The following is a 141662-nucleotide window of genomic DNA, read 5'->3' on the forward strand; positions in this document are numbered from 1 at the left end:
CTCCCCTGCTACTGCCCTCTCTTACATGTGCTCTCAAGCCATGCTCCTTCACCATGACAAAATCATTCCCTTAAAGCCTTCACGCTTATTTTCCCCCTTTGTCTGGAACACTCTACTACAGACTTTGGTACAGTTGATTTCTTCTCAACATTCAGTCTTCAGCCCAAATATTGTGCCTTCTGCTCAGTTTTGCTGTGAACCTAAAACTTCTCTACAAATAAAGTTTATTATATATATACACACGCCAACCTACTGCACAACTTGCAGAAATGGTTTAAGCGGAACATCAAGAAAGATTATTTGACATTAGGATTGTCCTGGGAAAGCCAGAGCTCAGGAAGGTCTAAACCCAAAGTTCAGACAGCGTTTTCCAAATTGGAGCTCCATATTCTGTGCTCAAGGAAGTGAAACAGGTGTCTCTGTTGAGGGACTGAGTGCTCATTCAAGCTCCCGAATATGTATTGTGAATACCTAGGGTGAACAGCAAATGCAGCTATTTCCTAACATTTGATCCAAAACCCATTCTTCATGCCATGTCTTTATTATTAATGAGTCTAAGTCCAGAAGAATGCCAGTGTTACCCTGTAGAGAAGCTTTAAATAGTCAAAATTCTTCTCAGAACTAATCCAACATAATTATTCATTTTGTTTGGCTGATTCCAAACCACTAGAATCTAAGTTTCATGAAAACAGCGTATTTTGTCTGTTTTAGTCATTGTCATGTTCCCAGTGTCCACAGCAGTGCCTGATACATAGTAGGGACTCAATAAATCTTTGTTGAAAGAATGAACAGGTAAGCAAATGAATAAGCAATTTTTATTCTGTCCACAGTCCTCAGTGAAGAGATCAGAATTTTGTTACAAGCTGCAATAGCCCTCTTATTCATAGTTCCTCTGTCCTTGGTTTCAGTTACCTACAGTCAACTGTGGTCTAGAAATATTAAATGGAAAATTCCAGAAATAAACAATTCATAAGTTTTAAATTGTGTGAGTTGCATGAGGAATTCTCACCTAAGCCATGAATCATCCTTTTGTCCAGCATATTCATGCTATAGGTACAGTATAAGATACTGTGAGAGAGAGACCACATTCATGTAACATTTATCACAGTATACTGTTATAATTGTTCCATTTTATTACTGTTAATTTCTTACTGTGCCTAATTTATAAATTAAACTTTATCACATGTTTACATAGGAAAAAACATAGTACAAATAGGGTTCAGTATATATTAGCATCTCCTGTGGGGTCTTGGAACATACCCCCCACAGATAAGGGGGAACTACTGTAATTATATCAAGTTCTGATCCACATGGTTCATACTTCTGGGCTATTTGTGTAATAGTTATTCTTGCTGCTGGTTTTCCCAATGTATTTTTTATGGATGGAGAAGTTGGAGGAGTTAAGAAAATGAAACAAAGGAGTGAAGGCCTTGGGTTCTGACCCACTCTATTGGTGATAATAATACCTAACATTTGTATTGCAATTTTCTTCCAAAAGTTATTGCATTTGGTTCTCCATATATCACTGTGAGCCAGGTGTTATTACCTTCATTTTCAGGCAAATAGGCAGGCTTAGAGAGACTCTCCCAGTTATCACTTAGGTAGTATTAGATTAGCCTTGATAAAAAAAAACCTTCATTTGCCGTGTCCAAGTCCTTGTTTATTCGAATGCACCAGCTGCCTCCATAGCTGGTTGTGTATACTGGAAAGCCACCTCCCCATACTGGGCCTCAGTTCCCTCATCTGGAAAATGTCCAGATGAGCTCTTAGATCCCTTCCAAATTTAAATTTATGACTCTATCAGCCTCATTTTCCTCCATCACCTATTTAAAAAATTGCTCTAGCTTTTAAAATGTACTAAAATAATGAGATTTTATTTCTACTTGTAACTGCACAGCTCTTTCAAAATCTGATTCAGATGCTCAAAGTCAAATTATTAAAATTTTCCCTTTATTTTCAAGTTAGCCTGGAAATAGAATACTTTGAAAAAGAATTGGTTTTGTTAAGCAGAGTACCCTCAGAAGGGTCTTCATTATTTGTTTTTAAATGCCATGAAAGGATTTTTCTCTGAGCCTATTTCAAAACTAAAGATATGGCAGAAAATACAGCAACTTTTCCAGAAGTTAAGCCATTTAGAGTGGAATAAAAACAAATATGAAATATTTAATCACCAAGTAGTTAAATAAATAAACCTTTCAAAAAGAAAAGGCAAAGCCTGGTCTTCAGTTTACTCTTTACCTGGAAAATCCCTTTGTATGCATTATATGTTATATTATTCACATATAACTGCCATTAGGCCACACAGCCAACAGAGCAAGTGAGTTGTATGTGTTTCTTCTGCAGAGGGCACTGTGTTTTGACTTGAACTTTATTGGTGGCCATATAGAGAAAACCTGCTTTTGGTGTCATGTGAAAAAACTTCGCATGGTAAACTCTATAATTGCAGTCTTTTTCGGGTTTTATTTTGCTAAAAAGTAAAATTCACATGGGCAAAAAAAGAAAAACATGCAAAATATTTTTGCACACCTCTAACACACTATATTTCACTTCTGAAATCTTAAAATTTAAAAAAAAAAATCCCAAAGGAAAAGTACATGGGTTGAAAAATTAACATTATAAAAGCTAGATTCCTAACACAAACACTACAAGTCACACAGGTGCAAAAAGTTAATGTTTTTAGAGGTTAAATAAATGTAACAATAAGGAGACAAGAACTATAGATCCGAAGTACACTCCCCACCATGAACTACTCAAAATTGTGTTTGATGGTGTAGGCTATCCATGATTTTAACTTGAACTAGATACGTCCTTAACCCTGATGCTATATCAAACTTACAAACATGGAGAGAACATATTCAGAACTACCTCTTTTCCCTGCTACCTTTTAAAAAAATGTTTTTTGTTTTGTGTTTTGGTAAATAATAGAATCCTTCAGAATCTACACTAGCTCTGACGTGTAGAAAAACTGATTCAATAAATGATTATAAAGTTCTACTGTGAGATATTTCACTTTTCTTTTTAATAATCACATATTTTTTAATGCTCACAGAGAGAGAGAGAGAGAGAGAGAGAGAGAGAGAGAGAGAGAGAGAGTAGAAACCCTTTTTAAATGATATTTTTGGAAACTTTAGGGAACTTTTGTCCTTTCCTCATGACCAGTCCCTGATAATTTAATAGTTTTGGTTTTTTGGCTTTTTTTTTTTAGAGAAAACCTGCTTAGAGCCTTTCTGTATAGTCAGCAACCTTCTTGTCCCTGTGTATTTGAACTTTCCAAAAATAACAGAATGCTCCAAGGTACTTGTGTGCAACTCCTGAAAAATCTCCAGGCACTTCCCACAGATTTTACCCTGCCTGGTGCTTTATATTCACTTTCTCACAGCACCAAGTTAAATAAGGGCCTGTGAAAGGAGCACATTTATGTCCCTGCTGGTGCTCCCTGGGCCATCTGGTGGGTTTACCCTTGGAAAGAAACACAGGCTTCCTGCTAGGGACACATCTAGCTGCTTCTCTCTCCATTGGGGAAAAGGGACAGATTCAGGTAGAATGGCAGTCCCCTGGAAGCTCAGTTCTCAGAAGAAAAAGTGTTCTAATACATTCTCATAAAAGATTTCAAATGCTCAAAGAGAACATCCAAAACAGGAGTGAGAAGAGAGTAGCAGTGAGTGGGAATAGTATCTAAGTATTATGCTCAAGTGAGAAACATCCACTCAAACTGCTTACTTCAATGCCATGTTCAGTGAGCAAAATAACAGTGTTTCCTAAAAGGGAAAGAGACTATATATCATTTCCAGCCTCAGAAACAAAAGCTTCTCTCTTTATCCCCCAAACACCTTCAAAATGCTTACTTAACGCATACTATCACTAATATTTTAAAGTTAGAAGACCCAAGTCTATTTCAGTACATACTTAAATAATGGCTACATCAACCCAGCTCATACATTTTCAAAATATTGGTCAAAATGGCAAACAAGTATGTATCAGTCCATCTTTTCCCTCCAGCAGTCAACACAATGGTACATGACCAGTGTGCTGTATTTAAAGGAACATACGAGAAGACTGGTGCTGATCTAAGGTGGGAGGTCCTGCCAACTCATGCATTTTGACTGAGGTTGGCTGAATGTAAGGTTCCTCTTTCTCACCCAGAGTTTGGGCATGTTCTCAGACTATTTTGGCATCCTGTGTCAGACACTGTCTCTTCTTTTCCACAGGTCACTAAGCCTGTTGGGCAAGGGGTGCTGAGGAAGACTTCATAGTGAGCAGAGGACTGGGAGTAAAATACATCACTGGGCATCCATGCTCATAAAGCAAAACAAAGGCCAAACAAAAGTCAGAGTCATTTTAAAATCTCTCACACACAGCAAAGCAAAACTGGAAAAGCCCAATTTTACATTTCCGTGGCAATTCAAATAGGAGCTAAGCCTTCTGGGACATTGGGTATTTCAGTATGAAAGAGGGGAGTTGTCACCAGTGTGAGCCAGAGGCCCCCCAGAAGCTGGGTCAGTTGTCCATTGGCTCCCAGAAGACATCACTCTGCATGTGTGGGCTCCCTTTAGAATGTTCAACTCTGTTCAAGGTCTGATGTCTGATGCTCAGAGGTAGCTCCAGAACACTAGTAATAGAATAACACTTCCTTTTTTGGTGAGGAAGGCCCCATCGATCTGAGCTAACAATCTCTCAGCTCTGGCTCTAAAAATACCCTGCAGCCTGGACTGTTTGGCACTTTATTTTGTTTGCCAGAACAGCTCTAAAGAACTTCACAGAATGCTTCAGATTCTCCCTAACTGCCCTGAGCTCTGTCCCTGCTCTGCTGACCTCAGGAAGTGTATCACTTTCGGAAAGTTACTTTTTGTTTTTCACTTTTGAGTTCTTGGAATTCTGTCCTAAATGTCTGAAGTACAATTCCAGTCTTGGATTAATTACTAGCTTGGTTTAGGAATCTTCATTTGGCTTCTAGTCTGAACTATGCAAATACACAATCTGTGTACAGAAGAAAGGACTGAAATTACACTTCAAAAAAGCTCAGTTGCTTCCTGTCTTCCCTCTTTCCTGCAAAAAGAAACATCAGCCTTCTTGAATCCTTTGTTGCCAGAGGCAGGAGCAGCTCCTGCCTGTCCACATCAGGTGCCCCACCCTCCCTACACGTTGATGGCATGCGCATGCTTCTTGCACAGGGGTTTGTCCTTCTTGGAGTAGAATGGCTGTCCTTCCAGATTCACATGGCAGACCTGGGACAGAAAACAGACTGCTGTGAAACAGGGTCTTGTAGGCCATGAGGCAGGGGAACTTGAGCCAAAGATTTTAGTCACCTCTTTAAGAAAACATGCTGTCACATGCAGATGGGAGGAAAAGCAACAGCCTATCTCTCCCCACTATAAATCTTTAACAACTATGACAGACTAGATGCATTAAACCATAAAAAAATTTAAGTTTTCCAAAGAGGGACATGGAATAAAGCTCAAATTAAATCAAATTAACTAAATTTAATGGAATTAAATGGAACTAAATTAACTAATTTAATGGAATAGAGAAAATATACATGATGAAGACCAATTGATGCTATCCAAAAATTAATATGGAATCAATATAAGTTCATAAGTCAATATCCACAGAGTGATTAACGTCTAAAGAAAACCCATTAGTAAACTAAACAACATCAGAAAAATTATCCTTACTGATAATTAAAGGAAAATCTCCATAAATACCACTGGACACCTATTAACTTAGTAAAATAAAACAAAACAAAACAAAAAAGCTTCCAGTATCTTGTCACCTTTAATGTTATATAACTGTAGCTAAAAAGTGAGGAAAACAAGTAATCAAAAAGCAGCAATGCCAAAAGGGAACCAGGCCCATGTGTGCACTGCTAGGGACACGTGAATTAGCTCAGTCTTCAATAGAGAATGTGGCAATACTAAGAGGAGCCATAAAGATGTGCCTGCTCTGCACCCCAGTAATCCTACTCTGGAGAATTCTATCTTGCAGAACTATTGCACAGACAAGAAAGCAACATATACTCAACTAAAAACTGAAAACCACTAAAACTTCTTTCAATAGGGATGATTAAATAATTTTTATGACATTTTTCCAATGGAATGCCACCATGAAGAAGAGAAATTGAATATGTAAAATGAATGCAGGGAAATGTTACATGAAAAAAGGCAAAATAATATATTCCCATGGTAGCAACATATGGAAATATCACTGAAAGAAGGAGCTGAGTAATACTTGTTGAGGTGCTGTGGATCAAGCAGCATGTTAGATACTCTATATGCATGATCTCATTTAATTCTCACAAAAACCTTATGGGATAGGCATGACTTTTCCCTATTTCACAATTTTAAAAAGGAAGCTCAGAGATCCCAAGTGTATTGTTTAAGTCACAGACTTAGTAAACTGTAAAGCTGGGAATCCATGTCCACGTCTGCAGGACTCCAATTCCAAGCTCATCTTCCTCACAGTCCACAGCAGAGAGAGGCTGTTTACTTCAAATTGTTCTAGGTTTACGAACTTGTGTAGAAGTAGCCTACCAGTAGTTTTTTAGCCTACCAGTGTGTAGGTTGGCCCTAGGCAGGCAATAATGCCAAGGTGTCAGAGTCAACTGGGAAGTTAAATTGGCTGGGATTGGCCCCAGCCTCAGAGAGGGCAATGAGAATCCCTAATGGGGAGCCAAATTGGGGGCCACAACCAGGACACCAACATTGGATAAAGAAGTGCAAGTGGACCTCCCTTGTATGGACAGGCATGAGGACAGAGAAACCACCTCACCAAGATGAGATTGGGTCAGTGAGTATGTGTCCACTCCAAGAAAACTGGAAAGAAAAGTGGCATCATGGTGGCCCCATGTGCAAGGGCCCGATGACCAGCTGAGGATGTTATACTTGGGATCACATAGAGCTGCCAATGGACTCTAGAAGACAATGACCTAAAGGTGTCTGAAAACATCCCCGCTGAATACAGTCATGAGCATAACCAGGCACTTTTGGTGGCCTCAAGCTGCTGATGACAACTTGGAGCCAAGTCCAAGAAGGTGGCACTCAAGATCCAGCTGAGAATAGGTTTCATGAGAGATAGAAAAGGCAGCTCTGGAGTCAGTTGGCAAGAAGATGCCTGTCAGCCCTGCTTGGTCTGCAACACAGCTGTCTGCTTGGGAGAACTCTGAGTTGTGAGGCTGGAGAATGTATTGGGGGACTGAAGACCAAGGAGTAAGGAAGGGCCAGAGCCTCAGAGGTGGCTCACTAATAAGATGGCGCTGAAGGCAGGGACTATCATAGAGAGGTTGTGCTTAGTGTCTTTGGCAGGCAGAATTCAAGGTGGCTTCATGGTAGAGAAGGCCTCCAGCCTACTCAGCACAGGGGCACAGCAGGAGTGGCCCACCTCCCAGGTTTGTGGTTTAGTAACAGTAGTATTAGGGCCTGGCTGGGAAGGAGTGGAAACCATGGACAGTGCTGACCACAGAGTGGAAGGCAATGAAACAGGTCAGGTGCAGCAGTTCTTATGACTGCCCACAAAAGTTACACCACCACCAGTCCCTTCTACACTGGTGTGGAAGGGCTAGAAACCTACTAAACTTGGAGGAAACAAGGGGCCAGTAAGACATCTTTCCCCCAGTGAGGTAGGATCCAACTCCTTTCTCTGGAACTCAAGTGCCAAAGGCAGATAGGAGCTGACCCACACTGTCCTTTCTAAGCCTTCGTTTTATGTGTTTGGGACTTTAAGATGCTGTCTTGTTCTGTACTCTGTTTGCTTGTATATGTTAGCTTTGTTTTCCTTTCAAGATTCTAAATTCCTTGAAGGTGGAATTCTGGTATGCTCTTGTGCCCCCAAGACTTGGTAACTTGAATTAGCCTAAAGGAGGTGCTCTCCTGAGATATGAATGATGGAAAAATCTGCACAACTAGAAGAGCTAGTCTTTATCTTCCTTTCTTACTAGTGTTTTTTAAAGTTATACAAAAATATATACTCATTAAAAATTATTTGGAGTGGGAGAAAAGTTCTTCCTTTCCATCTGGCCACAGCCATAAGGTAAGCCAAGATGGGTGCTTACAAGTACATCCAGAAGCTATGGAGGAAGAAGCAGTCCGATGTGATGTGCTTCCTTCTCAGGGTGCACTGCTGGCAGTACCGCCAGCTCTCTGTGCTCCACAGGGCCCTCCACCCCACCAGGCCCGATAAAGCTGGGATACAAGGCCAAGCGAGGTTATGCCATATATTGGATTTGTGTGTTCTGTGGTGGCCACAAACACCCTATTCCTAAGGGCGTGACCTATGGCAAGCCTGTCTATCATGGTGTTAACCAGCTGAAGTTTGCCCTAAACCTTCAGTTGGTTGCTGAGGAGTGAGCCAGGAACCATTGTGGGGCTCTGAGAGTCCTGAATTCTTACTGGGTTGGTGAAGATTCCACATCCAAATTCTTTGAGGTTATCATCATTGATCCATTCCATAAGGCTATCAGAAGGAATCCTGACACCCAATGGATCACCAAACTGGTCCACAAGCACAGGGAGATGTGAGGGCTGACATCTGCAGGCAGCAAGAGCCATGACTTTGGAAAGGGCCATAAGTTCCACCACACTATTGGTGGTTCTCGCTGTGCAGCTTGGAGAAGGTGCAATACTCTCCAGCTCCACCATTACTGCTAATATGTGCCATGTTTGTAAAACTCTTACCTAATAAACAATTTAGGATGCTAAAAAATGATTTGGAAATATAAAGTGATAGAGGAACCAGAAAAGCCCTCAAAGATTTCCAAAAATTGGAACTGTGTTTCACTTTGATATATCTTAATGCGACAGTGAATGCCACACAGGGCTACTAAGGAGGAAGACAATAATTCTCCATTATTGATTCTCCAAAGGATGAAATCTGGATCTGCCTGGTTTCTTTGGGTGGATTCTTTGGGCAATGTTATGGGTCTCTCACACTGTACTAGAACTTATTTGTAATCTCATCCTAAACAACCCTAAGCTTTACTGCTTCTTCTGGTCTCCCTCTGAGACTTGTGCTCTTGTGACTCAGCCAAACACAGCAGGCTCGAAGGAGCAGACCCACAGTTACCTTTGCCATAGTTCCCTCTCCACGTGGCATAGACCTCTCATCACCCTGCCCTAGGACAACAGGCCTTCCTTGCCATTGTGTTCCCTGGACCTTCTCCAAGTCCCTGGGATCCTTCTAGAAGCTGGGTAACCAGACTTACAGGCAGCATCTTAGGATCATACAAGCCATGGCTTGAATGTAAGGGTCAGAGAGCCATGTTGTGTCTTGCTCAGCTGTGGCTCTGTAGGGGACAACCCCAAAGCCAGTATATTTATATTATTTCCGTCTTTGAAGTGGAGGCCCCGATATATTTAAAGGACCTTAGAAGGCAGCTAGAGAATCTATTTGAAGATCTGGCAAGTCAGTGTTAGGGATTGAATTTGCATCCCCCCAAAATCCATGTTGAAGTCCCAACCCCACTACTTCCCATTTCCTCAGCACAGGGTCACAGCAGTAGTCTTATTTGGAAATAGGATCTTTGCAGATATAATCAAAGTAAAAGTTAAGATGAGGTCATATTGGAGCGTTCTGGGTCCTTAATCTGATATGACCAGTGTCCTTATAAGAGAAACACACAGAGACAGACATGTACAGAGAGGAAAATGCCATGTGAAGACAGACACACAGAGGGCAAACAGCCATGTGATGATGGTGCCAGAGACTGGAGTCATGCAGTTGTAAGTGAAGAAACACCGAGGACTGCTGGCAAACACCAGAAGCCAGGAGAGAAAGGCTGGCCCTGCTGACGCCTTGAATTTGGACTTCTAGCCCCCAGAACTGTGAAAGAATACACTTCTATTGTTAAGACATTAGTTTATGGTACTTTGTTATGGCAGACTTAGCAGACTGACACGCAGAGTGAATAGAGTACACCCCACTAATTGGGGCGCAGTATAGAAATGAATTGTAAAACCTGGGGTATATTGCAGTAAACTTTAGGACTTGGGTTGTCCTATGTCATAAGTCTATAAAAATTTTTTAAGTTTAAACTATACAGATCTTTCATGCATTCCCAAAATTTACCTTGATTGGCTCTGATAAAAGTAAAATAGTAGGAGTAGCACATTAATTTTCCCATATAAAGTTTAGTCAGTGACAGACTATCAGTACAGGGCTTATTAGGGATGTCTATTTCCTAACTAATGCAGAATATAAATGTCAGTAGGCTCATTGCCATGTCCTCTCCACAACCCAAAGCCCTTGAAAGGAAAGTGCCAATCTCTCATGGTAAAAATGGCCTGGTTGTTTACAAGAAATAAATTGCACATGGTTTTAATAGTCTAGGGCTTATCTCCTAACAACTACATATCAAGAACAAGACCATTTTGGAAAATGAAATGATATTCAGTCCTACTTTCTAAAAGATTGTATCAAAAGAAACTTTATCTCAGCTTTTCATAGGATTAGTCAATAAGCTCCAATCTAGTTCTCCTGGTGAAAATTTGAGAGGAAACCTTTGAATCACTTCATCATATCTAAAATAACTTGTAACTATGAGAAGTCACCAACTTCTCTTTAAATCCAAGCACCATTCACTGCTCCCACCTACTAAAAATAATGCTAGTGAGGCAGACTTGGGATACTCTGTTGTCCTTAATAAAATGAAGAGTAACAGAGCAAAAACAGTTTATAAAAATTATTAGTAATAAAACTGTTCAACAGTGACATATCAAGGCATCATGGTACTTGCCAGCCTTTAAAAATGATCAGAAATTTAGAATGCCAGAGTTGAAAAGATGTAGAGTGTTCATTATCTGGCCCACTTGGTCCCTCTTGCCCCTTCTCAGAAAGCCAGAACCTCAGGTTAAAAACATACCGCACAAATGAAGCAGGTGTCATGCCAGGTATGCCCCAGAGCTTCAATAAACTTGTCACCAGCCTCCACAGGGAAATCACAGCCATGACACTTGGTGCTGAACAAATTGACATAGTCTGAAATGAAAGGCAGAGTGAGGACCAGCACCCAGGCAGGCTAGGAGGAACATCCTGGCTGTGTCAACCCAATGCCAGGACAACCCCTCAAATCACTGGGCTGGGTGAAACCCAATTGGTTATTTGTCATCTTGCAGACAAAATATTCAGTTACAAGATTCCCCCCCCCCCCACACACACTTTTCCAATAATTTGCACTTGTATTGTGCAGATTCAGGCTTAGTCACCATCTTGCACTAGTTTGATTTGCAACACTTTGTCACACTCTCATTAACTTTCTGCAGGGTGGTTTTCTCCTATCTCTGTCACCTCCTATAGACCAAACAGACCAATCACAAAAAAAGGAAAAAAATCATATTTCTCAGCAGCTATGCTTATTTTGGAAGAATGAGAATGCTTAACTTTTTTATATTTATTGGAGTTATTTGGTTGGTCATTCTTCTATTAGTGGGTATTTTTAAAATATTTTTTCTTTTTATTGATTCCAGACAGAGGGTAAGGGAGGGAGAGAGAGGAGAGAAACTTTGATATAAGAGTGAAACACCAATATGTTGCCTCTTGCACGCGCCCTGACTGGGGACCTAACCTGCAACCCAGGCATGTGCCTTGACCAGGATTTGAACCTGCAACCTTTTGGTTGGCAGAACATCACCCAAAAAACTGAGCTATACCAGTCAGGGCTTTGGGTTTTTGTTTTAATAATAAATTTTCACTACTGGAAACAATATATGAATACTTTGTTGGGACATGTACCCTGCACCCTCCCCCAGCCAAGGAGATAATAATGCCAACATTATTTGTATAATGCTTTATAGTTTACTAAACATTTTCACATAGACGGTATTATTTACTAGTGTCTCAGTGTCAAGATCTTTGTACTCCCAGCACAGTGCATGGCACACAAGTCAGTATCTAACACATATGTGTCGAATGAATGAGTGAACGGATAAATCAATGAATCAATAAATCAATTAATAAAATTAACCTTTGAAAAATCCCTCAAAGATTGAACTATCATTGTTTTTCTGTTTTGTTTTATTCTGTGGGTGAAGAAACTGGGCATTAAAGGGGTGAAGGGCCTGGCTAGCATCACAAGACTGAGGCACATGGGCCAGATTCTGGGCTTCTCTACCACAGGAACTGTCCTCTCTGGGTCACAAGGGCAGCAATTCTACTGCTCTTGATATAGAACTCCTCCAGGGTCTTCTAAAAAAGCTTGACTTTTATAAAAACTTCATTTCCCCAGAAGTGTACTGGTATCTCCACAGCTCTGCCACAATTGGCTTTTTCTTACAATGATTTTCTGCTCGGGTTTCCTTGTGGATAACAGCCCTGTTCACTGTCTTAGGCCACATGCTGAGAGGCAGAGTGCCATGGAGGTTATGAATTTGGGTTCTGAAGAAAGAAAGAGCTGGGTTCAAATCCCAGCTCTACTATGGAATTGTTCAAATCTGAGGCAAGTGACTGACTGCCTGACTTCTCAGTGCCTGAACTTTCTCATCTATATAATGGGAATAACTATAGTACCTAACTCATGGAGTTGTTATACAGAATAAATAAAATAATGTCTGTGAAGTACTTGGCACAAATCCTCAAAACATTGGCTTTTATTCTGATTGTCTTTATAAATGATGAAAGGGGGGAAGGGAACTGATTTGAATGCCATGTGCCAATCCAATATTAGTGCTTTTCCATGTTTCTTGTTTAATCTTCACAGCAGCTCTGTAAAAAAGTATTATTTCCACTTTATTTATTTTTATTTTTAAATATGTTTATTGATTTGAGAGAGAGAGAGAGACAGAGAAACATTGATGTGAGAGAGAAACATCGATTGGTTGCTTCTCACATGTGCCCCAACTGGGGACCAACCTGGAACCCATGTATGTGCCCTGATCAGAAATTGAACCTGAGACCTTTTGGTCTGTAGGATGATGCCCAACCAAATAAGCCACACCAGCCAGGATGTATTATTCCCATCTTAAAGACGAGGAAACTGACTGTAGAGGTTCCATCACACAAGTAAGGAGCATGATGAACTCCAAATTTATCACCCTCTTTCTGTGACTCTATGCTATCTTTAGTTATCTATTTGCCATTGAGCTTTGATAAATTATATCTCTTGTATTTTTCCTATGTATAGTTTCCCCTTTGGGGTTTAGTTATAGTTTGGCATGCAAATGCTTTTAAATATATCACAGTCTATGAACTTTGTTTCTGATAGACTACTTAATTTCTTCAGTAGGCAGAAATCCATCACCTCACCAGAGCTAAGAAAATATTCTGCTTCCTTTAGGAAGTTACAACAGGTTTATGCTTCATTCTATGCTCTGTAGGAACCTATCAATGTGGGATAGGAAATAGGGCTATAGACCAACCCACCTTCACTGGAGGGCAAGCCCTGCACCTCACTACTGACTTCTCTCTCCTTACTCCCAGTTGGTCTCCAGATGCCCTGGGCTCTCCTCCACTTCCATGCTTCTATATGAGCCATGACCTGGACTTGGAAAACCCTCCTCACTTAGCCTGCCTGAACCTCTAGAATCCTTTGGGCCAGGCCCTCCTGGGAAGTTGTCACCCCCACCCCACCAAGAGGTATTAGATGGGCTTCTATCGCACTTCTCGTGGGCTTCCCTTCCTCTTCATTCATTTGTTACCTCTTAACTGTTCACTTAGGTGCTGGTACATCACATGATGATGGATCTACTTGAGGTTTTTGTAGGAGGAGACCCCCCTCCTATATGTCCAACTTCTCGCACAGAAACTGGCACACATTTGATAGGTAAGTCATAAATTGATAGAGAAATGGCTCAAAAATTCTTATTAAATAGTAATTCCTTCTCCTGTTGTGAAGCCTATGGTTTTTCACCAGTTCTCTTACAGTGGCTTGATTTTATTTCTGGAATGTCTAGTCTTTCCTACTAGTGGATATTTCTGTTTTAAACTGCATTCTATATGACCTGGAGAATCACCACTTTGCTTTAAAATTTGGTAGCACATATCTGACCCTAATACATTAAAAGAAAGGCTGATATTTTTCCTCATTTATTCTACAGAAGAATGTAATCTGTATTGAATCAGGTTTGCATGTGGGCCTTTCCCACCAGAAACATAATCTATTTTCTCATTTATTTATTCTTTTCTTTATTTCTCCTATTAAGTCTTTATAATTTTCTTTGACTTTCTTCTGTCCTAAGTTGAATTCATACCCTGTATTTAAAAGATTTTATTGCTCTTGCAAAAGGATTTCCATCCATAAAATCACAGATGCTCTCTGTTGAAAAAGGGATTAGTGCTTTACCAGAGCAGAGGTTCTCAAATGCTAGAATCATCTGGAGGGTTCATAAAAACACAGATTGCCAGGCCCACCTCTTAGAGTTTCTGATTCAATACATCTGGTGTGATGCTGGAAGATATGCTTTCTAAAAGGTTCCCAGGTGATGTTAAAGGTGCTGGTCCTGGGACCACACTTGGATTCCCAAGCCTAACTAAATAGAGGCGTCACTGGGCGAAAGAGGGGAAACCCGTGAAATTTCACTTATGGAGGTTTGGGAGTTTATGTTCTCTACCTCTTTAAAGTTCCCCCCAGGTGAACATGATGCCCTGCAGGGCCAGGGCACTGCTCCAATACAGGCCAATCTGGAAGAGTCTGACTCTTTCCCAACTGTCTCACGTATATGCAAGATATATAGTATATAAAAGTGTCAGCTCATCACTGAGGCCAACTAAAATATTTTTGAGCCTGGCCCTATCATTCTGTGCCTTATTCTAAGTTGCTAATAAAAATGATGACAAAGTACCATAATGTGAGGTACTACCTCATACTCATTAGGATGATTGCTAGCCAAAAGAAAAAAAAATCAGAAAATAACAAGTGTGGGCAAAAAATGTAGAGAAATTAGAACTCTGTGTACTGTTGGTGGGACATAAAATGGGAAAACAGGATGGAAGTTCCTCAAAAAGTAAAAAATACAACGATCATATGATCCAGCAATTCTACCTCTGGGCATATACCCCAAAGAATTAAAAACAAGATCTTGAGGAGATATTTGCACACCCATGTTCATAGAAGCTCTGTTCACAATAGTCAAGAAGTGAAAGCAACCCAAATATCCATCAGTCTTTTGAGGTGGGGCTTACTATGGAGAAGGGCAGTGGTGATGGTTGAAATCTATCATTCTTTTGCAAACCTGAGACATAAATTATGGCTTATCTGAAATTATTAAAGTTGTAGTTGATTGATAATAGCAATTCACACTGGAAAAATAGCACTTTTCTTAATTACCAATACTCACCACATGCTCATAAGAATAGAAAAGACAGGTGTTATCCTCTCTCTTTTACAGATATGGAAACTGAAGCACAGAGTTATTAAGTGACTAAGTCATTCAATTAACTTCAAAGCTGGAAAGAGACTTTACCAGCATACAAGAGAATCCACGAATCCAAGAAATTGTTTTTATAATTTATTGTCAGGGGGAAATTTTTTGTTCTGTTTTGCTTTTCCCCTTGAGGAACTGAAATGTTTTCTCCTTTCTGATTTTAAAGTAAACTAACTTACTGTGTCTTTCCTTTTGCCTTCAAATGTGCTACTCAGTCACTGCAACTCTCTTTGTCTTTATAATCGGCATGCTTGCTTTTCCTTCTTCTACTTAGTACTGATTTTCTATTTCTCTCGTCTCAACCTTTATGTCTATGTTACCTTTTATTGGAACCTACCTCAAGTCCTTTTCTAAAAGAAGCAGGCTGTGAATAAATGAGTGAGTGAGTGAATGGCCAGTTAGCCTGGACACCCTACTCTTTAATAGAGTTGATTTGTCTTCAGAACTTATGATAATTTCCTCCAAGTTTTAAGATAACATATAGCATTTTGGGAGGCAGAGAAACTCCAAATTCAGACAAGGAGACTATAGGACCCTGAAGGAACACTAAAGGAGTAGGGAGAGGGACTTCAAGTATTTGATGCTTTATACACTTTCTCTGCCTTAATCCTTGCTATAACTCCGTGAGGCAGGGGTTTAGTTCCCCCATTTTCCAGATGGAAAAAGTGAGGCCCAGAGTAGTTCAGTAACTCACTCAAGGTCTCAAAGTCAGTCTTGATGTGGAGCCTGGAAAAGAACCCAGAATAAATACAGAGCCACAGCCTTTTCAGACTGGACTTTCTGGTCTCCAAATCAAAATCATCTGAAAGTTTCCCACACTGCTATGAGATGCCAGTTTGTGTTCCACATATTTGGTGCAGGGAAGGGAACAGAGACTGAATATATATATATATATATATATATATATATATATATATATATATATATATAAGCTCCTCCCTCACCTCCCCAACCCTTCCACCCACCCACCCCCACTCTGCCCCTAGAAAAGCTGCAACCCAGTGGTCAGGGGAGATAGTTTGATGAACTTCTTTTGTGTAATATTGGCATGATTCTGCCACTTGGAGCCTCCTGATGGTTTCATGTGAATAGACCTAGACAGAAAGTGAGGAAATAGGGTGTAGAAGGCCTCCCACCAGCTCAGCAGCCCTACCTTTCTCACAGTAGGGCTCCCCATCTTCCATGTGGAAGAGACTGTTCCCAAAGGGCTTCTTACAGGCTGCACAGATGAAGCAAGTAGTATGCCATGTCTGTTTCAGGGCATGCATCACTTCCTGAGGAAAAGAGCCTTGGTTCAGGAGAGAAAGGTCCTGAGGCAGGGGAGCTGAGCTTGTCTTCCTCACCAGACCCTGGCCAATGCCAGAGCATCCCATCTGGGAGCAGGCCAGGAGAGGCCAGGTAACAGGCCTTGGATGTTCCAAGGAAAGGTTCTCAAAGAAGGGGTTCCTACTCATTCAGCACTTGCTGGGTGTCAGGTTCTGAGTGTGCTTATATAACTGTGATGCTTAACACTCCCATCAAACCTGGAAGGAAGGCATTGCTTGTTACTGCCATTATACAAAAGGGGTATCCAGGATCAAGGCTAAATGCAGGTGCATGGTAAGGTCAGGCTATGAAGCCATAACTCGCTTTGCAGAAGCTCTAATACCACTTCAAGCTGTGTAGCCCAGGCATGTAATCATCTCTTGCTTCAAGATCATTTGCTCCCTAGTTCATTGGTAGCAAACCAACTTCCTTCCAGAATAGAAATGGAGTGGCCCTCTCTGTTAGCAGCAACTTCTCAGCTTTCTTGGGGGAGGGGAAAAGACAAGGGTCAGTGAAGAAGGATGCTGCCTGCACACTTACCCCCATAATTTTGGTGTTACACTTGGCACAGGTTGGGGCAAAGAACTGCTCATAACACCGCTCACAGTAAACATTGCTCTGCTCCTCCACAAAGCACACGTCTGCCAGGGAGGACTTGCAGTAGGCACAGTTGAACTCTTCTGGGTGCCAGGAGCGCCCCATAGCCACCAGAAAGGGGCCCCTGGGAAGCAGAGAACAGCACCTACTAAGGCAGCCTCAAAAGCTTGAGATCCCAAGAATGCCCATACTTTGACCCAATAACCTTAACTTTTGTGATTGTTCTAATGATATAATGTAAAATTCAGATAGAGCTCCTTGCAAAAAGATGTTCCTTGCTACATTACTTATAACAGAGAACTGGGAAGCAACCCAAACACCAAACATATTATGGAATATCTACTCAATTGACTACTAATGATTACAACAGGAAGAGCAATGATCATGGGGCTGACAGCTAACATTTACTAAGTGCTTACTCTGTGTGAGGCACTAGTCAGGAAGAAATCTGTATTTATTAACTTAATTCTCACAACAATCCTGTGAAGTAGTTATAATTATGATACCCATTTTCAGATAAGGAAACTGAGGCACAGAGAGGTTAAGTAATTTGTTCAAGGTCATAGGACTAGTATGATAGATCCAGAACACAAACCTGGGGAGTCTAGTTCCATATTAGTAATCAGAAGAGTGTGACTATGAGGAAATGTTTTATATTTTAATTTGCCTTTCCCAACTTTCTAATTCCTCTCTGAGATGTGTTACTTTATTTTTAAATAAAAGTATGTTTTTCACATATATATATAATCTTACCACCCTTATAAACACAAATACTGTAAAATACTATTTTCAAACAAGCACCACCCATCATCCTGGCTTCTAAGCTTGAAATGACATATTTTCTTTATAGTGGCAGATGCCCACCAAAGCCCTGTTTGTAGAAAGACCAGAAGCAACCCTAAAGGAAAGCTGGGTCAAAACCAGCATTGTCAGCCATCTTGTAACAGTCCCAATAAACCTACTGACAATAAGATCTGCCATTCCCAGAACTAGGCCTTAGCCTAAGGGGAAGTTCCTGGCACCAGACACCACACTGGGAACTTCACCCATTTGCCTTATGGCATCCTCCCAACTCCCCAGGGAAGTGGGTGTCACACAGGGATGGAAGCCAAAACTCAGAGAGGGTCCAACCAGATGGTGACCCAAAGGGACCTGAGGCTGCCCTGCAAGCAGTCTTCTCCTTATACCTGCCCTCCCACTCCCCAGCCCCACTGTAGGGCTCACATGGTGGGTAAGCAACCTGTACCCCTACCCTTCCATCACCCCAACATAGGGCCACAGCTGGACCATACCGGATGACATTGTTGCAGTGGCCACAAAGCGGAGTCCGGCTGCTGGCTGGGAAGCGCTCAGCCCTCTGGAAGGTGCCCCTAGCAAGGGGGGACACTGGGGAACCTTGGCTGTAGGCATGGGTCCCTCCAGGCAGAGTCTGCTTGCTGAAGGAGGTGGTGCTCTTGCCAGGGGCAAACTTCTGAGAAAAGCTGTCATCTGTCATCCAAGGGGGGTGGCTGGCAGATTCAGTAGGGCCCCCACTATAGGCCACAGATGAGGCAGGGTTATAGCTTGGGGCAGGTGATGGGGTATGGGCTGGTGCTGGAGAAGGGGAGTAGGTGGGGGCAGGGGAGGGGGAGTAGGTTGGGACAGGGGAGGGGGTATAGGCAGGGGCAGGGGAGGGGGTATAGGCAGGGGCAGGGGAGGGGGTGTAGGGAGTTGGACTATAATTGGCTCCCGGAGATGGGCTGTAGGTAGATGCAGGCACTGCAAACCAAAGAGATCCAAAGAAAATGTGTCAGGAATTCACTCCCCTCTAGTTCCCACAACCCCACCCCCAGCCAGAGAAAGGCAACTTTAATATTAGAGCAGGATAGTTCCAATTTTTACCCTAAGAGACACAGTGCTGAGCTTCTGGATGCACTGGATTTGAATTTGCAGCTGGAGCCAAGGGAGGTAAGAGCTCCCAGAAGCTCAGAGCCCTGAAGAGGCTGAAAAAGGGATAGAGCTATAAATATCTGCAGCTGCAGGGGTGAGACTTGCCAGGCCTGGGCTGCCAGAGGCCTGCAGAAAGCAGTGGGTGGAGGTGGAGTGCTGGGCCAGGCTCCTGTCTGGGTCCAGAAGAGGATGGGGGTGGGTCAGCTTGGCCTTGACTAGAAGATGCTTCAGGTACACACTGACCTGTGATTTGACATCTGAAATGACTCAGTTGCATGCATTTGCTGAACTTTGACCTAGTCCAGTCTTTGGAACAAAGTAGATGACAGGGCAGAGGGTTTTCGGGTTTGGGTTTCAGGATTAACTACAAATATTTTCCTGAAAAACACCTTAGCTTGATTTGTATTGGGGAGAAATTCCATCTTGATTTGATAAGGGTGGGGGTGTTGAAGGAGTCATTCAGAGGATGCTTGGGACAGAGATGCTAAGGTGATATAGCTTAGGTCTAGCTGCCTTTGGGGCACCTGTGCTCTCCCACATCACTTTGGTAGAAAGTGAGAGTGGGTCCAAGTGACCATAGAGGCTACCAAGGAAGTCAGAGTGTAAGTACAATGCACTGCCCCACTTCTAGGACCCCTCCTCCAGGTCACTGAAAGCTAAAATCCTTTTTGGGAAGATAGCACAAAGGAGCATTGCAACTGCTCACTCAAAGCCCTCTCTCTGAAGCCTGGACCCTCAAAAACCCAGGTATCTTAGTGCTCTGTTGCCCCTACTGTGGAACCAGCTTTGTTCTGCATACACCGTCCAGCCAGCCAGCCAGCCTACTCTTCCAGTGAGGAAGGTTCCAGATGTCACCTCAACTCAGTTTGCTCTTAGGGAAAGAGGCTTCATTCTCCCACCCTGGGGAACATGTCAGGGCAGCATCCTCCCTATTCCTGAGCCTGGCCTGGGTGGATGGACAGTGGTGAGGGGTACTAAGGCAGCCCCCACCAGGGTCCAGCCTACAAAGTAAGGCCTTTCTCAGGGATAAAGGCCCTGGCCTCTGGTCTCTCCCACCTGTTTCCCGTGGACCACCTTGAGTGGCTTGTGGTCCACAGTTCCAATTCTGTACCTTCTACTCCCAGATGACTGGCTCTTCAGAGCTGAGTATCATGGAAACCCCTGCACTGGGGGTGGGGAAGGACCAGACCTGTGTTATAGAAAGCTGAGGGGGTAAAATCCTCCACAGCCCTGCCCTGGAGTCACCTGGGAGCAATGCTGGTTTCATCCCCAAGGAATCTTGTTCCCACTTACTGAGGAAGTAGACTAGGCATAGAACAAATCATTTTTTGTTAGTCCTGTTTACAGTTGAGGTCACTGAGGCTCAGAGAGAGCCAGTAAATGGTAAAGTGATAGAGCCAGAATGGTCTCCAAAACCATTCTATCACCCCAAGCTACCTCTGTAAAGAACATGAATCCAATTTCCATAAAATCTTGGTGTACCATGTAATCATGGAGTAATTGTCAACATGGAAGAGGTCCCATCCTCTGGCATGTAGCACAACCTTCAGGAGCATAGCTCTATTATATCCTGGCTGTGTCCTTGGACAACTTCCTTAACATTTCTGGATATGAATTTCCTTGTCTAAAAATGGCAATAATAATTCTTAGTACCTTACAGTGTTATAATGAGGATTAAGTAGCTGGTGCAGTTTGTGTGTCACTAAATGTTACTGAGGATGGTGGGGATTAGTGACTGTTGGGTCTCATTAGGATGAACTGTTAGCTCATCTCATAGCCTGGTGGTCACCTGAGGGAGCCCAGCCCAGGCAGACTGTGGGATGTCGGAGGTTGGAATGGGAGATGTGATACCCTGAAGTCAGATAACCTGAAACTAAGTCTACTCACCAGTTGTGGAATGCATGACACCCCCTGCCTGCCTCTCAGGGAATAGTAGGCACCTACTAGAGTGAAATACTGAATGCACTTTGTAAATTTGTAAAGTCCAAATTCAAGGTGTTGTCACTCTCCATAATAACCCTGCATAGCATCCAAGTGCCCAGAGCAGAGAGTCTCAAAGTGCTGGGGGCAGGGAAGGGAGTGAGGAGAATGCCTCAAGGGAGTGGATGTGGAAAAAAATGATCTAGCAAAACTTTAGAGCAGACTCACTCCTCCGTTATATATAATGGAGTTCTATGCAAGATTTTGTTTCCTTTTTTGTAAAGTGGGAGAATCTCTGCTAGAAGAGATTAAAACAGAAGCTCTAATCCTGTGCTGTCTCAGACGGCTGTTGAGAGCTTGAAATGTGGCTTGTCTGAATTGAGAAGTGCTATCAGAGTAAAATAAACACCAGATTTTGAAGAGTTAGTATAAGGAAAGAATGTAAAATATCTCATTAATAATTATTTTATATTGGCTATATAGTAAAATGATATTGTTAATATACCGAATTAAATAAAATAGAGTGGACTTCTGGTCAAGATGGTGGCATAGGTAAACATAACTCACCTCCTCACACAACCACATCAAAATTACAACTAAACTATAGAACAACCATCACTCAGAACCATCAGAAATCAAGTTGAATGGAAGTCTGACAACTACAAAATTAAAGAAACCACATCCATCCACACTGGTAGGAGAGGCAGGGATGCGGAACAGGCTAGTCCCATATGCATGTGTGGTGGATAAAAATTCAGGAGGGATATCTTGGGAATCAGGAGTCCCAGCCCCACATCAGGCCCTCTAGCCCACGGTTCCAGTGCCAGGAAGATAAGTCCCCATAACTTCTGGTCACAAAAATCAGTAGGGATTGAGTCAGTGGAAGAAACTTCCGGAGTCTCGAACAGTTCCTCTTAAAGAACCCCCATACAGACTTGTACAGAACCCTGACACACTCCCTCTGAGTGCCAACACCAGGATACCAGTGGCATACAGGGAGGAAATGAAGTGTCTGGCATCAGGGCAAGAGCTGGGGGACAGCTTTCTCACAGGCAGAAAAGCAAGCAGAGATCATTGTCCCTTTTCTGAACCCTCCCCCCTTAAAGTTATAGAGCCAGATGGTGGGTGGCAGGTGGGTGCCATATCTGAGACTCCATCAACCTAGCTAATGCTGTTTGCCCTGTCCTGGAGATCCCCTGAAGCTCCGTCCAACCCAACTTATGGGCCCACCCAAGCTGTGTACAGTGACTTTTCTATAAGAATGACTGGGGTTGGCTCATGCTTCACAACTTCCTAAATCTTCTCAAATAAGCAACAACCAGGCTCAGTGAGCCCCAGCCCCCATACCTCTTCCTAAGTGGCCCCAGGCCCCACACTAGCAGCAATCAGCCTAGATACACACTTCAGCTTCTCCTGGGAACCTCCAAGCCCAGGACAAGTAGCAGCCATCTAAATTTGTTGTATAGCTCATGCAGGATGTCCCCGGGCAGAACACAGGTGTGGCTGACCTTGGTCTGCACCATCAGGAAAACCCCAGAGCCTGAACACCCAGTGGACAGCTACAGACCAGGTTGGAGCACTACCACTCTGCCTCTGCACAGCTGATCCTCCACAAAGGGCAGAGGTTGGTGGTCAGTGGTCATAGCCAGTCCTTGCAGCTGACTGGAATAGATAAATCCCTCCCATTGGCCTGCTAAGAGAAATCAAGGCTTAACTACAAGAGGAGGGTGTACTGAGCCCACACGAAGGGTACCCAGCTTGGGGGAGGCTGTGCCACTGAACCCTACAGGACACTTCCCACATTAGACCATGCTACCAACACAGGGAGTCATAGCAACTCTACCTAGTACACAGAAACAAACATAGGGAGGCTGCCAAAATAAGGAGACAAAGAAAGATGGCCCAAATGAAAGAACATATCAAAACTCCAGAAAAAAAACTAAACGAAATGGAGATAAGCAATCCATCAGATGCAGAGTTCAAAACAATGGTTATAAGGATGCTCAAGGAACTTAGTGAGAACCGCAATAGCATAAAAAGATCCAGTCAGAAATGAAGGATACACTAATTGAAATAAAGACCAGTTTACAGGGAAACAACGGTAGAGTGAATGAAGACAAGAATCAAATCAATGATTTGGAACATAAGGAAGCAAAAAACAATCAAGCAGAACAAGAAGAAAAAAAAGAAGAAGAAAAAAATGAGGATAGTGTAAGCAGCCTATGGGATAACTTCAAGCATTCCAACAGTCACATCATAGGGTGCCAGAAGGAGAAGAGAAAGAGCAAGAAATTGGAAATCTAATTGAAAAAATAATGAAAGGAGATTTCCCTAATTTGATGAAGGAAAGAAACTTGCAAGTCCAGGAAGCACAGAGAGTTCCAAACAAAATGGAGGCAAAGAGGCCCATTCCAAGACACATCATAATTAAAACACCAAAGGTTAAAGATAAAGTGAGAATCTTAAAAGCAGCAAGAGAAAAGAAGTTAGTTACCTACAGGGGAGTTCCCATAAGATTGTCAGCTGATTTCTCAAAAGAAACTTTTTAGGCTGGACGAGATAGGCTAGAAATATTCAAAGCATGTAATGCAGGGGCCTACAGCCAAGATTCCTCTACCCAGAAAAGTTACCATTTAGATTTGAAGGGCATATAAAGAACTTCCCAGACAAGAAACAGCTAAAGAAGTTCATCATCACCAAGGCATTATTACATGAAATGTTAAAGGGACTTATTTAAGAAAAAGAAGATCAAAACTATGAACAAAGAAATGGCAATAAATACATATTTAACAACAATTGAAACTTAAAAAACAAACTAAGCAAACAAGAACAGAGACAAAATCATGGATGATGGAGAGCGTTTTGATGGTTGCCAGATGGGAGGAGTGTGTGGGGAAATGGGTGAAGAGGTGAGGGGATTAAGAAGTACAAATAAGTAGTTATAGAATAGCCATGGGGTTGTAAAGCACAGTATAGGAAATGTGTGACCCATGGACATGAACAATGGTGTGGAGATTGCCTGAGGGAGTGCTGGGTGCTGGGTAGAGGGGGAGCAAAGGGGTTGGGACAACTGTAATAGCATAATCAATAAAATATAATTAAAAATAAAATATAAAATTATTTTCATCTGCTTCCCTTTACTTTTCTTTAAAATGAGGCCACTAGAAAATTAATTTTTATTTGACAATAGCTACAAAGTACTGACTGCTTCTACATGCCAGGCCCTTTATATGCATTATTTCATATAACACTCATTATAATCCGATGAGGCAGATAACATTTTCAAGTCCATTTTACAGATGAGGAACTGAGGCTGGGAGAAATTCAGTGTCTACCTCAAAGTCACTGACCTAGTCAACTACCTGGCTAAAGTGAAGCTCAGGTAAGTGGAACTAAAACCAGAACCCCACCACCCCTACCCGCCTCCCTCCCACTGTCCCCCTTTAACCACTCTCGAGGCAACAAAATAAGCCCCTTCCAAATCTTCCCTCCTCCTCATCTCCTAGCCTCCTTAATCCAACCCCGTTTTCTAAGCTCTCACAACACAAAGGTCTCAGCAGTCAAAAAGCAGGGCAAAATCTGGACCTGACTTTGGCAGCTTCCTTGAGTAGGGCTCGCACATCCAGAGCTGGGGAACTTCTCTTCTCCAGGCACAGCCTGGAAGCTCCCCTCCCCCTTCAGGTCCCCTCCTTCCTGGAGGGAGTAGGCTCAACTACAGCAGCTTCCCAGCCCCCTTCCCTCTGCTCCTTGCTGCCCAGCTGGCTGGCTGGCCGCACCACCCCGACATGCCAGGAAAGACCAGTATCCCATCTCCAAGCCTCCGGCTGTTGCTATTTCTGCGTGACGGAATTCAGCCTGTCCAAATTAAAAGGTGATATTTCATCTCTAATTGGCAAGTTCAAAAGGCCCCTATCGCAGTCGCAGGTTCAGGAATGTGTAATTAAACAAGGTGATTTCTGACTCATTGCAGGTCGGCCCCACTTCCCCGGACCGACCTGGCCCCTGCCTCCACGCCACTACCCAGTCCCCTCCCGGGCCCCAGGTGCTCCGGGGAGCAGCTGCCCAGCCCTGGCCGTTAGCAATAAAATCTGAGCTGTTAACACCACCGACATCTTGAAGGAGTCCCTGTGGGGAGCTTCGGCCGGGGCAGGGCTGGGACACTCCTGCCCCAGGTCTGCAGAGGAGGAGAGGAGGAGAGGAGGCTCAGTTCCCTGCTTCTCAAGGAGCCGCCTGCCTGCCACCCCCTGGTGGTACCAGGCCCCAGAGTCTCCACAAGATGGGGTGGAGGCTGGCCACCTCCTTCCCTCCCGGCAGGAATGAGTTAACGTCTGCCGGCTTGGGAACGCCTTGGAGGCCCCGGGCTCCTTCGTGTCTCGACCGCTTAGGCCACAGCCTATAAGGAGGGAAGAGGGTCAGGCAGTACTGGGCCCCAGAGCCCCGCCGCCCCCTGGCTGGCCTGCGGAGGAGACCCCTGCACCAGGGTGAGCGCGGAAGCCCGGGCCTGCTTTTGAAGATGCTCAGAAAGACCCGCCTGGGACCCGAGCCCTACGCGTGCCTTCCACACAGATGCCATCCCGGGCCTCACCTCCACCCACTGCCGCTCCTTCAGACTCCTTTCCCCCCTCCCTACAGTGTTCCCTCTCTCCGTGGACTAGCCGCTTCAGAACCCTGTGTCCCCACCTCTGAAGGCACAGAGAACGGCACCTCCTGCGTACCCAGCTCTGCACTTGGTGCTTCTTTTCATTCCCAGAACACAAGGTGTGTACAGTATCACACCCATTTTTCAAATGAACAAAACCCGCCAGGGGATGAAGTACTTTGCCCTGGATAGCAGAACAGGCCCTGGCAGGGGAGTCTGTCTGGTGATAAGGCCCCTTTTACAGCCCACACTCAAAGCTGCTGTCACAGTGAGTTCTGTGAACAAAACTCTGATGGGGATCCTGTTCCTATGCCCCATACAAGTCAAGCTCCTGAAGCAAGGCTCTTCTTGACTCAACTCCTGTCTTGTCTTCCCTGCTCTCCAGCCACAGTGCGATCTTTCATGCTCTCTAACAAGACATGCTCCTGAGTCCAGACTTTGCTCTTCCTTTATTTACCCCATGGCTGCTTGGCTAACTCTCCCTCTCCTTCCTGACACAGAGAAGCCTCCTCCCTGCCTCCTTAGAATTAGCTACCTCATTCTTTCCCAAACAAGACATTAACTTCCTCACTTCACAAGTTTTACCATATGTAAAAATGATATGTGTATAATAATTTAGGGAGGAAAGAACAGTTTATATCACTACTACAAGTGGAAAATTGTTAATGTTTTCCATAAATTCAAGTTGGCCATAAAAATAAATATGTTGAAAGTATAATGCTTTAAATGAAATGTACCCACTTAATTTCCTATCTGACCCATGCATTAAATAGGCACCAGGGTATCACCCTAAGAACCCTTGTAATCCATTATTCCTGTGTGTTCGGCCACCAGAGCATGTAGCTCACTGTCTCTTCTCTCCCTGCTCTCCACTCTCTATTGCAAGTGGGAGGACACTTGTGATTCTTACCAGCATTCATTCATTCATTTGTTCCTATTCACTCCCTTTGCTGAGTAGCTATAGCCTTGCCCTCCTGGAATTCAGAGTCAGAGTCCAGTGGGACTCAGGGGATAAATGGTAATATCAGCAGTCAGGGCCTGGATGTCAGGAGCTCTCCTGTGGGCACATCCTATAGACCTGGGCACATGGAACCTTCCCCTAGCCTAGGAAAATACCTGCTAAGGAGCCCTGAGGTTCATTGAGCAGGAATAAGTACGGGAAGGGAAGCAGTGCAAGACAGCCTGACAATTGCCCTGGGGTTCTGGGGAGGAGACCCAACTTTGGTTAGGGAAAAGGCGGTCATGGGGCTGAGCCCTCTTCCCTGCAAGGGGGTCCTAGGCAGTGAAGGGAATGGGGACCAGGGTGATGGAACAGTGCCAGTGAGCTCAGCTGCTGTCAGACCCGTGCTGGCCACTCTGCTGCCTTGCCTATGCTTTCCATGGCTCCAGTTATCCTGCCTCAGCTGAGGAAACCAAACACCAGCCAGGCTGAGCAGCTTGCCCAGGATCACGCCATGACATAGTAAGGCTGTCCAAAGCCCATGTCATTTTTTTGTATAGGTACCTGTCTGCTGGTTTGAACCAGACTCAGAATCCTGGAGGAACAAGCTCCTCCCTCTATATCCTCTTCCCTCAGCTTGAGCCTGAAAATCCCCAGCCAGGAACATCCTCTTCCTATGAGCTGGGAGGCTTCATTCCTGCTTGGCACTGACCATCTGTCTCCCGGGAGCCCAAGGCAGGCTCTATAGGATTCTGGCCCACAACTGGGGGGAAGGAGGTCTGAATCGCATTAGCAGGGCCTCCCTGACCATCATCCTCTGGGAATGTGGCCTTGTAACTGGCCCTTGGAACCCATGCCCAGTGTGACCATCTCCCCTCCCATTCTCTTCTTACCTGGTTGGTAGACAGAAGGCCGAATGCTGGCAGTGGTGACAACCCGAGGCTTGGGTGCAGGGGCAGCTGGGGCTTCAGTGTATGTATGTGCAGCAGGTGCTGGAGAGGTTGCCTTTGTGGTACTGTGAGCAGAGGCCTGTGGTCTGGAACCAAGGGGGGAAGAGTTAACAGCCAGGATGGCCCCACCCAGGCCCTGGTGCTAGCAGCCAATGCAGGTTGGCTCTCCAATCTTCAGGAGCCTCTGTGGAGAGGAAGCCTGATGGAGATGATCTGGGACAGCTGCTAGAGGCTGTGAGGAAAGACCATGAGGTCTTAGAGGGGAGGAAGTTGTTCCTTTGGGTGTTGAGTCTTGGTGAGTTTGGTTAAAGCAGCAGAGACACCTAGAGAGATATAGCCTATTGCTGGTGTCACTAACTTAGAGGGAGGAAGGCCACCAGCTGGACAGGAGGGTGCAGAGAAAGTCCTTTACCCCCATGGGAAGAGACTGCAAGGGTAGGTCTAGGGCTGGAGGGAACAGAGGCAGGACAGAGGAGAGAAATGGCAGTAGTCAGAGCTGCCCCACCCCCTCGACCTTCTGACTTTGGGGCACTTCACAGCCTTAGACTTCCTGGCCTCCTCCCCCTCCCCCTTTCTGTTGTTACTGAGGGAGAAGTAAAGTCTCAGTTTTCTGGGCAAGAGGGCTCCAGGGAGGGCTCATGGAGAGCCAGGAGACGTCCTCACTTCCAGACATGCTTCTCTTCCATGTACAATTCTTGCCCTCCTCCCACTAGGTTAGCCGCCAAGAGGCTTAGAGCAGCCTTTTCCTACTTGTGACCCAGGGATCACAGGACCAAAGAGATGGTGGAGGGGGGGCGAGGAATGTGTCCCAGTTCATTACCCTCAGGAAATGCTGTACTTGGCCTCTCTTCTTGGAGAGCTGAAGGCTACAAGAGCTCCTAGAGTTAAGCAGCTTGTTTTACTTTGTCTGATCCAGTGTTTTCCAATTTCATTTGTCTGTGAATCCTGCCCCCATTTTTCTTTTTCCACTTAAAACTAATGAACACTTTGCAGAACACATCCCTCATCTCTCCCTACATCTTTCAAATCCTAGCAGCAACCATGTGACCACACCCAGGGGAAATGGGTTGCTAGAGAAGTGAGTTCTTAAAAATGTACTGCCCCTCACCAGCCAATGGCTTTCTGCCTTCCTTCTGCCTATTTGGCACAGGCTCAGGGCCTGTGCATCTTGCTGGGCAGAGTCATAGGATAAGGCAGAACCTGCCTTTCTAGGACTCTGGAAGGCAGTAGTCCTGAGCTAAGAATCCACTGCCAAGCTTCTGATTGGTGCTGCCCCATACAGTGCAGAGGTGGAACGAGCTTCAGACAGCCATAGTCCTAGACCTGGGTGGTGTACAGACTTGCCCTGCCACATTGCCATATTTATGGTTGAGTGAGGCCACTGTCTCCCCTCCCTGGGCCTGCCTGCCTGTCTCTGACCAACCTGTTAAGACCCGTTGGGGTCTTAATGGAAGAGGAAAAGGCAGTATCCATATGGTACCCAGCTTCCACTGTAGTGGAAGAAGGCCAAGTCAATGGGTCTGAATCAGATATTCTCACCAGTGGGGGATTCTTTCCTAGCATCCCAGGAACCATGGGTCCTGTGTCATGGATTGCTGTTGTGGGAGGAAGCCAAGGTTTAAGATATCCAGCAAGAATTTGAAGCCATGTTCCAGTGAAGGGCTGGTCCTTTGCCTCCCACTTGTTCCCTCTCCATTCATCCCACCCCTTGTGCAGGAAGGGAAGGGAAGTGGGCCCAGAGTGTAGTCTCCTGATGCCTTCTGCTCTAGCCTGAAGCTAGGAGCACTCCAGGTCCCTGTGCAACCTCCACCCAGGCTCTTTACAAGACAAAGTAAAGGAAGGTCTGCCCTGTTGAGGGAGTCCTGAGGGCCCTAAGAGACAGAGGCCCAGAGTGCGCTGCTGAATCCTGCCATTGAGCAGAGCCCCAGCATCTAGAGCTCCCCAATCCAAACTGGGGAGGTGTCTTCCCACTCAGCAACAGGGACATTTTTTACCCTCCTGTAAGTTTCTTCTTTGTGCCCTTACCTGAAGCAATTCTGGTATGCAGAGGGGAAGCACTTATTAAGTGTCCCTGGAAGCTGGGATAGAACAAGCCCCATAGGCTGGAGTGGGCTCAGCCTGGAAGGGTGAGTTGGGCTGGGGAAAGGCTGGGCACTACACTACCTGGGTCACTGTACAGCCCCAGGGGAAGGGCTGGAGCCCACAAGCCTGTGGGCTACTCTGCTCACCCTTCTTTCTCCTGAGGCTGCACCAGGGACCTATGCATCACGGAGCATGTTCTTTCCAGCCAAACCCTGGAAGAGGAGTGTGGGAAACTGAGAAATCTGGCTCTGACCTTAGTACCAATTTGACAGCTCCATGCAACCCAGAAAGAGCTGGGTCAGCCTGGCCTATTACACTGCCTGGCTGTTCCAGAGTGATCTGCAAGCCTGCCTCCAGCACCTCCTTACACCTGCCTACACCTCTACACCTCTCTTACCACACCCCTGCCCCCACCTTCACTGGGTACCTAGGAAGGCAATTTGGAAAGCAGTAAATTGCAATACCTGAGACCATTTTATGTACATTTTTTCTATCAAATAGACGTTGCATTAAACGTCTTCACAGGTGAGGAAATTGAGGTTCTGAGAAGTCTAGTCTTTCTGAAGATTATAGAAAGTAAGTGGTGGAGCAGAGATTTAAAACCCACTGCACCAGCTGCCTCTGGAGTTAGCATGCTCCTCTATCAAGAGAATAGAGCTTAAGGGACAAGGGCAAGTTAGTTGCTAAATACCTGACCTGCCTTCTCTGAATAGGTCAATGCTCCTTCCTTTATGGAGCCTTCCTCAGCTTCCCCAGCCCATGGTGACAACTTTCATTCTCCTTAATTCCAGTTCCAGGAACAGACTTTCCACACAGTCTCCATTTGTTATCTAACGTGTGTGTGTGTGTGTGTGTGTGTGTGTGTGTGTGTGTGTGTGTGACTTTTATCTCTCTCACTAGAGCATAATCTGTCCTCAGCCAGACTGTACACTCCCCTTCACTTGCTGCAGCAAGCAGTGCTAGCCTTGGCTTCCTTGGGGCCTTGAGCTCCTAACCACCTTGGCTAGGCCTTTCTAAGGACCAGGCACAGCTGTCTACAGATAGACCCAGGGTGAGGCCTTTCCTGCCTCCCTTCCCCATGGCCAGGGCCAGCACCTGTGGGGCAGTTACCTTGGACTTCCTGCACGGCTTGAAGCAAGGGCCGTGGCAGAGGCGGTGGTAGCATGGGCAGTGGTTGCAGCCAGGGGTGGTGAGGCTGTGCTGGGAGAGGCAGCAGCAGGCGGCTGGGCAGAAGCAGGCAGCTGGGCAGAAGCAGGCAGCAGCAAGGTGGTGGCCTGGCTGGTGCACACTGGAACATGCTCAATAGGGGTGCTGATGAGGTGGGGCCAAGAAAGACAACAGGTCAAGGGGGCCCCTCTGCATGGCAGTGGTGGCTACAGCAGAGGCAGGCTGGGTGGAAGGCAGCATTCACACTGTAAACAGAGCAGGATCTTCCAGAAGTCATCGCCCAGCTTCAGGAAAAGAGCCCCAACCCCCAGGACCCCAAGAGGGAAGGGCTCAAACCACAAGGAGGATCACAGTAACAAAATTATTCTCAAGCCTGGTAAGAACCACCCCCTATTTGTACTTCCTATTTTTTTGAGTATGTATCACAAAAAAACAGTGTGATGGAAAAGTAGATTGAATTATCAACCCTCATCGTATCTTCCTTTTTTTCCCCATCCGTCTCCATTTAATCAGAGGTACACATTGCCTTTGAGAAGAGATGATATGATGAGAAAAGCAAAAGTCAGATATTTGAAGGTCAAGGGCTTAGGTTCTAGAGTGCTGAGAGCCTGGGCTTTTGGGCTATGAGAGTCTCAAGGCACTAACTACATTTGGAAGATGGATGGAAGTTGCCATGCCAGGCAGATGAAGGTTATCTAGACCAAAAAGAGGGCAATATGGCTTAGGGGATTTGAGAACAGAGGCAGCTGTGTCCCTTTTCTGAGTAAACCCTAGAGCGATGGCAGGACCCCAGGGTCTCCTATGCCCGTGGTGAAGGGGTAGACAGATCTAAATCAGCCCAGAGATCCCCAGGCTATCATGTGCACTAGCAGCCACAGATGATTCCCCATATACCCAAGAGTGTCATGGGCATGGCCCTCAGTGCCTGCACATCTGAAAAACCCTGAAATTGGGAACAAGAGAGGTGACTGTTGTGCCAGTGTAGACCAGTGTGATCAGACAGAATAGGAATATCCCTGCAGACACCAGCACAGGTATACCATGATCAAGGACCAGGTACCAGATGCCCCACCCTGTCTGCCTTGCTATTCTATAAGCATCTCTTCCCCCCAAACCACTCCAAAGCAAGGGAGGAGCATCAGAACCTGGAATGGTGGGATTAGATTTCTGCCACCTTTGAAACAGGACACAGAATACAAATTAAATTATAGGAAAGCAAAGAAATGCACATTATCTTATCTGGGTCATTGGATTAAGATTTCTACCTGCTACAATAGCAACAGGATACTGCAACCACTGCAAGTGGGGATGGCTGTCCCCCTGAGATGCAATTTGCTTAACCTGGTACTATGTGCCAGGCATGTCTGTAGTTCCTCACTTCCACCCTCTGATGTGGATGTTAGCAATTCTGTTTAATTGATGAGGGAATGAAGATGGAGAATTCAATTGCTGAAGCTCCTAGAATATATGGGTAGTGACAGCAGGATCTGACTGAGAGACATTTGGATGTGAAGCCTTACCTAGTACCCCAAGTATAGCCTCATGGAGGAAGAAAGAAACTTCTGCCTAGAGTAAGGCAAGTAGAATCTTCTCCCACAAAAGGCACTACACTTATTGAAAAGAATTAGAATAATAATCTTCCCTCTGTGAGTGCTTACCATATGCCAGGCTTTATGCAAACAGTTGGATAAGCATTACTTCATTTGATCCTTTCAACCTTGCTGGGAGATGGGCATAAAGATCCTCATTTTTACAGGTGAGGAACATGACTTCCAGGTCTGCTAAAACAGTCTGAGACTGAGTCTGCTAAAACACCAACCAGGTGCCAAAACCTCACTGCAACACTTCTCAGTTTAATGTGCAGCAGGTGAAGTGCCTGGGTATCTTGTTCAAATGCAGCTTCTAGTTCAGTAGGTCTGGGCAGGGCTAAGAGTCTGTGTCTATAACAAGCTCCCAGGTGATGCTGATGCTGCTGGTCCATGTATCACACCTGGAGTAGGAAAGTGCTTCGGGGACCTTGCTACACAGAAATGCTAGAGGGCCATGAGCTGTTTACCAAAGCACCTTTGAATTGATCTCCTCCACCCAGTGAGGTGTGTGGCAGACAAGGTCATGAAATAATATGAGTGGGTTGAGAAAGAAGAGAGCTGGAGGAGTGGGAAGGCCATGGGTTGACTGACCCATGGGAAGGACTACTATTCCCTGTGACTGGGTAAGAAGCACCCACGATGGACAAGGGCAGTAGCCATGTCCTTACCAGCCCTTGCCCAGCTTATTAGTTCAGAGAAGAGGCCTCAGAAAGCCCAGTTCTCAGGCCTGTGGCAGTGCCCAGCCCTGGCCTTTCTATGAAGCCACTGACCCATCCTCTGTGAAAGAGCCTGGCTTCTGGAAGCTATTTCTGTGAAGCAGCTGCATCAGAGAAGTAGCTGCAGTTCCTGAAGCTATATTGCTGAACTGCCTGCTAGACCCTCCTCATAGCATGGACAAGTATGGCCTGGAAAAGCCCAGGCTGACATAGGACACCCAGCCTCCTTTATCTATTTCTCCCTGATTGTGTTACATGCTTCCAGTGGGCTTCTGGAAATTGAGGACACCACCCAGGACAGGAGTGATGAAAATGTCTGGGCTAGGGACAGTATTCTGCCAGACAAATAGAAAGCTGACTTTGCCTGTCCCCTTTTCTCCAGTTTCCTGTCAGACCAGCTTACCTTGTGTTCTCCCTAGACATAGCTCCAAATGAACTCTAGATTCTGGAAGTGAGGTGGGCCCTAGGAAAAGTCATGATCTTCCACAGGACCAGGACAAAAGGCATGCATATCAGCCTGCTGCTTGGGGTTCTTGCTGAGTGGTATCCTATCTAGGACCACTGTCTACAGACACCAAACAGCCAGGGCCTAATAAAGGTAAGGGAAGCAGAGGTCTCTTCCAGTAAGATGGAGGAATAGGTGGACGCACCGTACCTCCTCGCACAACCAAGATTAGAACAACAATAATTTACAGATATAATATCACTCAGAACTGATAGAGGATTTATCTGAATGGAAGTCAGACAGCCAAGAAGTTGAAGTAGACCCGTACATCCAGACAGGTAGGGGACGACAAGCCGGGCGGGCACGGGGCTGCCTCAGGTCGGCGGCGGCACGCGGAGGTTGGGGACAATTTGGCGCAAAATCGGTGCGACAGCCATCTGGGGCGCAAGACCACAGCGGTGACCCCTGAGTGCGCAAGCTACGGCTGGGGGACCCAGTGAGGCAGCAATTGTGGACCAGTGCAGAGCTCGAAGCCCAGGATCCCAGAGAAGGGTCTGAGCCCAGGAGAACGGAACTACCGCCATTGTTGCCCCCGCCCCCACCCCCACCGCCACCCCCACATATAACATCACAATCTAGCAACTGGGGTGCCCAGCCCCGGTGAACACCTAAGGCTCCGCCCCCCACTGTAACAAGAGCGACCAGACCGAAAAAAAAAAAAAAAAGGAGAAACAGGGAAAGATATATGTTTCCAGCAGAACAGATCAGTCCCCCAGGACTCATCCTTTTGAGCGACCAAGAAATAGCCAATCTATCAGATGCACAGTTCAAAACACTGGTGATCAGAAAGCTCACGGAATTGGTTGACTTTGGGCGCAATTTAGATGAAAGGATGCAGGTTACCATAAAAGAGATGCAGGAAAATACGCGGAGGAGAGCCAATAGTGAAAGGAAGGAATCTGAGTCTCAAAACAATACAGTGGACCAGAAGGAAGATAGAATCAACCAAGCAGGAAAGCATGATGAAATAAGAATTCAAAAAATTGAGGAAAAGCTTAAGAGCATCCAGGACACCTTTAAACGTTCCAACATCCGAATTATAGGGGTACCAGAAGGGGAGGAGCAACAAGTGGAAAAGTTATTTGAACAAATAATAAAGGAGAACTTCCCCAATCTGGCAAAGGGAACAGTCTTCCATCAAATCCAAGAAGCTCAGAGAGCCCCAGAGAAGTTGGACCCAAGAAGAAACACACCAAGGCACATCATAATTACATTAGCCAAGGTAAAAACAAAGGAGAGAATCCTAGAAGCAGCAAGAGATAAGGGGACAGTCACCTACAAAGGAGTTCCCATCAGACTGTCAGCTCATTTCTCCAAAGAGACCTTACAGGCAAGAAGGGGCTGGAAAGAAATATTCCAAGTCATGAAAGACAAGGACCTACATCCCAGATTGCTCTATCCAGCAAAGCTCTCATTTAGAATGGAAGGGAAGATAAAGTGCTTTTCAGATAAAGTCAAATTAAAGGAATTCATCATCACCAAGCCCTTATTTTATGAAATGCTAAAGGGACTTATCTAAGAAAAGAAGATAAAGAAAAGACATGTATAGTAAAAGGACAGCAAACTCACAATTATTAACAACCACACCTAAAGCAAAACCAAAAGAAACTAAGTAAACAACTAGAACAAGAACAGAACCACAGAAATGGAGGGCACATGGAGGGCTAGCAGCAGGGGGGGGTGGGAGGAGGAGAGGGGGGAAAAGGTACAGAGAATAAGTAGCATAGAATGTAGGTTGAAAATAGATAGGGGGAGGGCAAGAATAGTACGGGAAATGTAGAAGCTAAAGAACTCACAAGTATGACACATGGACATGAACTAAAGGGGGGGAACGTGGGTGGGAGAGGGGGTACAGGGTGGAGCGGAGAGAAGGGGGGAAATGGGACAACTGTAATAGCATAATCAATAAAATATATTAAAAAAAAGAACTACAAAAAAAAAAGGTAAGGGAAGCAAAGTAGAATATCCTGAAGGGTCTCATCCAGGCTAATTGTTTCCCAAAGTTTCATGGGTCCCCAGAAAACCCCTAGGAGGGTGTCTCAGTGATCAAGCATGACCCTGGCTTCAGTACTAAAGACAGTACCCATGAAATCACTCCAGTCCAATTTAGGATGCTATAGCTGCCTCTGGCCTCGGTCACAATTTACTTTAAATATCTAAGCAAAAACCAAAGCAAACCAACTATATTCAACTGCTCGTGGATCCATGGGGAGGGTGTGGACAGAGGAGAAACACAGCCTGGCTACAATCCCCTTTTCAGCTCATCTTGTCTTTCCACCCAGTTGACTTTATGGTGGAACATGCCAACCCTGTGTTGTTTTGGTGGCCTTTGGATGATGCCCTTACCGATGACAATGATATTATGTATGAAAGGGATGGGCTGGTATGGTGGTGGTACTGGGTCTTGGAGTTTGTGGTTATTGGGCTCTGGTTGGAACTATTGATGGAGGTGTTGTGATTGATGGTGCTGGGGGAGGGTTTTATTATTGGGGTGATGATGCTATTTGTATTAGCTAAGAGAATGTAACATGAACTTTTCTGTCAATCAGATGATGACAGAACACCAGTCAGGTGGTTGGTCTTTAAACTGTTCATGCTGCCACCCACCTCGTTGGCATTGCATCTTGCAGCCTGGTCACTGACTATTATTCAGGGCAGCCCTGACTAGGTCGCTTTGCAGTCAGGCTGCAACTCCAGGGGCCCTGTTGACACTGTAGTCTATGAGAATGACACCCCTTAGGCACATTGCACAGCAATCATCACAGGCTGCCATGTGAATGGTGGCCTGCAACCTTTACTATTCCACATTGCCTGCAGAATACAGTCAAAGTCCCATAACATGGCATTCTCACTTTGGACCATTACTAACCAAAATATCCTCTGTATTCCCTCCATTCCAGCCAAAATGATTAACTCAGGTTTCACCCCTGGGACACCCTTCTCATCAGCACCTCTGCTTCCTCTGCTTAGAGTCTGTCCAGCCTTCCCTAATCACTCCTACCCCAATCCTAACTGTTCTTGAGGATCAGACACACAAATGCCTTCTTCCAGGAAGCCTTCTCTGACCCTCCAGTTGGAGGGCCACTCCTTGTCTCTGGACCTCACATGAGCAACCTTGCATCATGGTCAGTCGCAGCCACATCAGCTCCATGGACACAGGATGCTGAATGAGGATATCTTTCCTGTTTGCTCTGGAGAGCTGCATGCAGAGGCCTGGGGTCACTGGGAGGCACCAGGCAGGCTGGAAAACAAATGAGAGCCTTCCAGAGCTTCAAGAGGGCTTCGGCAGCCAGCCGGAGGATTGGGGACAGGGAACTTGGATGCCAACAGTTCTGACTGATTGACTCAGGTCCTGTTAGCCTCGGGACACCCACTGCCCGGGACCTCTCTGTGCCTGGCAGCCCCCAGCCCCACAACCCATCGTTGGGCATTCAAATTCCTCAATGAAAGCTTGGCCAAATATGGGTATGCTCCAGAATGCCTAGATGTAGACAGGAACACATACCCTTATCTCCTCTGTTGATCCATCAGCAAGCTTGCTGTGCCTTGCCCTAGCCTAACCCTGGAGTCAGACTGCTAGAGACAGGAAGAAATGGGGACCAAAATGGAACAGGCTGCCAGGGGACTTTGGAGAGTATCTCAGGATGGTGGACTGGATAGAGCAGTCTCCCTGACCAGCTGTTCCAGATGGGATTGCCAAGCTCCCTAGAGACAGAAAGGAAATGTGTGCCCAGGCAGCAGGAGTGGGAGCAACGCTCTGGCCCAGTCTAGTCACAGGGGTGTCAGGGGAGACCTGAAGGATGGGCCTCGGCATCTGCCTTTATTTGCTAAGTGCAGTTGGTCTCCTGTTCTCAGCCAGTGGTTTCTACAATCAGGGACCAGGCTGATGGATAGACAGGAGTGTGAGGAGGACATGAGCCTGCCCAGCCTGGCTCTTCCTAAATGCTCAGGACTAGGAAATGGCCACAGGTGGGTGGAGGCCAGAATCGAGATCCAGCTGGAGGTCTCCTCCACCTTCTAGCCACCTGAGCAAGACTCTATTAGGCACATCTTCCACCTCTTCTCCCCGAGCCATGGCCCTGGCCCAGCGAGAACTCCCAGCAGCTCCTGTGACCTATTCCTTAACACAGGTGTGCCTTTCTAAGCCCCTTCTCCAATGGCCTGGAGCACAGCTGAGCATGAGTAGTGCCTTCCTGGGAGGGGAGCTTGAGGCTTGCTTTCTGATGGGGAGGGATGGATAGCTCAGCCTCCTGATTGCAGCTGGGTGTGAGAGCAGAGGCAGCGGGCATTTGGGTACCCACTGATACACACCGCCCCATGGGAGGCTAAGGCTTCCCACCTGGCACAGCAGAGATTCCTACCCACCATTTGCCAGCCTGAGCTTGCAGCCTAGACAGGGACCTCAAGGTGGGAAATCAGTGGAGGGCAGAGCTGTACTGGGTCCCTGCCCCTCCTCTGAGGTGCCTGTCTTTTCCATCTCAGACATGCTCATCTTGGATGGTATGCACACAGGCACAGCATGACTGAGGCTGATTTGGTTCATTTCAAATCCTCTTTATTTCAGAACAAGCATGCATATATGTACAGGAGAGAGGACTAGGGAGCTAGCACACACAGCACAGGGGAGAGAGCTCGCACCCCAATCTCCACCTCTGCCTCACCTACCCTAGGTCTTCTATCTCCTCCACAGAGAGCCCTGCTCTGGGCTGCCAGGCTCCAGAGGGCAGCAAGGGAGTGAGTGAGGACAGGGAGTTGGCCCTTTCCCAGGACCCTGATCTATGGGGAGACTCTTTCCAAGATGGCAGTAGGCAGGGCTGCCTCTCCCAGGAGCTGAGTTTGGTAGGAAATCGACCAGTGGCACATTCTGTTTCCGCTGGTTCTGGGGTGTTATGCCAGCAAACCCCATCACATTCTCTCTGAACTACAGTTAAGGCCCTGGGCAGGGGAGCAAAGGCTTGGGCAGTTTAGGGGGTGGTGAGGGTTGTACTGAAGGGTGGGGGCGAATGGGTACAGTGCTGCATGGGATGGGCAGAGGGCAGGACTGCAGCACTTGACTATTAATGGTGCCCCAACACAGCTCTACATTCTCAAGCATCTCCATGGGGCTCACATGCCAGATCTGCGAGCGGGAAGAAGGGAGCAAATTGTAGGGGGACTGCAGATAGTCTTTTAGCTTTTAACGTTAAGGATTTGGGCTGAAAGGCCATGGTGCCAGTTGCGCAATTTGGCAAAACGTGGGCCGTTACGTTCCGTTTCAAACCTTTCCCTGTGGCACAGAGAGAGAGAGAGACAGACAGACAGACAGAGAGACAGCGAGGGAGAGACAGAAAGAAACAGAGAGAAGAGAGAAAGAAAGAGAGAGAGAGAGAGAGAAAGAAAGGGGTTAGGGGACATGTCCACCATTCCCCTGTCTAATAGCTGGGGCAGGGGTATGGGAGGGGGAATTTGGCATGGAGAGGCGTTGCCCTCCATTGGGCACTTTCCAGACCGTCAGGCCTGGTTTGGGGCAAGACCAGAGTCCCAAGGACCAGGATGGAGGGACTAAAGTCCCTGACTTGAGTGACTGGGCATCCCTGGCGAAGGGCCTGGCTAGAGGTCCTGAGGACAGGCTTGGCAAAGGGTAGCCTCTGGGTTCTCCCTGGCCTGTGTGGTTAGGGCTGGGTAGGGCTGCTTTGGCTGTGGGTTCTTGGGGATGAACCACGTAGGCAGGTGGGCTTTGCATAGTCTCTGTCCCCTAGCTGAGTATAAAGAAGGAGAAACACCTGTCCCCATGATGAAGCTTGGTGAACAGATCTGTCACCTCTCTATGCTGCCCCAGTCTCTGCCAACCTTTTTCTGTCCTCAGAGAGAATCCTTCCAACACCACCAGCTGCCCCTGCCCTTCTAGGCCTGAGCACGGCCAGGCACACATCTATACACACATACTCATGAGGCCGCTGGCACACACAGAAACAGCCAGGACTTCCTGCCACTTCCTACCAGCAGAGTTTCTGGAGCTCAACACACAGCCTGCTCTACTGAGGACACAAGACAAAGCAGGCAAGGAGCAGCCAGAAACAAAGAAATGGAGGAGAGAATGTGCCTAGAGAAGGCCAGTGACACAGACACCAGACTCCTGGACACTCCCTATCCCAGGCTGAAGGGGCCTCTAATATCCTTCAAATCAGAGGTATCCATCAGTGGCCCAGGGGCCACATCAAGCCACAAATGCCAAGTATTTAACCGGGAAAGTGCTTAAAACTCATTTTAAAAATTAATTGCTACATCTAGTCCATTAAATACTACTCAGCAATAAAAACACACAAATGAACCAATGGTATACTCAAGAATTTGGGTAAATTGCCAGTGAATTTAGTGGACTAAAAAATCCAATCCCACAAGATCAGAGGCTTGATGATCCTATTTACACAACATTCTTGAAATGACAAAATTATAGAAATGTAGAGAAGGTAACATTGAATGCTGTAAGTTAGGGAGAATGTGCCATTAGGGAGGTGGGTGTGGTTATAAAAGGGCAACTTGGAATGCTCAGGTGATAGAAATATTCTGTATTTGACTATATCAGTGTCAACACCCTAATTTTGCTATTGTACGGTAGTTTTGCAAGACATTACTGTTCGGGAGAAAGGGTAGTCTCTGTATTATTTCTTATAACTGCATGCATACCAATCTGCAATGATCTCAAAATGATTTAATAAATGAATTGCCAGCATATAAAAATTAGAAATATCAGCTTTAAGTCTTTAAAAATCAGAGGATGGGGCAGAGCTGTTTTACATTTTTCCACAGTAACAGTCCCGTGTCCCCACATTTACAATAATATCTGGCCATGTTCCCATATCAGCATTACCTGGTGGATGCCCCGCCTATCTTCAGTCCTGAATATCAGGTCTCTTTAAGATTTGTTTGACAAATGGGGCCCATTGCTAACATATTTTAAAACCACTAGTTCTATCCAGACTTTCCTATTACCAAGAGGAAGCCAAGGCCCAGAGACATCATGAGTGGGATAAAGCCACCTGGAAACTGAGCATCAGAGCCATGATCTGAGTGCCAGCCTCTCTGAGGTCAGGGAGAAGGGTCAGAGACAGCATGAGCAGGGGCCCTGGGGCAGGGCCACACGGCCATACTGACAGCACTGAAAAACATCCCAGAGAGACCTCCCAGGACACAGACACAGCCACAGCCACAGCCACTTTGTTCAGCCAGGCCTGCAGCCTTTGTCATCGGTGCTCAGCGACAGGGCAGGGACAGTTCTGAGGCATCTTGAGTCTAGTGAGCCTGTTCTGCTTGGAGCTGTCTGGTAATTCACAGCCAGCCTGAGAGAAGAGTGAGGAGAAGGAAGAGGAGAGAAGGGAAGAGAGGAAGAAAGGGAAAGAGACCCTGGGATGCCTACAAGGGCTGCTCAGGGGACATTTAGGACTCTCCTGGTCTCTCCAGTTGTGGTTTTCAAACTTGCTAGGCTTGCAGAGGACAAATACATCCACAAAACACAAGTAACTTTTACTACAGATAGCTGCCGACTGCTCCTCATGAGGGTTCCCTTTGATGGAGGGCCCTGAGCCAGGTGGCACCGTGAGAATCACCCCAGTTAGTGGGGACAGAGCTGAATGTGCCAGGGAGAGAACAGGACACGGTAGAGGAGGAGGGAGGAACCAGTGAGTCCCTGCTGTGTTGGAAGGGGGCAGGTAAGGAGAGGAAAAAGAGCCTTGTATGGTTGCACAATGGAAAAGGGATATGTAGGGGTGGTGGAGTTATGATGTTTGTGGAGGGATGTGCAATCAACCCTCACCTTCAACTCATCTATGAACTTGTCGCTGAAATCAACTTTGTTCCTTAACTCTTGGGGACTCAGGGGGATGAAGGTTCTTTATCTAGGTGAGCATCAGGTAAACATGGAGATTGTACTTATAGATAGTGGTGCCACAAGGTGGGGGCCAGGGGATGTCTGGGCTACATGTTGGGGTCCTCTGGGATGGTTACACCAAGTGGGATCCAGGTGCCTCACAGGTTCAAGCCCTGCCTTTGATGAAGCTAGGCTTATTCCTACTCCCAGCCCCATCAGGGTTGCTCAACATGGGCCTGACCTTCCAAGCCATCAGGGCCCCAGATTGCCTTTCCAAAGTCAGAGGGAAGCTATAGTGTCTTCTCTGAGATTAGAGGCTCTGCTTTAGGAGGGAGGCACTATTTGTGCTCTGCAATTTCAGAGGAGGCTGGGAGCCACAACATTACTAGCACCCACTACAGCGGTCCCGTGTGGAAGCTGTCACCAGGCTAGTGTTTAAGCCTACCTGGGCAGTTTGCTAAGGTGCTGGGTCTTTCCTGGGATGGGGGAGAAACCCACAGCTGACATCTGAGCTGTTCAGGGGCCTGCCCTGCCTCACCTGTAAAGATAGGGTCCTTGGAGATTAGACTCTGCCTTGCAATGGCCAGCAGGTGAGCACTGGAGTATCGGGGGGAAGCTACCTGATACCAGTTACCAGAGGCACTGTCAGAGTGTCAGAGGGTACAAAGCCAGGGCCCTCTGAAGGGCATGGAGGGAAAGCAGGGTTGTGAGCTGCTGTGAGACTCTGTGGGAGGGTTGGAGTGACAGGTGAAGGAGTGACCTAGGAGTGACAGGTGAAGGGAGAGTATGCAGGGTCCTGACATGCAGACTTATACTTGCCCAGAGCCATCAGTGCTGCTGCCTGGTACAGAAATCTTGCTGTCACTCATGGGTATTCCTGCCAGCTTTCCCACCACACAGCAACAGGAAGTAGAAAGCACTCTGTGCATGTACAAGCCTGTGTCAGCTGCCAGGCCCCCAGCATCTGGCAAACTCAGGCTCTGCCAGAGTAAGCTACTTGGAAGTGGGAAGCCCTTCTGAGGAAACTCAGCCTTCAGGAGAGACTCTTAGATCCCTTGTTGTGAGCATGGCTAAATTAGGAGGAGAAATAGGAGGCTGTGGCTGCCCTCAGCCAATAAGATGGGTCACCAGAGACTAGGGGTGTAGCTTCCAACACACCTAGTGGGAACAGATTGAAGTGGGGCTCAGCCCCCTTGGGGAGAAAGACCCCTGACCAGCCTGGACCCCAGGTGGGGACAAGCATGCTCACTTCTACTCAGATGGCCACTTGCGTGAGTGCAGGACCCACCCCCCACCCCCGCCGACCTGTGACCAACAGCCACAGTCACTAGTTGAGGCTTTAATCACACAGTTGAACCACTGCAGCTACTGTACCCCATGCCCCAGGTCACAGGCTGCTTAAGATTTTATGAAATGAAAATGCCTACCCTCTTCCTGTGGCCATGGAGAGGATGGGCATTTTGGGGGAGGCTATGAGGACAAGCCCCTAGAAATTAAAGTCAAGATAAGGGAGAAGAGCAGAAAGCCTATACCCTTCCAGTTCTGGGCAGAATCTTTGCTGGGCACCCCAGAACCTTCATTGCATGGCTGAAGACCCCAGGGGAAGGGGCTGATAATGGCACAGCACCTGTGGGGGAAGCTGCTTTCTTGGGTGGAAGCCTGGGACAGAGGAAGAAAGCAAGCTGGAGCCTCCTCTTTGGCCCTCCTTCCACATTTCCCTAGAAAACCCTACAGTAGCCAGGGGAGAGGCTCTAAGACCTACAACAGAGTTTTCAAGATCCTAAGCCCCTCTGCCTTCTTCTGGGACTGAACCAAACTCATATGGGGTAGGGCCTAGAGGCAAGTACTAACCTCCCCACTTATTTATAGGACCAGGCAGAATAAGCCCCAAGAGATACATCTGGAAGCCAGGAAGGGGGAGGCCAATTACAAGGCCTGGGGACTACCCTAAATACTGCCTTCCATGTTGCCTCACCCAATAACTTTTCAGTGCCTAAAAATACTCCAGAAGAAATATAAAAAATATCTATCTCCTATTACCTGTTATCTACCTCCACCAGTACCCTCCTGCCTGTAGACAGTGTCCAGTTAACAAGGGGCAAGCTTAGAGTAACCTACCAGAAAAACAGACAGTCGCCAGAAGTACATCTAGGAGGTGGCAGGGGCCAGAAAAGCAGGGTTGCCTCATGAGAGGGAGAGAAAATGCCCCTGCTGGCTTCTTATTGGATGGAACCTGGGACTGTGAAGCTGTTTGCTGTGGGGTACATGCTGTAAAGCCCCTCTATCAAATCTTTGCTCACAGGAGCACCAATGGGGTGGCCTCACAGGGGAGGTAGGACAAACATAGAAACAACACACAGAAGCAGTGGAGTATAGGAGGGGGAAAGCTGACAGTTTAGTCACACTTAAAAGAGCTAGATACTAACTTCTGAGCTAAGTCAAACATCATCTCATTTCAGGTGCATATGGACACATTACAGGCAGTGGCAGGTTGAGAACTGTTACTGGAACTGCATGCCATTGTTAGCAGGCCTGGGGGGACCACACTTTAGGCTTGAAAACCCCAGCCAAAGAGTGGAAGCAATTTGGATTGGCAAAAATACAGGTTCAAAAAGGAAATCCACGTCAGCTCCAGCTGCCCCAGAGTTCTGCTCTCTGAACTCTGTCCTATGACAGTCCTATGGCCATGACACACAGGTTAGCAAGTACAGAAAGCCTGGCCCAGGGTGGAAGAGTGCCTCTGAGCCCCAGCCTCACACAGAGTTCACCACAGGATGCACTGACCCAAGGCAGATTCTTCCAGGAAGAACATGCAGATGACATTTGCCTCCAAAGTATAGCACAATCACACTTGACTCCATGCCTCCACATGGAAGACCCTAGTGGGTTCCATTGGGTTCCAGGGCAGCATGCCCCCTCATGCCCTGTTCCATAAACATTTGACAAGCCACAGGTAGTATGTTAGTGGCTGTGGCCTCAGGCCTGCCAGTGTTTTAAACACTATACCTTGACCTTGAGATGCCTAGCCCTGTACAAACCCCTCCTCGTGCCCAGGGTTTGTCCTTCCTTACAGCAGCTGTCATGCTCTGAGTAATATACGGAACTAATACCTCAACAGGTAAGTCCAGGGGTCAGGTGCCCACGACCAACAGAGCCCTGTAGGCACCTGCTTCCCAATGCCTATATTCCAGATTCACAAGGTGGGCAGGCAAGGCAGCTGGCTCAGTGCCCTCACAGGGAGAGATGCCCTCATTCTCAACAGCCCGGTGAAGGCCAAAGCAGCCCTGCCCCCTGCCCACAGACAGAGCCAGGAGAGCCTAGAGTCCTCACTCTGGCAGCCTGTGTCCAGGATTTAGGGACTCAACTCCAGTCACCCACCTCACTGACCCACAACAAATGCCCCTCAAGCCAGCATCTGCTGGAGCCCCTTAGGGGCCAAGAGTTTCCAAATACACAAACTTGCAGGATTCCTCCCATAAATCATGTGACCTGGGGGCTAGCAGGGGAGGGATGGGATTAGGAAGGGCAAGGTCACAGTGTCTTAGTCCAAACACTTACCTTGACCTTCGCAAAGCTTCTTCATCAGGGTCTTGCACTGTGGATAGAAAGTTGCTGGTCAGGAGGAGTAACAGGGAACATACAGAAGAAAATCCACTAGAACTCTGTGGGCACTGATTCCCCACCAATGACTGCTCCCTAGCCTAAACTAGGAAGGAAAAGGCTGTGTGCTGGGCAGAGGGCAGGAGGAGAAAGGGAATATGAGAGGAAATGGTGTAAGTGGATGGGAGTGGTCAGAGGTGTGGCCTGTGAGGTCCTCTTATCCCAGCTCTGGGCAGTAATTTTGCCCAGAAGCACCATGGCAAGCCTGCTGCCCACTATGTGGTCAGGGAGCTGAGCAGAACCTTGATACCATTTGCCTGCCCCAGGGCTCCGAAGGGGCTCAGCAGCCACTATTTATCTATCAAGGCCAGCTCATCTTCAAAAAGTGGGAGGAGGGGCTTGACTCCCTGGCCTCTGTGGGACTGTGGAGTAGGGCCCAGAATTCTCATGGCCCCTCAGCATCTCTCCTTTTTGCACCGGCCCCCCCCCCCCCCACAGCCCTCACTTACTGTATTCTGTCCCTGTCATCTGGGCCAGGATGCGGAAAGAGCGAGACTGAAGGTTGGAGGAGCGGCGGGCCCACTCATCAGCCTCATCTTCTGGCTTGTTCTGGTTCTTAATCACAGCCTGATACACAGGAGAGGCGCTGTCTACGGCAAGGTCTTTAACAGGAAGGCTTCTGCAATGCAGAAAGAGGCTGTGGGTGACAGCTAAGCTAAAACCCTGCTCCCAACCCCTTACACTCCCCCCACATTTCATCCCCTGGCATCCCTTTCACCCATGGTGGCCCCTACTTGTCTGAACCCACCATTCCCTTTACCCACTGCCATCTGAGAGCCTGGGACAAGAGGTTGGCTAGGCCCTCAGTAGTCAGGATAGCCACAATTAGACAGTGATTCCTCTCACAGGGGGTCACGAGGCTCAGGTCCCTTCAGCCAACACCCCTCCTCATGCTTGCTGAAGACACTGACCTGAAGACATAACCCACCCCAGGTGGTGGATCTCCTTTAAAAAGAGAGGAGGCAGAACACATCTTCTTGGAGTAATTTCTACCTCCCTGAGCAGGCCCTGAATTTAAGGTTATGTGAGGACAGGCAATTCAGGACCCAAAGTCTCCCTCAGGGTTGATCCCTTGTCCTCCTCACACCTTCGGATCCAAACAGGAAGCCACCAAAGCTATGACAGCCGTAGCAGAGGAATGAAGGCTACCTCTCAGCTACAAACAGGCAAATGAGGGTGAGGGGGTGAGAAACACAGCAACAAGGCCATGTGGCCGGTGTATCACCTGCAGACAGGGGGGTTCTGGCTTGAGGGAGCTGGGAGTGGAGCTGCAGGAGGACCACTAGTCTTCTGCCCCAGCCTATTGAAGGAGACCTGGTGACCTTCCCTTAGACTCCCAGGATCTGGCACATCATAGGTGCTTGAAACTCAGTTTTGAGCAAATCCTGTATAAGAGCCAGAAGGGTCCCCAGAGCTACTTGGGTTCAGTGCCTTCCAGCCTGGACCAGACTGCAGGGCAGGATGTATCAAAAGCATTATGGATGTCCACTCACCCTGGCCAGTCAGGGCTGGAGGACACAGGATACCCAGCCCACCCCGTCATAGACTCAAGTGGAGCTCACAGTAATAAGAGCCTGCTACCTCAGCCAGCAGCCTAGCCCAGGAACTTGCAGATGCTGAAACTGAGATCCAGAGAGACCAGAAGACTAGCTCTAGGTAACAGCATATAGGGCCCCTAATAGAGTTAGAACCCAGACTTTCCAGCTCCCAGCCCAGTGTCCTTTCCATCAGACCCTTTGCTGGGACAAGGGCTCAGAAAGGCCACTTCTGCCTACTGGGCCTGTGTAGCCCAGATGCTCTATGCCTAGAAACAGCCCAGCTCAGACACTTGCCCTGTCCAGCATCTCCTGCTTGCCTCTATGGCTGCCTCTACCTGTACCTATGAGGGCCAGCTACCTAGGAGGGGGTCCTCCCCAGTTCCCATGTCTTCTACCCTCTCTGCAAGGAGCTATCGAGCACTGGTCTAGTCTCTCAGGATTGGTGCCCTGTGTCTGGCTCAGGGCAGGCTTTGACAACAGAGGTAAAGATAGGTGACAAAAGGAAACTAAGGTGGGGTGGAGCTGCCCCTACTTCTCTGATGCTGTGTCCTGGCCTGAGAGCTACAGATAGTTAGCAGCCTGTGGTTGGGGTCCAGTGGGGAAGACCAGTGAATCCCTCTCAGGTCCTGGCAGGGAGGAGCCCAGGGCTGCCCAGGAGTAAAGGGGTGGGTAGGGGTCTCACTAGAGAAGGTCATTTCCAGCTCACAGAAGTGTCCCAAAGGCTCTCAAAGCAGAGGCTGGATCTATTGTCTTTGGGTGAGGTGAGCAATAGGAAGGCATAATACAGTCAGGACTCCCTAGTCTGCTAGGAGCAAGTGCGGACTGTGCCATGGGTGAGGGAAGGTGTAGACCCAAGTCTACCAGACCCTGTCTGTAAGCCTGCCTACATAGAGCTTTGTGGTCCAGAAAGCAGATGGAAGGCATTTGCTGCCATCCTCCTGGGACACACCCTTGATGTGTGCCCCTGTCCTTCCAAAACTCCAGGGTTCCAGAAAGCTGCCCAGAGTGAGACCCTTGGGCTTTACATTGTTGGCTCATCTCCTACCACACTATACAAAGATCAGGGACTGGTGTTGCTGCAAGAGACTGGGAGATCAATGAAGGAACTGCTATGCATTTTTAAGACTCTGGGGCTCAGGGAAAGAGTGGAACAAATCCTGAATTCCTGGGACCCTGAGTCTGAGGCTGTTTTGGGAAGCCTCTCACAGCATGGTCTTCTTGCCACCAAAAATATTCCATAGTCACTGCAAATCAAGGTCACCATGGGGCATTTACTCCACTCATACTGCCCCAAATCTGACTCATCTCTCACCTCCCTTGGGTGGTCTTGTAAGCACTGGCTCCTTTAGATCCATGTTTCATGACAGTTCTGGGGAATGACCTCTAAAAGGCCCCCTTATCACCCTCTCCCCTAAATAATGGCCCAGTGTGGATACTGACATTCAGATCTATGCTGTCTCAGTGCAGACAGAAAAGACTGGGGTGAACCCCCTCAAAGCACGGCAAGGAGAACACAGAAACACACCCAGCCTTGGCAACCAGCATGAGTGTTGTTACTGTCATCTATGTCCATAGTGACATTATTTGGGGCAAACCCCAAAAGCCTATACAGCCTATACAGGCATATGGCATGTGGCTGTGAGGTAGGTGTGAGGAAGAACACCAGACAGAGGTACTGTCCTCTGACACATTCCACCAAACCCACACACCATCCCACAACCAGACAGACAATAATAGAACAGATTCTGTGAGGTCTACTTATGCCAGTGGTGATGCCCTGCCAAGCAGAGGACAGACAGTGAGTATACATCCATCACGGGAGGACAGAGGGACAGCACACACACAAGAGAGCAGAATTAGGATCAGAAATGAGTTATGGGAGTGGGGCGGATAAAGAATGAAGAGCAACACAAAGAAAACTTTCAGTGAAGAAGGAACCATGGAAATTAACAGCAGAAATGGAGCACCTTATGGCAGAGAGAGGCAGCTCTTATCCACAGTCACCACGGCAGCACTAGCCCAGCAGGGCTGAGTTAAAAGGAACAGAAGAGCATGTTGCTTCCCAGGCATACAAGAGAAGGGAAAGGAAGCGGGGTAGGAGGAAGATGGGAAAGGTCTTTCCAGCAGGCTAGATAAGATCAATGGTACATTATGTTTTAAAAAAAATTGTGGGTTCCCTAATGGTAAAACCAAATAATAGCATTCTTTCCCAAGGTGCAAAAAAATAGAAAGTCCTAGTGAAGAACAGTTCTATTATCTTCTACTGAACTTCCCTTTGGCAACTGTTACCACTTTTAGGAGCACATCAAGGACACACTTGCACATTCTGTGGCAAACAAATGTTAGCAGGAAATCCCTGTTATCTCTTTGGCTTAGCCAGGCAATTTTGTTTTCTGGGTACACATGAGATAATGGTTGTGTTTTTAAACTTGCATGGTCATATTTTCTGCTTTGAAGGATGGAATGAAATCAACACTGCTGAGTTCTGCCTGAGCCTGGTGAGTCTGAGACCCACAGCTCCAGGGCAAGCAACCTCTGTCCCCTGGTGGTCCAAAGGAGGTACTGCGGGCCTAAGCAGCCAGGTTCCCCTAGGAACAGGAGAGCCCCAAGTGCGCACAATGGTCCTTTGACCTCTGGAGCCTCCCCCTTTTAACCTTACATCATGGCCACAAGGGCTGGGTTCTGGAAAGGTCAAACACCCCTGGAGTTTCTGGGACTCGTTAACACCTTTATTCCTCTTACAACATCTGTTTTTCTTAGCTTCAGCAAAAAAAAAAAAATACAGCATCATTTAAAGATTTCTTGCCTTGAGTTGCTGGGGCTACTGACTCAGGGATAAGATGTTGCCCAAAGAGATAATCAGTCAGTTCTGAAAGTCAACACTGATGTTATTGCCAAGTAGAAAACAGTCAGTGACCATGTGTGTGTGTGGGGGGGGGGGAGGGGGGACAAGAGAAAGACACACAGAGATACACAGAGTGAGTGAGACACAGGCACGCACACACGCACACACACACAGATACAGAGAGAAAGGAGAAACTATGAGACAGAAAGACAAAAAGAGGAAGAGGTCCTCATTAATGTTTGCACTATTAGCAATTTGATCCATAATTTTCAGCCAACTCTTTCCCTATTTAGCTCTCAAGTTCCTCGACCATAGATAACAGGAAAATTCCAGGAAGCAAGGATGTCTGAGGTCCCATTGACCTGAGGTTGGTCTTTCCTGGGCAAATAGGAGGAGGCAGTTCCTAGGCTCCACGGTGGGGAGACTGCCGACAGCACCCCAATGGTTCCTAAACAAGAAACCCCGTTGCATATTTAAATTGTTGTCATCTTTGGAAGAATGCAGCAACTTCCCCCCAAATAAAGACTTAGTTATGAGAAGATGGTGATATACTGAATGTGACACCGGTTAACAAGAATCCAGAGGTCTCTTTCTAAACCAGCCCCTTCAGGGTGCCCAGGGAAACTGCAGAGGCTATAACAAGCACTTGGAGCCATCACCATAGTCTACATTTCTCCACCCCTTTCCTAAAGCTGACCATGAGATTAATTCTGAAGAGAGAATGCCATGTTCTAGAAGGCCTGGTCAGAGGCTGTGCCCAAGGTGAGGGAGGAGAGCTGATCCTGATGCCTCGAGTCTCATGGTCCCCCGCAGCCTGGTGCCCACAGCCCCATGGGGATGAGGCCCCGGCCATGGCTAAGCAGGTGAGCAGTGAGCCACCGCGGAGGAGGGGCAGTGCTTACCCACTGAAATCACTGCCCTGGGCCTGGGCCTGCCCGGCGATGGCATCCATGATGGCATCCTGGGAGTACATGCTGATGGGGGTGTTGTACTGCGCATGGATGATGGTGGCCTTGCCACCCAGCCCTTTCACCTCGATGGGTTTGTGAGTGGACAGGGCTGAGTCCTTCAGGGCGTTGGGGTTGAAGCGTTCCTGGTAGTCGGCACTGGGGAAGGGGAGCAGGGGGAGCAGGGGGAGGTGGAAGGAGAAAAGGGCAACATGTGGCATTACATGGGAGGTCCCAGAGAGGGCTGGTGGTGGAGGGTGTCAAGAGAGATCTCCCAAAGTCTGATCTTACAAAGTTGGCCCGAGTCTCCCAACTGTAGGTGGACAGGGTCTAGTCTGGAAAATCCTCGGCACCCTCCCCAAAGCCCTCTGCAGTTGGTGTTTCTTGCCCATTGGGGCTTTCCTAGATCCCTGGAGGCCTCCTGGCTCAGCCTGAGCCACGAGCCAGGGTCAGCAGGGGGTGCCAGGCATTGGATGCTCTCTCACCACACCAGCAGGGAAGCAGAGAGGAAAAGGGGTTGAGGGTGGGGGTTACGAAGTAGGGGACAGGAGCTGGGCCAGCATATCAGGAAGCAGCAGCCCAAGCGGAGTTCAGGATGCACAAAAGGTGAAAAACAGCTCCATTGGGCAACCATGGAGATTCTGAGCTTGGTTCTTCTATGGAGGGCCTCATTCTGCTGGCCACTCCCATGGTAGCTGGGGATTCTTCTCCAGATGCTTCAGAACACAGGTTTCTTCCAACTTGCTGTGTGGCCACCAGTCTCCACCCATCAGGGCTTCCCATCCAACAGGGAGGTGTGCTTTCCAGACAAAGTCACGGTCAAGGGCAGCCCTTTGGAGGGGTCCCACCAGGACAGAAATATCTTCAGGCTCACAAAGAACCCAGATTCAGTGAGGCACTCCACCAACTACCCCCAGAGCTAGGGGCAGCAGGAGATTGAAAACTAAATTTCTCAATTCACAGCGGGAATCAGACAGAGCCCTAGCACCCTTCCCCACCACCTTCATTCCATACTCACAGCTTCATACACATGCAGGCTCACTCAGGGACAAATGCACCCCTCACTCATGCACACGCGTACGCATGCTGACACAGGCATACACTGTCCAGACAGACAGACACAGACGCATGCTAGAATATGCACGCAAGGACACACACATGCTTTCCTTTGATACTAACTTGGCTGGAGAGTTGGCTACCACCTGGGGAGGAGAGAAAGAGCAAAGAAGACAGGGATATCAGAGTGAGGCTCCTACCAGGGTGTTTGAGCTCTGGGACCATACTCAGAACGGCCATTGTGGAGGCAAAGCCAGCCCAGACTGGCTCTGGGTGAGGAGAGTGCAGAGTAAGGAGGGGAAAAGCTCAGAGTTAGGTCATGGCCTCTTGATTTGGGTAAGAGATACCTACAGCAGTGTTTTTCCCTAGGTAGGTCCCTAGTACCCAAAGCTTTGCCAGGTTTTCTTGTCCATCTTTAAGGGCACTCACATACACGGATTCCCCCCATACAACCTGGTTGCAGACTCTGGGAGAAAAGCAAGCCAGCTGTGGCTGCCAAGGGCCTAGGTACCTCTGTCTTGACAGCAGCTCTGAACTTCCCTTTGTTTAATGGAGGCAGCTCTGGGAGTTCTGCTCCCTGAGGAGGAGTTGCAGTGGTGCTGGGGTATATGTGTGGTGGGGTTACCCACAGCCCCAGGACCTGCTCTCCCTCTCAGAGTTAGGGACAGGCCATGTGGACAGGAAACAAGGCAAGAGGAGGAGCAAGGAGGAGCAAGGAGGCTCAGGATTGGGGGTCCATAACTTATTGCAGCAAAGCCCCCAGACAAGCCAGCCCATCTGCAATACTACAAGGGGGACACCACCATCACTCTTCTCTGAGTGAGCCTTCTGAAGCATCATCTCCTTGGGGGAGATATTGCCTGCATCACATCTCTAAATGCAATGCCTTGGCCCAGCAGATCCTGGCAGTATCTATGGCCCTGTTGGAAACTGAGTGGGAAGGGGGAGAGATGAGGGGAGTTGTAGAAGAGTGCAGGCAGTGTCCTTGCCTCAAACTCTGCTACTCTCCCAAATATGACCACTATAGACTCTGATGGGGAAGTCTGGAACCCAGCTAGCCAGGCCGTTGTCATTCTTTGGCCAAGAACCTGAGAAATCAGGCCAAGGCCAGGGGTATCTGAACCCCAGGCAGCCTCACTGTGGCCCTGCTCAGCCCTAGGCCCCTGTCTTAGAGCTAATAAATTTTCCTCTGTCCTCCAAGTCTCAAAATAGCTGCAAGTGGAGTTATATTAGTAAAAGGCTAGCACAGATCTTCCATTCCTTCTCCATTTTTGGCCAGTGCTGACAGCTGCAGGGTCAGCTCTTGCCCTGACCAGTCATGCCCCCTGCAGCTAGCTCCTTCTTTGGCATTGATTCCTGCCCTTCCCCCACACCTCACTTAGCTTCCACCTGCAGACCTGGAGGCTGCAATGCCTGTCAGACATAGTTCAGAAAGGAGGCAACAATCAGGTCTTGGGAAAGATGACCCAAAGCTGTAAGGTCTGTCCAGGGGCTCTTGTACCTAGTGGCCTTGTGGACTCTGCTCTTCAGTCCCAGCCCCAGAGAGGATAAGGAGAAGGGGACTACAAGGATGCTCAGGCCCATTGTCCCTGCACCCCATTTGTTCTCCTCCATGCCTCCCAGGATAGAAACTGACAAGGAAATACTGCAAACTGCTCAGAGAAAGTAGGGGAAGGAACTTCCTTTTAAAGCTGGACAGGACAGAGTTAAAATCCTGACCCTGCCTCTCCCTAGTGCTGTGACTCTGGGCAATTACCCACCAGTCACAACCTCCATCTCCTCATTCATAAAATCAAGATGGCAGTGCCTACTGCACAGATGGGTTGTGCAGACTAAACAGAATCCAGAGAGCAAAGCCCTCAGTAGGTTAAGTGTCCAGTGGATGGATTTCAAGCAGTTAGGTACTTAGTGAAGGCGGTGCCTCAGCCCAGCAGGGGCTGCCCAGGCTGGCCCAGATCAGAGGCTCCACCCTTCCTGTGGCATTGTTTGGGGACAGCAGCACCAGTCTTCATTTGGATGAAGCACTCCTCTCCTAGCCCATCTTTGCTTGGAAGAACCTGTTGGACTCTGATGCTCTGAGCATCAAATAATACCATAACATTTGCCAGGTTACTGAGAAGTGCCTGTGCCAATGGGAAGGCACCTTGGGAGTCATGGGAAGCAGGGATGTGGTAAGCCGTTCACTTCCTGGGGCAGGTAGGTGGGTCCCTGTCTCCATACAGAGAGGAGTCAGGTCGACCTGGGGTCAGTCCTATCTGCTACTCATTAGCTGTGTGACCTTGGGCAAATTACTCATTCTCTCTGGGCTTCTATTTCCCAGATTTAAAATGGGGGGAAATGATGCCAATCTTTGAAGTTGCTGAGAGAGATGTGTTAGTTAAAGCACATGGACTTTTAAAAAGTGCCCAGACCAGACTGGGCTCAGTAAGGAGGAGACAATACCTTCACACCAGGAGAACCTCATTGGGGGTCCAGGGGCTAGTCCCAGGGTAGCCAGGAAGAGCTACCTGCCCATCCAAGGCAGAGAGGGAGGCCATTTCTACTCTGCTATTCCTTGACTTTTCTGGCAGAAGCTCCTTGCTGAAAAAAGCTGGTGGTATATAGCACCTCTGCCGCCTTGGTCCAGGGAAGCCAGGTGCTTAGATCATGGAGTACCTGAGGCCAGTTTTACTCAGGATCTGAGAAAGAGCTGGGGATCTAGAGGAGGTGGGGAGCAGTGAACTGGTGGGGGCAGAGGCACCTTCTGTGGCACAAGCAAAGGAAGAGCATGGGGCTTGGGGCTTGGGTCACACTGACCCAGGGTGAGATTCTGGCTCATTAGTGTACCAGCTGTGTGACTCCAGGCAATGATGACAGATAGCACATACTGAGTGTGCCAAAACAGAGCTCAGTGCTGTGCACGTATTGTCTCCTTCAGTTCTCCCAGTAATGGACAGTTTCATGTCCGTGTACCCCTTACTACTGGACCATAGTGCCTTGACTCAGCCTGTTCTGCTTCTAACACATAATTATTAGAGATAATTATACCAATTTCAGGGGGCCATGGGAGACATTAAAATGAGATAACAAGCTTAAAGGACTTAGAAACTAATATACACTCTGCTTGGGGTCTTCTTCCCCTCAGCCCCTCCACAATGCCGACAAGCTCTAGATTTTTTTAAACTCCTGTGTTCACAGAGTCCTACCAGCTAGACTTCACGGGGCAGGGTCTGGGCTGCTGTTCTGCACATCCCCTTTCTCCCTGGGGTCCTGCTTCTTTGCTGCCCCACCTCAGCCAGGCTCAGTCCTGCCTTCACTCCTTTCACACTGTTGTAAAGTCTCCCTGAACCCAGCTTAAATGCTTCCTCCTCCAGACAGCCTTAGAGAACGTGCCTTCACACCTTTTTGACTCTTCCTTTCTCCTGTCTTAAGGCTCCCAGAGGGGTGTGGACCAGACTGTCCCCTTGTCTCAGAGCTCCTGGAGGCAGCAGGCTTTGTTGCGCGCGCGCGCGCGCGTGCGCGCGTGTGTGTGTGTGTGTGTGTGTGTGTAGTGGGGGAATGCTGGTATAACAGTTTTAGGTATCAGAGTCTTCTGCATTCGCCCATTTCAGCCACTTAGTGTGTGTGTGTGTGTGTGTGTGGTGGGGGAATGCTGGTATAACAGTTTTAGGTATCAGAGTCTTCTGCATTCGCCCATTTCAGCCACTTAGTGTGTGTGTGTGTGTGTGTGGTGGGGGAATGCTGGTATAACAGTTTTAGGTATCAGAGTCTTCTGCATTCGCCCATTTCAGCCACTTAGTGTGTGTGTGTGTGTGTGTGTGGTGGGGGAATGCTGGTATAACAGTTTTAGGTATCAGAGTCTTCTGCATTCGCCCATTTCAGCCACTTAGTGTGTGTGTGTGTGTGTGTGTGGTGGGGGAATGCTGGTATAACAGTTTTAGGTATCAGAGTCTTCTGCATTCGCCCATTTCAGCCACTTAGTGGCCTGACAGCTGAACCTTGACTTAACTTTCTCCAAGCCTCAGTTTCCCCTGTGCTAAATCTGACACATCACCCCAATGTAGTTGTGTAAAGCAATGATGTGCCAGAGTGTGACAAATGTCTGTAGGATCATTGCTTTCATGGCTCTCAGCCTGTGTTATCTCATGGGCCTGGGGCTGGCAGCTTGAGGCCAGCCTCTCACTCTGACCACCTGACTAGGCCTCTACTGAGCACCAAGGACCCAGGTGGCCCCAGACCACCAGCAGAGATCCATGCGCCCATTACCTACCCTCCTGGGAGTCCAGCACCTGAGGCCTTCCCTCGGAGGCTCATCTGGTACATCTGAGCCATCTCTCTCAGGGTCTCTGCTGAGTACAGGCCAATGGGGTTGTTATACTGCCTTGGCTGGCTGGAGCCCAGTGGCACTTTTGAGCTGAGTGAGTCCGGGACCCGCTTCAGGCTGGTCTTGGCCCTGGGGTTGCCCTGTGGAGGGCCAGGGTCAGAGGCCTCCATGTGTGAGGAGAAGATGGAGGTCTGGGAGAAGGAGGAACTAAAGGTCTGCCTGACCTCCGGGGTGCCCGGGCTGGCCCTCGCCTCGGGGTTGGGGCTGGGTGCCACCAGGCTGCCGTTTGTGTCCAGAGCAGGGTCCTGGCACAGGGTAGCCGCCATGCAGGGGAGAGAGAAGAGAGCAGTTAGATTCCACATGCATCCCAGTGCTTCTGTGTAGACCTGAAACAGAGGTGTTAGTGCAAGAGCCCCGCAGCCTGCAGCCTGCACTCTGAGCTCAAGAGGGGCCTGACAGGCACCTGAAAGAGAAGGGTTTTGTCAGGAAAGCAGAAGAGGCACACAGCTCCTGGCCCCAATGTTGGCATCCACCTGGACAAAATGCAAAGCCCCCCTCAGAAAGCTAAGCCAAGCCAGCCTGCTCACAGGGTTAGAGAAAAGGACTGGGACAAGGGAGCTGTAGGTGTCAGGGAGTGAGGAGACCCAACTCCACTCCGTGTCTGTTCCTCTTCCCCTGAGTGGGGGTCCCTGGTGGTTCAACCAGCCTCCTGTTCGACTGACCCCACACTGAGATACCCCCATGTGGCCAGTTAGAGGGGGCCCCCCCAGTTGGTAGTGGACAGGCAGAGTGGAGGGGAAACTGAGGAACCAGGGGACCGACATTTTATTCCTTTGGTTCACCTCTGCAACTTCTCCCAAGTAGCCTTCTGCCTAATTCCCCAATTTGTCAACCACTCCAGCCCCATGTCAGCCTCTTTCTCTCCCCTCTTCCTGTCCTTTGTGCACTCTGCCTCACTGAAGAGACAGGCTTAGTATAAGATCATGCAGGGAGGGGTGGGGAATGGGCCCTTTTTGGAGTGGTGGAGTGGGCCTCCCATGCATTGGACCCACAGGGTTGAATTGCTTAGAGGAAGCTAGAAAGGGGCCTGGCACGCAGGGGTGAGGTCTGTGGCCAGGACTCCACCTTCTCTCCTGTGCCTGCCTCTTGGCCATCACGAGCATTTCTGATTGGGCTATAATGGTGTGCAACTGGGAGGAAGAATGGAAATCAGAGGGAAGAAAGCCTAGGTCAGGGGAAAAACCCTAAGGGACAGCAGGCTACTCCACTTCTGGGAGCTCCTGCTGGGGTGACCAGGTCAAGCTGGGGCTTCCACTTTCATGCCACAGTGCCCTCCACCCTGGTGCCTCAGGAAGATGAGGGCCAGAGTCTTCTGGACCCTTGTCTCACCTGGCTGAGAGGATGCTCCCTCTTCTGAGAACACTGCTGCCTAAGCTGGTATTATATAAGGTTCTGGCAGGTGGCACCCAGGCAGGCACTTCACACTCAGTATTTCACGGGGGCTTGAACACTTCTCCCCAAGGTCTGCCCCACTCCCCAGGATCAGCTACAGCAGGGCAGTGCTAGGACAGGGCTGATTCCTTGCCTTGCCCCAGGTGGGCCAGCCAAGGGTCAGGCAGGCAGACCCGGAGCTGCATCCCAAGAACAGTGCCTGAGAGTGGAATCTGCCATCAACAATCAGTACTTACCTTCTGGTGGGGGATCACTGGCAGAGGGGACTGGATTAGGGGTGTCGCCATAGAGATGGGTGCGGGTCGCTTTGACCTGGAAGAACCGGAAATGAGACTAAGTGAAGACAGTCATGCTTGGGGCCAGGAGATTAGCCTGGGCAGGGCTGGACAGGCAGGAAGAACAATGGAGTACTAGGGAGCCAGGTCAGAGGGCCTAGGGCCCACTGTCCACACCGTAGCCTGGGAGTCTCCAGGAAACCACTGGGTCTAACCAGGAGGGAGAAGTCATGGCCCTCAGGCACTTTGCAGCCAGGGGCCTCTGCAAAGTCCTTGGGAGACTGCCTGGGCAAAGATAAACCAGGGAAGACCCTGGCTTTCAGGCCTGACAGACACACACTGGCAGCCCCAGACCCATCCTCTCAGCCTTGTCTGTAAAGTGAAGCACAGACATGGCAGGTGCTTAACAATGACTTGGGCCTGGTCCTTCCTCTGGTCCAGGGGCTGTTCTTACTGCCCTGCAACGCCTTGTAGCACAGGGCTGGACCCACACAACTGTTGCTGGACAGCCCATCTCTCAGGTGCCTAATGCCCACACCTCAGCCACCCCCCTGCTCTGGAGAGCTCCCACCTACTTCTGCAGTGTGAGACTCAGGTTGTAGCTGGCAGACTTGATCTTGTTCTGGGCCTCTAGGTGGGTCATGGTGTCCGTGTTGACGCCGTCAATGGCTACCACAAGATCACCCTGGCTGAGCTGGGACTGCGCCGCCTTGCTGCCCGGTGTGATCTGAGAGGATGGCAGATGGGGATATGAGCATAAGGAGGATGAGCCTGAAGATGGGCCAGTCCTCAGGGAAGAGTCACCCAGGATCATCCAGTAGAGGCCTGCCATTTTGTCTTCTTCACTGTGGCTAGCACCCGTTGCTCATCAAACATGATTCCTCTTGCTGGCACACAGCTAGCACATTTTCTAGTGCTTTGTATCCAAGTGTGGCTGTAAGACTACCTCTGGCTGGTGGGATGTGGATGGAGGCAGTGCATACCACTTCTAGGCCTATCCCAAGCAGCCATCCTTGCCATCCTGCACTCTCTCTTCTTGTCAGCTGACTGGATGCAGAGGACCCAAAGGAGAATCAAGCCACTAGCAGAAGGGACCTAGATCCTGGAGTTGCTACTTGGTGGAGAATGACTAAGGAGCATTGTATTGAATGTTGCATGAGTGAGAAATGAATTTTTGTCATACTAAGCCATTGAGATTTGGGGCTATTTGTTATACCAGTTTGCTCACTGTAATACCTGCACCCTGAAAATCCATGAAGCACTTCCCAGGCTCCAGGAGGAAGGGGATATGCAGGGGCTAAGCCTCAGTACCACCACAGAGATGCTACCAAATCAGCAGTTGGGACAAATGCCCCTTCACAATGCATTCTAGTGTTAGTGCCTGGTGCCACCATGGCAGGGTACAGCAGCAGGCTGGGGTGCTGCCAAGCCTGCCTGGGTGAGCAAGGCTGGGACCTGAGGAGCTGTAGATGTGGGGGCCAGTTCCCAAACCCTGCATCCTAATGCCATCACAGATTGTTAGAGTCTGGGGGTCCCACCCCCAGTGGGACTGATCACATAGAATGCCAGGTTTGCTCTACCCTGGGACACCCCTTGCAATGTCAGGAAGGCAACACACCCCCCGGAACATTACTTGGGATCCCACGATGGTTCAGATTCCACTTCCAATGACATCATGTACAATGCCAGATTCTGCAGACCTGGCTCCCAGTAATAGCACCCTGAATGCTGTGGAGATGCCTCCTGAAGTGATATCACAGGGAATGCAAAATTCTGGAAGGCCTCATTTAAAATAGCTTGATGGCCTGTTCCTAGTGACATTCCATGGAATGTGATGAAGCCCCACCTCCAAAGATGTCTCATGAAATGTCCCAGAGACTCTGCTCCACTCCTATGACACTATATGGAATACTACATGATGGTATTCCTGACCCACATAATATCATGTGGAAGGCCCCTTATGACACCACACTGAATGCCATGTAGGCCCTACCCCCAATGACACCTCAGAAAAGAGGAGCCTCTGGAGGAGTTCCTTGGCTTTCCTCCTCAGCTGCCCACCAGCTTGTCCTCCTGGCTTCTCTGGGCACATCCCAGTCACCTCCCTGGCTACACCCCAGGGACAAGGCAGATCCTAATGCTGGCAGAGTTATTTTCTGGCCAAGGCCTGGAGACCATCCTAGAAGGAGCCCAGAGAGGACCTGGGGACAGTCCCAGGTCTTTGGTGTCAAGCCTGAGAGGGACTCTGGCCAGGCCCTGGGCTCCCAGACCTGATGGAAGCCTCCTGCCAGGCCCCTCACAGGGAGCTTCTCAGCTGAACTAGGGCCCTTCCTGCCACCAATCTCCAGCCTTTTCTCAGATGTGCTCTACAGGGTGAATACTCTGGTTTCTCTTCAGATTGTATACATCTTTTGCCTTTTACAGGGTGGGCCCAGGAACCAAGTGTGATGACCCAGTGATAACAGCAGCACAGGGAGAGCCCTCTCCAATTGCCTTTGGCCTGCCTCAGCCCCAGCGGCTGTGCTACGTGCTTAAACACTGGCCACCTTCTCCCAGAGCAGCCTCCCCATCCCTGAATCTGCTGAGACAGACAAGGCCAGGAGAGAAACAAAACTCTAGGTTGCCAGGTAGCCACTGTTTATAGAATCCAGTATGCTGCCCCCACTCCCACAAGGGCATCTGAGAACTAACTATTCAGGCCTCCTCAAAATGTGCACCATTCTCCCCAAATCCAAGGCCACAGGGAGCCTCTATTAATAACAGGAATGTATTGTTCTCTTCAATTTAAGGCATTAAACAATGGGTAGAAAGCAACAACAAAGTGAAAAGAAACACTTTGTAGACTAAGATGGGACTCCCAAGGCAAGGGAACTGCTTGGGCTTCCCATGCTGGCCTGCACTCTCCCCAGCATTTTATTACAGACATCATCAAATGTATGAAAAGTGGAGAGAATTTTACAGTGAACACCCAAATACCCACCACTGAGGTTCTACAGTAACATTTCCCTCAACTTGCTGCATCACATGTCTGTCCCTCTCTCCATCCACCAATCCATCTTAGCTTGGAAGCACTTCAGAGAAAGTAGAGGACACCAGTATTCTTCCTTTCAGTCTGAAGCAAGCAATGCCACTGCCCTCCTAGTGGACTCCCCACCACCGACTCCCCCACACAAGGGCTTCTCAGGGGCTTCTAACCAACCCCAGAGAAGGGGCCATCACCCTGCAGCAGAGAGATCCCAGGTAGGAGAGTGGGGACTGGTAGCACAGACCCCAGAGAGAAGGGCAGGCCAGTTGCCTACAGACGTGATAGCTCCCAGACAGGAGCAGAGTCATGTCCAGAAGTTTATGAGTGACAGTGTAAGCAAGGACGTCAGAATGACATTCAAGAGAGGGTTGGGCCAGATCAGCTTGAGCAAAGGTAGGGGTCAAGAGGTGTCAAATCTGGAATGCTCTCCTGTTAGAGCTGCTGCACACCAAACTCTTACTGTGTCTCCCACCTTCCCCTGGCCAGGCCCTGCCTTGCTTTCCCCTCATCCTTAGGTACAGACTGGAGTGATCCCTATTCCCAGGGTAGAGCTCATCCTCCCTGGGGCCTGGTCAGCAGCCAGATGCCTCTGAGGGAAGCCACTGAGCTGGCTCCCGCCTGGCCCCCGAGCATTTCTCCCTGCACCTGTCTATGCCCATCAGGGTTCAGCTGGCCTGGCCTTTGGCTGCCCTGAGCAGAATCCAATGAACTTTGGGCTGTCATCTTCTTGTAGGGAGGTGCTCTTCTAGTTCTAACCAGCTTTTCTTAGAGATGGAGGCAGGGACCTCCAGCACGGCCCATGGGTCATCAGGTCCCTTCCCCCCACTGCAGGAGTGGTGTGCCACACAGATGGGTGAGGCCACCCTTGGACGCTTACCCAGAGCCCAGGGCAGAGACAGGTGCAGTCCAAGCATGATGTACCCATGGATCTGTCAGACTGTACCCCTCTCCACTTTCCTCATCCCAGGAAGGACCCAAAGCAGCTAAGTCCATGGGGATTTTCTTTTTCTTTAGTCTTTCCCTTTTAAGCATTTGAAGGACTCTTCATAATAGTTGTTTCATTCCCACTTCACTTTTCAGTCTTCTTGACTTACCAGCCACCTCTCAGCTGGGAAACCAGCCCTGGAAAGAGCTCCAGGCCTGAGTCTTGTCTCCAAGGCTCCCTAGGATGGGGTCAAAGTGTTTGGGGGCCAAAATTGCCACCTGGCCCACAGCAGTCCTTTCATCTGGCTGAGACATGGTCTTAAGGCACTCCAAAGAGGGCACAGGGATTACAGGTACCAAGGAGCCGCTGTGGCCCCGCTCACCTGCAGGTGCCTGCAGGGGAGGCAGCAAAGAAAAGAGTGTGGACTTTGGTCTGGGCCAGACCTGAAGTTGCAGTGCCAGCCTCCGTGTCCTCTGTGTCTGGAGAGAAATGCCACCTTTCTCCCAGGATTGCTGAGAGCATTACATTATTAAATAGGGTATTATGTAAGGGGGGTTAGAGCTGAAATAGTTTCAAGGAAGCTCCCCACTGAGGAGGCATAGGTGCTGCCCCCTCCCCATTCCTTCCCTCTGGAGGTACCAGAGGGGCTGAGGCTGGGAGGTTGCATCCCTGGCTCCAAGAGAAATAAGACCCAGAGCTGGCAGAGCTGGGGAGCAAGAGACTGCCCTGACTGACCAGTCCTGAGCCAGCATGCTGTCACTAAAGGGGCCTGAGCATTAGCTGGAGGGAAGAGAAGTTCTGTCCAGATTCCCAGGAAGCAAGATGCTGGCTGGGGCACAGGGGCATCCATGCCATCAGTTCCTATTTCCCCAGTTCCCAGGCAGCTGGCAGCCAGGAAGGCAGCTGGGCTCCCTGCAGAAGTTCCCATCCTCCCAGTGTTCAAAACCAGACAGGCCCCAGCCTTCCTTCTGCCTTATATTCTGCCGATGTAGATGTGATGGGGGATGGGGAGAAGGGCATCCAGTGGATGCTGTGGATGGTGTAGCTTCCAGCATCTCCTCCCACCCTTCCAGGCTGACCAACCCAGGGGATTTCCTGTGGAATCCTAAGTGCATTTAACATTGTGTGATTAAATTACTGTTGTGCTATGTTCTGCTAGAGTCCCACCTGGACTCCCCTGGGGCCTTACTCCATCCCTTACCCTCTCACTGGAAACTGCTGTCTCCCCATGGCCCTGCTTCCAACCCCACCCTGGCCAATAAACAAGCCAGAGTCTTATCTGTGCTCAAAAAGTCTCTCCTTGCACAGAGGATCTTCAGGGTAATGAAAATATTCTGGATATACTATAATGGTGAATATATGTCATTATACATTTGTCCAAACCCATAGAATGTATAAGAACACGAGCGAACCCTAATGTCAACTATGAACTCTGGATGATAACAATGTGTCAATGTAGGTTCACCGATTGTAAGAAATGCACCCCCCTGGCGGGGTGTTAACAATTCGGAAGGCTGTGCATACAGGGGCAGGAGGTATATGGAAAATCTCTGTACTCTTCTCTCAATTTTGCCGTGAACCTAAATCTGCTCTAAGAAAATACTTTTTAAAAATAATGACAATAAAGCCTCTCCCTCCCTTGTCTTACCTGCTCCAGTGGCTCCTGTCATGTTTTGCTCCCTTTCTTCACCTCCAGGCTTCTTCAAAAACTGACCAGCAGGTCCTGCCTCTACTGTCTCCCATCCCTCTCACACCCAGCCATCTGGCTCTGGCCCCCACCACTCCACACACTCCAGTGACCTCTCTGTGTCCAAAGCCAGGGCTCACTTCCTCTCTAGCTAACCATACTTGTACCTTATCCCTGGTCTGAGTCTCTCTCTTCTCTTCTGGTCCAAGCCCACAGTTTTATCTGTGTCCTGGATGTCACCTATAGAATGCTCCTGTGGACACATCACTCACAGTGGGCCCCAGAGAGTACTGGGACATGGAAAAGTCCCTTCATGCCTCTTAAGACGGTTCCTGGGTAGAGGTGGAATGTGGTTCCAAAAAAAGCCTTTGCAACAACCGTCCCCAGATGAGAGGGGACTGTGTAGAGAGAGACAGAGATTCAGGGAACTGAAGAGACATCTCCAAGTCTGGAGAGTTGCCCCAGCAGGGCCCAGTGGACCTTCCTCAGGAATCCTCCCCAAGATCGCCACTGCCCCACCCCTTAGTCTGAGGAGGCTGGGGGCAACCTATGAAGTTGCTGTTTCCTGTGTCCTGACCCAAGGCCTTGGAGGTTCTGTTCCCTAGGATGCAGCCAGCTTCATGCCTGCTTCCTTTAGAGCCCTCACAGGGTCAGAGACAACTCTGAACACCAGGGAAGAGGAGCATGCCAGGAGGTAGCCTGGCTGGCAGAATGCTAAGAAGGCACTCTCCAGCTGTGGGCCTCTGTCAGTTCTTTCCCATTTGTTCATATGCTGGGTGGGGCAGGGGGTGGGTGAGGCCCAGCAGCCCCACAGAAGCCCTCCAGAGGCTTGCCTGACCTTAGAGGCTATAAACAGCCTGAGCTGTCAGCACTTTGAGGCGCTGCCCAAGAAACAACACCAGCAACCTCAGAATTCCAGGAATTGCGGGCACAGTTGCCCCAGAATAGCCTTGGCCTTCCCCCTCCCCGGCGACCCTCTGTCCTTAGTGTCCCCATTGTACCTGGGATAGTCTGACAAATACTGGAAATGAAAACTGCAAAGTAACTGGTGGTCCTCAAGGCTGGTACCTAGGCATGCCTTCTAGGCTGGTGAGTGGAGCAGAGAAACTGACCCCACCCCAAGCTGAGCACCAGCTGCCCCCCACCCCATTCTCACAACCAGTACCTGAGGAAGAGCAGGTATGAAGTATCTTCATGAGTGCATGTTAGAAAGCCCTCTCACAAGGCACTATCCTCATTTCACAGAGGAAAACTGAAGCTGAGCTGGTGAACTGACTTCTAAGGTGATACACCTGTGAGTAGCAGAACAAAACAAAAGCACCCACCTCTTTCCTAAAGCTGAGGACCACAGCATGCACCAAGGGACAAGGCCCCAGCCTCTGGCCTAGTGGCTGGGATTGAGGTGGGGGATGGGTCTTTGTAGCTCCTCCCTCACCTCCCCCACTTCCTGGAGAACTGGCTAGGGTTGGGAGAGGGTGGGGTGAGAAGTCAGCTTGTGTTGCAAGAGCAGCCACACCTGTCTGGGATAAAGAAAGGCATTTCCCCTCCACCCTCTGAGTCTCCCTCCTGAACCCTCTTCTCTGTGGGTCCTCAGGCTGAGACTCACTGAAAGGAGGGTTTGAGAGGATGCTGCTGCCCCAAGGTTGCTACTGTGGGGCCTGTGGGCAGAATATGGTGGGGACAGATCTACTACCCAGCCTGCAGGTGGCTGGTAGCCACCTTCTTACAGGAGAAGCTGCAGCCTGCACCTGCAGCTGACAGGTGACAGGGCCTACTCTGTGCTTTTCTACTAGCCCCTAGCCAGAGGGTTGAAGGAACAGGCTTGGGAGCTAGGGATTTCCACAGGAGCTCCTGTGCAAATTTGAGACTCAGTTTGCCTGGCTCTGAAGCCCTGCCTGGCTGGCCACCCTCCCAGAACTACATTGCTGGAGGGGTGGGGATGGCCACTGCTGAGAATGAGCAGGCCCCTGCCTCTGTGAATGCCCCCTCTGCAATATGCCACTAGTCACCTGAGCACCCGCCAGCCCCTGTGGGAAGTGAATCACAGCTGGAGTAGGAGTAGGGTCTCTCCAGAAATCTCTGGCCCTGTCTCCCCTTGAGCAAGATGTTCCTGGTGCAAAAGGGGCTGGAGAGCCACAGCAGGAAAAACCACAGCCCAGGGAAGATGACAGGGCTCAGGGGCTCAGGGCCTGGCCTGTACCACTGAGCCTGGGACGCCCAGTCCAGAGTATCAGCAGCCCAGCAGAGCAGTTTATCAAGGTACTCCAAACCCTGGGGTGGTCCAGTGCCCAATCCAGCTTGCTGCACTGGCCTTGGTAATTTGGAGCTTGCCCCTGTAGGAAGCAGAGGCCATCGTGTCCATCCCTAGATGCCTTGTCAGAGCTGCAGGTTCTATTTTTAAAAGTTCCTCCTAGTCATTGGCTCCAGTACATCCCAATACACCCCCTCCCTACAGTGAAGACATTCTTCCTGCTGTCTAGTTTAAGGCCTCTGTGCTGCAATTAAGCCCCGGACTAGCCAGGCCAGGTGGCACATAGACCCTGGGTGAGGTAACTGGCTATCCTTGGTGCCACTGAACTGGGAGGCTAATTTCCACCTGTAGGGTTGGGGCAAGGAACACCAGGAGGAGGCCTTGAGGATGATGGAGCTGGAGCAGAGTTGGGCTGGTGTGTGTGGGTGGCCAGTGGACTTATGAGGGTGAGAGTGGGCAGCCCCACTCGTATAGGTATAGGGAGAAGACTTGCAACCATGGGGATGGGAAGTTGTGCAGGGTCCTGGGGATTGGGTTCCCACTTGGGTTCAAATGCCCATATGTCACCATGTCATCAGTGCATAATTCTCTTGTCCTTTTAGTATGGGACCCTGTGGACTCCAGGGCAGTGGGTCTGGAGGGGTTGCAAACTCAGGTTAGAATGAGCCAGCTCGCCAGGAGAAGGATGGAGGACTAAGGCCTTTTCCCTAGGCTGGAGCCAGCCCAGCATCTCACACCACAGGAAAGTGGCCTCTATGGCTATTAAGAGCTTCCTATAGCGCCCCTGAGTGAGATTCTCCTTGGGGTTCCTCCAAGTGCCCACATCAGGTTCCACAGCCAGGAGTGCTCCTCCAGCAGGGGTATTGGCTTCCTTCCCCTTCTGCCACGCAACTTTCAGACCTTTCCTGGCTACCCACTCAGTGCTTCCCTGCCCCACTATGCTCCCCAGGCCCAAGGAAAGTCTCTGCTGCCCTGGAGAAAAACCATCTTCCTGTCCCCTGGTGGGCAGCAACCCAAACACTCCTGTCCATTTATCACCCACTGTGACAGCCTGGGGCCTCAGCCTGCCCCCTGGTGCCCACACACGGCACTGCTGGGGACTGCCCCAGACTTAGCCCATCATGCAGGGCTTGTCTATGCCCTTGCACATCTCATAGTCCACCCTGAGCCACAGGACCTTCAGACTCAGCTCTGCTGGACTTGTTGAAGAGTCCCTTTACTTGACAAATGTTGCCTGAGCATATACTATGTTCTAGGCCCTGCTATAGATTTCAGGGACATAGCAGTGGTTTAAACAAAGCCTTTCAGATCTAATTTCTCTGCTTTCTGGGTTTTAGTGTCCCCAGCAGGTCAGTAGAGTTACTCAGACATTCTCCGATGTTTTGTAACACTCACAACAGGCAGTGATGTTCCCTGATCACAGACACTGCAGGACATGGGTTGTTTTCCCAGTCAAGCATGGGAAATAAGATGTGAGACAGGCAGATAAAGCAGCCCTGGTGAATAGGCAGTGGCTTAGGCAGCCTCATGAGGCCAGCCAGTGCCAGGTCCCTGGCAGGACCAGCAGGTGGGAGGAGGGGACTGTTATCTTGGGTCTGGGATGGATGGAGTGGGTGTTAGAGCCCAGTAACCAACCCAATCCAGTCCCGAGTACTGACAGCCAAGGTCAGCAGTCTGTCCATCCACCTATCTACCCTCCTGTTTCCTGCCCTTTCTGTGCTAGGAGTGTTCTCTCCCCAAAGCAGTTGCCCACTATCAGGGAAATGTTCCAGGCTTGCCAAGGAAGGGCTGAGAAAAGTGCTATACTCTGTTCACTTGCCGGCCTGCCCTGAAAATTTGACACTTCCTTCTCTGCTGCTTGCCCATGGCATTTCACTTTACAACAGGCTGACCAATTCAGGGGGACAAACAGCTGTGGCCAAGACCAGGACCCTATGGCCAGCAGCATCCAGTGGGGTCCAATGCCAGCCCCCAGACTGGGGATATGATGTGCTCTGGTTTTCAAGAGCATTGGAGAAGATGGGTGGACATACATACACTTCTCTGAACATACCAACCCCTATGGGCACCAGGCCATGAGCAGCACACACTCACCCGGGAGATAGTAAGCGGCATGTTGAAGTCCTTGCCCCCCTGTAGACGAAAGCCCCAGGGCCCAGGCCCGGTCAGGGTCACGCTGTAAGACATGCTGGTGCTGACAGTGGTGGCCTCTGTGGATAAGAAGAGGGAGTGAGACAGCCCGAATGCACTCTGCCTCTGCACCTGCCCCAGACCCCCAACCCCCAGCCTTGCCTGCTCTGTTCCTTGCTGTCTGGGCAGGCTGTATGGAGCTCCTGAGAAGCTCCTAAGAATAGCTGGGAACGAATGCCATCGACACTGATATCTGCCCTCTGCTACGCCCATAAATGGACTGTAACTTTACACTGTGCCCGCCTGCTGAGGCCTCCCAGGCAGTCCACCATGACTCAGAGAGCTAATATAGCCCCTGGGGAGGGGTGTCCTGCACCCAGGGGGCAGGATAAGGTACTGGCCATGTCAGTGATAATGTTCTTGCCTCCCTGCTCTCCTCTCCTTGCTCTCTCTGCCCTCTGGAGAGCCAGGACACACACTCTTTCCCCAGCTGTACCCACCTCCTTGTGACTTGGGGTATCGCTGTGCTCTCTGGTGAAAGGCTGTATGTACCTTACCCAGTGTGAAGTCATGATAGGCCTTAGGACCAAGCTGAGCTTCCAGTTGGTCTGGACAGAGCTTCAGCTCAGGAGATGAGTAATTGGCCCAAGATTTCCCAGCATACAAACGGTCATCATAATAGCAACAGCTCTGAGCACAGCTAAGCTTAGCTCCAGGCCCTTCACATCATTATTCCCTCAGATCTTGAGAGGCTGCTGCCTCAGCAGGAGCCAAGGCTCAGAGAGGTTAAGTGACTTTTCCAAGGCAACATAGCAAATGAACTCAGGCCACACTGGAGCCTGGGCTAATTCCCATGGGATTTGTGTCAGATAGTGGGTTCTCAGTGGTCACAGGTGCCTACCAATACTCAGACTCAGGTTGGGGTCCTGCCTGTGCCCTTCAGCACGGGGTCTGAAAGCAAGTCCAAGGCAGACCCACACTGTCCAGACCCTCTGGGGCCCAGCAGTTACTCCTGGCTCTTGTGTCTCATCTGTGTTCTGGAAAACTTGACAGCAGTAAGGAAAGCTCCAGCTGCCAGTGCGGCACGCCAGGCTCCTGTGCCCTTTGCGCTGGAATGGCAGGGGGCAGGGAGAAGGAGCGGGGATGCTATTTGCTCAGCTGCTGGGACATGGGGCCAGAAGGGAGGGGCTGTATGTTCAGTGTTTTTAGCCCATAGCCCTGAGACAGTGTGTTCTGAGAGGGGGTCTAGGCCCTTTGAGAGTGTGGCCTTGGGAGAGACTCCTGCTAGTGTGGTTTTGGGGCCAGGATTCCTTTAGAAGCCTTCCTTACCCCAGAAGACACCTTAGGCCCTGGGTTGTCTAGAAATAGATCAAAGCTCACTGTGGCTCCTGGCTGGGGAAACTGAGGCTTAGGGAAGGCAACTGGGTTAGCTGCTCTCTGGCCTTCCCAGAGGGCTCTGGCTTGGGCACAATCCCAAGGACTAAATATAGGCCTGGGCGTGAGTAATTTCCTAGCTGCCAGCATCCCATCTCATGCCTTGGGCCTGTCACACACAACATGCAGGGTAGGAGTCCCCACATTACAGGGGCATTTGATAACTTGACCAAGATCATAAAACTATCAAATGGAAGAAGCTAAGGAGAAACCTGTGTTCTTTCCTCCACTTTACCACCTCCTTGCCCTGTATCATGTAGCCCAGCCTATTCTCCCTGTTGGTGCCTAGCCCAGGAGACTTACTGCTTGCAGCACCCATCCCTCCCCTGTACCATTCCCTGCCCTTCACCCAGTCCCCATTCCGTCCATCCCTGACTCCAGCCTTATCCCCTTCCCTGCCGAGATTTATTCTTCCAAGGTGGAAAGGGCCCAGCAGCATGAACAGTGTGGGATAAGGAAGTTTAATGGGGTTCAGAGCTTGGGCTGCTGAAGCCTATGTAATTCTGAAACAGAAGAAAGGGGAGGAAGGAGAGCACCGGGCTAGACTGTACCTGAAGATGCAGGCTCTTTCTCTGGGCTTGGGTACCCGCTTGAAGCCTGATGCTGCCTCAGGGAAAGGGAGGGGTAGTAGAAAGGATGCTCTTAAAGAGGGGAGGCTAGCCACCACCCATCTGCTTCCCCTAGGGGCCCAAGACAGCCAGAGAGCAGCTGGTACCTAGAGGCTGGGTGGGCACTTCTGCTCAGTAACAGCAGCTCATTGGGCAGTGGGACTGGGGGCAAGCCTGTTCTTTGTCCCTCCTCCAGTCTGCACCCCACAGTTTGAGATGGTGACTTCAGGAAAGAGAGTCACAAGGTGGGGAAAAGAGAGAAGTGGAGGAAGAGAAACTGCTGTGGGCATTAGAGGGCAGGCCTAGGGTTTCTCTCTAATTGCAACATCAACAGAAAAGAGACCATGCTTCTCTGAGACCTCTGATTATTTATTTTCCTATACTCTGTCAGAACCACACAGCCCTGGGTTAAACTTAGACCACTGATTTGAAAGAAATCACAAGTGCAAAGTGTGCACACATATGCTGAGTATGCATGCAAATATGTACATGCAGAGAGTGTGCTTGCAAATGTATGTGTGCACAAGAGTGTGGAGCACAGTGGAAACAGTACACTGTGGGGAAAAGCTACTGATAAATAAGAGTTTCCAGTACATGAAGGTCTGTGTTCAGCTTTAACTGCTGACTGAGGGAGATACAGTGCTGGCTTTCCCATGCCAACAAAGTGCCCAGCCTGGGTGCGGAGGCAACTCATAAATAGCTGGTGTGCCCCATGGAGCCATCGCCATTGTCATCACTCAATCATGGCACACAGCACTTGAAGAGGGGCAGGTGGCTCCAGGAGCAGGAGGGCTGGGCTCCACTCTTCAGGATGAGCCTGGGGTGCAGGCTGCCAAGATGAGAAGTGCGTGCAGAACACTTTGCATGGCAGGAGCTTTGTGTTTTGGGATATGAATCTAGCACACCACAAGTGACAGGGCTACTTCCAAAGCCCACAGACTCAGGAGGTAATCCTGGGTCTGTGTTGGGCAGGGCACTGGGCATATCCAGAAGAAAAGGAGATCCAGTGATGCCCTATATCCTGGAGTCCAGACTGGGGAGCAGCACCTTGGTCCAGAAAACAAACAACACACATCTGTTTAGCCTAAGAAATGTCCCAGCAGTAACAGTCTCCCAGTGATTCTCTAGTGAAGGGAGGCTTAATGGAGGGCCAGGTTGTGTCCTAGGTTGAGGATGGGCCTTCTCTGAGACTCTAGGCAATGTGGCCTGAAAGATGGAGCCAGACATGTCTAAGGATGCCAGTAGGACATCCCCCTAGGACATCCCCTAGGCTCTTGGGCTCCTGAGGTCCAGACTGAGGTCTCTTCACCTCACCATCCCTTTCTACACTTCCCTTTTTTCCTCTTCCACATGCCAGTGTCTGCTCTCCCCCTGCTGCCTTCAACACCTCATTTCTGGTGTGTCCTATAGCACCTGCTTCCTCTGGTTTTCTCCCTGAAGCTCATACCATTCAACCTGTCCTTCCCCAGCCACTGCAGAGGGGTCCAGCTACCCTGCAAAGCTAACCCAGCCCTAATCAGAACCCTGCTAAGTCCTCCAAGTGCTCCTTACACCCAGCGTCACACCTGGAGACCCCTCTAGCCAGCAGTTGAGTGGGTCTTCTCAAGGCTCCTACTACCACCTCCTGCCTGTGTTCTTTCTCTCACATGTCCCGCCAGCTCACAGGGTCCCTTTGGCTGCTTCTGAGGTCACAGAGCAACATTCTGTTCCAGGACACTGAGCTCTCCCTGGGCTCTACTGCGTTTGCACAGGCTGTTTCCTCAGTCTGGACTTCTCATCACCTACCCCCCCTCAGCCTGGCAATCTCCACTTTACCTCCACCTTCCCTGGGGAGCCCTTGGGGACTTGCCTCTGCTTTCAGTAGTCTGTATACTGATACCTTATTGGCAGTCTTTATCACCTGTTAGGTGACTGCTGATGTGCTATACCTCTCTTCCCAGCAGCCTACCCCATCCTTGTATTCCCCCCAGGATAGGCATTGTGCCTTTTGTCATTGCCCCACCAGTCTGGGGGTGGGGCACAGCCATGCCTCTGTCCTGGTCTCTGTGGCTGTGCACAGTGCCAGGGCTCAGGGCTGGGGTTTGAGTCCTCCTGGGGCTGGAGCATCAGGAGAGTGGTGCTCCCTTGAACACTGATGCTGGGGGAGGCAGAGGCTCCAACTGTAGGGAACAACCCAGGGCTCCCCCTCTCTGGGACATGCAGGGGAGCAGCCTTGAAGAAGAAAAGCAGAGAAGTGCTCTGGCCTTGGGCTTGCTAGGGAAGCTCAAGAAAGCCCAGGAGCTGAAACTTTTGTGTAGGTAGGAGTGAAGGGCAGGGGTGGAGGGAGCTGTCAGCTGAGAGGGAGGGGAAGCCTCAGCCTTGGGGCCTGAGCATGGCATTTCCAGTGTTCCAGAATATGGCCTTCTCTAATCGCCATCGACATTCCGTTCCATAGGCAGTTGGGCTGACAGCTGGCTTTCTTTTAATAGCCACAAGTATTCTGGGTAACATCCTAATCTCAGGGCATTCTCACTGAGCACATACACAGCTTGCAGCACCCCCACACAGGTATGTCCAGCCTCCAATCACACACAAAGGTACATACCATACACCCTTGGTCACATACAGCTTAGAGCAAACATGTTAGGGACACTCAATTCTACTCCCTGTAATGTCACAGTGACAGAGAGTAAGTGCCAGGCACATGGTCACACACACTAGCACACATGTATACTTTTATCATAGTACAGCATAGCCACCACCACCTGCTACCTACAATCACACACAGACCCTCTTAAGTGGAGTCTCAGACCACAGTGTGGCCTGCTCAAAGCATCTGGGAGTCATAGAACTCCAGACTCTCTATATGTGCAAGGGAATGCTGGGGAGGTACAGAGAAGATGTAATTCTCAGAGAGCATTTGGGCCTACCCATGAGAACTAGTCCCCTTTTCCTGGTCACTCCCTGGGCTACTTGCCCCCTGTCTTCAATTACCTTCCTGGGATCCTGTGCTTCATGTCCCTGGGGCTGAGGAAGGGCCTTGGCTTCTATGTCCTCCAGGCCCTGACTGCATGGGGACCAGCCACTTACTTGCTGGGCAGACCCCCACATAGCTGCTGCTTCCATGTCTGTCCAGCCCTGGAGGAGGTGGAAGAGTCGTTGTGAGATGAAAGTAAGACATTTTTCTATGTTGCTTCTGCCCCCCACAACAGGCCTTTCCCTACTCTCCCCACAATATTCACTAGGGAGAGGCCCATCACACTGTTTGCAGGGTTGCTGGTCACCAAATCCCTACAAATTTTAGTGCACGAACTAGGGTGTGTGTGTGTCTGTGAGCACATGCATACTTACTAAAGCATGTGAGATGGGTGTGTCTTCATGAGGGTCTACACCTCTGTTACAAAATATAGGGAAGGGACCTCTGACAGTTCCTTCCTCAGTCCCTCAACTGAGACTCCTAGGGATGGGAGCAATAGGAGGAGGTAAGTGGAGACCCTTGGTGAGGTCCACAGTAGGCCCTGTAGGCACAATATGGAGGAGCCCAAGTGTGGCTGGGGATAGGAGCTCATGGTACAGGGATCTCTCCTGGGGACATTAAGGAGCATCACAACTCCAGGTTCTAAGGAGAAGCTGGCAGACTGAGAGCTCCAGGGACTGACAACTATGGGGTCTGTATCTACCCAAGAGCAGGCACCCTTGCCAGTCTATATGCAGCTGTTTCAGAGAAGGACATAGAGGGTCAGAGAGGGTAAGTGACCTGCCCAAACTCACACAGTCAAGAGACAATAGAGCTGAGGCTTGAATCCAGGGCTACTGCTCCTTCTTCTGTATCCTGAGGGCTCTTCAAGGCTCCCAGAGGAGGAGGCTTAATGCTGTGAACCAGGGTCCCTGTGCTAGTTCCTGTCTGTCTCTCTGGAGGCTCATTTGGGACCAAAAATGCTAGTCTATCCAATCTGTGGCTCTAAAGGTCGTGCCAGCATGGAAAAGAGATTTCTTGGAGTTGGAAGACCCGTGTTCAGTCCTGGCCTTGCTACCGGATGACCTTGGACCAACCCCTTGCTTCTCTGGCCTCAATGCCCCTACCTATCAGAGAGGATGATGCATGAAAAAGCTTTGAGGGAGGTGGGGAGAGGCTCCTTCTGCCTCAGTGTCCTAAGCATCCCAGTGTCCTAAGGGTTCCTAAATCTCAGTGGCAGTTCTTCCCAGAGGCCTAGTTGAGGAAGGGATGGCCAGCCATATAGGGGCCAGCATTCTTACCACCTCACTTTCAGAGCCCAGGGACTCCTGGCGCTTCCGTCTGGAGATCCAGCTGAGGTCCGAGGCCTGGCTGCTCAGTGTGGAGCGGTGGGTGGAATGGTAGCTGGTATATGGGCCAGTGCGCTGGACCGATACACCAAGCAGCACACCTAGGCAGGGCAGGTGCTGGGCTATGGCCATTCTGCAGGGACAGCACATCTGGTTAAGGCAAAGATGATGGACAAATAGACATGAGGAGATGGGATGAATGGACAGACTGATACAAGGCCAATAGGAGTGGACAGAGAGCCACTGGGAAAATAGGAAGGTTTAGACACTGGAGTTATGAGGATGGACAGACAGATGATGGGGCAATGGGAATGGACAGGAAGACACTGAAAGTCATGAAAAATTATAATGAAGGCCAGACAGATACTGAGGTGAAGGAGACCAACAGACTCACAGGACTGGGAGTGGACAGACAGATGCAGGGGCCATGGTCATGGAGGCATAGCCTTAACATAGCAGGTTCAGCCAGATACTTGGTTCTAGCTTTCAAGTGGAAGACCCAAGCCACATCTCTGTGAATGGAGACCTCTGAGCTGAATAGGTTAAGTTATGCTGCTGGCCTCAGCAGGGTGGTGATATATAGATACCCCCAGGCAAAAGGAAGCACTGAAAACACTCCTGTGGGAGAGGCCAGTATGCTGGGATTCTAGCAGAGAGCACTCTGGGTGAGAACCATCCCTAGGCCTCTGCCAGGGCCCTTGAAGTATAGCTGAGCTTTCCCTGGTGTGGTCTCTCCAGGGAAAGCTCAGCTCTGGAGGCTTCTCCTTATAGGGAGCAACACTGCTGATCAGCCATCTTGCCTGCCTTTTGGCCTCAGCTCCAAAAATCCCTAGTTAGGGTTGGCCACTGCCCAGGGAGCCCTGATATCCCTCCAAGCTGAGCCTCCTGGGAAAGTGGAACAGCAGAAGGGTCACACCACCTCTAACCCCACCCAATGTAACTGGCTGCTCCAGCTGCTAGAGCCCCCACCCAATGCATAGACAAGAAACAGGAAAGACAGTGGCCTCTGACCCCATTTGTAAGCCCAGATCCTCCATGCCCCTGAGGGTGGGCCTGGGGGCCTGGGGGCCTGGGGGTAGGGCCTGAAGTAGAGCTGCACCTGTACTTAGGGTGGGTGATGGCGTAAATGATGGGGTTGTGGATGGCAGAGGCCTTGGCGATGACAGCTGGCACTGAGTTCATGTAGGGCGTTAGGACATGCGCATACCTAGGAGAGAGAAGCTGTGGTCTCCCTGGCAGCTGGCCCTCCTGTCCTCTTGGGAATCTTCTTCCTTTAGGTCAGGCTCTGCCAGGGCACAACCCAGCTTGGCCCAAATTAGCTGAGCCAAGTCAGCCCCATGGGAAGGACTGCAATGCTAGGAAGAATTCTGATCTGAGGTGAGTGGGAACCCAAAGAGCAATTGAGGGAGGGGCTAGGAGGAAGATGGGCCAGGTTGGAGAGTTTTACTGTCCCTTGAGCCTATGCTGCCAGCAATAAACCCTCGTCTCCCCTGCTGACCCTGGTCCCCTGCTCAGCTTTTCCCACACCACACTCCAACCCAGATGCCCACACTCTCCTGGCTCTCTCAAAGTTACTTCACAAGAGGACCCATGAGGGAATTGTTCCTGTACAAGAATAAGATCTCATACACAAACACTTCCAAGGATTAATAGCTCTCTCTGCCCCAAAATGCTTCTGAAGTCTGGCTTACGCCCACACTGCTGTAAATGTCAAAGTTCCCAGACTCTCACCATGAGGGCAGAAAGTGAGCAGAACCCCTGGCTGTGTGCCCAGATGAAGAGGGAACCAAAACTCAGGGAGAGCCATGTATTCCCAAGGGGTCTAGCAGGAACTGTAGCCCTCACAGGCACTCAGGCTAAATCCAGTGTGGCTCAGAGCTCACCCCACATGTGTCCTAGTGCCTCCAGGAACCAGGTAGGCTCAGGTAGGCCCAGCTAGAGGGGATAATCTCACTGCAAGGAGAGAGGAAGGCTCTGAGGCCAGACTTAGAGTGTGAGTACAGCTGGCTTGGGTTTGGTCTTGGAAAGAAGAGGCTGCCCCAATCCCCTGTAGCCCTCCCCACTTCACACTGCACTCCCAGCCCCTTAGCCATTGCTTACCCAGCAAAGGCCATCAAGGCCACAGTGGAGTAGGGTGCCCAGGACAGCACGAAGAGAAGGATGACTAGCAAGACAATCTTGGCCGTTTTCCACTCGCTCTGCAGCCGCTGCTGTTGCCGGGGCAATTCACTGTGGCCTTCACAGGACCCAAAAGTCTGGAGAGCCCTAGGAAGGGTACAGCATCTGGGTCTGACCACACTTGGGTTGAAATAAGTTGCCAAGGTCATGGCCACTGTTGGGGAACCTCTCTGGAGTTAGCCATCCTTTCCAGTGCAGGCATCCCTCACACCCAGAAAGTTCTCCATGACATCCAGCCTGACCTACCTCCTTCAGTTCTACATGTGGTGTCTTTTCTGCCCTAAACCCCCAGGCCTCCTATCATGCCTAAAGGCCCCTTCTTGAGAAGACCCTGTCTCCTGAAACTTTTCTAGGTACCAGGATGTGCTGGTTTCTAGGCACCTACCCTGTAAGCAGAGGTACTCAGCTTGTCTTTGCCCATCTGGAGTTGGGGTGCCCCAAGGGTGGGTGCAGACATGAGGCTCTGATGAAGGGGCACGGCCCCCCTCCCATCTAGCCCCTTTCTCCATGCCCAGCTCTTACTGGCCTGTCTCCCGAATGGCCCTGAAGATGAAGACGTAGCAGTAGATGATGACAAGCAGGGGAAGGAAGAACACAAAGCAGAAGAGCAGCATGGTGTAGGCACGGACCGATGGCGTGAAGCTCACATAGTCCCAGGAACAGGAGGTCAGCAGCCCCTCGGGCACGTAGGCACCTGGGAGCCAGGAGGAGGCAGATTCTCAGTGTTCTGGGCAGTGCTTTTGTGGGCTCCTCATCAAGCAGGGATTTTTGACATGGGGTCTGGGATCCTGGAACACTGACAGCAGCCCCAGCCCAGCCCAGTACAGTGAGGAAGCCAGGGCACGTGGAGGCAGAGCTTTCCAAACCTATTGTGGGAGATAGCTAGCAAAGCCCAGCACCATCCATTCTTGCCAGCGTGGGGCAAAGACCTCACCAGAGCACCATGGTCCTACTCCCCCAGGCTTCAGCCAGCTTTTTGGCCCTGCCCAAGAAGGGCTGGTGCCTTACTGCTAACCCTCTTGTGTACTGAGTCCTCATACCCCAACCCCTGCCTGTGTAGCTCACTGCAAACTCAGCATCAGATGTATATCTCTTCCTGGCAACCAGGAACCATGTAGTCTTCCCCTCCGTGGTGAGGGATGGGAACCCAGGTCATCTTCTGATAACTGATGATATAGCTTCAGTTTCCCTGTGGCTAGTCCTACCCCCATCCTGCCAGTTGGCTAAGCCAAGTGTACCTACTTGCCCTTGAATGTGCCCCCCCAGACTATCCTCCCCTTTCCTGATTCCTGCAACCTACTTACTCCAGCCAAAGAAGGGTGGAAGACTCCAGGCCAGGGCATAGAGCCAGACTCCCAGCAAGACAAGTGCTGCTCGTCTCTTGGACACCACCCCAATGGTGGCCAATGGGCGTGTGATCACCAGGTAGCGGTCCAGGGCGATGGCTGTCAGAGTGATCATGGAGGTGATGCCAAAGAGAGCCCCACAGAAGGCATAGAACTTGCAGCCTGTGGACACAGTTCCCTGACCTCAGCCCTTGGCAGGGAGCCCATCAGATACCCCAGGGGAGAGAAGGTCTGTGGACACCATATAGTTGGCTCCTGCCCTCACATCTGAAGAGATACAGACTGAGCCCCTCTTCACCCTGCCTACTTGCCACATCTGGCAGAGGCTAGTGAAGACGTCAGGACTGGAACCTGAGTCTTCCCTGTTGCTCACTAATGGGATGAGGGCAGCTACCCACTCTCTGCCAAGGAAGAGGAAATCACCTCCTCACCTGGGCTGCTCTTCACAGTATGCATCCCCTGCCACAATCTTCCTCCCCATTCCAGCAAAAAGGAGCCCTAAGTGTCTACCTGCCTCCCCAAAGAGCCACCGCTTATAGAGGCTGCTGGCAAATACAACAGGGGCCTGGGTGAAGGACATGAGGAAGTCGCTGATTGCAAGGTTGATAATGAACATGTTGGCAGGTGTCCTGAGGCTTCTGCTCCTGTAGGGATCAGAAACTGTTAGAAGGTGCTTCTGCTGGGTGCCTTCCCTCCACTAGGTGCACATATGCACACATATGTGTGTGTGCATTCATACCTACAGGAACCTCTGGGCCATCCCACTGCTCGACAAATACCAGCCAAACAGTTCTGGTGTCCAGCAGTGCAGGCTGAGAAATGAGACTGTCTTTTGAAGGAGGTTCACTCAGAATGAAGCAGAGAGCAATGCCTCTCCCAGAGCTGCTGCTCAGTCCAGCAGAAACTGGGTTTGGGTGTCATCCATTACTTCTTCTCACCTTGGGCACGCCCTCTGCATGACTCACACTTTCTCCCTGGACACACCCCTCCTTTCTATAGCTCCTCTAGGCTAGATTTTCCTGAGTGTCTTGTCCCTATGCTCCCCTTCCCATGTGCCCAAACTGTGCCTTCTTCTTCCTCACGCACCCTCCTCACCCCTTTTTTTCCAGAGTCATGGTCTGAGTCCTGCTCAGCACACCTGTGCCTATATTCCTCACCCTCAGGGCTGGCAAATGGTCTCAGGCCCAGGCCTCAATCTTTAAGCTCAGGGAAGGGGTCAAAAAACAGTCCAAATAGCTCAAGTGAGGCATGCCAATTGGGCCCCAGGCACACTCTCTATGTAGGGTGGCTGTCCCTAGGACACTGGGTCTCTGCCCATTGAGGGCAATGGAGTTGATGACTGTGCTCCAGAGGCAGGCCCTTTCACAAACCTTGTCTCCTAAAACCATCCGTCTTTGTGTCTACCCTTTCCCCATTTTCTAGATAAGAACATCGAGCCTTCCACTTGTGATGTGGTTTTCTCCAGATCACAAAACTTGGTAAGTGGAACAGCCAAGATTCAAACAGATTTGCTGAGCACTGTGTATACATACACTTAATCATTACATTGACTGTGAGGCAAAGCTCAGCTCCATTTTGCAGACAGATGTGTGGGTTTAACTAGGATAAATAAATTGCCCATAGACATTTCAGCTAAGAGGTGATAAAGGTAGGGCTTCAATTCTCTGCCTGCCTGTCTCAGCCATTCAGCCTGCAAATAGGGCATGTGTGGAAAAAACAGGTGGTTGCTGAGGGGCTTGAAGACTCAGGGCTTTGGTGCCTGGGCTGCTCTTTTAGGGAGAAGGAGGATGCCCACTGAGGCAAGTGATGGTGGAGGAGAACTGACAGCGAGGCAGAATGGGCAGAGACCCAGTGTCCTAGGGACAGCCACCCTACAGAGAGGGTATACCTGGGGCCCAACTGGCATGCCTCACTTGAGCTACTTGGACTACTCTTTGGCCCCTTCCCTGGGCTTAAAGATTGAGGCCTGAGCCTGAGACCACTGAGGGCTTAGCCCTGGCCTCACGGCCCAAGCTTGATAGGGCCCTGGCAGAGCTAGCACCAGCATTTCTGTCCTATGTGTTGCCCTGTCTCCTCATGGCTGGCTACCCTCAGTTCCCAGGCCCCAACCTCATCAACCAAGCACCTGCAAAAGGTATAGATGACTGTCAGATTGCCCAGCATTCCTGTGAGGCCCACCAGCAGGACCACCGTGCCTAGGGTGTAGTGGGCATGGTCCGGAACATCGACTGTGGGGAAGGGGACCCAGGCAGTAGCCTGAGCCCCAGGCTGTGGAAAGACAGAGAACCAAAGTCATCACGTTATTCTGTCACCTTAAAATAACCCCAAGAAAAAAGGGTTAGGGTCCCCAGAAGGGCAGGTGGGGAAACTGAAGCTCATAGTGCCAAGGTTCCTTGCTCACACAGCTAGCAAGTGGCTGAGCCCAAATAGAAATGCAGGTCCCCTAAACTCGAGCCCAAGCTCCTATATCATTGCACAGAGGCATAAGGCTTCTAGGATTGGGCTCAGATCACCTGTTAGAGGCTGGTAAGACAGACTAACACATGTCTGGCAAGCAGGGCCATGGCTAGAATGATTCTACCTTTCCTTGGGAAGAAGGCCCAACTCTTTGGTGGTTTCTCTCTGCTATATAGGACGTGTTCCAAGTGCTCAAGACATTTAGCAGTGATATTCCAGGTCCCTCTACTCTGGGTATCAGAGTGTGGGGCAGAGCCCCTCTCTCTGGAGTTCCCCGCCCTCCCGAGCCTCAAAGAAAAGGCTATAGTTTCCCAGAGTATAATTGGGTAGACCTGGCACAAGATGGAGGGGAGAATTTCCCTTTGAAAAGAAAGCTTATGCCTCCCAGGGTCACTGCAGGGAGATATAAGACTATGAGGCCAATATAAAGAGATTTAAAGACACCTCCCTCCCCAGCTCCTCTCTGGGGCAGTGGTATAGTCTCTATCCTGCCTTGGCCTCTAAAATGGAAGGAGCCTTCCCATCCTGTCCAGGATGTAGGCCAGCATCCCAGGGTCCTGAGAGTACCCTCAGCCCTCCCCACTTAATGGTGGGGTTGGTGGAGATGGCCTTGGGGCTCTGGCTAGAATGATGGAGACAACAGAGCACACCTAGTACCTCGCTCTGGGCTGGACAAATCCAGAAGCACACAGTATGCCTTCTTTTTTGGAAGGCTCCGTGGGGCATCCAACCACCTTCAGAAAGGAGTGGATATAGCCAAGGACAGGTCTGGGACATTCCAGCCCCTTGTCCTTCAGCATCGGCCTTTCTATTCCTTGGATGCTCTCCTCAAGGAAAATTGCTGCCCACACTCTCCTCTAGTGGCCTCTTTGTGTAGGGCAGGCTCAGAGACATACAGTAACATGCCCAGGGTCTCAAAGCAAAGCACAGGCCTTTCCTATCTCCTTACCTAAGCCCCTGTGTTCCCCTAGGATGGGGATCAGAATGGAGGAGGGAAAGCTATGTGCCTGCAGAAGCTCGCTCCAGGCTTACCGTGGGATTGATGGGAACAGGTTGGTCCAGGCTGGAGGTGCTGCTCTGGGAGCTGTCCCACCTGCTGGGTGAAAGTGGAGTGGCCACACAGCAGGGCTCTTGCGCTGGATCCAGTGAGACTCTTGGCCCCAAAGGAGAGTTCATCCTGAAGCGGGTGGTCTTTTCTTGAGCCCACAGAGAAGTCAAGAGCACAGAGCACTCAGGATGTTAGCTGTGTCCAGCCTCCTCTCACCCATCCTCAACACCCCTGCCCAGTGGGCCAGCTGCCTGCTTCTGCAAACAGCATGGACCTAGCTTGAGGGTGGTGCTGCTCTGTGTCCAGTGAAGCACAAAGGAGAAGAGAGTGTCACAGTTGTGGCAACTCACAGTCTTTAAGTAGTGGGGCAGGGAGTGTGCATCCCCAGTAGCTCAATACATCTGCCCCTTCAGACACAGGTCCCTGATGATGGCAGCATGTGTGTGAATGAATGTGTGTGAGAATGTGTCAGTGTGAATGCATGTGTGTGTATTTCAGGGGAGATTGCCAGGCTTAGGCTTGTGGACATTGGGCAGAAGGCTTTGTCCTCCCCTGTGACTGGACTCTCTTTTTGTTCCTGGAGCTCATCAAGAATAGCTTCTACCATCCCCCCAAAACTCCAGGACTGTCCAGTGGGCAAGTGAACCTGTGGAACCCAGCCTCATGCTTTCCACAGGGTGCCCTACACTCACATCCAGCCCACATGAGCCGTCACAATTTCACAACCACCCTGCACAGAAGAACCAAGACTGGTCACTCATTTCACAGATGAAAAAGCTAAAAGGATGAGCCAGGGTATACATATAGAAAAAAACAGATCTTACAATCAAGGTGAGATCATATCATGATGCATTTTTGCTTCTTGTTTTTTGATAATAACTTTTTAAGTGGAAATACAAATGTTAAAAAAAACAAACAAAAATGCAAACTTGGTAGAGACCTGAGAGCTCCCCCAGGTCTGCAGTCCTAGCCCCAGTGAATGTCAGAGTGGAGGGGACCCCTGGTCTGCATTTGTTCCCTCTGGGGGAAAACAGCAGGAGCAGAGCCCCCAAGCTGGAGAGGATGGAAGCTGGGCACTCTTTCTAAGGGGTCTGCTGGCTTCCAGAATTGTCCTGCTTGGGAGCCATATCCTGAGGCACAATGCCGAAATTTGTGGAGCCATGGAGTAGAGAGATATGCCATCTCCTCTTCCAGGGGTCCCTCCAGACTTCACATTTTTCCTAGAGTGGCAAATTTGGGCTTGGGGTGGCTGCAACTACCTCAAAGAGAAGTAGCACTGTCCATAGGTGCCAACTCTCAGCTCAGATGTACTTTTTCTTTCATTCCAGGTCTTCAACTTACAGAGGTTCACCTTAGGTGGTAGGTGAGGCTGAGGGACTGACTTTGCTTTCTCTCCTTTAAACCCAATGTGGACTTGCTTTCAAATATGGGTATTTAACTATTAATTTCAGCTGGGAGCAATTCTGAACCAATGCAAAGTCCCATTTCAAACCCTAACCCACTTTCCAACCTGATAATTAGGATAGAATGCACGTGAAGTAGCTAGTAACAGATTGAAGTGTTTGTCAGGTAGACAGCCAAGGAATGACCACACACCCAGAGTGCCATGGGCCTCAGAGCCACGGCTAAAGACCCAAAGAATTGAATTCCCCATACCTGGGGCATTTGGAGCCCACATCTGCTTAACGGTGTTAGTTCTCCACAGATGACATACCACTGCCCTCAGGGCTGATGCTTCCATTTCCATAGGGCCTGAGTCTACAACCTCTCCTCCTGTGCAGCGTCCCCTCTGGGGAGGGCCTACCACAACCTTCGTGTTCCTCACCTCTGCACCCCACACCTTCCCAGAACCTGTTGTCCTGGTTAAGCCAGGAGGAATGTGTTAGCAGCCTCAGCCTCCAAGGATGGAGTGTTGAACCGTTTTCCAGGACCACCACTGCCCAACCTGTCCATGCTGTAAGCCACAGGTAGGAGGTCAGGGAGTCCCTGGCTTTCCATTGTTCTCCTCAGATCAGGTGACTCCTGTTTTTCCAGGTGCCCAGCCATGTACCCGCCCCTGAGTCCCACTCTGCCTCTTGGGTCTAACACCCCAAACTTGGCCCAGTCTGCCAAATTTTCCTCCTTGTTGTCCCATCCACAGTCCCATGAGCCCCAGGGCCTCCAAGGATCTCAGTACAGGGCTCTTCAAATCCTCATAGTCCTCCCCTGACCCTCTGGCTAGTGCCCACTCCCTCAGAGACAGACTGGCATCTCTTCCTCTCCCAGCACCAGTAGCTGAGGGCAGGCTGACCTCAGCATTCAGAACTCGCTTCTGCTCCTGGTGCACCTATGGTCCCAAGGACCCCTGAGCAGATCACAGAGCTGCCATCCTTACACGCAGCTCTCTTCCCATACTGTCCCCTTCTCTCCCTCTCTCCTTACAGCCCTCCCATCACACTACAGCCCTAAAGCAGTTTGGAAACACAAATCCCATCAGACAAACCCATGCTTAACACTTCAAAGGCTTCCATTGCCCTTAAAATATAGAAAAGCCCTAATGTGGTGAGGCAGATGAAGGAAAACACTACAATGTGACTGGCGTATGGGGTTAAGAAGTGGCTTTTGTTGGGGAAACTGAAACACTGAAGGTCAGCAAACAGAAGCATGCTGTTCTCCTTAGTGTCTGTGTGCAGGGGGTGGGGGTGGGGGTGCTGCCACACCAGGGGGCTGTGTGCCAGGGCAAGGACCTGCCCCTGCTACTGGCCCTTTCTAATGCAAGAGCAGCCAAACTCAGGCGCCAGGGAGTCTGGGTGTGGCTGCCAGCTGAGCAGAGAGGAGTCTGAGAACGCCAGCTGCCAGCACCTGCAGACCTTACTGGAAGCTGGATTCAGGCCATAGGAGAAGGGGAGGACTGATCACATGAGAAGTTGTGTTCAGGTGCAGACCCTCTTGCTGGATGTAAAGGAGCCAGCTTGGTACCTGGGGACCTGAGCTCTGGGCCAAATCACAGGAGACCTCACTGTGTTCTAGCCAGGCTGGCTTCTCTCAGACCGCAGAATACACACTGTCCCTCTGCTCTGTTACACTGCCTCTGCTTGTGCACTGCTGCTGAAACCTCCGCTAGCAACTTGCCTGGGTCTCAGCTCAAATACCACCCCCAAAAAGTGCCAAGGAAGCTATTCTGAAGACCTAATCATTCACATAGCCTCCTGTACTTCCTTTGGAGTATTTGCCAATGGTGTCATTTATAGTGATTGTCATCTGATTGAGTCTGTCTCCCTTTCTGGATCATGAACAGATCTATTTGTTTTACTTTTGTGACCCACTGCCCGGAAGAGTACCCAGCACATTGTTTCAGGAAAATAAAAATCTTCCTGGTCCTTGCTTCTCAAAATGTGGTCCACATCAGTGTCACCTGGAGCTTGTTAGAAATGCTCCAGAATCACTGAATTAGGTGACCCGATCACACAGTAAATTGGATAGTTGTTGGTCTAGATTCTTTAGAGGACTTAGGGACTGGTAACAGGTGGTGGAAGCCACCCTGAGTGGACATTGAGGCAACCCAGAGATTAGCACCAGCAGGATGCACTGCCACACCCAAGGCTGGACAGAAAACAGGAGGAAGTGGGGGCTGGGCTTTCAGGGGCTGGGGCTGTCCAGCAGGCTGTCACAGAGATAGTGCTCGTGAATGGGAGCTAGAGCCTTGGTCAGAGTGTGGCTGCTGGCAGGGTGCCACGATGAGCAGAATTCTGTGACTTCCCACTGCTCTCCTCTCTGGTCTCCTGCCTTCTGCAGATGCCTCCCCATGACCAACCTACCTGGAAGCCAGGGGGTCTGGAGATACATGATTCCCTGGGACAGAGAGTGGTCAGGGAAGGGTGATGGAGTAGACATATATCACCACTCCACCTACCCCCACCTGCCACTATAGCCAGTAAATGGTGTGGGTCCCCTTCCCAGTTCACTTGGGAATTCTTTTGCTACTGATTTTCTAACTCCACACAGGGGCTGCTCATGGAGGGATGGTCTGAGCCCTGGGTGGGCAGCAGTGTCAGCTCTGTGACCAGCCTCTCTGGTGCCCTTGGACCAGCCTGAATCACCCTTCTGCTCAGCCAGTCCTGGGAATATCCGGCAGATCACACTCATCCCCCCTTACCACCACTACGCCCACAGCCCACACCCAACACCAGGGAGATCTGAAAGGGTTGAGTGTGCTTTGTGGTACCTGGAGCCCTGCCCATAGCTCTGCACTGACTTGCTGCCTGCTTTTCACGCCTTGCTTACATGGCTGAAGGTGGGAAAAGCTTTCCAGGTCCTTCACCCTTAAGGGAGTACCAGGAGCATAGGAATGGGAGGCCTAAGAGCTGCCCTGAAGTGGCAGAGAGGGACTGAGTGTCTGCTCAGCTGGAGGGCAGAGGCGAGAGTATGACAGTATGATGTTTTATGTTAGATCAAGCAGGAGTTATAAACAACTCAGTGGTAGACTCAGCAGACAGGTAACCTCACTTGCTTTGAGACTGGAATCAACCAGCGTCATGAACACTGTCCGAAAGCCCCCAGTGCTGACTTTACTTATAGGCTTTCTGAGCCCCAGAATTCCTGTTCTTAGTAGAAGAGTCCTGAGAGCCCTTGGAAGAAAGGCCAGGAAGGCCTCTGGCCCTTGCATTTCTGTGGTTCTGGCTGTAGCACCCAGGGTCCGGGAAGGCAGGTCTCGGCCCTCCAACCTGGCCTAGCAGGAGGCTCTGTAATGCCACTCCCTTGCCATTGCCATCCTGTCTGCTGCTGGGGATCAATTTCCTCAACCTGGGGAGGGAAGGGCTATCTGGTTACCAGAGACTCCTGGAAAACTCCTAGGAGCTGTCGCCCAGGGAATATTAAATATCTCAACAAGCATATTCCTGTAAGCACCTGGCCAGGAGCTCACCTGGGCTCTCCCTCACCTGGAATCTGCTGGGTTTCAGGTAAACTATGTCAGGATAGGGCTTTCCTTCTCATGGTCTGAGGGAAGGGCCATAGATGCAGCAACTGAGAAAAATCCTTGCTTTTTTGCTGCCTTACACCACAGAATGGCAGGAATGGTTCTGCCTTTTTAGCTGTCCTGGATCTCAAGGTGCCACCATGCACCCCACCCCCCCCCCCCCTACCAGTGCATATCTGACCTTCAGAAGCCAGACAAGTGGCCCAGTGGTTCTGCTAATGCCACCCAGAGGCATCTGAGGGTCCTTTGGTCCCCATGGCCTATCTCTCTCTCCATGGCTACTTCCCACTGCAAGGTGCTCCCACTGAGTTCTGTCCTGTGCAGCCCACATTAGCAAAGGGAGGCAGATAAGGGAAGAGCCCTGGGGCTATGTCTACACAGCACTGTGGGACTGTTTCCTGTCCCTGTAGGAGCACCTATGTTACCTCCTGGGCTTGGCACCTCCTAGTGCCCATATTCCTGGCCTGGGGTCCTGGACAAGGGCATTTCAGACCCGTCTCCTACACCTCTCCTGCCTGATCCATATGTGTTCTCTCAGTGCGTTCAGTCTGGGGTTTTCAGCGTCATGCCCATCCAAGTACTCACCAAACTACAGCACCATGCCATGCTTTGGGCAGGCATCAGTCACAGCAGCTACCCTGGGCAAGCTGGCTATGTAATCAGGAGGGAAATGACAGTCACCCCCAGAAAGTGGCCTCTTCCTCCCCTTAGCTGGAGGCTTCTTCCGAGGAGGTTAGGGCCAGTTAACAGGTGTGGGAGAGGAGTTAGGAAATAGAAAGTCAAAGAAAACATGAGTAAGGCCAAAAGGACAAACTTTTAACTTCAGAATTGGTTATGCACCTTAGAGGGATACGTGGGTATAAAATCAGTTGTCATGTGGGAAGCCCTGTATTTCGCCTACCTTGGGCACACCCAGCAGCCCATGGAAAGCAAGAACTTACTACTGGATTTACAAAGTAAAATTCAGGGTGGGCAAAAGGGGTCAAGGCAATCAAAAGGTATGAATTTCTAGTTACAAAGTAAGTAAGTTCAGGGATGTAGTGTAAAGCATGGTGACTTTAGTTAATAATACTATATTGAATATTTGAAAATCACTAAAAGAGTACATCTTGAAAAGTCTTATCACAAGAAAAAATTTTTGTAACTATGTGTGGTGAAACATGTTAACTATACTTATTTTGATGATCATTTTGCAACATATACAAAGACAAAACTATTACATTGTATACCTGAAACTAACATAACATTATATATGAATTATACTTCAATTTTTTTAAAATGCACAAAATTCATTCCTTAGACCTTTGACATTTCCTAGCTAACACACAGAACCCTCTAATTAGGGCACACAGAGAGACTCCATCTATCCCAGGAATTATGTACTTTATTATTATTACTTTTTTTCCTTTGGTAACATGCTGAAACAGCAGAAGAAGCAATTTTCTTCTTTAAAATGATTTAGTTGATCTCAACCACGTTCCTGAGCAGTTCCCTGCAAAGCAGGGCATTTGTCTAAGGGAGAGGGGAAGGGAGGAAGGGACACACTGTGACTTATGGCAGCCCAGAGCAATTTCTGACTACTCAGAGAGGACAGGCATGGAAGAGGAATGGGGTGAGATAGAAATCTACATGAAATATGAAGATGTTCTTTGTGAAGAGTGATGCTGGTATATAACATGTGTCTGGGCCTGTTCTCTGACAAGCTCTGAAGCCCTCATTTATCTGAGTGTTGCATAACTGGCACTGGAAGATTTCTGAATGAAAAATTTGCATTTGAATTAACTTTGTCTTTTGATGAGACTATAGACATAGCAGCTTTGCATGTGAAATCCCAAGGCTATAAATGTCGTATATTCCTTCTCATTTTAGTCTAGCAGGTGAAGAGACCTTGGTTGGCTTTCCAGCTTTGCCCCATCTGCTGTAAAAATCTGGGAAGTGACAGGAGTCATGCATCTCTGAGACTCACCTGTGGAATCAGGGCATTAACACCTGCTTCATCCATGAGAAAATATGTAGAGTGCTCTAGCATGCTTCCTCCAGAGTTGGAGCCTTATGCCTTCAGATGCTACTGAAACAGGACAGGGGACATTCTGGCCTCACCTGGAGCTGCAGTGTTTGTATAGCACAAATGCCTGCGCCATCCCCCAAAGACACTGGGGTCAGCCAGGCCTACACCACGTTGCAGAGCTATGTGACCTTGGACAACTCCATCTTGCTCTCTGAGCCTCCCTCCTTCCTTATCTAAAGATAGCAATGCCAAACTCATTGGATTCAGTGCTTTAATTTAACCAGAGACAAGAGTCATCCCACGTGGGCCTAGAACACAGCAGGCTTCAGCAGTGTCAACCCCCTTCTCCTTTACCTGGTTGTTGAGGCCCTGAGATGGACAATGGGGCTTTCCTTCTCCCTCTGGAGCCAAGGCACTTCTTGTCAGGCTCATGGCCCACTTTGTGGCAAAATGGGGGCTCCTCCCCAAGTCCTCTCAGGTGGGGGCTAGAAGGGCAGCAAGAGGCTAGACAGATATATGGATCACAGCCCCTTTCCCAGAGAAGGGAGGTGAGTTCCCTGCCCAAGTACAGCCAGTACCCCACTTCTCCTGCCTTCAGGACATGTGGGGGTTGGTTACTTGCAGGGCAGCAGGTTGGTAGGGAAGGTGCTCATTCATCCTCTTGGAAGACCAACTTCTCCAGGAGCTGTGGTAAATCTCAGGCAGCCAAAATCAGGGACTGGTGATGGCTGCACCCTCCAAAGTGAGTTCTGAAACATAGCAGAACATTTCAGGGACTCCAGTTCTCTCTCCTGTCTTCCTTTCCCCACTCAGGTCAGTTGAGACTCTGGACTGAGCTCCCAGTGAGCATACAGTGTACCTCTGTGAGCCTCTGAGACCTCTAGCCTCTCTCCTCTCTTCCTGTCCACCACCCTGTCCATCTGCTTTCACATCAAGCTCCCAAGGAATATCAGAATCGCCTGGTAGTCTAACAAATTATGGTACCTAGAGCCTACCCCAGAGACTCTGGATTTAGTTGGCCTGGGGTGTGGCCTACACATTGGGATTTTTTTTGAAATGCTGCCTAACATAAAATCATAGGCATCTGATTGCATCTTTCTGCCAGTACTGTCCATGCACACACCTAGACTCACAGATGAGCCCACCCCTCCCCTCCCACTTGCTTTAGGTCCCCTTGGCTCCAAACTCTCTGTTCTGCATATTGCTGCTGCTTTGGAGCTTAGGCCTGAAAGCAAACTCTCTCACTTTCTCTGACCTTTAGCTGCTAGGGACTGGATTCAGGCCCTATCAGGTCTATCTAAGCCTCTGAAAAAAGGTGGTGATGGGGGGTTCAGGTACTTGTTGCTTATGGGCAGAGGGACAAAAGAGAGGAGCCTAAGTGACAGGGGCTGTGATGAGCAGAAGCTATGTGGCCAGGCAGACTAGGCAGGGTCCCTAGCCTGGCATCTGCAGATAGAATTCAGGGCATCCATGAACTCAGGTGAGAAAATGATGTCGTTGCTTACACTAATCTCTACCTAAAATTTAGCATTTCCCTTCATCAGAAACTCAGGCAAAACTCTACAGTAGTCTTACCTATGAAATTGTCACCCAGAGAAATCACTGCTAGTTTTATATGACAGTTGAATTGTTGCAGATAATGGTACAATATTGATTTTGTTCATGACTGCTTCAAAATTATGGTCCTGCTTGGACCTGTCACCAGATCTTGTTGATTCTTGAACAAAACATCATGTCATTCCATCACAAAACGTGTTATCTAGTATTTTAGTAACACTACTTCACTGTAATTGGGTTCCTTTGTAGTCCTCTGTATTTTATTTTATGCATTGAAAACACTCCAGAGATTGCAATGGAATCCAAAGCGATCCCTGGCACAGAAAAGGTCAGAACTGTGGAGAAGAAATTGAGGCAGGGGGTGTTCAGAGACCAGGAGGTGGGAGAGCTGCTGTTTTGCTGGAAGACTCCTGTCTGCGCCAACTTCAGTTGTTCAGCTGTGCCTGGATCCCCCAGCCAGCTGGTCTGACTAGGACTCTCCAGCCTTGAGGCCCCACCATGCATCCCAACCTCTGAGCCTGGGCACCTGGCTGCAAGTTCTGCCTTCACTCTTTCTCTCAGATAAGCTGTGACTTCTTGCAGCCAGCATTGCTGACCAACACTGTAAGGGTGGAGAGTCTTTGGGAAGCCTGAGTCACCCAGAGACCAGGGGACCACAAAGTGTGACAGCTGTCCCCAAGATAGATTCTGAGCAGGTGAGTCGTGCTTGGGGCCTTTCACTGGAAAGACAGGTCGACCTTTGCTGGAGGCTGGGGGACTCCAGGGAGAGCTGGACAGAGACCAAGAAGTGAGAGGCAGGTGAAGAGCTGACTGCCATTTCCTGGGCTTCCCATCTGTCACAAAACAGAATGCCCAGTGCCCCACAGCATGGACCCTTCAGCTTGCCTGCTGCTCTGCACTTTTCACTTCTCTACACTTTTCACTTCAAGAGGCTGTCATCTCCACTAGGAACGTCACCTTTCCCCTGATCATCTAAAAGCTTCTTGGAATCCTAATGCTGAAAGCAAAAACTTCACAGCTTCTCCCCTAGGGCTATAGACTGGGAAGCCTGCAATTTCACACCCTTTCCCTGTGCTCCGCTCTGGACTCTGGACTGTATCTGCAGTGGTGGGCAGGGGTGAGTAACTGTGTGATGGAATTGAAGAGTGCGTGCTCCCTGCTGCCCCACAAATCCCTGAAGATGAGCACAGGCAAGGGAATTATTAGATTTGTTTTGTAGTTTTAATGTGTGATCTAATTCATACCAGCACATACTTTCAAAATGAAATTACACAAAAAGTTTATCATTAAAAATAGTGCCACCCTGTCCAATATGGCTCAGTTAGTTGGTCATTGTCCTCCAAACTGAAAGGTTGCTGGTTCTATTCTCTGTCAGGGCACATGCCTCGGTATCAGGTTTGGTCCTGGTCTGGACACATAAGGAAGGGTTGATGTTCCTCTCTTATATCCATGCTTCTCTCCCTCTCTTTCTCTCTCCCTTCATACCTCTCTCTCTCTCAAAAAAAAAAATAGTGCCCTGTCCTATTCCTTTTACTCCCCAGTTTCACTTCCTGGAATCAACAGTTTTTAACTCTTCAGTATTTCTTCTGCTGTTTATCTTCGTATTTATAAATAAAAGGTTTACACTATTGAATCTTGTTTAGAAAGATATGGAAAGAGACTTTTCTTGTTATTGGTTAAAACCCCAAAGCAGAGGTCAAGAGGCTTAAGGTCCCCACATTCTAGAAATAATGGCACAGAACTGCTTGACAGCCTTCTAAGGGCACATCAGAGGAGCCCAATCTGACCCTTGGAACTCCTCTTCCCCACCACGCCTCAGCGTTTTTGAGAAGTGCACTGGTGTTTTTCCTCCCATAGAGCTAGGTTTGCCAGCTCTATGCCAGGTTTGCCAGGTTTGTGAGTGCCCATCCCCACTTCTTCACAGGGATGTTCAGCTAGGCCGTTTGTTGGGGGGACCCCGATAACAGTTTCCTTAGAGAGGAGCTGAGTGGAGAAGAGGAATGGTGAAGGGGAGGAGCATCTCAGCATTCCCTTAGCCTCCTGTTTTCAATCCCCCGACATTCACCTTTGCCTGATGCCCCAGAGATAGACCCTGTGATTTACTCACTCCAGAAAAGACCCTGTAGTCTACTGTGATAGGGAGATAGCTGTGCAGAGATGGGAGGACTCCAAGGGCTCTGAACAGTGCCCTACAATCCTCTTTGTGAGCTTCTTTTCTCCCCTTCACCTCTTCCCAAAGTGCTGCTCACAGTGAAGCCTTTGGCTAATCCTTTGGTGGATGGCTTATGGTTGTTCCATTGCTAGTTTAGGACTTGACTTTTGGGGGGCTACTGAAGCAGGGGTATCAGTTCACTCATCCACCTGTTTCTAGGTTCCAGATTTCTTTTGTTGTTTCCTCTTCAGTTTTCCTTATCTTTTGAGTTTTATGTCTTTATTATATCCATTTACTGGGATTTTAATGGAAGTTTGGGAAAATTAGATGCATGTGTAATTTGGAAAAAATAGATGCATGTGCTCCATCTTCCATCTTTATCTGGAAGTCCCCAGTTTTGTTTTTGCTCTGAGATATATGAGGTTGTGCGTTTTTTGTTTTTCCCTTTCCCTGTAGGCTGCGAGGATGGGGGCAGGGGCAGGAGTGGACAGAAGGCACCGAAGCACAGGGCTGACACACTGCCAGTCTTTGTTAGGATAACTGTATTCTGCTGTCTTCCAAAAATGGTTAATTAGAGCCCAGGCTGGCATAGCTCAGTGGATTGAGCGCGGGCTGTGAACCAAAGTGTCGCAGGTTCGATTCCCAGCCGGGGTACATGCCTGGGTTGCAGGCCATGACCCCCAGCAACCGCACATTGATGTTTCTCTCTCTCTCTCTTTCTCCCTCCCTTCCCTCTCTAAAATAAGTAAATAAAATCTTAAAAAAATAAAAAAAATAAAAATGGTTAATTAATCAATAGGATGTTTTGTTTTTTTTTTTTTTTTTTTTTAGCTCACTTGGTTAGTTACTGGGGGAGAGAATATCTGTGTGGAACTTTTAATTGACTATTGGAATTCATGACTTGGAAGGTTCTCCATAATTATCTTTGTGCATCAACATCATCCTTTTTGAGGCTTATTTATCCAAGTGCCTGAAGGGGGGTAATGAGATGTTTGTTGGTCAGGAATCTGGACCCTCTGCTTTGAGGGTTGGCATCTGCCACCCTCCCAGCTCCTCCTCCACAGTGTGGTTGCTTCACACAGTACAGCCAGCCCTGCATGACACACCATCCTGGAGTGCGCTGAATAGGAAAGCCCAAATTAGAACAAACTGCTTTAATTTGGGGACTTAAAACATTATTTGCTTTTACAGAACCCTGAGCCTTAAAAACTAAAAGTTTTTAAAGCACCTTCTTCCCCAAATCCTAGGTCTAGTTGAAAAACACAACCAGAGTTCCATAGTTTTCTTCCCAGCCCTGAACTAGTCTCCTGGATTTGGGTTCCTGACAACACAGAAGTGATGTCTCTCTATGAGAAAGAAGCCAGGTCTAGGATCCCTGACTATTTTGTTTTCAGCCTCATGGAGGAAATCTGAGCTGCATTTGTCTCCATCACAATTTTTGCTGTCCCTACCTCTGGTTAGTGAACATGGAGAGGTTTAAACCTAGGAGGACTGGGTGTGAAACCTCAGGCACCTCTGAGCCCTAAGATGGGGACAGGACTCCCTCCTGGGTCCAGCACTCCCTCCTGGGTCCAGCACCTGCTGAGAACACAAAGACAGAAGTCTGCAGGAGCCAGGGACAAGGCTAGGCTTTAAAGAGGAAACACTGGCATCAGGAGTGATAGAACCTGTCCTCAGAGCCAGGCTCAGGCACACTGAGAAGGGTGGAGGTACTCTTCAGACATGTGTGTGCCTCACTAAGGGCCACTAAGCAAAAACTGGTCCCAGCCCTGGCTGATGTGGCTCAGTTGGATTGTCATCCCATAACTGAAGGGTTGTGGGTTTGATTCCTAGTCAGGGTACATACTTGGGTTGCAGGTTCAGTCCCGGGTCTGGGTGTGAAAGGAAGGCAGATGTCATAGCAATGTTTCTCTCTCTCCCTACCCCTTTCCCTTCCTTTCTCTCTAAAAGCAATGAAAAATGTCCTAGGTCGAGGATTTAAAAAAAAACACAACAAAACAAAACAGAAGAACTGGTCCTATTGAGGATTTACCCTGCTCCCTCCCTTCTGCCTCTCCCTCAGCCCTGGAGTTGGCTCTCCCCGAATAACTACTGGTGTGTTTGAATGGGGCTGACCATGGTGGGGACCAGGAAAGTCTCCCTAAGGGCTTCCTGCCTGTGCTCTGTAGCTTTACAAGGGGAGGGACTGTGACTGGCATTGTGTAGGCCCTCAACCCACCCTCACTGCCACTAGGTCCTGCCTCCTGCCCACCTGCATAGAGCTCTAGGAACAGGGCCAGCTCTTGAGGGCCCACCCAGATGGCATTCTTGCCACTTTTAAATCAGAATACCTGGAAGTTCAATTTTAAAACACTGAAATATCAGGGTGGGAAGGACTGAGCTAGATCCAGGAGTGGGGAGAGCAGAATAGGGAAGAGGAAAAGCAGCCAAAGGTGACATTTCAGGCAAAGTCCTAGCCTCTGCCTGATACTGAGAACTCTGGAGTATAAATTACCCTTGGGAGTTGATTCAACCTCAAAGCAGGGAGCTGAGCCTTTCTCCACTAGCAATAAAGCAGTGACTACAAGCTACTCTGGAGGAACATAAACACCTAAGCACTTACAGTTCATACAAGGGGTGAGGAACTCTCAGGTGCCAGCCCTGAGAAGGGGCTGGGTACACAGGCCTGATGAATGGGTGCTACAGGACCTGGGCAGAACACCAAAAATGCCTCCTGCATTTAGCAAGTAATTGGAATGAAATTCCCCCAAAAGGTGAGCTGTGCTTGGTGAGGCACAGAATTCAAGAGTAAAAAGGAAGGTCAGTGGTCATTGTAGGTAGCCTCTGAGCTTCTGCCCCACCCTCTCTGGATATAAGGAGGCTCCCCTCCCTTACAAAGATTTAACATTCCAATTTAATCATCCTCTCCATAGCCCACCAGAGTGTCCCGTCTGAACCATCAGCTAACTCTCAAGCTTCTAGAAGAGCCTTTGGCCAACATCTTCTCAGATGACTGCTATGACCCTAGTACTCATCTCACCAGCCCCCTCCATATTCACTCTTAGGAGACTTTCAGCAAACAAATTATCTGACATGAAAAATTTATGGTGAATCCATCTGCTTCTCCATTTTGCCAGGTTTTAGAATTGACCAGTGTAGGGGTTTAGACCAAACCACCCAAGATGTACCTCAGCAGTATGCAATGAGTTAAAAGCAATGGAGATCCTTTAGGCTCAAGATAAATTTGTGCCACCATCCCCACCCAACTATCTGGAACAATTTAAATTAAGTGTCTGGCACGTGATAGGAGTAATCACTAGAAATTGACTTTTTACCTATTTACTTATCTCTACGACAAGACAAACTGATTCCTGAATATGTGCTCTCCTTGAAGTTACCTTCTGAGCCTTCAAGGTGCCTTACTTACCTCATCCCTAGCTCAGAATGTCATTTCTGTCTCTCAACCTCTCTTGTAGGTGGGGTCTCTGACTCTTCCATTTATGTTGGGTTCCCATTCACATATGTATATAAATGAATTTAATTATTCATACATTTAATTATTCATTTAGTCATCTTACTAATCTGTCTCATGTCTCATGTTTGATTATTGGGCCAGCTGAGAGAACCTTGAAAGAAGAAGAAAGTTTCTTCCTCCCCCATACCAGCAATGGATGTAAAATCCTGAGGCTTCCAGAATTTGCCTTTCTTGCTTTCTATGTAGTGTGTCATTTGTCCTCCTTTAGTGTGCCCTCCATCCCTGAAGGCTCTGGATGCAAGGTCCACACCTGCTGTGTTCACCACTGTGTCCTGAGGTCACTCCTAGTTCCCAGAAAGAGAGGGAGGTGCTAAGTGACTGTGCATTGAACAGAGCTGATGTCACAGGGTGATTTTTATAAAACAAAGTGTGAAGAATAAGCTTCATCTCAGTCTAGATTCCGTGGAAAACAGTCTGAGGCAAAATCTTAGGTGCTAACACTTTGTGGGGGAGTAAGTCCCAGGGAAGCAGAAGTGAGACAGGCAGAGAGGCAGGGAAGCAAAGGAAGGGTATGACTGTGCTGACCACAGCACTATAATAAGGTCAGTGATTACTTGGCCATCCATGATGTCTTCAGAGGGGCAGTATGAACCATTGTGATGCCAAGAAGTCTGCCTTGGAGAAAGAAGAGAGAAGAACTGACCCAACTCTCATCTCCGCATTGCTGTGTTTACTGAGTGTCCTGGACAGGGCCCTCTCCACCCTGCACTTGTGTGTAGTGCCACCCAAGGCCCAGCTAGCACTGACAGAACTGAATCCCAAGGCCATGGTGGCACATCTTTGGCATTGGCCATTGCTGGGCAGTAGCGGGTTAAGCTAGACAGTAGGCAGAAGCCAGTGGCACAACCCACCTGCCCTCCTACAGCCCATAGCTCTGAGAGGCTGGCCTTGCAGGTCAATAAGCATGCTGACAGCTATGAGCTTTTGGCTTTTCAGTGTCTCTGCATCTGGAGCTCTGCGTGCCTTACCTTGGGACCAGCCTTGGGACTGGCCTTGGGACTCAACTGACCATGCTCGCCAGCCCCTGCCCCTTTCAAGTGAGTGCCACTTGGCAGCTCTGGAATCCTCACTACCTAGCCCTCAGAGATCCCACCTTGGCACCAACATCCTTTAAGCTGCCTAGAAGCCCCTGGGGCAGGATCCTCCTGACTGAGTAGTTCTCTGGGAGGCAGAGAGTGCTCATTTCACAGACGAGGCACTGGTGTAGACCAGAAGCCAGCCTCAGCATCCCCAAGGGCACTCTGAAAGCAAGAACACCCTCAATCTCAATCTGGTCCATCCTTCTACCCTCCCTCTCTGCAGTCTTAGAGCATCCCATGAGGGAGGCCTCAGACCGTCCCATGGGCCTCATTGCAACCACAAGGTACAGCAGAGAGCCACTCTAGACAGAGCCCTGCATCTCTCAGACCTCAATACCCCAGGGCTCAGAGTCCACAGATGCAGGTAAGCCAGACAGGCAGTTGCCTTATAGCAGTGACAATCCCATTTTAGAGACTTTGCTACCTGAACCACTGAGAAGGAGGCACCAGTTACCCCCTCCACAACCTTTCTGGGTCTCCTCCTTTCCTGGTGAGCACCAAAGCACCTGACTGCATCCCCAACGTAAAATTCAAACCTGTCATAGCTTTGATTCTCCCCCAGAAAGTCCATACATTGAAAGCTGGAGAAAAAAACTCAAATGTAATTCTTATAACCTGAGAAATTAATTGTAAAGTGACATCTACAGGAAGAAATACATGCAAACAGTGGAAGTTTTTTGAAAAAAGAAAATAACAAAGAGAGGCCCATGTCTTGTCAGATATAAACAAAATATGCACCAGAAAATCACTGTAATAAAACACTGTGGGACTAACAGAGATAAACAGATCAACAGAACAGAAAGTACAGAGACCAGAGACCCACACACCTATGTATTTGTATGTCACAGACCACACTTTCAAACTCTGGATAAAGGATAGATTATTCAATAAATGATGTTGTTAAGCATTTATACAGGTAATTTCAATCCATTTTAAAAAGAAACAACTTTTCACAGCAAACATTTAATAGCAAAAATCAGTCATGATAACAGAGCAAAAATGATACAAACCAAACCAACTAAGCAAGAAGTTGTAGGGATATATTTTCATAATCTTATAGGTCTTTCCAAAACATTTCAGAAAAAACAAAGCCACATAGAAAAATATTGACAGGTTTGTCTACTCAAAAATATAAATTTTATTTACAAAAAAATGCAGCAAAAACAGACAAATTAAAAGCCCAGAAAGAGCATTGATGACATGTATAACAGACAAGAAGCTAATATTTAAGTTTAATTAAAACAAATGGAGATCCCAATAGATATCTGGAATCTGGTAAAAACACATAAAACAGCCAATCACAAAAGAAACACTAATGGCCAATGAGGATACAAAAGACACTAAGGCTCATTAATATATGAAGAAGTGCACATTTAAAAAACAATGAACAGGCTTAAACTCTTTAGCAGTTTTCTTTTTTTTAAGTATATTTTATTGATTATGCTATTACAGTTTTCCCAACTTTCCCCTTTACTTCCCCATTGCTCCCCCAACTCTCCAGCATTCCCCTCCTTAGTTTATGTCCATGGCTTGTACATATAAGTTCTTTGAGTTCTCTGTTTCCTATACCATTTTTCATCTCTCCTCGCCTATTTTATGCCTACCAATTATGCTTCTTCTTTCTTGTACTTTTCCCCCCTATTCTTCCCTTCTCCTTCCCCACTGAACTCTCTCTTATACAATATCTATTTCTCTGATTCTGTTCCTGTTCTGGTCATTTGCTTAGTTTTTGTTTTTGTTGTTTTTCTTTTCTTTTCTTTTAGGTTAATTTGTTGATAGTTGTGAGTTTGTGTCATTTTACTGTTCATATTCTTTATCTTCTTTTTCTTAGATAAGTCCCTTTAACATTTCATATATAATGGCTTGGTGAAGATGAACTCCTTTAACTTGACCTTATCTGGGAATCACTTTATCTGCGATTCCATTCTAAATGAAAGTTTTGCTGAATAGAGTGATCTTGGATGTAGGTCCTTGCCTTTCGTGACTTGGAATACTTCTTTCCAGACCCTTCTTGCCTGCAAGATTTCTTCTGAGAAATCAGCTGATAGCCTAATGGACACTCCTTTGTAGGTAACCCTCTCTTTTCCTCTTTCTTCTTTTAGGATTCTTTCTTTATATTTAATCTTGGGTAACTTAATGATGATGTGCCTTGGTGTGTTCCTCTTTGGATCCAACTTCTTTGGGTCTCTCTGAGCTTCCTGGACTTCCTGGAAGTCTATTTCCTTCACCAGAGTGGGGAAGTTTTCCTTCATTATTTATTCAACTAAGTTTTCAATTTCTTGCTGTTGTTCTTCTCCTTCTGGAACCCCTATAATTCAGATATTGGAATGTTTCAGGTTGTCCCAGAGGTTTGTAAGACTCTCTTCACTTTTTTGAAATCTTGTTTCTTCATTTCGTTCTGGATGGATGTTTATTTTTTCTTTTTGTTCCAAATCATTGCTTTAACTCCTGATTTCCTTCCTGTCACTGTTGGTTCCCTGAATATTTTACTTTATTTCACTTTGGGTATCCTTCATTTGTTTTTTCAGTTTTTGACTAAACTCAATCAGTTCTGTGAGCATTTTGATACCAGGGCTTTAAATTTTCCATCAGATAGGTTGTCTATCTCCTCATTGCTTATTCTCTTTCTGAGGTTTTGCTCTGTTCTTTCATTTGGGCCATATTTCTTTGTCTTGGTGCAGCTGATAGCTTATAAGTGGGCAGGGCCTTAGGTATTCAATGGCAACCCTCTTTGCTGCTCAGCAGTGCCACCTGTGGGGGAGGGGCCAGAGAGGGAACAGTGCAGCTTGCCTGCTCACCTGCTTGTCTCTAGTGCACTTTCCAATGGACTGTCATGTGAGCCTGGGAGTTTCTCCCACCCCGGCAACTGCCATAGCCCACAGCCACCTCTGAGTCTCAGTTTCGCCTTTAGCTAGCCCTGCCCATGCAGCCCACTGCCTCCCCACAGCCAGCCTGCCCACCCCGTCCGCCAGCTTGCTGCTGTTTTTCTGAGTCAGCTTGCAGGGTCAGCTACCTTACCAGTCTGGTGGTTCTGGTTGATTTTTTCTTTAATTCCTTGGTTATCGGAGTTCCATGCAGTTTGATTTTCTGGCACTTTTGGTTGTTTATTGATTTTAGATTGGTTGTTATCCTCCTTTTGGTTGTGCAAGGAGGTGAAGGGTTTCTACCTATGCCTCCATCTTGGCTGGAACTCCTCTTCAGCAGTTTTCATTTCTAGTTATAGTGGCTTGTATTGAACTAACCATCCTGCCGATAACATTTATAAATTCTACACAAAATATCTTTTCTCTCTCTCTTATTTTTACTTTACTTTTATTATTGATGCTATTACAGATGTCCCCATTTACCCTGTCCCACCTTTGCTCTCCTCCACCCATCCCCACCCTCCCTTCCCTCAGGCCACCACCACACTGTTGTCTATGTGTATGGGTCATGTACGTATGTTCTTTAGCTAATCCTTCCACCTTTTTTTCATCCAGCCCCTCCCTCCCCTTCCCCTCTGACAGCTGTCAGTCTGTTATTGTTACATGTATCCATGCCTCTATTTCTATTTTGTTCATTAGATTCCACATATAAGTGAGATCATATGGCATTTGTCTCTTTCTAACTGGCTTATTTCACTTAGCATAATACTCTCCAGGTCTAGCCATGCTGTTGCAAAGAGGTAAGATTTCCTTCTTTTTTTATGGCCACATAGTACTCTATTGTATAAATGTACCACAGCTTTTTTATCCACTCATCTACTAATTGGACAAAATATTTTTGAAAGCAACTGTTTGAACATTTGAGAGCAACTAAAAGCAGGCAGAAACCAGAGGGTATATGGTCCTTGAAAGAAAGGAAGAACATGGAGTGAGATTCTTGTTTACCCAGCTTTTCTCCCTGAGGTCACTCACTCACTCCTCAGATTCTGCAGAGCATGACTGGGATGGAGTAGGTGTAGGTGGAGTGGGGATGGGAACAGATATCAAGCAGAAAGATGCCAACATACTGGGCTGAGGAATCAGAGGTCAGGGCTTCAGAGTAGCTGAAATTGGGGGGTAGCATAGAGGGAATCACAGAAAGAAGGAGATAACAGAGGGAAAACCCCCAAGTCCGTGTAAAAACTCTCAAATCTTTGGCTGACTGATTCCTAAACTGTATATGTATAGTGAAGACTCCAAGAAATTCAGAGGAAAGCAAGAGCTGAACAGAAATTTCAACACCTCTCTAATGCTAGAGAAACAAGAGTTTGGAACTCAAATCCCATCAAATTAGAAGAGCTTGGCAGATACTTTGGCTTTCTCATTGCAAACCCAGAAAGGCCACTTCCTGGGACTAAGGACTATACCCTAGGGCTAAGAGCAAAATTGAAACAGAACTGCTCTAAAATGTCTAGAACTAAGGCTTCATTGGACCAAAATATCTGCTTATGATTTAATTTCCTCCAAAAACCAAACCTGATACTCGTAAGTGGAAGGTAACAGAATTTAAAATTTAAAATTTTATCAAGCACAGTATTTACAAATCAATAAAAATTTGCCAGCCATGCTAACAGGCAAGAAAATGTGACTCATAATATAGAGGGAAATGGTCACTAACAGCAGACTAACTGATGATAAAGATGTTGGAATTAGCAGCCAAGTATTTTTAATAATTATTTATTTATTTTTAGAGAGAGGGAAGAAAGGGAGGAGAGGGAGAGAAACATCGATGTGAGAGAGAAGCATGGACCTGTTGCTTCTCACATGCTCCCCAGCTAGGGGACTGAACCAGCAACCTAGGTATGTGCCCTGACCCGGGAATTGAACTGACAACCTTTCACTCTGCAGGACACCCAACCAACTGAGCCACACTGATCAGGGCAGCAGCCAAGCATTTTTAAATAAGTACTATAAATATGTTTAAGAATGTGTGGGAAAAATAAATATGAAAGGTAAATACATAGAAATTTCAGGAGAGATGAAAATTCTAAAAAAGAAACCAAATGCAAATGCTAAAACTAAATATAAACAATATCTAAAATAAAAAATAAAATTGAAAGACCCTAAAAGTATAAATGTACCACAGCTTTTTTATTCACTCATCTACTGATTGGACAAAATATTTTTGAAAGCAAAAATATTAAAAGTAAATTGGACTGCACAGGGAAGAAGCAATGAACTTGAAGACAGTCAATAAAAACTATCCAAACTGAAGAACAGGGAAAAAAGATCAGGACAAAAAGAACAGAGTTTCAGTAACTTGATAAATGAAGGTTGCATATGTAATTGTTAGAGAAACTACTCAAATTATAGTGTGAAAAGCTCTCAGTAAAATGGCAATAAATTAGATGAAATATGATACTTGAAAAAATGCTCAATTGACCCTAAAGAAAGTTAGAGAAGTGATGCAAAGAATAAATAAGACAAGCCCTGGCTGGCGTAGCTCAGTGGATTGAGCGCGGGCTGCGAACCAAAGTGTCGCAGGTTCCATTCCCAGGCAGGGCACATGCCTGGGTTACAGGCCACAGCCCCCAGCAACTGCACATTGATGTTTCTCTCTCTCTTTCTCCCTCCCTTCCCTCTCTAAAAATAAATAAATAAAATCTTTAAAAAAAAAGAATAAATAAGACAAAAAATAAATAGCAAGGTAAAATAAATTCAACCATGTAAAACTTATACTAAATAAAGATTACTAAAGTAAATTAAAAGCAGAGGATAGGAAGTGGAGGAAATGAGTGAAGGTGGTCTAAAGGTGCAACCTTCCAGCTCTAAAGTTAATAAGTTCTGGAAGTGGTGAATATTAGTTAACAATATTGTATTGTATATTTTAAAGTTGCTAAGAGAATGGATCTTAAAAGTTTTCATTGCAGGAAAAAAATGTATAACTATGTGAGGTGATAGATGTTTACTAAACTTATTGTGGTGATCATTTCACAATATATACCTACTCATATATCAAATCATTATGTTGCACACCTTAAACTAATACAATGTTATATCTCAGTTATATCTCTGTGAAACTGGGGAAAACATTAAAAGGCATAAATGATCAGGTTGGATAATAAAGCAAAATGCAAGTATTTGTTTCTTTACATATAAGTTGAAAACAAAATCGAAAGGTTGTACTTAAACTGATACAATATACACCTAAACCTAATACAAAATAATATTGAATGTAAAATGTAATTTAAAAATAAAATTTAAAAAGTGACTACACTGCAGCTGGAATCCTGGCATCACAAAAAACCCCCATAAAATCTGATATGGCTATACTATTATCAGACAAATTACACTTTAAGGCAAGGAGCAGTATCATAGATAAAAAGGGCCATTTTATTATCATTTTACCAATTTATGCCAATCAAATTTATTTGCAATAGTATACCCACAGTTCTTTCTTCTCATTTCCATCAATCACCTACTTAATACTAGGTACCTTGAACCCATCCAGGTTGGTGGGAAAGTGTTATGAGCTGAACTGTATCCTTCCACCAAATCCATATGTTCAAGTTCTCATCTCCAGGACCATAGAATATGAATGTATTTGCAAATAAGGTCTTTAAACAGGTAATAATTAAGGTTAATGAGGTCATTGGGTGGACTGCAATCCAATATAATTGGTGTCAATCTAAGAAGAGGAGATTAGGACACAAATACAGGAAAGGAAAGACCATGTGAAGACACAGGGAGAAGATAGTCCATCTAAAAGCCAAAGAGAGAGTCCTCAGACTGAAACCAACACTGGCAATACATTGATCTTGGACTTGTGGTCTCTAGAACTGTGAGAAAATTATTTTTTGCTGTTTAAACTATCCAGTCTGTGGTACTTTGCCATGGAAGTCTGAGAAACTATTACAGAGAGCAAAACCTTTATTTTCTTCTTTCTGAGCAATTTTATCCCATTGAAAGGATTTACTGGTGACACCTAAATCCATTCAGATTTTCATTATGGGTGTAACAGGAATACTCTTCTTTTGTTCCTCATCTAAAGGCCTAGTTCTAATTGTGTTTTTGTTGAAGGGCTTCTCAAATTTATAGCTTCCCTATTGAGGGTGAGAAGCATTTGCCACCCCCAACCCTGAAACTTCCTGAATTTCTACATGCTTTCTATTTCCCTCCATCCCTCCTTATAATAACTAGTCCATTATTTTCTGGGTACTTCCCTTGCTTAAAGTATCTTGTCATATGCAGCCAACCTTGACCAACACATTTTGTTTTTTGTCTCTTCTCCTGGAGCTATAAGCTTACTATGTTTATTTATCTAACTTCTAAGTTACTATAGGTGATGGTTTTGAAAGTTGTACCCATGTAAATCAGTTTTCTTGCCCCACCAGTTGGTCCTTGTTTGAGTCAATGTCACAAAAATAAGGTTTTTGTTAAGGCACACTCCATCTCTCAGCATCAATTTCTGTATCAATTGAGGTATGATAAATTAAGTAAAAATCTTAATGACATAAAATTGTTACTAGAAAAACCCTGGTTCTTCTCACTGATGCAGTAAAGAATTACAGGTCAGCAAGCCTATTACTGTGCTCAGGAAGTCTATTAGTAAATGGGAGAGCAAAAGCAAGGGTAGCTAGAGCAAGGGTGGCAAAAATCCCAAACAGCCAGCACCCAGGTGGCCAGAAGCTAGATGCCAAAAAGGTCCAAGAGGCCAGGAGAAGAGAGAGAGTCCTTTGTTCTGAGGACTTATATAGTTGGTGGGATGAGGGTGAGGGAGTTACATATTGATTGATGGGTAAAAGTGGTGTCAGCCTTTGCCCCAGGAGATGTGACTACCTAAACATAGGTATGGGTTGGGGTCTGTTAGCCTGAATCCTTATCTTTTTTATTTTAATTGTTGTTCAAGTATAGTTGTCTCCATTTTCCTCCTACCACTCCCCCCACCCCAGCCATCCCCCACCTCCCATCCTTGATCCTACCCTCCTTAGGCTTTGTCTATGTGTCCTTTATACGTGTTCCTTGACAACCCTTCCCCCTAAACCCCCCCAATATCCCCTCCCACCTCCCATCTGGTCACTGTCAGTTTGTTCTTAATTTCCTTATCTTGCTCCAGACTCTATTTGTTCATTTTATATATGTGATGAGGAGGTGGGAGGGGAGGTGGGAGAGGCAGGCAGTTAACCAGAGTTGTTTTATGGGCCTTTCTTTGGGCACTGTAGTACCCTTCCCCTTTCCCCTTCTAGGCCTTGGGACGAATACACAGTCTCAAGGTTTTCCTTTCCTGAGCTTGTGGACATGATATACACAGAATTTCAAGGGTTTTTCCCCTGCACTATCGTAGTTTACTTGTGTTGTTTGGAATGCCTGGCAGCCCTATCAGACTAGACTCAGGATTAGTGGGTCATGGGTGAGGCATGTTGCCCTTTGCTTTTAGCCTCCTGTATTAAGTTCTTTGTACAGATAGCAATGGTGAGGGTCCTGCCTTTATTTTCCCTCTGGTCACTTATTCCTAGCTGCTACCTAAGTGTTAAAAGGCATTGCCGGCAACCAGAATGCTAGCAGCTGACCAGCAACTGGTCAGCAACAGCAGCACTGTCTCAGAGCTCTTCCTATGCTATCTCCTACAACAAAATAACAAAGTCTATTGTTTGTTTATACTGTACATCTATTGCCAGTTGCTGTGGTGCCTGCATTTCATACCCTCTCATTTCAGGATTTAGGCTAAAAGAGCAGTCACGCCAGACTGAAAAGCATAGGTGGCACTGTAGAGTATGACATATTGGCAATTAGATGTTCTGGCCCTGAAGTGACATACATCATCTGTTCTGATTGACCAGAACTGTTCATGTAGTTCCCTACCCAATCACAATGAGGCCAGGAAGTGCAAACAACCAGGTGCCCTGAAGGTGGATAGCAAGTTTTTAGTCAAGAGCATAATCCAACTGCATATGAACTATATAATCAAATATATTCTAGTTCTGGTGAACAGAGTCATAACGTTACTAGAGTTGCAGACCCTCATAAGCCCATTTCCAAACCCAAGACGCCCATGACCTGTTTTCTAACAGCACAAGTACATACTGTGAAAATTTCTCCTAGTCTTCCACCAAGGAACCTGTTGTGCTTTTGTGAGGTAAATTTGCCAGGTAAAGAGGGAACTCCTAAATTTTCCGTTACAATTGACCCTGACTTTGAGATAAAACCAATTCCTTAACACTCAGACCACCATCTTGGTCCACCAATCAGGGCCTTAAGGGCATCAGGTGAAAAAAAAAAAGAGTATCAAAGTGATAACTGAAGCTTTAACCAAAGTAAACAACATGAACTATAAAGCAGCAATCACTAGTGTCCATCCCAGTTTCTGAGTACACAGATAGAGCAGATGGCCTGACTATCGTGGAACTGCTCCCCAACTTAAAGAGTGAGCCTACTGTAAGAATTGCAATAGAAATCACCAAGTAGAAGCCACTGGAGCACCAACCCCTCCTGGCCAAAAGAGGAAATGAAAAGGAAGCTAACTCCTTTACTCCTAAAATTTGAGGTTGTGGGAGTGGTGTTTGCCTTGTCTCCTGCACTTGAACAATTGCTCCCACCTGGCTTTAAGAGTGCATGCAGCTCCAGAAAGTGAGTCAGTGAGAAACCGGTAGAGACGCAGATAAGAGTCCTCAGGTGGTACCTAAGGATAGCCAATCACCAGGGACCAAATCCAGAGCATATGCAGAGTTCTTCTTGTGGAGGAATTAAGAGACCTATTCAAAGGCAAGTAGGAGTGACTTCACAAAGTCAAAAAAAAAAAAAAAATCTAGAAGGACAAGAAGAAGCAGAGTCTTCTCAGGAAATGAGTCTGTCCTTCTGTAACTAGAAAAGCATTGTATATAGCCAATGGATGAAACTCCTTATCAAAATATCTCAGTTTTTTTTCCAATTTTGGTTCATCGTGAATATAAAATTTTGAGATATAGAAGAAATAGTTATGTCTGTGTTCACCTACTTTATTAGTTACTCATATATATTTTAAAAATGTTTATTGATTTTAGAGAGAGAGACATCCATGTGACAGAGAAATGTCGATCAGTTGCCTCCCCATATGTGTTCCAACTGTGAATTGAACCCACAACCCAGGTATGAGCCCTGACCAGAAATCAAACCCCCAGCCTTTTGGTATAGGGGATAATGTAGTAATACCAGCCAGGGTATAGTTACTCATATTTTAAACTACATATTTTATAAAGCAATATTTCAATCTATAAATGTTTCTTTTTTCCATTCTGCATTTTGTCAAAACAACCCCAGGGTCTTGATCACCCCCGAAGCTTACTATTGAGTCATCCAACAAGTTTTTTAAAAACTTATTTCTAGAGAACAACAAAACCAAATGCCTTGAAAATGTCAATTTTCTGCTTATCATCAAAAGGTCCTATGGAAATAAGTTTTCAGATGGCGCACTTATCGTAGGTGGAAATGAGGACCCACTAGACCTCTCTGTGGAGGTGTGAGGCTGGTGCGACACTGAGGGAATACCCAAAGAACTGTCTACCAAGGGGTGGTAAAAGCAGATAACCCTGGATTGACTTGTGAAATGGTCACAACAGATTATGTCACAGACAAAGAATCTAAAAGTGTTACTTAGGTTAAAAAGAAAAAGATTTGATAGATTAAAAGTAATGCAAGTGTCCAGTCAACAGAATGCAATGTATGACTCAAACCAACATTTGGAGACATGACTGGGTATTGTATGTTCTTAAGAAATGATTGTTTATTTTAAAAATAAGGTAATGGTATAGTATTTATGTTAAAAGAGTTCATTTCTTACAAATACTGTTTAGCCTTTACTTTAAAATAGTCCAGCAGTAGAGGCTGGGGAGGAGACAGTGTGTGTGTTGGAGGGGAGAATAAAGAAGAAACATGACAGGCCACAGCTGATCACTGGTCAAGCTGGGTGACGTGTACTTGGGGGGGTGGTGATTATACTATTCTCTCTACTTTTAAGTATGACTTTATCCATATTCAAAATAAAACAAACAAAATGTTTTCAAAAGTTTGTTTTTCAAACTCAGGTAATTTAGAGTAAATCTTATAATGTTAGATACCTTTTACATTTTTATTAATTTATTGGGGTGATGTCAGTTAATAAAATTGACAGTTAAAAGGACTAGATTATTATTCTGTCTTCTCTGAAAGAGTCTATGAAAACAATAACTTTCAATATTGGTGTCTGTGTTGGTAATTGAAATGAGGTCCCACATTTACTAACTAGTAGAGTTTGGATTTGGTCTCTGGCAGCTTCACTCTGGAGCTTTCTCCCTTAATAACTATGGGAGTTAGAACCTCAGAACCTCAAATTAGTTTATATCACAGATCTCTCTTCTGTCTTGATTTAGATCAGGACTCGTAGTTGGTCAGCTAATCAGGCAGAAGTGGGCACTTGTGCTGGAAAGTGGCCTACCAGCCTTGAACATTCAGCATGCCACAGTCATTGCCAATGTCTTAAAGAAGAAAAGGAGAACAAGGGTCAACCTGGAAATTCAGTTAAGCAGAGTTCAGTTAAAAGAAGTGGAGTTCAGTTAAAATAACTGCTATTGTATTTTGAGGAAATAATGTATTAGTCAGCTTTTCTGTGGTAACAAATAGCCCCTAATCTCAGTGATTTATAATGATACACATTTTTCATTCACACTGCATGTTGGTGTATGCAAATCAGTGATAGTGACTTCGTTTCATGTCCTCATTCCAGGACTAGCCTGAAAAAGCAGCCCCTGTTTAGGACATGCCATGGTTAGAGCAAAGGGAAACAAGCAAGAAACAGAGCTGAATCATCTAGTGGCTTGTTAAGTTTCTACTCAAATGTGGCGTGTATTACTCCTGTTCATATTCCAGTGGTCAAAGCAAGTGTCATATTGCCAAGGATGTGGGGAAGTGCACTCAGCCTTTGGGAAAGTGTTGGGAACCGCCCTGCCTGGTTTCAGAAGCTGTAACCACCACCAAGGCTAAGGCTGAGGGAGCGACCTTGGACTGTAAGCCACCAAGGAGACAAAAGCTTATCTCCTGGCAGGAGTGTCATTTCTGTTTCTTTTACTTCATCCATAACTGGCCCCCAATGCTTGGTCAGTTAGCCAATGACAGATAAGATTCCCCAAAGAGGGAAATGACCTAAGACAGCGCAATCATGTGGGAGGCCCTCAAGAAAGGACTTTGGGGGCTATAGCAAAAAGGGGTGATAGACCCTTGCCCCTCAGCTTTGACAAAGCCTGAGTCCTCATTGTCTGCGAGAAATCTCCTAATCTCTTGGCTGCCTTAGTTCCCTTGCTCCACCTAAGCCTGAAACAATGACAGAGGGTGGTGCAGCCCTGTGCTGGAAAGGGCGGGTACCCCCGGGTGATCAGGCCTAAAAAAGAATATGTAAAATCCTGTGAAAACTGCTCTGTTTAGAATGCCCTCAATTAAATGATAAGGGTTCAAACAAGAAGTAAGTTTGTTCCTCAAAGTTTTACACCTCTTTAGCTCTCTGTCCCTGACTCAGAATAGACCCTTAGAGTTCTTTGTTATCCACTGTTTGATCCTTACTTCCTGGCAATGATTAATGAGCTATACCTGAATTCTTCTGTAAACGAACCCAATAAAAGCCCATTGAGGAAAAGGCTCTTGGACCTCCTCTTTTGAGAGATCAGCCACATTTCCTCCCCAAGCAGATCATGTCCTGGTAGACTTATTCTCATCCATGGTGGCTGGGGGAGCCCTGTGGGCAAAGCCCTCCCCCCACAGGGAAACCACTGCAGATTACACATAACCCTCTTATAGGGAAGAGAACAGATGGTTGGAATCAATAGTCCAATTTCTTGCATAGTTGAAAATCTTAACTGCAGTAGAGTGTAGGAATATTGATATTATTTTTTCCATTTTCACAGTTTCCCTTTTTGAATTATATAATTTTTACAATTTAAGATCTGTTCTGTTAGGGTGAATTATAATGTCTATTATCTGGTCTTTAATATGTTGAAGAGATTTGCTGACTGAAAATCACACCATTCATCTTGCATCAATCAATCTGTGTGAAACTGGAAAGTCAGCATTTGTGTTGTCTGTTACTACCAGAACCAATAAGTAGAGACAAGGATTTAATCTATATGGGTGCTTTATTTAGATGCCAGTGATCTGAGAAGACAGTGGGTTACTTACCCCTAAAAACCATCTTAACATCTCATCTCAAGCTGACCTTTCTATAAGAAGAAAGGGTAGGTTAGGGGTTTGGAAAAAAGAAGCTTAATTGGATAAGAGTTTCAGTCCGGGGCAATTTTCCTTGTACTTCTTTATCTGTTGAGCAACAATTCTTTATCTGTGTCCAGACAGTCCCTCTCTAGAAGACAATGGCTTGCAGACACCTGGGGAACAAAGATTGAATTGCTTGTTGATATCTTGGAGTCATGTAGCTCATGTATTCCGGTTCCGGGAATAACAGCTGTCCACATGCAGTAATCACTTAAATCTATCAACTAAGGCTAAAATATTTAATTCTTGAGTTCCCTTAATATGTGCACTTGATTATTTGTTGTTGTTGTTTTGTTTAAAGATTATATTTATTTATTTTTTTAGAGAGAGTGGAAAAGAGAAAGAAAGAGAGGTAGAGAAACATCAATGTGTGAGGCAATGTGTGAGGCAACATCAAAGAGTTGGCTCTTGGTCTGCAACCGAGGCATGTGTCCTGACAAGAAATTGAACTGGCAACCTGTTGGTTCTCAGGCCAGTGCTCAATCCACTAAGCCACACCAGCCAGGGCTGGGGTTTTTTTGTTTGTTTTAAAAGATTTTATTTATTCTTAGAGAGAAGGGAAAAGAGGGAGAAAGAGATGGAGAGAAACATTATGTGTGAAAGAAACATCAATCAGTTGCCTCTCGCACATCCCCAAATGCGGACCCAACCCACATTCCAGGCATGTGCCCTAACTGGGAATCAAACCAGTAACCTTCCAGTTTGCAGGCTGGTGCACAACCTACTGAGCCACACCAGCCAAGGCTTAATTTGTTTTTGACAGAGCCCAGGATGCTTTGCTTTTACCTTTACAGCATTTGTGACTGAACCTCTTCCTCTTTCTGTCCTGGGGCATAGAGAAGTAGTCACACCATATTGATAAGTGAAACTAGCCAATCACAATATGATCCTTTTTTATATATTTGCATAGAGTAGAAATATCACTGAAAATATATCCACTAAAATGCTAACAGTGACTTCCAGTCAAGACGGCAGCATAGGTAAACATGGTTCACCTTCTCACACAATCACATCTCAAAATCACAACTAAAATATACAACAACCATCACTCAGAACCATCAGAAATCAAGCTGAATGGAAGTCTGACAACTATAGAATTAAAGAAACCACCTCCATCCAGACTGAGCCACAGAGCTGGCAGATAAGTACCATATCTGAGACTCCATCAACCTGGCTTACACTGTTCACTCTGCTCTGGAGATCCCCTGGGACTCTTCCCCACCCAACTTATTGGCCCACCCAAGCTGTTAACAGAGAATTTTCCATATGAATGGCTGGTCTTGGCTTATGCTTCACAACTTCCTAAATACTCTTAAAAAAGTAACAACTGGCCTCAGGGAGCTCCAGCTCCCTTACCTCTTGCTAAGTGGCCCCAGGGCCAGCACTAGCAGCAGCCAGCCTTGATTCACAGCTTGGTTTCACCTGGGAACCTCTAAAACCAGCACGAATTGCAGCCATCTCAGATTGCTTTATGGGTCAGGCAGGGTAGCCCTGGGAAAACACAGGAGGGGGCTGAACTTGGCCTGCACCTCCAGGGAAACCCCAGAGCCTGCACAACCAGTGGACAGCTACAGATCATGTTGGAGCACCACTACCCTGCCCCTGCACAGCTGATCCACATGAAGGGTGGACTCTAGTGGTCAGTGGTCACAGACAATCCTTGCAGCTGGTTGGCCTGGGTAAATCCCTCCCACTGACTTGCCAACAGCAATAAAGGATTAACTACAAGAGGAGGGTATACTCAGCCCATACAAAGGGCGTGCCTTTAGTACCCAGTTTGGGGGAGGCTGTACCACTGGACCCTACAGGACACTCACTACATTTGGCCATACTACCAAGACATGGAGTCAAAGTAGCTCTATCTAATTCATAGAAGCAAACACAGGGAGGCTGCCAAAATGAGGAGATAAAGAAACATGGCCCAAATGAAAAAAACAAATCAAAACTCCAGAAAAAGAACTTAACAAAATGGAGGTAAGCAATCTGTCAGATGCAGAGTTCACAATAATGGTTATAAGGATGCTCAAGGAACTTAGTGAGGACCTCAGCAGCATAAAAAAGATCAAGTCAAAAATGAAGGATATACTAATTGGAATAAAGAACAATTTACAAAGAAATAATAATAGAGTGGATGAAGCAGAGAATCAAATCAATGATTTGGACCATAAAGAAGCAAAAAAAAAAAAACAAACACAATCAATCAGAACAAGAAGAAAAAAAAGAATCCAAAAAATCTGAGGATAGTGAAAGCAGCCTCTGGGACTACTTCAAATGTTCCAACATTTACATAATGGGGGTGCCAGAAGGAGAAGAGAAAGAGCAAGAAATTGGAAGTCTATTTGAGAAAATAGTGAAAGAATACTTTCCTAACTTGGTGAAGGAAACAGAAATGCAAGTCCAGTAAACACAGAGAGTCCCAAACGAGAGGGACTTGAAGGGGCCCACTCCAAGACACATCATAATTAAAATTTGAAAGGTTAAAGATTGAGAGAGAATCTTAAAAGCAGCAAGAAAAAAGCAGATACTTACCTACAAAGGAGTTCTCATGAGACTTCAGCTTGTTTCTCAAAAGAAACTGCAGGGATTGGCAAGAAGTATTCAAAGTGATGAAAATCAAGTACCTACAACCTAGATTACTCTATCTAGAAAAGCTATCATTTAGAACGAAGGACAGATAAAGTGCTTCCCAGATAAGGTGAAGCTAAAGGAGTTCATCATCACCAAACCGTTACTGCATGAAATGTTAAAGTTACTTATTTAAGAAAAAAAGATCAAAACTATGAACATTAAAATGGCAATAAATACACAAATATCAACAACTGAATCTAAAAAACAAACTAAGCAAACAAGCAGAACAGAAACAGAATCATACATATACAGACCCTTGGGATAGTAGCCACTAGGGAAGGGGGTCTAGGGGAATGGGGGAAAAGGTGAAGGGATTAAAAAGTACAAACTGATAGTTACAGGATAGACAGGGGGATGTTAAGGGCAATTATAGAAAATAAAGTTGCCAAAGAACTCATATACATGACCCATGGACATGAACAAAGGAGAGGGGTCGCTGGACAGAGTTGGGGGTGCTGGGTGGAGAGGTTTAGGGGGGGAAGTTATGACAACTATAATAGTATAATCAATAAAATTTTTTTAAAAATTAAAAACAAAAAATAAAATAGTAATGGTTATCTTAGGGTGGTAAGATAATTTTATACATTGGCAAGATAAACAAAAATCATTTCTGTTAGAAAATTATATCCTCCCCTTAGAATTACTCCAATAAATTTTTTTAAAGATTTTATTCATTTATTTTTAGAGAGGGAAGGGAGGGAGATAGAGAGAGAGAGAGAAACATCAATGTGCGGTTGCTGGGAGTTATGGCCTACAACCCAGGCATGTGCCCTGGCTGGGAATCGAATCTGTGACACTTTGGTTCACAGCCTGCGTACAATCTACTGAGCTATGCCAGCCAGGGCTTCCAATAAATTTTTTAGCACAATTTCCTGCACATAATCAATAATAATCAGACTTAGGAGAAAATAAAATAATAATAACAAGTATCAGAATAGTGCTCTCCCTCTAGGGAGAAACCCAGCCCTCTCTTCTTGCATCTTCTTCTCAAGCATGTTACCTTTGCTTTTCCCTCTCTAAAGCTCCAAGCGCCCTTATTTTGTTTCTGTAACTTGTTTCCTGAACATACACAGGCCAGCTGGCTAACTTCTACTACCTTTGTAACTTTCTATATAAACTTTCTGTTATAATTTGAAAAAAAAGAGACATAATAAATAATAACCCACAGAAAGAGACTCACAGATACTCCAGACTGTGGAATTATTAGGTTAACACACCTCTGAAGTAAATTGTAACCACACTTCGGAGAACATATAATCATGTTAACTATGCAGTAATCCATTCCCCACCTTTCTTCTTCCACCTCCATGTAATCTTTATTAGTTCCCTCCTTAATTTCAAATGTATAAAAGAAGCTGCAAAACTGTTGTTCTTGGGAGCATTTGAGATTTTGCTCTCCAGCATACGTCATCAGTTTGGCTCAAATAAACTCTTATAAAATTTTCTATAGGTTTGTACATTTCATACATCAACAAAAGCCATTTCCACTCAAAACACAGCTCCTTTCACAGGAGCTTAATACAGTAATTAGAGGCTTTCCCGAATCTAAGCAAGAAGGCCAGCTACTGGGGGAGCCAAGACAGATATGATGCAGTATCTGCCAGAGCTTCCAGAGCTCATAGTGGGGAGGTACACTGACACCTAATGACTCTGAACAGCAAATCAATGGCTTCACTTAGTTACAATAAGTGAGTATTCCAATTTGGGGAAGAAAGATGCATTTGAGCTGAGCTTTGAGCTTGGATGAGTCAACAGGTCACATAAAACAGTGTGACCAGAGCTGTGCTATTAGCCCCCAATGCCCCAGATACAGGCAAGGAGGGAGGGAACAGCTCCCTCTGGCTAGGCAAGGATTTGCTAGATGAATCAGAGTGCCCAGGAATTTGGAAAGGGAGCCCAGGGCCTCAGAGCAGCCCATTTGCAAGGTCTGGTGTCTGCCCATGGCCCTGCCACCCCACAAAGGCCTGCCTGGAGGAAAGTGGGAGAGAGGTCCCTGCTAGGATTTCTCTGGGGAGCTGGGCCACCAGCACTCAGGGTCTTGCACCTCTGTGAAAGAGAGTCTTGGAGGGATTAAGATAGCCTGATGTGAGGGCCAGAACACAGGAAGAGAAACAGAAGCCTAGCTACCAGATCCACAAACTGTGTGAGACCTAATCCAAAATACTTTGCTTGTTGTTCACATCTGTAAAATGGATCATCCATAAGGGATCTTATGTTCTTTAAGTTCTTTTCAAGTTTCAGCATTCTTGCAATCTAATCCTAAAGATCCATGAGCAAATAAAATCATTTTGTGAAATATAAGTGAAAATGCAATATATTCAATGTATGTGATTGTAATTCTTTAGAAGTAACATACTTTAAGTAGTATACAACAGTTATTTGCTTATTTCAGCCATCCATCTGTATAACATAACTTCCATTTGCCCTCCAGACCCAACTCCACCCTTCTCCTCCTGCATCTGCTCTTTATGAATTGCATCAATTTGCTTTCAGATGAGTTTGGCCAATGGGAAGAACCACAGGAATACAGAACCTCGCACTTATGTCCTGGCTGCGGGAAGTTGCAACAGTCTCCAGGAGAGTTGGGAGCCACCTGCAAATTCATAGCCAGGGTCGCGACAGTACAGCTGGCAGCGGGAACACAGGCGGCTGCTAGCAGAGGGCTCACTTGGCCGCAGCCTTGCACCAGCACCTGGTTAACTTCTAGTGTAGGCGAGCACTTGGTGCCCAGACTTTGAGCCAGGGTCCCACACCAGCGCCGGGAAGGAGGCTTTCTCCCCTCCGACCCCACCCAGAAAGTGAGATTTTTCGAAGGATGGGCGCTTACTAGGTGGAGTAGGGGTGGACAGTCAGTGTCCCGGACTAAAGTTCTGAGGTCTGCAGAAAGGAGGAGGCCAGGGAGGGACGAGAGGGTTCTTAACCCTCTACAGGTCCCAACTCTGACACTAACAAATTAGAACTTTTCAAAGTAGTGGCAGATTGGCACCCGTCACACTGGGTGTGCCCACTTGGTCCTATCGGAATATTTTGGGATCCTCCACCAGCCCAAGGAACAGAAAGCATCCATTGTGCAGACGAGGAGCGGGAGTTTGGAGAGAGCACGTGACTTGCCCAAAGGGCGCTCTGCAGGCACAGGCTTCTCAGGTGGGGATCCCGGAGTCCAGCTCCCGTCTATCCTCTGGACTATCCCAGCTGGCAGAGAAAGCTATTGAACCTCATTGGAATGCCAGGGCTTGGCTGAAACCTCACGTGGGCCAGAGCCTGCATCTCTGCAGGCGCCCTCGGCATGGACGCACTTGCGCTCAGGTTGGGCCGCTCCAGGATGTGAACTTTCCCCTCCACCTGGAAACAAAGCATTTTGACTCCTCAGTGGTTCTCACACGTTGGTGGATATCAGAATCACCTGGGAACTTGGTAAAAATGCAAAGGTCCAGGGCCCACCTACTACAACTAGCCACAGCCTCCCTGTTCATTAGTAGCTTCCCAGTGATTGTTGGAGAATCACTGCCTTAGGGCAATGACTGTATTTTGTCAGAGAGGCTGCACCACCTGACTTACACAGGGAAAAACTCTCAACACCCCCTATCCAAAGTGACGAATGTTAACCCAAAGATATGCTGAATCTCCTCAAATTACCATATAGATATGCTCTCCAGTAAAAGCCACTTTGAATTTTGGGGAAACTTAAGGAGTGAATTTCAAATGAGACTAAAAAATGAATGTATAGCCTGCGCTGGTGTGGCTCAGTGGATTGAGTGCTGGGCTGCCAACTGGAAGGTGGCCTGTTGGATTCTCAGTCAGAGCACAGGCTTGGGTTGCCATATGCAGGATGCCCAATTGGGGGCAGGCAAGAGACAACTGATGGATGTGTCTCTAGCACATGGAGTTTCTCTCCCTATCCTTCTGCCTCCCTTTCCCTCTCTCTAAAAATAAATTAAATATTTTAAAAATGAATGTATAAATAATAATGAGTGGCAACATAATTAATCATTGGGGAAATTCAACTCGAAATCACAATGAGATGCCATTTACACCCATTAATTTGAAAAAAAAAGAAGAAAGTAACAAGTGTTGACAAGGATGTAGAAGGATTGGAACCTTATGTATTGCTGGGTGGAAATGTACAATGGTACAACCACTGTGGAAAACAATTTGGGGATTCATCAGGAAGTTAAATATAGGAATATATTATTCAGCTTTAAAAAGAAGGAAATTCTGACACTGTTGGGAACCACCCTGCCTGGTTTCAGAAGCTGTAACCGCTCCCCCTCCCCCGCCCCCCGGCTAAGGCTGAGTGATGGACCTTTGGACCATAAGCCACGAAGGAGACAAAGCTTATCTCTCTGGCAGGGGTGCTGCTTCTGCTCTGTTTTCTTCACCCTGCCTGGCCCCCAATGCTTGGTCAGTTAGCCAATGACGTGTAAGATTCTCCAAGGGGGGAACGACCTAAGACAAGCATGATCACATGCTCTTCCCTGAGGCCCTCAGGGAAGGACTTGGGGGTCTATGGAGAAAGGGGGTGATGGACCCTCGCCCTTCGGTTTTGACATAGCCTGAGTCCTCATTCTGTCTGTGAGAAGTCTCCTCATCTCTTGGCTGCCTTACTTCCCCTGCCTGACTTAAGCCTGAAACAATGCCTTAAGCCTGAAACAATGCTGGTAGTGAGTGCCACCCCGTGCTGGAAAGGGCAGGTTCCCTAGGGCAATCAGACCTAAAAAAGAATATGTAAAATACTGTGAAACATGCTTTGTTTAGGATGCTCTCAATTAAATAATAAGGGTCCAAGTGAGAAGTGAATTTGTTCCTCAAAATTTTATGGCTCTTTATCTAACTGACCCTGACTCACAATAGGCCCTCAGAGTTCTTTGTATGTTATCTATTGTTTGATCCTTACTGCCTGACAATGATTAATGAGCTTTACCTGTATTCTTATGCAAATGAACCCAATAAAAGCCCATTGAGGAAAAGGCTCTAGTCCTTTTTTGAGAGGTCAGCCACCTTTCCTCCCCAAACAGATCATGTCTTGGTAGACTTATTCTCATCCATGGTGGCTGGGGTGGGGGGTGGAGCCCTGTAGGCTGAGCTCCCCCGCTACATGACACATACAACATGGATGAGCCTTGAATACATTCTTTTAAACTAGTCACAAAAAGACTAATATTGTCAGATTCTATTTATATGAGATATGTGGATAAGTCAAATTCACAAAGATAGAAAGTAGAATCATGATTGCCAGAGGCTGAGAGGAGAGGAAAACAGGAAGTTGTTATTTAATGGGTATAGAGTTTTAGTTTTGCAAGATTAAAAATTTCTAAAGATTAGTGTTGCAGGTTCAATTCCCAGTCAGGGTACATGCCTGGGTTGCAGGCCATGACCCCCAGCAACTGCACATTGATATTTCTCTCTCTCTCCCTCCCCCTCCCTTCCCTCTCTAAAAATTAAAAAAAAAATTTCTAAAGATTAGTTGCACAAAAATGTGAATATATTTCATACTACTAGTACACATAGAAATAGTTAAGGTGGTAAGTGATGTGTTATGTGATTTTTTAATTACAACTTTTTAAAAGTGAAACATAGAATTACCATATGATCTAACAATCTCACTTCTGTTTATATAACAAAAAAAAAAAGCAAGGTTACATGTCTCCCAAAATATTGAAAGCAGGGACTACAACAGGTGTGTGTACACCAAAGGTTATAGCAGCACTATTCACAATAGCCAAAAGGTTGAAACAACCCAAATGTCCATCAACAGATGAATTGATAAACACATTGTGGTATATAAACACACTGGAATATTATTCAGCCATCAAACGAAATTAAATTTGATATATGTTACAACATTGTAGACTTGAAAGCATTATGCTTAGTGAAATAAGATGGACACAGAAGAACTAATATAGTGTGATTCCACTTATCCAACATACCTAGAATACCTACATTCATAGAGACAGAAAGCAAATAGAGCTTATGAAGAGTTGGGGGATCAGGGGATAGAGACATTATTATTTAATGGGTCCAGAGTTTGTTGGGGATGATGAAAAATTTTGAGTATAGATAATGGTGATGGGAACAGCATCAAGAATGGTTCAAGACACTGAATTGTGCACTTACAAATAATTAAAATATGAATATTGTGTTATGTGCATTTTACTGCAGTTTGTTGAGTTAAATAAAAAATAATGAGTGGCAACTTTTTGGATCAGATTTTTTTAAAAGCTAAAATGATCAAAACACTGTAACACTGGGAAACAATATCAATGGATCAGAGCAAATGGTCCAGAAACAGGGCCTTGTATACACATAACTTCAGGAGGGCTCCATAGTGCAGCCTGACTCTGAGATACTTGTGCAGTGATTTGCTAAGGAGGAGTTCTCAGAACTCTTTAGGAATAAGGAAAGCAAGATCGGATGAGGGAAGAAGCTGGGCAAGCTGTGGATTCAGAAGAAGCCTAGCCTCAGCCTGATCCTTCATGGGCTCTGGAGCATGACTGGCACCACAGAAGTTGTTTCCAGCTTCAGTGGCCTAGTATGCCCTGTATCCATCAGTCAGTGGCATGCACGGGGTAGGGTGGGGTGGACTTCCCAGGAACTGGTGGGCAAGCCAACTCCTGTAAGTTGAGGTCAACACTCCCTAAAACAATGCAAGTATGGGCTTTAGCAGTCAAGGGTCCCGGCAGCAAGGAATTAAGTGTACCAGCCTGGAAAAGGGAGTTTGGACACCAAGACACCAAGAGTCTCTCTATAATATGGTTAAATAATAAATAAAATGTGGCATTTCAAGTTGAAATGGAAAGGATGGAAATCTCAATAAATGATGTTGATACCACTGACTATACATTTAAAAAAGAGTTTTCATAATGTGAATGAAAATAGGTTCCGAAATGGACCTAAACTTTACCCATCTTAAAAAACAATAAACTGAGCCCTGGCTGGCGTAGCTCAGTGGATTGAGCATGGGCTGCAAACCAAAGTGTCTCAGGTTCGATTCCCAGTCAGGGTACATGCCTGGGTTGCAGGCCATGACCCCCAGCAACCACACATTGATGTTTCTCTCTCTCCCTCCCTATCTCTCTCCCTTCCTTCTCTAAAAATAAATAATAAATAAGAAATCTTTAAAAATTTATAAAAAAACAATAAACTGGATTAGTTCTCTATTTCTGTATAATAACTTAATCCAAAATTTAGCAGCTGCATAGTTCTGGCTCAAAGTCTATTATGAGGTTGTAGTCAAGATGTGAGCCCAGACTGCAAACATCTAAAATTTCAACTAGAAAGGGATTCATTTCCAGGATCACTCAGGTGGTTGTTGGAAGGCCTCAATTTCAGTGGCTGTTGACTAAAGTCCTTCTTCCTCACCAGGGGCATCTTCATAGCTTTTCTGAATGTCCTAACAATATGGCAGCTGACTTCTCCCAGAGTGAGGGGCCCAAAAGAGAAAGAGAGCCCAAGACTGAAGATACACTAGTTTCTAACCTACTGCCAGAAGTGACATGCCATTAGTTCTGCCATATTCTTTTGGTCACATTGTACCAACTCTGGCACTATGAAGAAGATTATATCAGGGTGTGAACATTAGGAACAAGGATCATAAGGGCTATCTTGGAGGCTGACTGACACATGAGTCCTTGAAAATGTATTAAAAAGTATTTTCATAGTCTTAGCAGCTATGCATGTCAATAAATCCAGAAAGCATAAAGGAAATATTGACTATTTTATTCAGGCAGAAGACATGACTTCCTTGGTTTTCTTTTTTGACAGTAGCTTCTTCCTTGTTGCACATAGTTTTGGTTGGTATGACTGTCTGGAAATGCTTGCCACTGTAAAACAATTTTAAAAACTCAGTCTTTTTTTTTTTTTTTAGAAATGTTATTTTCTGTCAACCTTATTTGTGGTCCAGTCTGTTAAAATTTTGTGAAAGAACAGCTGAAGGCCACTCAGTGGTTGTTCCTACCCACTCAGTGGCCTGCGCAGTGGGAGCTGCAGGCTTCAGGGGCAGGCTGAGTGCTCCAATCTTTAGTAGGAAACTCCTGAACAGGCCAGAGGGCATCTGCACCTTCAGACCAGTCAGTGACCTCAGGCTGGTCGGCAGTGAACTTGGGAGCTGGAGCCATCCACTCACCCTGTAATCCTCCTTAGTCACAGCCTTTTCAGCAGTGGCCTGCTCTCCCTTGTCGATCTCTTCAGGACCTCTGTAGAAATAGAGATCAAGCAGAATCTCCCATGGGTGTTCACAGGAGACAGTGCCACAAATGCACAGAACTTCTCAGGCCAGCATCTACCACATCAGACCCATTGAGTGAGCCACCTTGTTGTTGCCAGGGATGGCAGTGTCCACACAGCGCAGAGGAGAGTCTGTATGACACAGAGCATTGGTAGGCAGGTTAACACAAGACTCCTCTGTGAGATACTGGTGGTCAGTCCTGGGATCCACCAGAAGTAACCACCAGAAGTCTGGGTTCCTGGAAAGCTGCATGGATCTGGTTAGTGATGTTTCCTGGAGTGAAGCAGCCTGCACAGGGGTGGCTTCAGTGGCAGCAGCAACCTTCAGCACAGCTTGCTGACGCAGACACCAACAGGGTTTTCAATGGCAACAATGGCACAGGCTGCCAGCAGAAGCTTCTCCCAGGTTCTCTTCAGATTTATGTTGTAGAAGCATGCACTTTTCCTGTTGTAGATGTACTGTTCCATTTGGAAGTCAAGGTTGGTGCCACCTAAGTGGGTTCCTGCTGCAAGGAATTTGAGGACATCCTTCTCCTTAATTTTCAAGACATCAAGGGCTTTGTACATTATGAAAGTTTCCCTTTAAGTTATGTGGTAACCAAGAATAATGCCATTTGGGTCCCTCTCTGGGTAACATGGAAAGTCAAAAACTCAGTCTTAACTCAATCAAGTTCTCCTCCTAGTTCAAACAGAAGAGAGAATGATAGAGTCCCCTAGGAGTGGAATGAATGGCAGGTTGGGAAGGCCTCTCTGAACAGGAAGCATGAAGGATCAGCAGGAGTCTTCACTCTTGTGGTGGATTAGGGCAAATCCATCTCAAAGGCTCACAGTGACCATCTGACCAGTACCTGAACCACCCAGGGCACTCAGCTCAGTAATTGCCTTTCAAAGAGAGTATGCCTGCATCATGCTATGAGGTCTTTTTGCCTGCCTGTAACAAAAAGATGCACCCAAGTTCTAATAACATTTCTGCTGCTCCAAATTTCAGGTCAAAATTTTCAACACCCTTAGAATTTATGCTTCTTTCACTATAACTTGTCATGGAGCTTCACTCAATCACACACTCAGTGAGCCTGAGTTGTCCTCAGTAAAATAGGGTAATAATCCCAACCTCCTAGGAGTATTGTGAGGAAAAAAGGAGAAGGCAGGTGAAAACAAGCTGGCACCTAGAATGTACACTAGATATTTCTATCTGAATTACAAATAACTTACTGACAAGTTTTCAGTTCAAGTTCTTTAGGTGCTAGATCACTTTTTTTCATTTTCTCCTAAAAAAAAAAAAAAAAAGCTTTATTGTTTCAAATTAGTCCATGGAATTGGAGAGGGCTCCAGGGTGGTTAAAAGGCCTAGTGATTGCAAGAAGAGGCTCAGGCAGAAGCCCAACACCAGGGGGATGCAGAGGGGACTCTCAAATGCTGCTGGGCTCTAAAGGCTCTTAGTTGTGCTTAAGGGTGAGCCCTTTGAAGAATACTCACCCAGCACAGCCTGGGGGACAGCCAGCCTGCTTAAGTTACTCAGGTGGTCACCTATCTTCTTGATGAGTTTTACCTCCTCAACTAAAAAGGAGCTCTCCAGAAAGTCACAAAGATGGGTGTTTGTGTGGGCAGGACCCAAGGCATGCAGATCCAAAAGGGATCTGATTCAGTTTCTTCACTTTGACCAGGCAGGCTTCCATGTATCCTAAGTTTCACCCCAGTCATCTTGGGACAGCTTCTGTAAGTCCTGAAGAGGGTGCAGTGGCTGCTGTGCTGGGTTTGCATCTTCAAGAGACATTTTGTGCCCTCATGTTTCTCCTTAGCCAACTCACCAATAAAGTGGTCCGTGCCCTCCAAAGCCACATCGCTGAGGTTGAAATAGAAGCCCAGGGAGAGGTAGATGTAGGAGGCCCATAGACGCAGGTTGACCAGGAAGTTGACAATGGCCTCCACCTTGGTGGAATAATTCTGACAAATTTGGGAGCTCATGATAGCTCAGCAAGGAACTAAGCTGAAAAAACAGTGTTGACTGGTCTCAGAGGCAAGGTGTGGCTAAGATGTTTCTTAGGGTGCGACTAGAAAAGAGGTTGGAGGGTGGCTGGAGGCCAGAAGAAGGGACATCCTTGGGTCTGTTCCTTTCAAACACTCTTGAAGCAAGAGACTGATCTCAGAGACTGCTAAGGACACTGCCATAAATTATCTTTAAATAAATTATCTTCAATAATTATTTGCCCAATTACAAAAATCATACATCTTTATGGTTGAAAATTTGGAAAGGCAAAAAAGTAAAAATAAGCTAATAAAAATCACCAGTCACTATGCCAAGTCATACTGCAAACTCTCATGCAACTCTTAAATATCTCCATTTTAATATCTGTTGAATATGTCATTCTGTGGATCTATTGCGGTATCCTATTGGTGACTGCTTCTATTACTTCAATTGTGCATTGTTGTCAAGAATTCTATAATAAATCTCCTTGAATAAATCTTGGTGTACATCTACTGCTATTTCTTTAGGAGAGACACTCAGAAGTAGAATTTTAAGGCAAAGCACAAATATAGTGGAAAGGGCCATTGGTATTAGGGGTGAACTAAATCCTCAAAGAATGGTAGAAGTTGCGACCCTAATATGTCACCTGCTGACCCACATGCATGACCTGCCTACTGGCAAAATCTCCAGGAGGACAGCCGACAACACCTACTCAGGGGTCCAGGACCCCAACCAAAACCCTTTAGAGGAACCCTTCTCAGCGTTTTAACCAAGGCCCCTGCACAGCACTCTCACTCCAGCTTTTGGGCATCTCCTAGAGAATTAGTTGAGCTTTACATTTGATTGCTTATTTGATTAAAATCCTAGATTTATTGAACATGCTTTTAACCTTTGAAGCCCTACCATCACATTTGATATTTTGGTACTCTTCTTAGAGAGCAGGACCTACCACTCCCCAGGTGAAGACCTACTCTATTAACTTGACTTTCTAGTTAGTCCCATAGCAGTGTCACATATTTGCTGGCTGGACACAGGATGCAAAAGCTGAAAGCTGATTTTGTGTTTTGGTTCCCTCCCTCCTCACTCTTTCTGGTGCACAGGGGTAGCCCAATCCCCTTTTTTGAACAGTGGGGTCCCCTCTTGCCCACCATCTGAACCCAGGCCAGATGTATCCTTGCTTCTTGGCTTCACCCTGTAAAGATAAACCTTATCCCTTGTTCCAGAGCTGTTCCTTCCTCTCTCAAGGCCAACTGCACTCCTTATCTGGAGTACAGGTCCTATCTATTGCCTGAGCAGGGAAGCTTTATCCTATAACTAAAACTCCTGCCAACTCAAGAAAAATGCTTGAGAGTAGAGAAGGTTTAGGGAGGGAAAACCTCATCTTCTTCTGAAATCAGGAGTCCTGGGGCCCCATGAGGGTCAACACAGCTTTGTAACAGTACAGCCTAACCCACGTGACTTACTCATGAGCAAACTGAGGCCCAGAGACCAGTGTGGCAAGTCCAAGGCCACACAATGAAAGTGTCACAGCCAGGACTAGGATAGGGGTCTTCCCCTGCCCCCTCTTCTGACTAAGACCAAAGTCAAAGGCTGACTGTTCCCATGAATTTTGCAGGTGCAGCACCTCTGCGTCCCTGCCATACTCCATCACTGTGAGGATAAAATGGAGTAGATGCTGTGTTGTCCCAGGCACTGTAATTGGCTGAGGGATAATAGTACAAACTAAACAGGCCCTTTACTTGGCCCACACTTAACCTGTATGGATTTATTTGTTCCTCACAGCCCAGCCAGGCAGGTACTATTGTTATTCTCTGTTTTATAGACAAACTGAGCCCAGTAAAGTTAAGTAACTTGCCTGAAGTCTCACAACAGATAATGGGGAAAGCTGGGATGTGAATCTAGGCTGCATAAACTAGATATCTGCAGGTGCAAGCATATGAGAAGTGCCAGAAGAAGGAAGTGTCTGAGCTGAATTTTGGAAGTTTGGATAGATTGGCAAGGGAGAAAGGTCAGCAGGACAGGGAGAACCACATGAGCCTCAGGCAGATAAAGGAACGTAGAGCCAAATCTCTGTGCCCAAGGATCCCAAAGGCACTGGGTGCGCTTCTCTGCTGCTGTACTCCCATTTTGACCCTAGCTGTGGAGTACAGGAGGGCCCTAAGGTGAAAGCTGGTCGCCTTCAACTCCTGCAGGAAGTGGCTACCACCGGCATCGGGTAGGGAGGAAGGACCCTCTTCAAGCAGCATCAGTACAACTATCCTGCCACTGGGTGACACTGTAGCTCCTCAGAAAGGAAACAGCGCTCTCAGAGAGACTGGCCACAAAAAGGAGTGGGGGCACCACTGAGGCCTTCCTCTGCAGGGATTTGGTGTTCAAAGAGGTATGAGAAATAGCTCCTGCCTTCCAGGAGCCCACCGTGGGACAAATGAACACATGGGTAACTAGTAAATTTCTCCAATAATAGATATAATTGTTTCAACAACTGGTTCCAACTGATGGTACCAGGGAGGAGGCGGCATTTGAGCCTGGATGTAAAATCTGTGGACTGGCTATTCTAGAACAGGATGGCTGTGATGGCACTGGCTCCCAGGGTACAGCACACAGATGTGGGGATAGAGGAGGGGGCTTCCAGAATCTCTACGAGGGCAGTGGTTGGGAGCTGAGAACTGGGGGTGGCAGAAGGCTGGGCCTCTGTGCACAGAGGCTTCAGCACATCCTTGCCAAGGCACTCTTTGTCTCCATGAAGCACTTAGGTCAGAGGCAGAGGAGAAGCCCCTAGTGTTAAATGACTAGAAAAATGCTGGAAGCCCCAGGCAAAAATAGAAGACAACTGGCCCCCTGTCCTCTTGCTGAGCCTCCCTGGAGAGCACCCTCAGTCCCACCTTGCCACAGGACCTGGGTCCAGGTATAACAGCTCTTGGGGCTCAGTGACTGTGTCTGTAAAAGGGTTTTTTCGTGTACACAAATATGTTGAAAAATGAAAAAGGTTAATCAGAAGCCACAGGGTAGGAAAAAATAACCCCAACAGCAAGAAGAACAACCTCTGATGTCTCTGCTGGTCTGAGACCAGCCTTGGTCTTCTTTCTGGAGATGGGTCACTGGAGAGGAGGACCCACTCCCTGGCATCAGGCCTGGGCAGGGTCCAGAAAATATCATTGCCCTTGGAGAACTATTCATCTCCATGGTGTCTGTAAAATTTGATAGGCTGAGCTTAGCAACACAGAAATGGTTTAATATCTATCTGGTAGATACACTTTCATTATATTTTTAAAGGTAAAAAAAAGACCCCCTATTTCCAGATAGTCTGTTCAGAAGTTAACCCATAATGATGTTGAAACCCACATCCTAGTGACTGAACTAAAATCAGCTTCATAAAATAAAACACAAGGAGAGATAGACTGCCTGCAGTTTGCGACTAAACCCTTCAAACCACTGGAATAGTCCTGAGGGGCTTTGCTGGACTCTTGCCCACCTGTATCCACCATCTGAAGGGGCCGCCTGTTTCTGCCCAGTCCAACGACAAGAACTGAGCGGCAAGGGGGCCAGGAGCTGTGGGCCAGGGCCCAGTGTATTATTTCAAGCAGATATTCCCATACCTTCTTTTATATTTACGAGTAATGCAGGTGAATGGTGATAAGGGCTCTTGGGGGCCCCAAGGGTTTGCCAGGAAGGGGGCTGCTCCTCACACTGTCCTCCACTAGTGTCCAGTCACAGAACCAGATTTGCCCACCCAAACTGGTCACCTTTTAGAGAGATTGTTCCCTTCAACCCAAAGACGACTCCAAAAAAGGCACAAAGCCTTTTCTCCAAGCTACATGTATAGCATGTACAACCTTTTCATTTAAATAACGTATTATATATATATAAATTAAGTTGCATCCAAAGATGCTTTTATTTACACATTTCACTTCAAAACAACAGATAATTATTAGAATAATGATGAGGGGAGGAGAGGAGGGTGCCTGAGAGGAGGTTATGGGGATTAAGGGAATAAAGCTTTTCTGCTCCTGCCCTTCCTTCTGCCTTTGCCCCTGTTTGCTTCTAAACAATTACTTTTTAAAAGTACAGAGTCTTGCAGCAATAAATCAAGAAATACATCCCTGGCTGATGTGGGTCAGGGGGTTGGGCATCGCCCTGCAACACAAAAGATCACTGGTTCAATTCCTGATTAGGGCACATGCCCTAAGGAATTGGTGCAGGCTAGGTCCCTAGTTGGGGGTGTGCAAGAGGCAGCCAATGGATGTTTCTGTCATACATCAGTGTTTCTCTCCCTCTCTCTCTCCCTCCCTTCCCCTCTACTAAAAATAGATAGATAAAATCTGAAAGGAAGAAGGAAGGAAGGAAGGAAAAAGAGAAAGGAAGAAAGAAAGAGGAAGTCACTTGGCCCAGGCTTTGGGATAACATACTCGGTAATCAGATTATATATAAATTTCCCTGGCTGGCATAGCTCAGTGGATTGAACGTGGGCTGCGAACCAAAGCATCACAGGTTCAATTCCCAGTCAGGGCACCTCCCTGTGTTGCAGGCCACGGTCCCCAGCAACGGCACATTTGTGTTTCTCTCTCTCTCTCCTTCTCCCTCCCTTCCCTCTCTAAAAATGAATAAATAAAAATCTTTTTTAAAAAAGATTATATGTCATTTCATTCCCAAATTGATAACTGACCAGATTTGGTGCACACTTGCTTCAGCTTTGCACACAGAAAGCTGATCTTGGAGGAGGGGCCGTTCAGTTCCCCCCACCCCTTTTCTCCAACACACACACACACATACACACACCATAGATGTATTATCTGCAACTGTGTGTCCCAGGAGAGGATCTGGGGGGACCTAGGAATTTATCTATCCCTCATCTGCCCTATAGAATACTTTTAATCTGTAGGTTTCCTGGCACCACTGAGTTTTCTTTATCAATTTAACACATATGAATTTAAGCGATGTTTTGTCTGGTCTTTCCATCTGAGTTTACTGTTGATTTTGTCATATCTTCCTTGTATATTATCTTTAATACATAAAGAATTCATATAAATAAAATTAAAAATGAGTACTTCCATTTAAAAAAATGGGAAAACATGTGAAAAATACAATTCACAAAAGGTTAGGAAATGCCCGGGGTTAGTGAGGTGTAACTGGCCCTCACTTTCTATGATTATGCATATAGTTTTATTCAGTTCTTTCAATCAGTAATAGTTTCAAAATTTTGAATGTGTACTCTTTAAAATCAAGCAATTCCACTTCTGAAATTTATCCCATGGAAACCTTTGCCAAACTAAGCAGAGGCAGATGTACAAGGATTTTCCTTGTAGCATTATTTGCTATATAGTCCATCAAGAGTAGATCAGTAAGCCTTGGTGAGGTGGTTCAGTTGGTTGTAGTGTCATCCTGTACTCCAAAAGGTTGAGGGTTTAATTCCTGGTCAGAGCACATACCTAGGTAGTGGGAGGCAACAGACTGATGTTTCTCTCTCTCTCTCTCTCTCTCTCTCTCTCTCTCTCTCTCTCTCTCTCTCTCCCCCTTCCTCTCTCTCTAGAGTCTGTGTATGTATGTGTTGCCTGAGAGCTCTCTCTAGCTGCTGGAGACCACTCTGATCTCAAAACAGTCCAGAAGAGACAGAGGGTTAATCCTTGCATGTAGTAGCCCTTTATTTAAATGCAAGCAGCAATTGGTGCATAAATGCGCCTGCTCCCTCCCTCCTCAGGTGGAGTAACATGGAAGCAGGTGTTCTACACTGGCTTCCAGAGTTCCATAGCATGACCTTTAGTTGCCTACAATAGTAACTTGCTTGATAACATACTCTGTATTGACTTTCTTCCCTATCTTACTTTCCCATACCCTTCCTAGGGTTTCCAGGGACCCCTTCTCAAATAAACTACTTTCACTTAAATCCCTATCTCAGAATCTGCTTCTGGGCTTACTCAAACTAAGACACTGTGCTTTGTTAGCCAGTAGGAAACAGGAATCAGCCATGATATAGGAGCCAAAAGGTCTGAGAACAACAATCACACCCCACATGGCTCCTTGATGCCCAATTAGCTCTCTGGGACAACCTAGAAAAGAGGACATAGCAAACTTCCCTCACAGTTTCAGTGTTCTAGGACAGGGATTAGTAAACTTTTTCTGTAAAGGGACACTAGTAAATATTTTAGGTTTTTTGGGCCAGGTGGTCTCTGTTGCAATTGCCCATCTCTGCTACTGTAGCATGAAAGCAAAGATAATACAGCAAAGAATGAGTGTCTGTGTTACAAAAAACTTTATTTGTAAAAGGGCAGCAGGCTGTAGTAAAGCTGTACTTTATTGACCCCAGGACTACAGAGAGAGGCTGGGCAATTAGCTGGCCTGTATGGTGTGCTAAGGGGGAGGTAAGGCCAGTACTGCCTTAGACTCTATGAGTCCAGCCACAGGACTCTCTGCATGAAAGTCCCACGGCTGTGCAACCAAGCCAGGAAATACTATATCTGTTAATAATGGGGTACTCAGTGTATTTGTTTCAAAGCTCGAGACGAGCTTTCCACTTCACTTTCCTGCTAACAGGCCACTGTTTCTAATAAGGATAGTGGTGCCCTGTAAGAAAAAAATTAAGCTTACCAGAAGGAAAAGCAACTCAATATTTTAAAGGATATATAAAATGGTGAATTCAATTGATATTCCAAATAAGACAAAGAATGCAAAACTTGATTACAAATAATTTATGAAGCAATAAATGGAATCTTCTGCTAGAAACTGAAGGCGTAACGTTGATAGATGACTGTGAGAAAGACTTTGTTTATGATACTGAAAAGTACAGAACCACGTTCACCAAGAGGGAGTTGATTTAAAGATGGGTGAAGGTGTTAGTAAAACAACTATTCTAAATAATGCAGATCTCCTGATATGGTGAATTACATTTTGGAAAACCTGCAAATAAGCTACAAAACTACAGTTGGTTACCTGTTCCAGTTCCCAAAAAGAATTCTCCATAGTGAGCTTCCTCTAGCCCTTGAGCCATATTTAGACCCAGTTTTTGGAAAGGTTCATTTGTGAGCTTACCTAAAGAGGCAGTGAGCCCAAGAATGAAGAACAAGTAGTATCTGACTATTTTCTTTTTTGGTGGTGTTATTGGGCTGATGAGTAAGAAAATGCAGAAGACAGATGGTGTGGCAGAAGCATGTGTTGAAATATTAATCTTTGTGCTTTTCCCTGTTCACTTCCTACTAACCTTCTGGCCCTCCAAGTATAGTCAGCCAGGACCTTTTCACAATCCTGCCTTAAGGTCAGATGGGTAGAGATAATCAAAGAACTCTTACAGGTTTTTTTAAATATATTTTATTGATTATGCTATTACAGTCATCCCATTTCCTCCCCTTCATTCCCCTTGACCCTGCACACCCTCTCCCATCCACATTACCCCCTTTAGTTCATGTCCATGTGTCATAAGTTCTTTAGCTTCTACATTTCCTATATACTATTCTTGCCTCCCCCCATCTATTTTCTACCTACCATCTATGCTACTTATTCTCTGTACCTTTTTCCCCTCTCTCCTCCTCCCACTCCCCTGTTGCTAACCCTCCATGTGATCTCCATTTCTGTGGTTCTGTTCCTGCTCTAGTTGTTTGCTTAGTTTTTGTTTTTGTTTTAGGTGTGGTTGTTAATAATTGTGAGTTTGCTGTCATTTTACTGTACATGTTTTTTTATCTTATTTTTCTTAGATAAGTCCCTTTAACATTTCATATAATAAGGGCTTGGTGATGATGAACTCCTTTAACTTTGCCTTATCTGAGAAGCACTTTATCTGCCCTTCCATTCTAAATGATAGCTTTTCTGGATAGAGCAATCTGGGATGTAGGTCCTTGCCTTTCATGATTTGGAATACTTCTTCCCAGCCCTTTCTTGCCTGAAAGGTCTCTTTTGAGAAATCAGCTGACAGTCTGATGGGAACTCCTCTGTAGGTTACTGTCTCCTTCTCTCTTGCTGCTTCTAGGATTCTCTCCTTCATTTTTACCTTGGCTAATGTAATTATGATGTGCCTTGGTGTGTTCCTCCTTGGGTCCAACTTCTTTGGGACTCTCTGAGCTTCCTGGACAACCTGGAGATCTATTTCCTTTGCCAGATTGGGGAAGTTCTCCTTTATTATTTGTTCAAATAAGTTTTCCATTTGTTTCTCTTCCTCTTCCCCTTCTGGTACCCCTATAATTCGGATGCTAGAACATTTAAAGATGTCCTGGAGGTTCCTAAGCCTTTCCTCATTTTTTTGAAGTCTTATTTCTTCATTCTTTTCTGATTGTATGTTTTTTTCTTCCTCTGGTCCACTCCATTGATGTGAGACCCAGCTTTCATTCCATCACTATTGGTTCCTTGTGCATTTTCCTTCATTTCACTTATTGTAGCCTTCATTTTTTCATTTAATTTGTGACTACATTCAACCAATTCTGTGAACATCCTGATCACCAGTGCTTTGAACTGTGCACCTGATAGGTTGGCTATCTCTCTATCGCTTAAACGTACTGATGGTGAGGCTTTCATTCTGTTTGAGCCATCCTTTTTTTTTCCTTTGGTCTGGTCACACCTGTTATGTATGAGGGGCAGAGCCTTAAGTGTTCACCAGAGCGAGGCAACCCAGTCACTGGGTTGTGATTTTGTATGTGGGGGCAGGGTCCGAGAGGGAACAATGGTGCTTGCTCTGCTCTCTGTTGGATTCCAGTGCCTTCTGCTGCTTCCCCCAAGGAAACTGGGCCTTTCTGGTGCTGATTCCCATGTGGTTGGGCTTGCATATATTCTAGGACCCTGTGGGTCTCTCCAACGAACTCTCCTGTGAGGCTGGGAGTCTCTCCCTGTGCCTCAATCCCCAGAGGTGTTTTCAATCAGTGTTTTGAGGCTTTATTTCCCCGAGCTGGAACGCTGGGTTGTGTGGTCTGTCTCACTCCCCAGTTTCACCTGGTTTATCTTTGTGCAAATGTGGGACTGGCCCAGTCAGCCAGCTGCCTTGCATGCTGTGTCTCGCTTCACAATCACTACCTCACTGGGTCTGCCCATTGCACCCTGCACCCGGGGTCTGCCAGCTGCTGCCTGCACGCCCAGGGTTTGTCAGCTGCTGCCTTGCACGCCCAGTGCCACCACTTTTTTTTTGCTGCAACCCCTCTCCACCTGGCCAACCAACTCTGCCCCTCCTACTGGTCTGGATGAATGTGTCTATTTCAAGTCCTTGGTTGTAGGACTTCCATACAGTTCAATTTTCTGTCAGTTCTGGTTGTTATTTTGCTTCTAAATTGTTGTCCTTATTTTGGTTGTGCGAGGAGATACAATGTGTCTACCTACGCCTCCATCTTGGTCAGAAGTCTCAGAACTCTTAGAATTTTAACATAGGCTTTTGGCATTCATGACAAAGACACACTTTGACAGACAAAATATTGGAATTCCCAAAGCTTTCTCTGGCCTTCAATAACAAAAAAACCCCACAAAACAACAACAACAACAAAAAAAAACCCACAAAAGAATTCAGGGCATATAACTTACACCACAAATAACTGTTTAGGGAAATGTAGCTAAAATGCCAAATTAACCCCAACTCACACATAGGAGATAAAAGTTCCACTGATTGGCAAAACAAACTTGAAGAGATGATGGAAGGGTTCAAGTCAATGTTCGGTAGAGGAGAGGGCTATTGGCTGGGGCCTGCGGGATGCTGCTTCAGTGAGGGGCTTGATCATGTCCACCTGTCTGTTGCTTTTTTGGGCACCACTCCTCCCGCCCGCCTGACACCACATGCCAGTAGTACAGACCCAATTCTTCTAGTGCTCTTGGGTAATGCTTTGAGCAGTGTCACACTTTATGCTGGAAAGCTGGTGGGTGCTATGGGGAAAGATCAAAACAAGAAGAAAGTAGAGCAGGTGCTAGAAGAGGAAGAGGAATATATGGTGGAAAAAGTTCTTGACCATCAAGTGTTAAAGGGCAAAGTGGAGTACCTCCTCAAGTGGAAGGGGTTCTCAGATGAGGACCACATGTGGGAGCCAGAAGAGACCCTGGATTTCCCCGACCTCGTTGCTGAGTTTCTACAGTCACAGAAAGCAGCACATGAGACAGATAAATCAGACGGAGGCAAGTGCAAAGCCGACTCTGATTCTGAAGATAAAGGAGAGGAGAGCAAACCGAAGAAGAAAGAAGAGTCAGAAAAGCCACGAGGCTTTGCCTGGGGTTTGGAGCCAGAGAGGATTATTGGAGCTACACACTCCAGTCCAGAACTCATGTTCCTGATGAAATGGAAAAACCCTGATGAGGCTGACCTGGTCGCAGCTAAGGAAGCCAATGTCAAGTGCCCCCAGGTTGTCATATCCTTCTATGAGGAAAGGGTGATGTGGCATTCCTTTCCCTTGGAGGATGATGGCAAAAAAAGATGACAAGAATTAGCTGTCCTGAGTACTAGCCCCTGTCAAATCTGACTATGGGTTTCAGGTGGAGTGGGGAAGGAGTTCTACTTGTCTTGACACCCTAGAGGTGGCTTGAGAAGATGTCCTTTGAAGAGCCTGTATAGTTTCTGTGTCCTACAGCAGCCCAAGTGCTTTTAAGCCATTCCATATTGTATAGTTTGCACACCTATCTGAGTAGAAAGGAAGGAGGATGTTTCAAGGCAACCCATTCTGCACTTTGCTGAGAAAAGCAAAGGGCCTTCTGTGAAGGACAAAACTTGCAGAATGGGTGTGTGGGAGAGCAGAAAGATACTGTAGATCTTTAAAAAGCATCTCCACAACACATAGCTTTCTTCCCAGTAGTGTTAACTGCATTTTTACAGCATAGCTTTTGTGTAGTTTTTTACTATTACTGGTGTATTATTTGGGGGTGGAAGGGGTGGAATGGGAAGGAAGGAAGATGGGTAGGATTATTTTTGTTAAAATTTGGGTCCATGTTGGGGAAATCATGAAACAATGGATAGAACAAATAATTAATGATTTGGTTCTGTATCCAGAATATTTTATCTTTTCTAAAAACATCATTTCCAACTAATTGAAGACTGTGAGGAACTATTTAAAAGCAGCTAATGCCTGAAACTTACAAGCCAAGGTGTTCCCTGCCTGGACTTAATGCTATTCCCAACAAAGGACTAAGCCAGTTGATAAGTTACCAAAGCTGCCATTTTGGGGATTGAAACTGGTTGAGAAGGGCAAGTCTTTTATTGGAGCATATACATAGGCAGGCCATTCTGTTTTAGAGGTGCTAATTCTTGAAATTGACAAGACCCTTTCTTTTCCAATTATGATGCTATAAATAATAGCTTGTCCATCCAAGTTACTGGTTGAGTTTTTTAGGGAGGGAAAGAGGGTGACAGGAGGCATGAGAGTAAAGAGAAGAGCCCATGCTCTTAGGGTAGAAAACTCTTGGTGCCTCTCTGTTTTTTGAACTTTGGACTCTGAAACCATTGGTGGCAGAGTTTAGTCACTGACAGCACAAGTTCATTGAATCACTTAAAGAGTTGGATTATTTCAATAGCTCTGGTCTCAAGGAGAAGATTAAACTTTCATACTGGGGCAGTGGTTCACTTTAAAAACACACACACAAAAAAAACTTTTTATCCTAAGAATTAACTAATACCCAAAATGCTATCTTGGCTCATGAGATCCATCAGTTCTTGACATCATCCAGTCCTGCATCTAGAACTTCACTGTAAAATATTTTTAGGCATGTGTTAGGTTTCTGGGAAAACTTTGTTTAAATGTAAACTTCATACCACACTGTCAGTTTTTGTCTTAATAAAACTATATAGATTTATTTTAAAAAAGAAATAAAGAAAGGTCCAAGTCAAGTTTACATGGACATGACTGTCATGACAAACAAGGTTAGAGTCAGCATGAGGACATGGCCCAGAATGCCTCTCTAAATTTGGACTGGAGAAGTCATTTCTAATTTTAAAGTTTTCCAAACTTCAGAAGTCATAGAATAAAAAGTCCATCAATAAATTATATAATATTCAAGTATTTCTGCATGGCAAAACAAACAAACAAACAAACAAACAAACAGCCCTGGCAAGTTAGATCACTTGGTTTGAGTGTTGTCCCCATATACCAAGAATGCTGGTTTGATCGTCATCAAGGCACATGCAAGAATGAACCAGTGAATGCATAAACAAGTGGAATAACAAATTGATGTCTTTCTCCCTCCCTCCCTCCCTCCCTCCCTTCCTTCCTTCCTTCCTTCCTTCCTTCTTCTCTCTCTCTCTCACTCTCAAATTAATAAATAAAATTTCGAAAAAATTCTAGAAGCAATTGTCAAAACGAATGACAGACTTCCATTTCAGGCCATTAGGGAATAAAAAGCACCAGATTTAGCATCTCACAAAAGAAAAAAACAACAAAAACTGGACAAAATACATGAAACAATTGCTTTCAGACATCGAGTTACAGGCAACACACAACTATGATATTTGAAAGGAAGGAAACAATGGAGTTGAGTCCTATGATCTTCACAACTGTCTGCCAGAAGGCATATTTCAAACTATGGAGTAAGGAATGGGACACCAAACAGAGCCCAGCAATCTTGCTTAGATGAATAGCCAGAGACACAGTTCAGGGTGTCTCTGAACTGTGTCTCATGTGGCTAGAAATTTCAGGGCATAGTTTAGAGAGGACTGAATGATATTGAAAATTAATTCTCAAAATCTCCTTAGGGAACTTCTGGCCAAGATGGAGGCATAGGTAGACACCCTGTGCCTCCTCTCACAACCAAGATAGGGACAACAACAATTTAGAAATAGAATAACAGCCAGAACTGACAGAAAACTGAACCGTATGGAAGTCAGACACCCAAGAAGTTAAAATAGACACCTTCATCCAGACTGGTAGGAGGGGTGGAGTCGGGCAGCCGGGTGTGGAGAGCAGAGATCGTTGGGACCGGGTATGTAAGACATCTGGGGCACACAAGACTGCAGCTGGCAGACCCTGGCCAAGGGGTGGCAACTGGCAGACCCAGCGAGGCGGCGATTGTGAAGCAAGGCACTGCGCACAACCCAGGATCCCAGCGCTGGGAAATAGAGCCTTGGGACACTGGTTGAAAACACTTGTGAGAATTGAGGTGCAGGGAGAGACTCCCAGTCTCACAGGAGAGGTCCTTGGAAAGTCTCATGGCGTGCACAAGCCCACCCACACAGGAATTGGCACCAGAAAGGCCCAGTTTGCTTGGGGGAAGCGGCGGAAGGCACTGAGGTCTGATGGAGAGCGGAGCAAGCACCATTGTTCCCTCTCGGACCCTGCCCCCACATACAAAATCACAACCCAGTGACTGGGTTGCCTCGCTCTGGTGAACACTTAAGGCTCTGCCCCTCATACATAACAGGTGTGACCAGACCAAAGGAAAAAAAAAGGATGGCTCAAACAGAATGAAAGCCTCACCATCAGTACGTTTAAGCGATAGAGAGATAGCCAACCTATCAGGTGCACAGTTCAAAGCACTGGTGATCAGGATGTTCACAGAATTGGTTGAATGTAGTCACAAATTAAATGAAAAAATGAAGGCTACAATAAGTGAAATGAAGGAAAATGCACAAGGAACCAATAGTGATGGAATGAAAGCTGGGTCTCACATCAATGGAGTGGACCAGAGGAAGAAAAAAACATACAATCAGAAAAGAATGAAGAAATAAGACTTCAAAAAAATGAGGAAAGGCTTAGGAACCTCCAGGACATCTTTAAATGTTCTAGCATCCGAATTATAGGGGTACCAGAAGGGGAAGAGGAAGAGAAACAAATGGAAAACTTATTTGAACAAATAATAAAGGAGAACTTCCCCAATCTGGCAAAGGAAATAGATCTCCAGGATGTCCAGGAAGCTCAGAGAGTCCCAAAGAAGTTGGACCCAAGGAGGAACACACCAAGGCACATCATAATTACATTAGCCAAGGTAAAAATGAAGGAGAGAATCCTAGAAGCAGCAAGAGAGAAGGAGACAGTAACCTACAGAGGAGTTCCCATCAGACTGTCAGCTGATTTCTCAAAAGAGACCTTTCAGGCAAGAAAGGGCTGGGAAGAAGTATTCCAAATCATGAAAGGCAAGGACCTACATCCCAGATTGCTCTATCCAGAAAAGCTATCATTTAGAATGGAAGGGCAGATAAAGTGCTTCTCAGATAAGGCAAAGTTAAAGGAGTTCATCATCACCAAGCCCTTATTATATGAAATGTTAAAGGGACTTATCTAAGAAAAATAAGATAAAAAACATGTACAGTAAAATGACAGCAAACTCACAATTATTAACAACCACACCTAAAACAAAAACAAAAACTAAGCAAACAACTAGAGCAGGAACAGAACCACAGAAATGGAGATCACATGGAGGGTTAGCAACAGGGGAGTGGGAGGAGGAGAGGGGGAAAAAGGTACAGAGAATAAGTAGCATAGATGGTAGGTAGAAAATAGATGGGGAGAGGCAAGAATAGTATATAGGAAATGTAGAAGCTAAAGAACTTATGACACATGGACATGAACTAAAGGGGGGAATGTGGGTGGGAGAGGGTGTGCAGGGTGGAGGGTAATGAAGGAGGGTAATGGGACAACTGTGATAGCATAATCAATAAAATATATTTTAAAAAATCTCCATAGATATCTCTGTCAATCTTTGCTGATGTCTAAGGTGAATACCTATGACAAAACTCCACAAGCCTGGGTATTAAGCAGTCAAGAAGCTATGAGCTCAATGGTTTCCAGAACTCACAAAGGGCTAAAACACATCTGAGTTCTGACCAGCCAGAGGGGAGATCTTTAACTGAGAAGTTGGGGCATTCAGCAGAGGTCCTAGGTGGGACTTGCCTCAGTAAAAGGGCAAAACTATTCCTAGAATATAGGCCTCTCTATATCCACTTTAAGAACACTTTTTTAAAAGCCTCAAAGGATCAACCTGAACTGCAGGTAGCTTCACTGGTATGAGAACAAAGCCCAACACCTAGTAAAAGAAGACAACCAAATTCAGGCACTCAACAACATAAATCACTGTCTAGCACCCATTCAAATTTACTAAACATTAAACAAACCAGAAAATGTAATCTATAACTAGGAGAAAAATTAGGCAGTAAAATGGAGCATTGACTTTTTTTTTTTAATGCTGCCAAGGATATGAACCTATCTATGACTCTTGGTGGAAGTAAGAGACCATCATTTTCCGCTATGGAAACCATGAAGACCAGATACTCACTTTTCCAGCTTCCTTTGCAAATAGAGTGTGGGCACATATGACACAGGCTCAGCCAACCAGTTGTATCTCTCCAGTACCTGAAGTGAGAGCTAGTGGTCTGAAGAATCCTTTCTAGGGTCATCAGTGGCAGCAAGGGCACCATCCAGGTCCTGGGGGAGTGAAGGTACCCTGGAACCAATATTAGCAGAGATTCCAGGGCTTACTGTGGTGATGGCTCAGGTCCCATGTTGACAGATCAAGTAGATGCAGTAGTGTCCTCATTTCACATCACTGGTTTCATTTTACAGCATATTTTTTGCTGTGATTCTGGCTGCATCGCTTACCCTGGACTTGCCTATTTCCAGGCCTGATTTTCCAACTTTCCCAATATTTATTCTATAATATCATCTTTTTTGGAGAAATATATATTCAAGTCTTTTGCCCATTTTATTGTTAATCTGTAAGAGTTCTTTATATATTCTGGATATAATCAGTTCTTTATCAGATGTGTTATTTGTAGTTCTCTCATTCTATGGTTGTGTTTTCACATTCTTGATGGTGTTGTTTGTATCCCCAATGTTTTTAATTTTGATGATGTTCAATTGTCTTTTTCCCCATGTTTTCTTGTGTGTTTGATGTCATATCTAGTGAAGGTCATGACGGTTTCGTTCTGCATTTTTTTCTAAGGTTTTATAGTTTTAGCTCTTATATTTAGGTTTACCATTCAATTTGAATTAATTTTTCCACATGATGTGAGGTGGAGATTTGACATCACTTTTCTTCATGTGGATACTCAGTTGCCCAGCATCATTTGTTGAAAACACTTTTTCTTTCCCATCGAATGGTCTCAGCGTCTTGTTGAAGCCAATTAACCATAAATGTGAGGGTTTATTGTTAGATTCCAAATTCTACTTTCAGGGTTATTTGTTATGAGCAACAGAAACCAATTCTGAAAGATTTAAGAAAAATGGAATAAGGGATAAACTCAATGAAATATAAACAAAAATATCACCAAAGAAGATACATGAATGGTCAATGAACACAGGAAAAGATGGTCGCCATCTGTTATTATGAGGGAAATGTAAATTAAAACTATAACCAGATACTATCACACATCCACTAGATCAACTAAAATTGAAAAGACTGACAATTGTTTATGATTATAGGGATAAACCAGAACTCATATACTTCTTTTTTTGTTGTTCTGTTTTTTAAACATTTTATTTATTTATTTTTTTAGACAGAGAGGAAAGGAGGGAGAAAGAGAGGGAGACAAACATCAATGTGCAAGAGAAACATTGATCAGTTGTCTCTTGTATGCACCACTCCCCCCAACCAGGGACCTGGCCAGCAACCTGGGCATGTGCCCTGACTGAGAATCTAACCAGTGATCCCTCACCCTATGGGAGGACTCACAACCCACTGAGCCACACCAGCCAGGGTTCTTTTTCTTTTTTTAAATAATACTGTGGGGAAGGAACAAATTTTCCTCTACACTCAAGGTTCTTTTAGCTGGTCTAATAATTAAATAGACATGAAACAGATTAGCAAGAGAAAATAATCAAATTCAATACATACATATGTACAGAAGTACCACATGCATAAGAGAGTCTGAGACCCTGCACACATGAGAAGTTCAGAGACAGAAAGTGTGATTGATGCATATAAAACATCCTGAGCATCCTGGGCAAGTGGCTTAGTTGGTTGGCATGACATCCCACACACCAAAAGTTTTTGAGTTCAGTCCCCAGTCAGGGCACATAACTAGGTTGAGGGTTCATCCCTGGTTGGGGCACATAGGGAAGACAACCAATCCATGTTTCATTTCTCTCTGTATCTTTCTCTTTCCCTTCCCTTCTCTCTGAAATCAATTAGCATGCCCTCATGTGAGGAATAAAAAATAAGCTAATTATTTTTTTGAAGACATTCTGAACTAGAGATGAGGTAATAGACCTTGGGGGCTTCAAAGGATCATTGCAGGATAAGAAGAGCAGTTGTTTAGCAAATAAAAATTTACTCTAACATATATGTGAGTCAAAGTGAGATTATCACTGATAATACTTTTTTATGGGCAAGGCCCCTAATTTAAGTTCTTCTATGTAATTAAAGAGAGAGACTGAAGTGTCTCTTGAGCCAAAGCTAAAATTGCCTTTAGCTCAAAATAATTCTTGTCCCAGTGAGGCACATTTTGGGGAGGCTCATTCTAAACCCCCACAGTTGCTATCCTAAGGGCATGTCACTGTGGTATAATTACTTTTTTAATGCATAACCTCACAAAGCAAGGGCTGTGCACTAAAGCCTGTATGATCATGAGCTTTCCATTCTATATTTGGGCCCTTTTGATGCCTAAATATGGTTGTTTCAACAAAGCAGAAAGTTTCCCCAACATTGAGAACTTAGCTTAGTCTTTGGTGTTCATGCCACATATCTCATCTTTTGGCCCACATCCCAGATTCACACTTCAGCCTCTTATACCAACTTTGATATATAAAAGTGTATTTCCTTAACAACATTTGCTTATAAAAGCAAAAAAAGTCTACAGTAACATAGTAAATGTACCAAAATAGGGGAATGCCAGATAAATTACAGCATATCTTAATGGATATTATGCAATGATTAAAACATGATAATTTGGCGTCTTTGTTGAACCATTGAATCACTGAGAAACACTTAATGGAAAAAGTGATCTATAGTTATACGACAATATGAATTTACATAAACAAAAGCCAGGAAACACCCCCTCAGAAAAGTTGCTATGTTAGGATATGGGATTATAAATGATTTTTTAATCCTCACATGAGGACATACTTATTGATTTTAGATAGAGAGCAAGGGAGAAATGGGGGGAGAGAGAGAGAGAGAGAGATATCAATTGGTTGCATCCCCTATGCACCCTGACCAGGGATGGAAGTCATAACCTAGCTATGTGTCCTGACCAGGGATTGAACCTGCAACCTTTTCATGTAAGGGATAATACTCCAACCACTGAACCACCCTGCCAGAGCTACATTTTTCTATTTAATCTCTAAGCCAAGTATCTTCTGTTTCCTGTTCCATATCCTCATATCCATTTTTCACCCCTCTGCACCCACTGTGTGCCCCAGAGGCTAACCTGAGAAAGAAGCAGCCAGCTCTTCCTTCCTCCAGCTTCCCTTTGGTTTTGGCCAATGAGGAGCATTAGCAGGAAATGGCACACAGAGGAGAGAGCACCTGAGGTGCTGGTTCCCCAGGTCTCTCTGCAGACTTTCTACTGGCTCACTGGGTCCCGCCACCAATGGTCCCATCTCCCATAACATGGCCCTTCACAAAATCTCTCTGTCTCCAGATTTTGTCCTCTAGACCCAAGGGAGGTGTCATTTGTTTTCTGCCAAGGCCCTGACCGATATAATCCTTAAAGAGACAGGGAGTAACTCATCCAAATTTAAGAGTTAGTAAGTAGTATAACCGGGTGGAAAAACAGGTCTGTCTGCATCTTTTTTTGAAATTACTTTATTGTTGTTCAGTTACAGTTGTCTGCATTTTCCTCTCATCACTCCCCACCCCTGACCCCAGCCAAACCCACACCTCCCTCCCTTGCTTCCACCCTCCCCCTTGTTTTTGTCCAGGTGTCCATTATAGTAGTTCCTGAAAATCCTTCCCTCCACTGTCCCCTCCCCCGTCCCCTCTGGCTATTGTTAGATTTTTCTTAATTTCAATGTCTCTGGTTATATTTTGTTTGCTTTTTGTTGATGTTGATTATGTTCCAGTTAAAGGTGAGATCATATGGTATTTGTCCCTCATCACCTGGCTTATTTCACTTAGCATAATGCTTTCCAGTTCCATCCATGCTGTCACAAAGGTTAGGAGCTCCTTCTTTCTCTCTGCTGCATAGAATTCCATTGTGTAAATGTATCATAGTTTTTTTATCCACTCATTTACTGATGGGGACTTAGGTTGCTTCAGCATCACTAGACAACAGAGAGATGCAAATTAAAACCACAATGAGATATCACTTCACACCAGTCAGAATGACCATCATAAACAAATCAACAAACAAGTGTTGGAGAAGATGTGGAGAAAGGGAACCCCAATACACTGTTGGCAGGAATTCAGACTGGTGCAGCCACTGTGGAAAACAGTATGGAATTTCCTCAGAAAACTAAAAATGGAACTGCCTTTTGACCCAGCAATGCCACTGCTGGGATTATACCCTAAGAGCCCTGAAACACCAATCCAAAAGAACCTATGCACCCCGATGTTCATAGCAGCACAATTTACAATAGCCAAGTGCTGGAAGCAACCTAAGTGCCCATCAGTAAATGAGTGG

At 46.8% G+C, this 141662-nt stretch overlaps 3 protein-coding genes and 2 pseudogenes across 11 annotated transcripts; 2 read left to right on the plus strand and 3 right to left on the minus strand.

Annotated features, from left to right (window-relative positions):
* Positions 1-2439: 2439 nt before the first annotated feature.
* On the minus strand, positions 2440-67878 carry LDB3 (LIM domain binding 3). Of its 9 annotated transcripts, none has more exons than XM_045841780.1 (15): positions 67786-67878; positions 67588-67703; positions 58181-58332; positions 57567-57642; positions 51699-51721; positions 50475-50678; positions 45639-45808; positions 45088-45124; positions 30817-31017; positions 27568-27710; positions 18539-19004; positions 17190-17370; positions 16498-16618; positions 10850-10965; positions 2440-5225 (listed from the first exon to the last, which is right to left on the minus strand). In XM_045841780.1, exons 2-15 carry the CDS (start codon positions 67678-67680, stop codon positions 5136-5138), a joined length of 2073 nt encoding a protein of 690 aa, XP_045697736.1. In that variant the 5' UTR covers positions 67681-67703; positions 67786-67878; the 3' UTR covers positions 2440-5135. The 9 variants fall into 9 exon arrangements, with proteins under 9 accessions (XP_045697736.1, XP_045697735.1, XP_045697739.1 ...); XM_045841779.1 differs by having other exon boundaries at positions 45639-45826; XM_045841783.1 differs by lacking the exon at positions 50475-50678.
* LOC123821096 lies at positions 8033-8639 on the plus strand (annotated as a pseudogene).
* Positions 67879-70065: 2187 nt separating the features above from the next.
* On the minus strand, positions 70066-81144 carry OPN4 (opsin 4). The gene is made up of 10 exons (XM_045842250.1): positions 80963-81144; positions 79599-79741; positions 77984-78117; positions 77432-77635; positions 76650-76821; positions 76050-76214; positions 75049-75156; positions 73902-74082; positions 72639-72782; positions 70066-70712 (listed from the first exon to the last, which is right to left on the minus strand). Exons 1-10 carry the CDS (start codon positions 81104-81106, stop codon positions 70680-70682), a joined length of 1428 nt encoding a protein of 475 aa, XP_045698206.1. The 5' UTR covers positions 81107-81144; the 3' UTR covers positions 70066-70679.
* Positions 81145-119930: 38786 nt separating this feature from the next.
* LOC123821141 lies at positions 119931-120835 on the minus strand (annotated as a pseudogene).
* An 11192-nt stretch (positions 120836-132027) lies between these two features.
* On the plus strand, positions 132028-132600 carry LOC123821142 (chromobox protein homolog 1-like). Its single transcript, XM_045842428.1, has one exon. It carries the CDS (start codon positions 132058-132060, stop codon positions 132598-132600), a length of 543 nt encoding a protein of 180 aa, XP_045698384.1. The 5' UTR covers positions 132028-132057.
* The last annotated feature ends 9062 nt before the right edge of the window (positions 132601-141662 follow it).

This window comes from Phyllostomus hastatus, unplaced genomic scaffold (genome assembly GCF_019186645.2).
Source record: "Phyllostomus hastatus isolate PE091 unplaced genomic scaffold, TTU_PhHast_1.1 phas_contig_38, whole genome shotgun sequence".
Taxonomy (NCBI): Eukaryota; Metazoa; Chordata; class Mammalia; order Chiroptera; family Phyllostomidae; genus Phyllostomus; species Phyllostomus hastatus.

Bases quoted from the DNA above. Each gene is read 5' to 3' on its own strand.
- LDB3 (XM_045841778.1), bottom strand. From the start codon at position 67,680: ATGTCTTACAGCGTGACCCTGACCGGGCCTGGGCCCTGGGGCTTTCGT. The intron at 45,809-55,824 runs GTAGGTAATGGG...TCTGCATTGCAG, and splicing joins GGTGCTGGACTCCCAGGAGG to AAGCCTTCCTGTTAAAGACC. The intron at 10,966-16,497 runs GTAGGGCTGCTG...CTTTCATTTCAG, and splicing joins GGAGCCCTACTGTGAGAAAG to ACTATGTCAATTTGTTCAGC.
- OPN4 (XM_045842250.1), bottom strand. From the start codon at position 81,106: ATGAACTCTCCTTTGGGGCCAAGAGTCTCACTGGATCCAGCGCAAGAG. The intron at 76,822-77,431 runs GTAAGTAGGTTG...CCTGGCTCCCAG, and splicing joins TCCACCCTTCTTTGGCTGGA to GTGCCTACGTGCCCGAGGGG. The intron at 72,783-73,901 runs GTAAGAATGCTG...CACCTCCTCCAG, and splicing joins TGGGCTCTGAAAGTGAGGTG to GGCTGGACAGACATGGAAGC.
- LOC123821142 (XM_045842428.1), top strand. From the start codon at position 132,058: ATGGGGAAAGATCAAAACAAGAAGAAAGTAGAGCAGGTGCTAGAAGAG.